Source organism: Balaenoptera musculus, chromosome 10 (assembly GCF_009873245.2).
Source record: "Balaenoptera musculus isolate JJ_BM4_2016_0621 chromosome 10, mBalMus1.pri.v3, whole genome shotgun sequence".
NCBI lineage: Eukaryota > Metazoa > Chordata > Mammalia > Artiodactyla > Balaenopteridae > Balaenoptera > Balaenoptera musculus.
In genome coordinates this window covers 93,057,632-93,201,810 of record NC_045794.1, presented here as the reverse complement: position 1 = coordinate 93,201,810, position 144,179 = coordinate 93,057,632, and the positions used below count along the sequence as shown (strand labels likewise).

The 144,179-nt window shown below is 46.7% G+C and overlaps 1 protein-coding gene across 1 annotated transcript; it reads left to right on the top strand.

Moving 5' to 3' along the window:
• The first annotated feature begins 22,659 nt into the window (after window positions 1-22,659).
• Window positions 22,660-143,343, top strand: CACNG2 (calcium voltage-gated channel auxiliary subunit gamma 2). Its single transcript, XM_036866456.1, has 4 exons — window positions 22,660-23,786; window positions 126,467-126,550; window positions 141,108-141,248; window positions 142,752-143,343. Exons 1-4 carry the CDS (start codon window positions 23,576-23,578, stop codon window positions 143,285-143,287), a joined length of 972 nt encoding a protein of 323 aa, XP_036722351.1. The 5' UTR covers window positions 22,660-23,575; the 3' UTR covers window positions 143,288-143,343.
• The last annotated feature ends 836 nt before the right edge of the window (window positions 143,344-144,179 follow it).

Below are 144,179 nucleotides of genomic sequence, written 5' to 3'. Positions count from 1 at the left end.
CCCAACACCACCACGCTTAGGGTACCAGACAGGATTATGGAAACCAACTGTGGCTGACTGGAGCAAATGAAATGAGGAGTCCTGCTATATTTAAAATGGATAACCAACAAGGACTTGCTATATAGCACAAGGAACTCTGCTCAATATTCTGTAACAACCTAAATGGGAAAAGAATTTGAAAAAGAATAGATACACGTATATGTATAACTGAATCACTTTGCTGTACATCTGAAACTAACACAACATTGTTAATCAACTACACTCCAATATAAAATTAAAAGTTTTTTTAAAATGCGAGTGGAGGGGATTTAGTGGAAAGACGCTGGCTAGTTCGCTGAACTGTTAGGTGAACTAGGGTCTGGAAAAGGGCAGGGACTGCAAAGGTTCCATGATCCGGGAGGCCTGAGCTACCTAACAGCTTGTCAGACCAGTGCTGGAGCGAACAGGCTGCAGCTCCTCTTTATCATTTGTCTGTTGCTTTTTTTGGGGGGGGGGGGGTGTTGGGGGATGTTTGTCTCTGCATCTCTCTGCTCTAGATTCAAGGCCTGGACAGAGGGTCCCATAGAGTTGTTTGGGTCGTGTATCTAAGGGGGTTCAGGGGCAGCTGAATTGACGGTGCCCCCAAGACTGTACCCAATGGGGAAGAGGTAATTGCTCCCAAAGAAGTCAGGGTGCTGTGACCAGAGAATGGGGAATCGATTCTGTGTGGCCCCAAATAACCCATACCTACCACTTCTGGGCTCTGAAGACAGGCGGACCTGGATTCAAATATTGCTTCTGCCACACGCTGCCCATGCCAGTTCAGGCAAGCCATTTCATGTCTGAGCCTTGGTCTCCTCATCTGTAAAATGGGAATAATAAACCCACTGTGAGGGATGTGAGAAGCATCAACAGATAATGCTTATCAAGTACCTGACAGTACCTGGCGCAGTCTGGGTGCTCAGTAAACAGGACTGCATGTAACAGATGCCACGAGTCTAGGGCTCCCCAACCCACATGCCCTCCCTCCAATGGGCTCCAAACGAACATTGTGACTAAATTCTACAGGGCCATCTCAAAGAAGGTCTGATTCTTGGAGCCCTCAGACTTCCCATAGCCCCAGGGGCAGGAGACACCAAGCTGATAGGGCAGCATTTCCCAGCAAGAAATGCAGGGAAGAAGTCTGGGGATGGAGTGAAGAGTGCAGGTACAGCTGCCTCTCTACAAGACCAGGAGTGCCTGAAACGGCCTCATCTGCCCCCCTCCCCAGGTAAGTAAGTCTCCTCCTCTGACTGTTCTGAGCCATTGAAACTGCAACACATCCCGTGCCTCCAGGTTTGACAACCCCCGAGTGTATGGAGAAAGGGACAGAGGAGATGGCAGGGCAGGGCAGAGCAGAGGGTGCCCACTGCTTGGTGTGGTAAAGACTTATGGGCATCCAGTGGCTTGAATGGACATCAGAGTAGGTGGCAAGGATTTAAGTCAATGTGCTAGCCCATTCCCAAGATCAAGGGCCCTGGGAGTCAGAGCTCTGAGACAGACTCCTTCTTGCCAGGGAGAACCGAGAAAAAGAGGGAGAGTCTGAGTCTGAGATACATCCGACCAGCACCTGTTCTCTAGAGAGCCTGCCCTTGGGTACCAGCCTCACAGCTACTGTGTATAGGACAGAAATACAGGCAAAACCATGGTTGGCGGTGTGTGTAGCAAACTCACCATCTCTGACACAGGGCTGTCTGCAGAGGGAGCAAGCAGCAGGTCTGAGCCACCCAGGTGGGCACAGCCCACTCACCAGATGCAATCACATGACAAGGCAACTTTCTCCTGGACCTGACTCCAGACGATGCACACATGCACATGCGCACACGCACGTGAACACACACATGCACAGTCATGCACACACACACATACACACACATGCAACCCCGGGGGGAGCACCGAGTTTCATATGAGATTGACAATTTAAAATGAACAGGATTGAGTCTTACTAACCAAAATGAAATTGTTCTTTTTAATAAAAAAGAGATTGGAAAGTTATGGAATCGGCCTGAGGTGTCCTGAAGGAAACCAGCAAGAAAGACGAAGCTCAGTAGAGCAGAGTGGGAGCAGTTATTAGAAAAAAAATACAACTTTTTCAGTTTACCTGGCAAACTGAAGCTCCTCACAGAAAGCGGCTTTATTAATTACTATCATCGCCCCATTTCAGGCTGGGAAACTTTCTTGCCATCCTCCCAGTACACAGAGGAAGCCTCCCTTAATTTGGGAAACTGATGTGTAAACCAAAAAATTGGTGATTGGGAGGCTTTCTCACTGCAACCTAGTTGCTTTCATATCGCAAAGTATGTTTACAGAAAAGTTCACCCGTCTGAAGGGTCTAAAGAAATTTTATAACCAAGTTGCAATGCAGGGAGCCCAGGTTCGATCCCTGGTCAGGGAACTAGAACCCACATGCATGCTGCAACTAAGAGTTCACAAGCCACAACTAAGGAGCCCGTGAGCCACAACTACGGAGCCCTGGAGCCGCAACTAAGACCCAGTGCAATGAAAGAAAGAAAGAAAGAAAGAGAGAGAGAGAAAGAAAAGAAAGAGAAAAAGAGAGAAAGGGAGAAAGGGAGAGAGAGAGAGAGAGAAAGAGAGAGAGAAAGAAAGAAAGAAAGAAAGAAAGAAAGAAAGAAAGAAAGAAAGAAAGAAAGAAAGAAAGAAAGGAAGGAAGGAAAGAAAGAAAAGAAAGAAAGAAAGAAAGAAAAAGAAAGGAAGGAAGGAAGGAAAGAAAGGAAAGAAAGAAAGAAGAAAGAAAGAAAGAAAGAAAAAGAAAAGAAGAAAGGAGAAGCTTACAGGTGTTTTCGTTTTGCGATCCCCCATTTTGTGCCTGGCTCCTACCAGCTGTTTAGACACCCTGCTCTGGAGAACCCTGTGATAACAAATACCCCCACTTCATGATGAATGTCAGCAGTATTGCTCCAACAGCATCTCTGGGATCTGAGCTCAGATCTGTCTGCCCTGAGCCCAGGAGCGCTCCTCACCTCCCTGGTCCAGCTCCGATACTAACAGGCTAGCTGAGGTCTCCATTAGCATGACCTTCATCTCTCTGGAGGGGACTATGCTGGAAGGACGTGCCATGCAGGCATTTCCTCTGATTACTGCAGGATGAGCCTTCCCCATTCACTGATCCTCCTGACCATGAATCAAAGCTCGTCTTTTTTTTTCCCTCTGCTACCAGCCTTGAGTTTCCGATTTCACCATTGGCTCATTGAACGGTAGCAGCACTCCCAAACCTCATTCAGGAAGACACCATCTTCTGCAGGACACAGAGGGAGAGCAAGGAGGCAGAGCCCAGGGGACTGGAGTGGAGTCAGAATCAGACCACTCCCCCCGGGGCCACCCCAGAGGCAGGGCCCAAGTGTGACTGGCTCAGCCTCCGTGTCCTCATCTGTGTCGAGGGTCAGTATCCTTAAACTCCAGCAGACACTTCATGATGTATACACTGTAAAGAACTAGAGGGGTGTGAGGGAGAGATATGTACTGTGTAGAATAAAGGGCTTTGTACGCTGTGAAATGCTACACCTGTGCCAGCCATTAGTGCTTCTTTAACCCCCGGGGAGCTACTGCATTGTACCTTTCATGATGTCAAGAAAATGCCCCCAAGTGTGGACCTGGCCTGTGAGGGTGAGAGAGAGGGATGATATAACTATTTCAATTTTGAGATCAAAGACACCGGGGAGTGTCTTTGGGGTCCCTTGTATCCCCAGTTGTAAGAGTTGTTATTAAATGAGGTAATAATGATGATTATGATTACCATTTGCCCTGCTAAATGCTGTATATGCTTTCTCTCATTCTATCCCTGCAGCGACACCACTCTGAAGGAAATGGCACAGTCCTCTCCATTTGACAGATGGGCAAACTGAGACCTGGTGAGTGATGCAACTTTGCCAAGGTCACACCACTAGGGCATGGTGATCCCAGACTCAGATTGGCCTGCTTACTCCAAGGAAGTCCCCTTAACCTCTGGCTGGTGTGGGGGGAACAGCCCTAGAGAATGTGGCTTCTCTACGTTTCCTGCATGGGGGGACAGTGCACGGCTCAAGCAAAGGACGTGAGTTTCGGAATCCTGACTCTGCTTCCCCTGGAGGTGGGCTGCAGACCAGGAACGGGGCTACGGCGGTCAGCAAGGCAGGGAGATGCCCGCAACAGATGGTGGCAGCAGGATGGAGAGGGAAATGTGTATTCAGGAGACGTTAAGGAAGCCCCAGATGCTTCAACAAAAAGAGTCCTGGGGTCACATGACACTGACACCCACATTCCACATCCCTCTCTTGGAGATCTTCAGGGCAAAAAGTCCTGCAGCCCTTGGAGCCTGTCCAGTGCCCTTTGATGCAGGTTCTCGAACTTGATTTGCCACAGAACCCTCCTGCTGTCATTTTCATTTTGACACCCTGGTTAACAACCGGTTCCATAGAATTCACTATGAGGAAACGAAATATGGGAATAGACTGAACAGAGTGAATACTTGGCTCCGTAGCACATGCCCGGCACATGGTAAGTGCTTATATAAATGTTTGTTGCAGGACTTCCCTGGTGGTCCAGTGGTTAGGACTCCACGCTTCCACTGCAGGGGACGTGGGTTCGATCCCTGGTCAGGGGATCCCACATGCCTCACAGCATAGCCAATAAAAAAAAAATTTTTTTTTAATGTTTGTTGGATGGACCAATGAGCACAGATGAAGTTAGTGGCCACCTGCTGCTAAGGTCCAGGGCCCGATGAGAGGCTTTCTGCCACCTCCTCCCTCCTCCCCTCCAGACCTTTTTCACCATGGCATTCATGGTGATGCCATTAGAAGTCTGAATGTGAGAGCTAGAAAGCCATTTTTGCTCCTGGGGTCTATGTTCTGAGAGATGGGGAAACAGAAACCCAGAAGGACCAGTGATTTGGCCAGAGTCCCAGGGCAGAGCCTACCAGGTTACTCTCCCACTGAAATTCACTGTGATTTTCACTTCTAGGAATCTACCCTAAGACAAAACCAAGAAACCATTTATGCACTAAGATGTTCACCTCAGTGTTATTTATAATCATTTTAAATGGAGGCATCCTTAATGCCAGCAATAGGGAAATTAATCACATTTTTTTCCCAACCACACATATCTTAGATTTGAGGCCATTACCTTGCTTTCTGCTTTTGGAAGACTCCTTGCCATTTTCAGCCTCTATGTCTCTGCCTAACACCCCCTTCCTTTCATCTCTGTCTGTTAAGCTCCTATCCGCCCTGGCAGTCTAGTGGTTAAGATTCTGTGCTTCCACGGCAGGGGGCACCAGTTTGATCCCTGGTTGGGGAACTAAGATCTCCACATGCTGCATGGCACGGCCAGAAAAAAAAAAACAAAAAACACCGCAGCTTAAAATTACCCACAAAGATAAACAATTTATCTTTATGCCTAGCACCTAGCTCAGACCTGGCAGACAGCACCACTCACTCAATTATCTATTGAATGAAGGGAGGAAGCATCTAGTGAAGCAAAGACAAATATGTAGGTCTCTTGACTCTCTATCTAGAGCTGTTTATTCCTTCTGGCTTTTTTGCCTAACACCCAAAACCAAAAGACAAATTCTAATGTCTAAATATATAGTTTGGCACGACCTCTCACCAAATCTTTGGCCAATCAACCCTCTTTTCAGAGCAGCTTCCCCTAGCATACTCTCCTTTGAGCCCGGTAGCCTTTTTAAAGCCGTGACCCATGTGGTCCAGGCCACAGAGAGGTGTTAGAGTCAAAGAATCAATCCAACAACCAAAAGCTCAAGAGGACTTAAGCGCCTTGATTATGTTTCTCAAACACTATAAAGAGACACATCACCTGCAGGGATAGTTCATAAAATCCACCTTTCCATTCCCACCTGCCTCCCTCATCCCCCGTGAAGTTCCTCCAACATGCTTTCCTCCAACACCAGGAAAAATTCCCTCAGAGCCCCCAGCAGACAGCTCCTTGTCCATTTCCCTCTCTGCCTTTCTTGTGGTAGGTGAAGGCTACACTACAAATGTGCTTGTATCGCCAGCCATTTTTCAAGGGAAACACTGTGCTTGGGTGCATTTTATCTACAGAATCCATTGAACTCGACATTGTCAGATACCTACAAATACAAACTAGGAGGGACCACGCAAAATATTAAACACACACAACATGAGTTTGATGCAAGCAGTCACCACCACCTGCGCCTTTGAGAATCTGCATTGTGGATGCTCCTCTGACATTTGGACCTTTGGACCATGAGTAAATTCAACTTATCAGAGGTCATCAATGCCTGGTCCACCCTGGTCCCCAGAAAACACACAGCTTTCTGTCTACACTGGCTGTCCGAAGTCACTAACCCCTTGCTTCCTCTGCTCCCGGTTGATTTGGCATTTTATAAGCAGCATAGATCAATTGGAAAAGTGAATTTTCCCCAGTTAGTGACTGATAATAAGATAATAATGTCATAGCCATCCAAAAAAGTGTGTAGGAGCTGGAGAAAATGTGGCAAGAGCAGAAAAAAATTGAATCAAGTTATGTAAAACAATATCAAAAATGGGTGACTTTGGGACAAGGCAAAGAGCGGTTAATTTGCCTTTGGAATTAAATTATTCCTCTGTTATAGATGAAGTTAGCACAGCAAAATGTGGGGAAATGTATTTAAATGATCATTGAGCTAATAAATCCAATAAATCATTTTGATCTTACTGAGATATCTTAGTTCTTTTGTTTGAACCTATAAACATTGTTTTACTACCGTCTGCAGTAAGATCTGGTCCGCCACTTTGCTTATACGGCCCTTGTCCTCATCAGGTGGGCTCCAGCCCCCACCAACCTGTTTTGATCTCAGAGTCTTTGCATTTGCCAATCCCTCTGCTTGAACACCTGGCCCAGATCTCCACGCAGCCTCCCCATCTTCATCCTCACTGAAGGAGGTCCCCACCCCCTGTATCCTCAGTCCCACCTTCTCCCACTAACAGTCTTTCTCTCCCCTACAATCCTATTTTATATCTTCCATAGCCCTTCCTGATGTATGAAATAATGATGTGTGTGTGTGTGTGTGTGTGTGTGTGTGTGTGTATCTTTATTGGCCCAGATCAGAGCCCACTCCCCACCCTGTCTCTCTTTCTCTGTGTTGTGAGGCCACAGTGAGAAGGTGGCCGTCTCCAAGACAGGGTTCTCACCAGCAACCAAATCTGCCGGCACCTTGATCTTGAACTTCCCAGCCTCCTGAATTTGTGAGAAATAAATGTCTGTTGTTTAAGCCACCCAGTTCGTGGTATTTTGCTATAGCAGCTCAAGCTGATCTAAGACAAGGCTATTCTGAGGATTTGAAGAATTAATAGATGCAAGGCAATTAGAACAATGCTTAAAACAATAAGTTCTGAATGCATTTTTAAAACTTTTTATTATGGAATATTTCAAATATAAATAAAAGTAGAGAGAATAGTATAATAAATCCTTATTAAACCATCACTGAGCTTCCATAATTATCAATTCACAGCCAATCTTGTTTCATCTATATTTCCATCCTTTTCTCCCACCCCTAGCTTATTTAGAAACAAACTCTAGACTTTATATAATTTTAACTGTAAATATTTCAGTATTATCTCTAAAAGACAGGGACTCTTTATTTTAAGCATAACCACAATATCATGATCACACTTAAAAATAATGAACATAATACCATTGTCACATCTTAAAAATCAAGTTTGTCTTGGCTTTGGCCACCACTATATCCCCAAACCTAAAATAAGGTCTAGTATACAATAGGTGTTCAAGAAATAGGTGTTGAATACAGGAATGACTTACCTCTTCAAGGGTCTCAAATATGACAACCTTCCAGTGTCTCAATATCTCTGAAGCTTTCTCTGTTTAGTTATATTTGTCCACTCTGTACACATTCTCATGTTAACTACTTTTGGTCTGAATATTACTATTCGATACCTCTTCTAGTCCTGGCGGAAGAGAGATAGGACACATTAGGGAAGGAAAAGAACAGCAACAACATTCAACAAATATCTCCTTTCTCCAATTGAATGTTTGAGTCCATGTTAAGTTGCTGAGATCCCGTGGTGACTAAGACACCACTGAATAAAATAATTTCAAAGCTCATGTAGAAGAATGAAGACACAGCAATAACCAGATCGTATGTAAGAGAAGAATATTGGGGAAGAACTTGGCTTATTAGAGATCAGAACATATTAAGGCCTCTATAATCAAATCCAAATGCTGCTGGCAAGGAAGCAATACACAGATCAGTGGAACAGAACAGCAAGATCAGAACTAGATCAACATAGCCGTGAGAATCCAATATGTGGCAGAGATGGCATTTCAGTGCAGTTGAAAAAGGAGTGATGGTTTAATTAATGAAACTTACACAACAGCTAGCTTTTATAAGGAAGTTGAAACCTGATTTTACATTATATACATAAATAAACCCCAGATGGATTAAAGAGTTAACAGCCAAATAATAATAATAATAAATATCTTGAAAGAAAATGCAAAGATGACAAGAGCAGTCTCTAGTATTAAAAAAACAAAAAAAAATCATATTTAAAAAGAAAGACATTTTACTCCACAAATTACTTTCATGGCCACAGACATCATTCACAGTCAATATAAAAACAAAAAATTTGATTATGAAATTATTTGCAACACAGATATCAAAGAAAAGATCTCTCATATGCAAAGAGCTCTTACAAACTAATAAGAATTGAATGAAGAGGATTGGAGTCAAGCAAAGGATAAGACTAAGCAGGACATGGTGCAAATCCAAATGGCCAGAGAATACAAGGAAAGTGCACAAGCTCACTAGTTGTAGAGGAACTTGAAATTAAAGTAACTATGAGATTTAATTTTATCCCCATCAAACTGGCAAAAACTAGAAATAATACTAACACCTATTGCTGGAGTAGATGTGGAGAAAGAGTAGACTCATGAATTGTTGGAGAAAATGTGACTCGTTACAGCATTTTTGGAAAGCCAACTGGCAACACTAACTGAAATTTAAAAATACATATACACTTCAACTGAACAATCCCACTCCTGGGGATCTAATCCATCGAAATAAAAACGCCATTGGAAAGGATGTATGTACAAGAATGTTTATTGCAGCACTGTTATAGTGGAAGGGGGGATAGTACCAAGAAATAAAGTGAATGCCTGTCAGTAGAAGGCTGGATGAAGAAATGACAGTAATTCCTCACTATGAAATATTATGCTGCCATTAAAAGAATGAATTAGAGCTATGGCAGCTGACTCAGAGAGAATCCCATGAGTGTTGTTGTTTGAAGGATAAAGCAAAATGAAGAAAGGGTGCCTCCTAGATTTCCACTTTGCAAAACAATGACCAACCCCATCCTGTGAATGTGCATATGGGTAGATGCTGGTGTGTGTTTACATGCGAATGTTATCTGCATGTATATTTTATTTACAATTGTATGAACGTGTAGAAATACACAGGTTGTTAACATGGGGATGAAGGAGATGGGAGAGTGATCTATGCAGGGAGGAGGGAGACAAGCAAAAGAGAAAAAAAGAAGGTCTGGGGACTTCCCTGGCAGTCCAGTGGTTAAGACTTCACCTTCCAATGCAGGGGGTGTGGGTTCGATCCTGGTCGGGAGCTAAGATCCCACGTGCCTTGTGGCCAAAAAACCAAAACATAAAACAGAAGCAATATTGTAACAAATTCAATAAAGATTTTTAAAATGGTCCACATCGGGCTTCCCTGGTGGCGCAGTGGTTGAGAGTCTGCCTGCCAATGCAGGGGACACGGGTTCGAGCCCTGGTCTGGGAAGATCCCACATGCCACGGAGCAACTGGGCCCGTGAGCCACAATTACTGAGCCTGCACGTCTGGAGCCTGTGCTCCGCAACAAGAGAGGCCGCGATGGTGAGAGGCCCGCGCACCGCGATGAAGAGTGGTCCCCACTTGCCGCAACTGGAGAAAGCCCTAGCACAGAAACGAAGACTCAACACAGTCATAAATAAATAAATAAATAAATTTTAAAAAAATATATGAATTGCTTTGATGTAATCTTAAAAAAAAAAAAAATGGTCCACATCAAAAAAAAAAAAATCTAAAAAAAAAAGAAAAAGAAGGTCTGAAAGAGAGCTGGTATGTTCTGCTTTATCCCAGTTATGCCCTTTTGCAGATTATCTCCAGGTAGATCTACGTAGAAACACAGAGGAAAACATGGGAGAATGGATAGCGCAAGAGAGCATGGCTTGTCCAGAGAAAGAAAAGGAGTGTGGCGGGAACAGTGTTGTATGTGGAGATGGGGAGAGCAGGACAGAGGAGTGGGGGAGGGTGAAACAATGGGTGAGATTGGAGGACCCAGGACCAGGTCTCACAAACCGCGTGTAGATTCCGTTACAGGTTCTACGCAGGGAGATGCTACAACCTCACACCTTTCCTGAGTACCTATGTACCACACAGTCCTGGGTGCGCGATATAAATTAACCCATACTCTACTGAGGGCATCAATATTAGTTTTCCCATTTCCCAGATGAAGAAATTGACGCTCCGGGGGCGAAGCACCTTCCCCAGGGTCTCTGGGACTCTAACGCAGTCTTCTCACTCCAGACTCCACATTCTTTCCACTAACCATTCAGTTTGGCTTCCACAGCTAAATATAATCCCCTTAGTGGAGGAGGCGGGCCTAGGTGTGAGCCCCGAAGCCCCCTGTGGGAACAGAAAGAAGACAAGAGCTCAGGAGTTATCTACTTGTCACTGAGTCTCAGGCAGAAGGGAGAAGGCAGCTGACCCACAGACACTCTCCCCACTCTGGGGCCCTGACTACCTGCTGGCTGAGGCTGTGCAGGCAGGCAGAGCTGTGTGCAAACTGTGAACCTGCTGTTTGCTGGCTGTTTGGATTGGCATGCTTAACCTCCCTGAGCCTCCATTTCCCCAAGGTTTCTGCAGCATTAAAGGAGAAAGGGCCCTGGCACATGATAGGCAATCTGCAAATATGGGACTCTAGAGCATGAGAGCCTCAGGGCTGGAATCGACTTTGTCCCTTATGAGCTGTGTAGCCTGGGGCAGAGTGCTTAATCTCTCTGTGCCTTGGGTTCTCCATCTGTGAAATGAGAGCCACGACACAACGTCCCTCGAGGGCTGGCTGGGAGGATGACCTGAGTTCAGACGATGTGAAAGCTACCTGCAAATGTCACGGGGAGTGGGTAGTCAACAGGAGTCCCATCATTAAAGAAAATATTATGACTTTTTCTCCTCTTCCCTCTCCTTCCGCTCACCCCAGCCCATTTAGCAATGAACATGTATCGAGGGCCTGTTCTGTGCCAAACTCTGGGCAAGATGCAAAGGACACGACGAGGAGCACGAGGGACAAGGACCCATCCTCTCAGAACTCAGGGCTTATCAGGAAACACACGAAACAACTATTGAGGCACAGGAGGGCGAGGCCCAAGGAAGGAGGTTGAGGGAGCCCAGTTAGGGCACCAAGCCTGGCTGGGTCTGGGGGCAGGGCTCCACCCAGGCCTTCGGAAGCCCCACATCCACCTGGGAGACAGTGAATTCCAAGCAGGCCCTTGGGGCGGGCTGACCGGCTGGTGTCCAGTGAGTTACTAGGCTTGGATCATAGACAGCCCACAAAAGTGCAAGAGACTCCAACTGCCCCTGAGGGGGTATTCAGGCACCCACGGGTTGTTGAAGAGGAACCTATTTTAGGGGAAGAGGAACTCGGCACCCTGCAGAACCCATCAGGGGTCAGTAGACAGGGCCATCGTCCACCTTCATCAGGCCTGGCCAAAGCAGGACACGGTGCTGGGCCCCATCCTGCAGGTGCTCAGAACCTGGCTACCCTCCCCACCCACCATAGAGCCCCTTCAGCTGTTTTGACCACTTCCATAAGGAACCAGATCAGCCACATTTATGGAATTGGTGGTGTACTTAGCAGAACATATTAACAAATCACTTGTAATGAAAACTTAGGAGAGGCGAGACTCCCCCACCCAACTCAGTCCTCATGACTTCGACAGCCCCATGAAGCCACCATTACGCCCATTTTACAGATGAGCAAATGGAGGCATGGAGAGGTCAGTAACCTGTCCCGAGTTCACATAGCTTGGGAGGGAGGGGTGGAGCCAGGATTGCTAGAGACCCTGGCCCCGTGGTCAGCCTGTCAGTTCTTCCCACATTCTGGTCTTTGGGTCTATATGATGCCAACAGATCCTTCACTTGCATCCCAGGCCTAGAGAAGGAACTCTGCCAGGCTCAGAACACTTTGCTATTGAGCCACCCTCGGGTACGACTAATGCCCCTTTAAGCCTGCAAGGTAGGGAAGACGGATCCTGAAAGCCAGGATGGTGAGCTTTGGGACTGCTATTCAATTGAAGAGGCAAAGGTCACTTCCTCCAGGAAGTCTTCCCTGCCTTCCCTGTCCGTGCTGTGCTCCTGTCACACCATGGCCCTCCCTTATCACTCCACATTCAGTCTTTGGTTCCTGCCAATAGCAGACTTGGTTTTGTTCATCTTTGTATCCATCACACAGAGCTTGGCACACAGTACGTACTGTGCCTGGTGCAAGGTCCTCCCTGACCTGCCCCACCTCCCTTTCCAGCCTGATCTCTGCCAGTTCCTCTGGGCACGTTGGCCAAACAGAATTACCTGTAGCTCCCAGAAGTGCACTGTGATTGCAATTAAACAATCAATTGTGTAATCAATGACTTGACATCTGCCTCCCGTGCATGTGTGATCCTGGTGGCACCAGTTTTGTTCACTGATGTGTCTTGACACATAATAGGTGCTCAACAAACTTTTGCTGAGTGAATGTTCACATCCCCTATCTTTGCATCTACTGTTCCCTCTGCCTAGAAAACCCTTCCTGGTCTTCTCTGCTCCTTGTCTTCTGCTTCTCCTTTAAGACCCAGCTCAGCTGTCACCACCTCCTGGAAGCCCTTGCAGAATACCCGGAGGGCATTCCCTGCCCTCCCTCCACTTGCAGGCCTCTCTCCACTCTGCTGATTGTTTCTGAGCAGGGCCCACATCTTTTTCATTTTGCAGTTTATTCAAAGCACATAACACTCAGTAGGAGCTCAACATGTCGCTAATATTTATTTAGGGCTTACTATGGAGGAGGAACTGCAAATGCTTTTTATTTCATTTCATTATCAGAACAGCACCTCGAGGCAAGCGTGCTTCCCCATTTTCCAGACAGGCCGGCTGAGACTTGGGAATGTTTGGTCACTTGCCCGAAGCCACACTGCTAGGAGACAGCAGAACTGGCACCTGATCCCCTGTGGCCCAACCCTGCCACCTCAGCAATGCCTCCTTCTCCATCTGCCTGAAATCCACATGGAGAGGAGTGCCCTCCCTTTTCTTTCCTACTGGTCACCTCCCCAGCTTCCACATCTCCCAGAAACCTCTGAAACGCCCCCTATTCTTCTCAGAAACCTCCAGCATCTTCTTCTGAAGATACTGTCAACAATCCTGTGCAGAGTTCCAGGCCAACTCTCCCAGGATGTCCCAGTCAGGTGGTCCCCATTTCCTTCCTCCTCTTGCCTGCTTGAGCGTCCATGTTGCTCCCTACTGACCCAGGGGTTTTTACTGTGCAGTCCACACATATTTGGTGAGCACCTACTATGTGCCAGACCCCATGTGAGAGGCAGGGAATATAATAGCAACAAAACCAAGCCCCTACCCTTACACTATAAATAAGAAAATAAATACATATGTGAGGTGAGAGGTGCTGCAAAGGGTTAAGGAGAGAAATTATACAGGTAAGGAAATAGAATGATGGAAGAGGGGCAGGTGGGCTTTTATATCAGGTGGTCAGTTGAGCAGACTGCTGCGGGAATAAGGGATTGAGCCAGCTGCCAGGAGATGAGCATCCCAGGCAGAGGAAGTGTTATGCAAAGGCACTGGGGTAGGCGTGGGGCCATGGGATCCAGAATAGGAGTCTGACTGCAGGAGACGGCGGTAAGAAGGGAGAGCATGGAAGAGGAGAGGCTAAGAGGTGGCTGAGCCTGGTCAAGTAGGACATTCAAGACCCATTCTCTGTCTCCTCCCAAACTTACTCACCCAAGTGCACTACCTTCCTCTCATTTTCTCCATCCCCCATTGGATTCCTTCTCCCCTAAAAGTCACTGGAAATCACCTTTTCTCCCTGCCCTTTAACATTGTTTCTTGCTTCTCCTCTGCATCTTTATGTGACCGCTGTATTTTACTCTATTACTTTATTATCCATTTTCTATCATAATTTTCTTTGCTGTAGCTCAGTTCCTGGTGAAATCCCACACCAACCCCAGAGGTGGGAGGTGGCGGGGAAGAAGCATCGGACGGATTCAGAGCTCAGACTAGGGGTAGAAGTCCCAGTGGGAAAGCTACTTCTCTGTGGGAATTCTTGTCACAGGCACCTCTACGCATGGATTTTCAGCTTCCGGTTCTCACCAGGCTCAGAACTAAACATGCAGCCCTGCTCCACTCTCCCAGCCCCTCCAGCATCAGACACCGGGGGCTCCCTGAGGTTTCCTCGACTGCTCTCAGCTCTGCAAGGAGTAAAACCTGCCTGCTGTCTCCTAGCATCTCCTTTCCTCCCCATCCCAGAGCCTGACACCCCCATCAGGGCATCTCTGCAGCAGATGCCCCAGCATGGGGCTGAACAGCGAGGCAGTCTGGAAGCTTCTGGTAATCCACAGCGGGCTGGATGTGCGGACGAGAGAGCAGAGCAGGCCCAGGAGGAGCAGCGTGGGGAAACCAGGCCAGTGCTGGCCTCCCAGGTCCGACTCTGGTACTGCCTTATCTCTTGTCTGCTCCCAGTCCTCCCATAGCATCTTGGGGCACCTTCACCTTTCCCAACTACACCCCAACCCCACCCCCACCTGCCAAGCTCCAGGGGCTTTTAGACACCTACTCCTACTATTTTCCAAATGCTTATATCTTGTTTAATCCCCACAACCCTAACCTTATTCATTCAGTCAAAAACCATTCACTGAGCACCTACAATATTCCAAGCACTTTCTAGGCATCGGGGATACTGCAATGAACGAGTATCATTCGAGTATCACACATGTGCTCTGACATCCCGGGGGAAGTGGGAGGCTGGGGACAGACTTCAGATAATAAATAAGAGAATGTCAAGTTGCAACAAGCACGGTGATGAAAACAAAACAGGTCAATGTCATATAGAGTGACATTTTAGATTGTGTGACCAGCAATGCCTCTCTGGGGGTGATATTTCAGCTAAGACTTGAATGACGTGCTAGGGGTCCAGCCTTCAGGGAGGACAGCATCCAACAGAGGGAACAGCGAGTGCAAAGGACTTACTTCAGGTGGGAACCATCGAGACACCTATCACCCCATTTACAGATGAGGAAACTCAGAGGGGATAAATCCCAGCCCAGGGTCACACAGAGAGTAAGCAGCAGAGCTGGGATTCAAACCCAGGTCCATCTGACTCCACGGCCTGTTCCCTTCCCACTTCATTGCTCCTGCCAGGCAAGGACGGTGATGCCCATGGATGGCTCGTTACCCCACGCACAGCAGTTTCTCTGGATTCAGCCCCAGCCTCCCTGAGATTCCTCATCCGACTTCAGGTCTCTGCATTTGCACGTGCTGTTCCCCTGCTTGCAATGCCCTCCTCTCTTCCTTGACCAGTTGTGAGCTTTTCTCCTGGCCTTTGAGGGTGAGCTTGTCACCAAAGACTTCTGGGACACTCCAAGACAGAAATAAATGCTTCTTGCCCTGGGCTTTCACAGCACATGTCTTCATTTTGTTCATTTATTCCTCAAATGTGTACTATGGACCCACTATGTGCCAGCCATTAAACAGAAATTCCAGACCCAGAGAGAAGTGCCACAAGAGGAGAAGGGGAGTTGTAGGAGCACACAGAAGGGAATGCCGGACACCCCAGATCTTCCTGGGCCTGGGTCGCAGTGCCTTGGAATTAGCTGTCTGCTTGACGATCTCCCTGATTTGGGTATTTTCATCTCATCTGCCTCCCTAGCATCTTAGCACATTGCCTGGTACAGAGCAGGCAAGCATTTGGATTTTTATATCCACAAAGTAGTTTGTTTGTACAGGGTGCCCGCTCTGTGCTAGGCACTGTTCTAAGTGTTGGAAATATGAGAACACAGCAGACCAAAATCCCTGCCTTCGTGAGGCTTCATTCTAGTGAGCATAGAATGTAATTGAATGAATGATTGCCATTCCCGATTAATTCATTCACATGCTGAAAAGACATAGAACGGGAGCAGGGAGTGAAGAGGCAGTAGCGCGGAACAAAACTGTGCAGGTGGCCAAAGCGGACTCGTCAGTTTCCCCCGCTCCCCGCAGCCCACTCATGCTCCAACCAGCTTCTTCCTCAGAGCGACGCATCTCAGCCGCGGACACCAATATTCATCAGTTTTCCCCCCAATACCCCAAGTCCCTCAATTTCTTTCCATCCCCATTGCCATATACTGGTCTAGCCCACCATTGTCTCTCGCTTGCATCCCAGCCATAGCTGCCATACTGTCTCCATGCCTCCAGGTTTGCTTCTCACACTTCCTTTCCCACCAGTCTCCTCCAGGTGGCTTCTTATGCTTCAGTCTCCCTTCCATGGCCTCCAGGCTCTTAGCCTAAAACATTCCCCATCATTATCTTTATTCTTTTATATTTATTTATTATTTATTTATTTATTTTCCTTATTCTTTTGGCTGCGTCAGGTCTTAGTTGTGGCACGCGGGATCTTTCGTCATGGCGAGCAGTCTCTTCATTGCGGCGCTCGGGCTTCTCTCTAGTTGTGGTGTGTTTTTTTGGTTTTTGTTTTTTGGGTTTTTTCCCTCTCTCTCTAGTTGTGGCGCATGGGCTCTGTAGTTTGAGGCACGTTGGCTCTCTCATTGAGGCACGCGAGCTCAGTAGTCGTGGCACGCGGGCTTAGTTGCCCTGCGGCATGTGGGATCTTAGTTCCCTGACTAGGGATCAAACCCGTGTCCCCTGCACTGGAAGGTGGATTCTTTACCACTGGACCACCAAGGAAGTCCCCCCCCTCATTATCTTTAAATTTCTTAGCATCTTTTCCCTAAAATTGGCCAATCCTCTTTTCCCTCCTGCGCACACTTCTGCACCTTTGCACAGGCTGTTCCCTCAATATGGAATGCCCTTCCTCTTCTCAGCTCCCCTCCACCCTCCCACCCCCATCTTAGCCTAGCTGACTCTGAGTTAATTTCAGTTTAAATGTCCTGTCCTCCAGGAGGATGTCCCTCACACCTTAGGTTGGGTTTAGTCTCCCTGATCCATGGCCCTACAGCATCCCTCACCTAACATTCTCCTCACTTTAATGTGGCTCTTCCTAACCTGTCTCCTCCTTCTGCTTGTCTTCAGGTCCTTGGAGGAAGGGACCATGTTTGTCCTACTCAACATCCCTGGGAAATCTACTATGTGTACCTGACACATAGTAGGTGCTTGATTTGTTGAACGAATAGATGAACAAATGAATAAACTATGAAACTTGGATCTAGTAGAACTTGAAGCAATGCAAAATGTTCAAATCTCTGCTGTCCCGCCTAACTTGATATATGACCTTGGGACTTGATTTGTGACCTCTCTGACCCTCTGTTTCCTCACCTATAGGATAAGATAGTAATATGCATTTGCAGTGTTGTTGGAATGGTAAGTGTAAGAACCTGTGTGACAATTTGTATGAAACACAAAAGACCCCGAATAGCCAAAGCAATCTTGAGAAAGAAAAACGGAGCTGGAGGAATCAGGCTCCCTGACTTCAGGCTATACTACAAAGCTACAGTAATCAAGATAGTATGGTACTGGCACAAAAACAGAAATATAGATCAATGGAACAGTATAGAAAGCCCAGAGATAAACCCACGGACATACAGTCACCTTATCTTTGATAAAGGAGGCAAGACTATACAGTGGAGAAAAGACAGCCCCTTCAATAAGTGGTGCTGGGAAAACTGGGCAGCTACATGTAAAAGAATGAAATTAGAACACTCCCTAACACCATACACAAAAATAAACTCAAAATGGATTAAAGACCTAAATGTAAGGCCAGACACTGTAAAACTCTTAGAGGAAAACATAGGCAGAACACGCTATGACATAAATCACAGCAAGATCCTTTTTGACCCACCTCCTAGAGAAATGGAAATAAAAACAAAAATAAACAAATGGGACCTAATGAAACTTAAAAGCTTTTGCACAGCAAAGGAAACCATAAACAAGACAAAAAGACAACCCTCAGAATGGGAGAAAATATTTGCAAATGAAGCAACTGACAAAGGATTAATCTCCAAAATTTACAAGCAGCTCATGCAGCTCAATATCAGAAAAACAAACAACCCAATCCAAAAATGGTCAGAAGACCTAAATAGACATTTCTCCAAAGAAGATATACAGATTGCCAACAAACACATGAAAGAATGCTCAACGTCATTAATCATTAGAGAAATGCAAATCAAAACTAGAGTGAGGTATCACCTCACACCAGTCAGAATGGCCATCATCAAAAAATCTACAAACAGTAAATGCTGGAGAGGATGTGGAGAAAAGGGAACCCTCTTGCACTGTTGGTGGGAATGTAAATTGATACAGCCACTCTGGAGAACAGTATGCAGGTTCCTTAAAAAACTAAAAATAGAACTACCATATGACCCAGCAATCCCACTACTGGGCACATACCCTGAGAAAAACCATAATTCAAAGAGTCATGTACCAAAATGTTCATTGCAGCACTATTTACAATAGCCAGGACATGGAAGCAACCTGTGTCCATCAACAGATGAATAGATAAAGAAGATGTGGCACATATATACAATGGAATATTACTCAACCATAAAAAGAAACAAAATTGAATTATTTGTAGTGAGGTGGATGGACCTAGAGTCTGTCATACAAAGTAAGTCAGAAAGAGAAAAACAAATACCATATGCTAACACATATATATGGAATCTTAAAAAAAAAAATGGTCATGAAGAACCTAGGGGCAAGACGGGAATAAACACACAGACCTACTAGAGAATGGACTTGAGGATGTGGGGAGGGGGAAGGGTAAGCTGAGACAAAGTGAGAGAATGGTATGGACATATACACACTACCAAACGTAATAAAATAGCTAGTGGGAAGCAGCCGCATGGCACAGGGAGATCAGCTTGGTGCTTTGTGACCACCTAGCGGGGTGGGATAGGGAGGGTGGGAGGGAGGGAGACGCAAGAGGGAAGAGATATGGGGACATATGTATATGTGTAACTGATTCACTTTGTTATAAAGCAGAAACTAACACACACGCCATTGTAAAGCAATTATACTCCAATAAAGATGTTTAAAAAAAAGAAAAGAATCTGTGTGAAAATATGTGACACCTAGAAGTTACTCCCTTAAATCCTTGCCAAATCTGTGGATGAGAAGCAAATAGCCTTGGTGTAATATCCTTATTCAGAAAGCTTATATCTTGGGTCAAGGCACAGAGGTTAAGACCTAGGGCTGTTTGCTGGGCTTCCGGGCTAGAGCTCTGCCACTCACTCACTGTCACTCACAACCTTAGGCTAGATGTTTAAACCATTATGTGACTCAGGTTCCTCATCTGTAAAATGGTTCCTCCCTCATAGGATTGCTGTGGGACTCAGCCTAGATCAGTGCCTGGCGTGTTAGCTATTGTCATGGTTATTTACACATAACACTGACAACCACACTGTAAGGCTTCTGCCAGTGACCCTCCTGACAGATGAAGAGAGATTTCCAGAGAGGTTAAGTGACTGCCCAAGGTCATACAATGAGGAAATGGCAGCCTTGTGCTTCAAGGCCAGGTCTGCTGTGCCCAAATCCCATGTTATTTCCACTCCATCAAAGAAGGAGCTCAAAATAGGCCTGTGGCATTTCAGCTAATTTCCTCTAAGCCCTTACCAAGTCACCAACTGCAGGCTCACAAAGCTGCTCCCCTAAGAGCATCCATTCAGCAGCTGCTAAGTATGTGTGTCTGGTGGATCCAAAGCATCTAATGTGGTTTGCACCAAGCCAGGTCTTCCCAGGTAGCCTTGCCTGGTCTGCAGAAGGGACCACAGGAGTAGAGCTAAGCTGGGGAGGGGGAAGGGGAGTGGTACATGAGTTAGATGGAAGAAGAGGCTGGAAACCAATCTGGATATAAATAGGGGGAGGAGAAATGAGAGGCAAGTCACACTTACTGAGTGCCTACTACGTGCCAGGTACACCATTTAAAACACACTAGAATCACTCAGACTTTATTTATCAAGTATCTATTATGTATCAAGCCCTGCACTAGGTCCCAAAGATACAATCGTGAACAAGACACAGCTATTGACCTCAAAGGGCTCACAGGTCAGTGAGAGAGCTGACACAGGCACAAAATAAAGTGCTACAAATGGGATGGTAGAATCTGAGCAGGGTGGAAGCTGTGAAAAGCAGGGAGTAACTGGGAACAACTTCAGAAAGGGGGAGGCAGTACTATGTGCTCATTTTACATGTGGTGAAACTGAGGCTCTAGGAAGCCGACTTGTTTGAATCCTGCAGTTACCAAGTAGCACAGAGGCAAGCTGTGCCCCCAGGCCTGTTCTGTCTCCAGAAGTGTCTGTTCTCTCCACACCATCAACCTAAAGCTGTTACGTGTCCCCTCACCCACTTTCCTTTACTCAATGATTATCTGGCTAGAAGATTAATCAAATGCTGCTAAAGCTGCAGCCACTGTCAGTGGCTAAGATGTTAGCTGCTTCTGCAGTCAAACAGAAGCTTTTGAGCCTCTGTTACTGATTCTGTTAGAGCAAAAGATTCAGGGGTTGGTCTGAAAGGGATGGGGGAATAAGGAGGGTTCTATCTCCAGTCTGAAAGGACTTCTTGGACAGGTCAAAGGCAACCAAGGTGACAGGAGTAAGTGAGAGCAAGCTTCTCAGGCTCATGTGACTGTGCCCAAACTTCTCTCCACTCCCCCCAAAAGGCCCGTTTAAGAAGGCTTCCTGCTTGCCCCTCACTTTTTTCTCAAGGAAGGGAGCCAAGAAAATCACTCATCTGAACCCCTGGCTGAACTTGCTAGGCTCCCTGCTGAGTGAGATCAGCATATCAGTGCCTCTCCACCCCAATTCCCATCCCCATCCTCAAAGGACAAGAAACCAAACAGGAGAAATCCTCAGTCCGCAAAAGTAGCTCTTGCTATATATACCCTAAAGGTACCTTAGCAGAAGTTGCTATAATCTTGGTCATGTTCTCCAGACACCAGGACCCTCTCCAAGGTGCCAGGAGCACAGCGATTACCCCTCACAGGAGTCCTTCCTTTCTGAGCAGGGAAAAGAGAGCGAGAGAAGGAAGTTTCGTGGAGGATGGAGAAACAGGTAGTTTTTCTACACCAAAAAAAAAAAAAAAAAAAGTATTGGCCATACCTTCAGACCAACTCTGAGCTAAGGGAAAGACGTTAGGCAATACCAAAGAAAGTCTGTTTTGAATTCAGTCATCTTTTATATACTCTTTGATAATCACCAGATCACTAAGAAATTGTCAAGCAAATTATCTCCAGACAAAAATGGAAGAAGAAAGAAGAAAGTATAGAATAGTTGAGCTATGAAATTGAAACATCTCTAATCCCCAACTGACCCATCAGACTTACACCTCTCTCTAGGATCCTCCCCCCACCCAAAATTAAAAACAGTGCACCTACATCATGTCGCATGTGCTCTCCCTCACCAACTAGGAAACTGATCAGAGGGAAATATAATCAGTAGCAGCAGGAATCTGATGGGATTCTTTTTCCAGGGGTCACATTAAGGAAAAGTTGCATGTATAGAAACAAGAGGTGACGCTGTAATTAACACAAGATAACCATTCTGCTGAGGAAAAGGGGAGAGTTATGATGTGTTTCCTTATTCACAGCAGGGAGGTTTTTATCTCTTCCCATCCAGTTCACAAATGACATGGGAAACTTAGAAGGACTCACATTTCACCCACTTCCCCTGCAAACATGTTTTTCCTTGAGATGAAAATCATCGCCCAAGCCCCAGCCTCCAGTCACCCTTTTGCACCCTTTTCCATGAATAATCTTTCCAAGATGTCTGCTTGTAGGAGCAAGATTTGGGATTTCACGGAAAACTACAGAGACACACATACACACACACCCTGTTAGCTAGAAAGAGACAGAGACAGAGAGAAACTACCAAAAGGAGAACAGCTAACGTGCCAACAAAATAAAACAGATCCCCCAAACAGCAAGGTGCAAAAGATGATTTAAAAAACACATAGAGACCGTGTTTGTAATTACCCGTCCAGGTTATATTTTCAGGGCTTCCAGGCAAAGAAACGGCTGGTTGAAGTTTTGTGCCCGTCTGATTGTGATGGGAGGGTTGTATTTGAAGCTCTGGGCACGTAGAGATGGAATGAGAAGGAGGCTGAGCTGGAAGAAACACCGAGGGGGAAGGGAAGGGGAGAGAGTGTGAGAGAGAGAGAGAGGGAGAGGGAAAGGGAGAGGGAGCGGAGCTATCTCTAGCTACGCCTTCCTCTAAGCTCCGGGAGCCCAGGAGAGAGCTCATTTCAGGATCTGGGAGAGGGGTAAAAAGAGGAAAGGCAGCCCCCGCTCTGCCCCGGCCTTGCTGCCCCCGAGGGAAGGGAGGACTCTGGCCCGCGCCCCCCTCCTGGCGGGCCGCCGGGGGAGCTGGGGAGCGCGCGAAGCGGGCGGCGCAGGGAGCTGTCCAGTTCAGCACCACCCGGTAATGCAGTAGGTGGGAGCGCCTCCGCCGGGGGCCGAGCCGGCAGGGAGTGGGGTGGGAGGGGGCAGGCGGGCGGCCCATCCTGCAGCAAGACGCCGGCTCCCTTGTTTCCAGGAGCTTTGCAGATAGGGGGAGGGAAACCCGCCTCGATTCTCTGGGAGAAACCCCCTCCCTCCCCCACTTCGCCAACACTACCACCGCCACCAACAACAATAACCGCCGCCGCTGCTCGTCCTGCCGCCGCCGCCGCCGCGCCTGCCCGCCCTGCTGCTGCAGCTGCCGCTGCCGGGGCACAACCATGGAAGGCGAGACCCCCGCACCTGTTCAGCTGAAATCAAGGGCTTACAGAATACTGGGAAGTCTGGTCTGAAACGAAAACGCCCGAGACCCCCCCCCCCCAAGGAAGAGAACTGGCGAAGCAAAGGATTTTCATGGCGCAGGCCGCAGAGCCGAGAGCGAAGACGGAAGGTTGCATCTCGGCTTTTACAATCTCTAACTGTCTAGGTCCCGACCATGAGAGATTGTGTTGAGAATGCGGCTGATCCCTGGTTCACTGTGGAAGCCCTCTCCAAATTAGCTATCACATATGGAAACTGGAGACCAGAATTTTAGGAAAAGAGATTAAGGCATCTCACTTTGGGGGGGTGGGGGGTGTCTTTTTATTTTTGCCTTTTTTTTTTTTTTTTTTTAATCACTGCAACTGGAACAGTTTCTGATCTCAAAAGGCAAGCCTCTTTTCCCGTGTGATCTTTATAATTTACACTCTTTTCCGTGAGCTTTCTTACCTCCCTTTTTTTATATCTCTCCATATCCTCTATTAACACATATATCCATTATATTAGTAGTGGAATTATTTTTATTTTTTTGCTTTAGTACTCGCACCCTCACACACACTCTCCCGAGAACCAGAAGTCGGTTGGGTGTTTATATAATGAAGAATTATGGGGCTGTTTGATCGAGGTGTTCAAATGCTTTTAACCACCGTTGGTGCTTTCGCTGCCTTCAGTCTGATGACCATAGCTGTGGGAACCGACTATTGGCTCTACTCCAGAGGGGTTTGCAAGACCAAAAGTGTCAGTGAGAATGAAACCAGCAAAAAGAACGAGGAAGTTATGACCCATTCTGGATTATGGAGAACCTGCTGCCTGGAAGGTATTTGATTTCCCATCTCCTCCCCCTCTCCACCCCCCCTCCTCTTCTCACTCCCCCTCCCCACCCGCCTCCAAATAAGTTCCCTTTACATTCCACCATTTTCTTACTTCACTCCTTCCACCACAGATCAAGGTTGGTTGGGTTAGTTTCAGAGGAAAGAAAATCAATAAGCAAAAACCATAGTCAACTCTCAAGCCTCCACCACCCCCCTTCCTTCAAACCTCTTCATTGAAATAATCTATGATATGATGAAAACAACAAGAGATTGTCTTTAAAAGTCAAATGTGCTCCACCTGCTTTGGAATCATTAGGATTTGCCTTTGGATGTAGTATGGCCATCTATGAGGGGGTAAAAAATAACTGCTCCTCTTTTCGTAATGAAGAATTCCAAAATGCTCTTCCTTTCCCCTCCTCCTCCCCTTACTCCCCAAAAGTTCCAGACACCTCATCATCTGCAAATCCCCTTTTTTTAAAAAAATCTGTTTTTTCTAAGAACCCGTATTTGGTAAATCCTAATTATTCCAGGATCGCAAGCTGAGTTCAAGAGCATTTCGTAATGTCTATGAGCCACACATATTGTTCGAGGGGACTGGCTCTGTGTGTATGTGTGTTTTAACGTTTACAAAGTCTAAAAACACGTACGTCTCTCACAGGAGACAGACCCAAGTTCTAATAAACAGCAATTCACTTGCAGGTCAGGCTGAGAACCAATTCACTTCCACTCAGAGTGACATGTCTATTATCCAGAAGCATGTAGAATCAGCATTGCAACCAGCTTGGGAATCAGACATTGTGCAGGGAGGCTGGGAGGGAGACGAGGGCATGGGGAGGTTGAGGGGGTACAGGAGAGAGCAGTGGGTCAGGGGTGTCAGTGGTTTGCCTTGATCTTGCAGGGTCATTGGGACACGTGTGCCTGTGCATGTGCTGTGGGCAAAGCGGTCCCCATGGTGGAAAGGCTGGAAGATCAGGGTACGGATGAAAGCATGTGCTTTGAGACACATTAATAAACACAGGGGAGAAAAACTCCTGCAGGTCATACAACCTGCATTTAGCAACAGACTTTAATATGAGGGGCTGCATCTGAGCGGCTACCTATGTCTGTGTGGACAAGCCACAGCCACCCATAGGAAGACATGCACAGAGAGATACATGTTTCTGGGTGGAAAGAAAAGCTTATGTGCTTTGCTTCTGATATGAACCAATACGGAGGCCGTTTGAGACAGCGTCGGGAAGCGGGGACTGCAGGATTGTTTGTTAAGCTCAACATGGGATGGTGATGCAGGGAGTTGAAGCCAGGAGATGGGGGAGAAGAGAAGGAAACAGACAGGGAGAGGGAGAACTGATGTGGCCCCTCAGTCTAACCCAAACTGAGCAAAAGCTGCTCTTTGGGAAATGTTTATGTCTGGGAAAGAGCACCAATTCCATGCCCACCCCCCCCAACAATCTTGGTGCGAGTGGTTGAGTGATGGCTGAACATGTTTTGAATAGCTAAGTGACTTCATTGAGCGATGGTCTATTTGACGCATACTGCATTTGGTGCCCTTTCTCAATCCAAACCGCTGCCTTGAACATAGTCTGCAGCGGAGCTCTATGCTGAATACTATATGCTCTTCCCCAGCTGGAGAATCAATATCGGGAAATTAATAGGCACTGTTTTAAACACACCCCTGCTTTAAAAAAATGAAGAGGCTTTCATGCAGCTACTCACTAACAGTGGAAAGACTTCCATTTAATTAAACATTTATGGCACGCTTTTATTCCAAAAGAGAAGGAAAGCAAAGTGAATGAGGGTTGCTTTAGGGAAATGACCACAGTAGCAATTTGCCTTCCTTGGATTTTAGTTAGATGGATGAAGATATGCAGCCAAGAGATTAGACGGAAGACAGGACATGATTTTAGGAGAAATATTCCCAGAAATTGGTGAGTTGGTATAAATATACTTTATCAGGGTTTTATGTGCAAATTCTTAATACCATGATCTTTTAAACATTTTCTAATTCCCTGAAGGGAAGAGGACTAGACAGTGGCTTTGGCTCACTTATGCGTTAAAAGGCTTAAGTATTTTCATTAAAATTCCATCTGTTTGGTGCCCACATCCCCAAATGTGCTGCCCGCCCCCTTCAGCTTTCTCTCCAAGCCGTACCCACACCTCGCTCCCTGAATCATCCCTAAAAGGGTTAGTATTGCAACACTTCCCAAGGATTGTGTGATTCGTACAGGAGCCGTGGGTTTGGCTCTTCTCCCCAGGACTGGGGCCTCCCGGCAGTCGGGGGGAAGGCTGGGCCAGGCTGCTTTAGGATTGCTGTGCCTTTTCCACTTGTAGCCAAGGCCCAGGCAGGAAGGGTGGGTACTCAGGGCCCCAGTTCAACCTGGCCTTTAATTTCCAAAGCTTCTGTCCATATGGAGTTTTGAAGGCCTCAGACTCCCCCCCTTAGGAAGTTGGGCCTTGGCCACTTAGGAAGTGGTTTGAAGGTTTTAAAGCCACATACTTTCAAAGACTGCACTGATTTCCAAAGATTATAAACGCACTTATTCCTGCAGGTTGACAAAGATGGTTCTTGTGGGGCGTTCGTGTGCTTGCTTTATTGAGCATTCAAAATAGGGCTGGCCTTTATGGAAATCAAGTTGCCAGGTTCCCCCAACCTGTGTTTTTTGTGAGAAACTGGACTCTCAGAAAAGATTTCCCATCACCCCTTTATTGTGTTTCCTGCCCGTATCCAAAAAGTTGTGAACAGATTTCCAATCTTCTCCCCAAGATGTTGCTAATGACTCCACATGAAAAACAACCCTGTCTTCTTCTGATCTCTTTGGCTCTCCGGTTTGCATTAGGGCTTTTTATCTCCTGAGATGATTTTTTTGTTGTTGTTCACTTCTTGATGAAAATAAGAATCAGAAAACCTTTCTTTGCCTCTATGGCTGTTTTTGAAATGAATTCCTCTGTTGAGGAATGAGAAGAGAACAGGACCACTTGTTAGGGGTGGACACAGGGGGAAGGCAAGAGGAATCAAGAAGAAATCACAGTCTTTATTTTCTCCCTCTGCAGAGTAAAGAGTAGTAGTGTCTCTGTGTGTGAACTTGAAACCCCTAGCAGACTAGTGTCTTTAGTGGGATTTGAGAGCGTGGGGGATGGTCTGCACATGGATCCATGTAGATGGAAAGTGATGATAGGAAAAGTTCTTGAACTTTTCAGGAAAGCTGCTTTAAGAGCCTCCGAATGGAGAGATGAATTGGCCCTTTCAGAGAAGGATTCAATAAAATCTACAACAGGACATTAAAACAGCTTGTTCCAAGCGTGCTGTCTCTGGGCCACGCGGTGACTTGCTGTTCAGTATGTTAACCTCTGTTGTCACCAAAAGGAATCATCGTCTCCAGGGGCAGCAAGAAATTCACTCCTTGTATTTATTCTCTCCTGCACCTTCCTCCCCTCTGTCTGGGCTCCATGTCTCCCCCAGAGGATTCCCAGCCCTGCAGAGGAGGAGCCAGCAGCAGTACAAAGTGGCCCATAGCAGAAACGCACCCTCCCTTCTCTCTCCCTCTCTCGCCCTTTTCCTTGCTGTGAGGCAGAGCAAAAATCTTTCTCTCTGTCCAGATTGTTCAAATCCCTCTGCTGAATTTCTGAGCTCCTCTTCTTCCTGGCTTTTCCTCTCTTCTCCTCCACAACTTGCTTACTCACAGGGGCTCTGCCATCCATTCTCCATCCCTGTTCTCTTTGAGTAAGAGGTGTCTGGGTTTTCCTGAACTATCTTTTCCAAGTTCATAATTGCATAGCTTTTGCTTGGCCTGCAAGGTGCCCAGTGCCCCACGCTGGGTTCAGCCATGGCTCTCTTGTTCTGCAGAAGGAAAGTACATATCTTTTATTTTAGAAATGCCAACTGCCTTTCCCGGACACTCTTGCCTTTATGTGTGGAAGAGCTGAGTTTAGAAGTTACTAATGGGCCTTCATACTGTGTACCTATCGCTCCATAATTCCCAAGATAATTTGATTCTCTTTAGGTCCTCTGCACCCAGTAGGTACAGAAAAAATATCTATCAATGGATTGATTCAGAAATTCTTAAACTATTGAAATTAATTCAAAGATCATAAGGACATGCAGCAAGCAAGTAATTGAGAGAGAGAGAGAGAGGGAAGGAGGTGAGGAAATCAGGATGATTTGTTTGTTCTTCCCAGAATTTCTTTTTTATTTTTTTAAGTTAATTTTTTATTTTATATTGGAGTATAGTTGATTTACAATATTGTGTTAGTTTCAGGTGTACAGCAAATTAATTCAGTTATACATACACATATATCCATTTTTTTTCAGATTCTTTTCCCATATAGGTTATGGAATTTCTTCTTTAAAAGAATGTCATGACTTCATTGTTGTAAAATGAGAAAATTCAAAAGGAGTCAGTCATTGGGTTGCACAGCTCCTAATTAGCTAAAGAAAAATTATCAGTACACTCAGTCTCTACGGGGAAGAAAAAAATTAACCCACTGATTTTCTTCCCTCTTCAGCTTTTAAAGGATGCCAAAATCTAGTTTGATCCTAATACTCACCAGAACAGACACTTTGGGCAGAGAGCAGGCATCATAGACCATCCCTATGTAGCTTCCCCAAAACCTTCCCCAGAATTCTTTACCAAACTTCCCCACCCAGTTCCCAGGACCTCGAGAACTTTGCCTCAGGTCTTCGGTTCTGATCAGCAGTTTTCCATGCAGCCAGGCCCCGCTTTCCTAGCCCTTCTCACCTTGTAAGACAAACCTGATTCCTTTATTGAGGAACCAGCCCTGCAAATCCCAGCCCATTCACACTGCCCTCCTGCCCCTCCCTTTACAGATGCCAGGTGTGACACCTCACACCAAGGCCACGTGGGCAGAGAGGGTGGCAGGGGGAGAATTTGAATCCAGGTCTCTTGTTTCCACCCTGCAAACCTCCAGAGGGCTCTATGCATGAACCTTGGCCTTCTGCGGCCTTGTGTTCAGATTCACTGCCAGCCCTGGATTCTATTCTGTCTGCATCCCACTGAGTGTCCCCATTGAGCGCCCAACCCAAGCCTGTCAGGACACCTGAGTTCTGACCCACCTGACTCCCCTACACGCCACTCCCTCCAGCTGCCTGCACCTTGCTGGGTGACAACTCTGCCATAATCTTCTCACTCCCGCGAGCCCAAGGGAACAAATACTGAACTTCAGGCTGGACCCACCACACGCCTCTTCGTGTTTGCCCTTTCATTTTGGAAGTGTCCTCAATGTAAACTCTCCGTGAGTTTTATGTTGGCAAGCAGTTTTCAAAGAATAACAGATTTATGTCCCCTGAAGTCACGGAAGTTTTCAGATGCAGCTTTGTTGTATGTGGTGCAGTTGAAAGAATTTTGCAGCCACACAGACTTGGGTTCACTTCAAGCACCACAGCCTTATGAGCTGTGCGATTTGGGGCGAGTCATTTAACCTCTCCAAGCCTCAGTTTCCCTTTCCACAAAAAGGAGATCTAACAGCCTTCTCACAGGGTGATTGGTTGGCATTAAACCAATGAGTGCCACCTTCTTTCCTGATCACCTGGCTTGAAATTACAGTCAACAACCCCTACCCTGTACCCCTCATACATCCTCTTGGCTCTGTTTTTTTTTTTACAGAGTACATCCCACCTTCTAGCACACTATGAAATGTACTCATGCCATTTGTTGTGTGTCTGCACCACTAGACTGTCAGCCCCAGGAGGGCAGGGGTCTTTGTTCTGCCCGTTGCTGTAGCAGCAGCAATTATGATGGTGCAAGAGTCAACCCACCTTTGTTGGCAAATGAACAAACCACCACTGCCCACTACAGGGTGGGCATTGAGAAATAATGTTCCCTTCATATCGTCAAAGGATTGTTCTTTAAATTACAAACCGTGAGCAATGGTGGCAGAAGCATCTTTCTTTTTTTTTTTTTTTTTTTGATATTCTAAAAAATAAATAATGGACTCAACACAGAGAGAAGAAGGAAGGGAAGGAGAGAGAGTGTTTCAACACACAAGGGACAATAACAAAGATAATAAGAAAGAAAGTGTTTGGAGAGAAAATAAATGCCTGAGAAGAAAGTGCTGGGGGGTGAACATACTCTAAATAGATACTGGCCATGCTTTCCTCTCTCCACATCATCCAGAGCGTCTGTCACAAAGATCCTCGGGGAGAGTTTCCCATGAGTGTTTGCTTTCAGGTCAGTGGGGGAGGAGGAGATATGTATCCAGACTGATAATGCAGGAGATTTTTAAATGGTTCAAAAATGCAATGGTTCCTTTTAGCCTTGACTATAAGTATTTTGGCCAAAAAAACCATATTCAGATGAAATATGCATTTTAAGTTTCCAGGTTAGTTTACAGTCACAGATCAAGCAATTCCTTCACTCGTTTATTTTATTTGTTAAATCTTTGATGAGCCCCTGCAACGTGCCAGGTGCTGGGCCAAGCGTTGGGGTCATGGTGGGCAGCAACTCCCTTCAGGGTCACTGCCCTCAGAGCCTTCTGGAAGAGACAGACCTTACTTTAAAGACTCTCACTTAACATAGTTGTAAAGTAAGTTACAACTATGCTAAGCCCTCTCAAGGAGAGTCACACGAGACTGTGAGTTTATGATATTAAGATCGTTCTAATCAGAGAAGTCTCCCCTGAGGAGGTGAGATGTGAATGGCTATCTGAAGGATGCATAGACGTTAACTGGGTGAAGAAGAAACTTCCCAGGTTGGAGGGCAGCAAGTGCAGAGATCAGTGAGGAAGAGAAGGAGCAAGTCCTGTGAGGAGGCCAGGGTGGCTGGAGGACCCAGATGGAGGGGGGCATGGGGGAGGGGATGCTGCTGGATGGTGTGGGGAGGGGGCTGCAGAAATAGTTAGCACCCAAGGGTGTGGGGCCTTGTTAGTCTTGTTAAAGAATTTTGCTCTTTGACTTCTGGCTTCTTGCTTATGTGCTGTGTGACCTTGAGCTAGTTAATTCTATCTCTGTGCCTCCTTCACACCATCTCTCTAACGGAGCTGATGGTGCCTGCCCCTAAGGTTGTTGTGAGGGTTAGAGCACTATTCCCTTCTCTCTGTCATGCTCTTCCTGATTCCACCCACTTCTGAGTGTGGTGGTCTCTTTGGCCTCAAAACTCATCACAGCACAGAGAAGGGAAGAAATAGATTGATTCAACTCCAATCAACAAAATTCAAACTATGCTTAGTGGAGGTGTTGATGGTAGGTGCCAATCCTGCAGTACACACTGGGAGGCAGAAGTGAACAAGACCCACCCTCCCTCAGGACCCTCCAGGTGAGTCCAAGCAGGGAATCCCAAACAGGCATCTCACAAAATGACTCTGTTTCATGCAAGACATTTGACATAGCCTGCTGCCACCTCACCTTATCACCCTCCCCCAGACTCAGAGAGATTCCTGGCATCTCTTACGATCAGTTAGGATCTTTGAGGATTTGAGCTGGAATGGCAATGAGGCTCAGTTAAATCCGCCAGAGTTTTTGAAAATAGGAATGAGAGTAGAGGGATGTGATCTGTGCTCCCCAATGCCAAGAAATGCCTGTCAGCCGTCGTGGGATCATCGCTGAACTCTGTGGCCTCGCCGGCATCCCGGTCCTTTCTCCTGGGTGTATAAAGGGCTCTAATCTCCCAGTTCCATCTTCCCTCAGTTCTGATGCCACTGATTATAAAAATGAACTATCTACTTAAACATTTTTCGGGACAGGGGAAAACAAATTTCATGTACATATCAGTTGTAAAACATACTCTAATTTCAGAAACCTTAAAACTTAAAATTTGTGCCTTGGAATCAAAGGAAGATGGAAACTATCTTGCTGGCAGAGAGAAATGCAGGCAGGGTGTTGAGAGAGCCCAAGGGATTTCTCCAGCTTGCCCTTAGTGCCTGTCCCGTGACTCAGGAAACAACATGGGGGAAGTGTGTGGTCTTACGAGAACCTTTCTTGACAAAGAAAAGGGTGATAGTTGATCTTTGTTCCACAGCTTTCCGAGTCCTTGCCAGGTGCTGTGTGAGAGTCTAGGACAGAGGCAAAGGCTCCATCTGCCCTCAAGGAACTTCTAATCTAGTAGAAGACAAACCAGTGAACAGACGATGCTGATGACACAGTGGGAAGCATAAGCCCGGGGAATTCTGGGAGCAGAGAGACTGGGGAGGAGGGGATGCCAGGGAAGACGGGGTTCTGAGGATGCGTAGCGGTGAGCAAGCTGGGGGGATGAAGCGCACTTCAGACAGAAGGAACGGCAGGTGCAGAAACACAGATGCCCAAGCAGCCATGCCGACGGTCCAGTGAGGCTGGAAGCTAGAAGGCAGGGAGGGGGGGTGTGGGAGGCAGTGGAGATGGGATCCCAAAGGGACAGAAATGGCTCTCACACAGCAGTTTGTGTTTCGGCGTGGGAGAAAAGGGGGGTCCAGAGAGGTGGGAAGCAAGGGAGGGTCGCACCTGGCTTTGTCCATTAGCGAGATCACTGGCTGTTCGGACCCTGCTGGATGAGAGCTGGGGTCGGCAGGAGCTGGTGTGATTTAATTGGGAAGAGGCGAGCACAGGAGGAGGCTGTGGCAGGGACCAGGTGACTCGCCCTAAGTTAGTTGTAGTGAACAGAGAGTCAGAGGGGGGAGGGAAGAAGACTGTAAGCGATATACAGGAGAGGTGCTTCAAGGCGCTCCCTTCCCAGCGGAACAAGCCTATATTGGCCACACACAATGGGCTGGACCCTGAGGTTACAAGGTTGCAGACAAGTCTCTGCCCAATACCACCTTCTCGAGGAGCCTTCCTGACTGCCCCGTCTAAAGTAGCTCCCTGTCCCGTCACTCGATTTTATTTCCTTCTTTAACGTCTTAACATTGACTTCTTTTCCTTTGAGCATTTGTTTGCTTATGGTCTGTGTCCCCCTAGAAGACTGTGAGCCATGTGAGGGCAGGGACGTGTCGGCCTTGGCACAAAGAGCGTGCTTAGGAGCTAAATGTGGGGTGAATGAGTAAGGCCACGGTGCCTGGCCTCAAGGAGCTCCCATCAGGGGAGGGAGGTGGGCTCTTAAAAATTCCTCTTGACCAGTCATCCCTCCAAGGTGTGGCTGGAACCGCATCTGAAAGATCCTTGAGAACAGGCAAGGGTTTCCCTTGCACCCCGCAACCTGGGACGCTCCTTGGGCGCCTCCTGGGCCACAGCTTTGCCACAAAGCTTCAGGAAGCTGATAAGGCACTGCGAGCCTGTTCCCTCCTGGGCAGCTGTCACCTTTTCTCTCAATCCAAATCCTCATACGTTATCGCCTGGCTCAGAGGTACTGACTTGGCAGCCCTGAGTCGGCCTCTGAGGAGCCGCCTTTCCTTTCTCCTTATTGACACGATATTTATTCATTCTTCCCTGAACTTCCTCGACCTTGGGTAGTCTTCCAGCTGTTAACAAGAATGCCACAGATTAGGGGCGAAATCCCAGGTGCACGGTTGCCGTAGCCTCATTGAGTGGGGAATTGGCACCTTGCTTTGCTACACCATCCACCATGCAATTTACATGCCCTAGTGCCAGCCTCTCTCTGGCCTTGTCATCGGGCAAAATTCACTGGTGACCATTGCTTGCTGATCCCTAGACCTTGCTTTTTTTTTAACTTTTTATCTTATATTGGAGTATAGCCGATTAATAATGTTGTGATAGTTTCAGGTGTACGGCAAAGCAACTCAACCATACATATACTTGTATCCATCCCTAGACCTTTCTTTATCCCAATTTTGCCCCAGGCTGTCTTTTCTCACTTTCTCTGCATAAAGGATCATTCATTCATTTCTGCCACATTTTCCCCTCAACCTGGATCTCTGTCTGCACAAGTCTTATTCTTTATCCTTCTTGAATTTTCCCTAAGGTCGAGAACTCTCCTCCCCAATTCTCCTCCAATGTATTTTGCAAAGAAAGCAACCCTGAAAATGACTATTCTGGCATCATTTTAACACTAATAATACGATAATAATAACTAATCATTCACTGAGTGTTTCCTTTGTGCTGAGCACTGTTTAGATGCTTTCCAAGGGTTAACTCTTATTTAATCTTTACAGTTCTAAAGGTATATGCTATGATATCCACTATCTCCATTGTAAGAGGCTCAGAGAAGTTAAGTGACTTGGCCAAGGTCACACAGCAAGTAGCAGAGCTGGAGTTCTAACCCAAGCCTGTCCAACCCAAAAACCTGTGCACAGCCTTCTGTTACACGAATTATATTTACAATTTTCCCCTGGCCCCAAAATCTATAAAGAAATTTCTTTGAGAATTTGAAGGCAAGGCTAAGCAGAAATTTCTGCTTCTTGATGAAGTTTTAAAAACTTTGAAGCTTCAGTTAGGATATGCTCCTTACCCAGGGAAGAGTAGGGAAAAGTGGAGGGGCTACCAGGTTTTCCCACAGCTCTGAATAGAGAAGGATGCCTCAAAATGCATAGATATCCCTCTCTTTGTAGTTTGTGGAGGGGGAGGAGGTGAATACATACATATATTCCCTCTCCCCAGCCCTCTGCCTTGAGGGCCATTTCCAACCACATTCCACTTGTCTTCAGGACTCAGTTGAATTGTCACTTCCCCCAACAGCTCTGCCCCCTCCCACCCTGCTCCCACCTGGCTCACGTTCCCTCCCTCTTTCCTTCCACAGCATCTCTGCATGTCTCCGACGCAGCATCTTCCATCTTTTTTGTTGCCTGTTTCCATTTCTGTCTCCACCTCCAGACCATGAGTCCCCCTGTCCATTTCTTCAACAAAATGTACTCAGTCACTGCCATGTGCCAGTTACCATCCTAGGCTCTGGGTTTACAAAGGCGAAAAGACACAGCCCCTGCCCTCAAGGAGCTTATGCCCCAGTGGGGGATTGGAGGACCCCTGCAAGCACACCTAGGGGTGGAGAGATTCTTCCAGGAAGAGGTGTGAGAGGGCATGGGATGTTTGGGGGACCACACAAGGTTTCTAGTATTGCTGGAGCATCAGGTGCAGGAAGGGAGGTAGGGGAAGGTGTTAGTCCTGAGGGATGAGATTAGACAGAGACCACATCATGAAGGGATGGTTCACATGTAAAGAGTGTAAAGAGGAGAATTTTGAGAAGGAAATGATATGATCAGATTTGCATTTTAGGAGGATGGCTCAGGAAGCCATGTGAAGTAGAAATGGGAAGAAGAGGAGGACAGAGAAGGGAGTCCAGGGAGGAGATGGTTGCCCAGCCCAGCAAGTGATGAAGCAGCTGACCCAGGGCAGGGGGCAGGGGGGCTGTCGAGCAAGGGAACAGAATCCAAGAATCCACAGGACCCAGGACTGTCACTTGTGTTGAGCAAGGTGTGACAGTGAGTGACCTTCACTGAGACAGGGGAAACGGGAGAAATTTTCAGGAAGAAGATGGTACCTTTAATCTTGGGTAGAGTGATTCCACACCTGTGTTTCCAGGAACTGGCAAGTAGTAGCTGCTCAGTCAGTGTTGAATGAATGAATGAATGAATAAAGAAAAAAAGCTTTACATTTGAGATTATGATGCATATTGAATCTCAGATTTTCCCCAGTATCATTATAATGAAAGAATGCATTATGTTCTAGCCAGGCCTGTAGTTCGTGTCAGCTCTGGCATCTGACAGCCTGGGTTCAAATCCCAACCTTATCACTTACCAGTTTTGTGACCTTGGACAAGGCATGTCACCTCTCTAAGCTGGTTTTCTGGTGTCTAAGTGGGGAAAATTGTATCTCACGCATGGGTTGATTGTGAAAGTTTAGTAAGATGCTCCATGCAAAGTGCTTAACAAGATGCTGGTACATAGTAAACACTCTCTAAATGCCAGATGCTGTTATCACTAGCGTGTTTATCATTGATTATACCAACAGTTGCAAACAGTGACCTGTGAGTTGTCACTCTTTGGCAACTCAAAATATTCTACAAATCGAGAACTTTCTTATTTAAAAAAGCCCCGTCTTTGGCTTCCTGTGGGGAAAAAAATCAGATTTTTGTAACCCTGAGCCCCCTTCCTGCTTGGCAACAACCAGCAGCAGCAGGGCAGCCGATGTCCCTTCAGGTATGGCAGGTTCCCTGCAGTTCCCCAAAGTCCCCACCGCTCCCGAGTATCTTCTGAGGCTGCTGGGCTGCTTTGGCCTTCCTCTGGCCTCCGTAGGCATCCGAGTTTGCAAACGCTCCTCTCTGCCAATGACAAATTACAGGTGGAGTCTTTGTCTTCCAAGGGCTGAAAACGTAAGCAAAACACCACCAGCCCAGGCAGAGTGTAGCAGCTAACAGAGTGAATAAAGCCATGCATCTGGAAATAAATGCATAAACATCCAACATTCCCAAGCAGTGTTTGCTGATAAGACTCAGGTGGAAGGCAAGCTCATCTACTCCTTTTTACTCAGCAGCTCTAGGGTAAGTTGTCACTTTTAAAAAGAGAGACTCTCACCCATTTTATGCCACCTTCAGAGCTTCTCTTTTAGAAGTTGACATTTTCTGACCTTGACCCCAGTTCGGGGAAATGCACCCTGTCGTGCTGACCACGTGGTTTGCTTTATTCAATAACTAAATGGCAGGCACCAGGGAGATGGTCCGCGTTGTCCGTGCTGGCTGAAGAGAGAGAGGCAGGGGCTTTGCTGGAGAATGAGGGATTCTCTACTTTAAATTTTTACCTCGGAAGACTTCATAGAGAAGAGGGGAATTTCAGGAGTTTCTTGGTAGGAAAAAAATTGCCTAGCAATTGCTCGGAAAGGACATGAACTTAAAGACATGCAGTTTGATCTGGGAGAATTGTCAGATCTGATCCAATCTGACAGTTTTTGAATGTTTGATATGTCAGGCTCTATGCTAATTTGTGGGGCACAGAAACAAGTCAGCTCCTACGGGGGGTGGTCTGCCCTGATCCCCCCAGCTGACAACAGCCATCCTCTTCCCAGTCTCTCTTTTCTTCATTTCATGTTCTCCTAATTTGTCTACAGTGTGTATTATTTCCTTCCCAACCAGAATATAAGCTCTGAGAAACCAGGATCTTTTCTGTCCTATTTACTACCGTAGCCCCAGGACTAAGAACAGACCTGGCGCCTAGTAGGGTGCTTAGTCAGTTTCAGTGTTGTTTGGATGACAAAAGACATACCATTGCTCCAAAGGAGATCAAGGCCTAGAAGAAGAGATAGGCATGTACCGAGACTATTACCAGTGAGCTCAGGTACTGTGAAGGCCTGTGTAAGGGCCAGACAAAAGAACAACTCTATGTGGGGAGGTCCGGAAAGGGTCCTAAGGAAGTGCCCTCTGCAGTGGGTTTTGGAGGATGAAGAGGAGTTTGCCAAGTAGAACAGAGGAGAAAGTCACAACACAGATGAAGGAAATGAAACCACTGGAGGCTGCCTCCCAAAGAATAAGGTCAAAGAGAGAACAGAGCTACTGGGTCTAGAGCAGCACTTCTCAAACTTGGATGTGTACCCTAGTAACCTGGGGATCTTGCTGAACTGCAGATGCTGATGTGGGGTCCAGGTGGGGGCTGAGCCTGTGTTTCTAGCTCCCAGGTGAGGCTGATACCACACTTTGAGAAGCAAGCTTTTGCAGCATGGCCAGTGGGCTCTGGTGAACATGGGCCTAAATCCTACCTCTGCCACTGGCGGACTGGGCCTGCTTTCTCACCTCTAAAATGATGATGACAACTTTCCTCCCAGGCACTGAATAAATTCAGAGTGCCTGAATTTGGTAAAGCCATCAGTTCAGTCCTGAGCACTTCATATCAATATGTTTCAGCTACTATTGTCATTAACGGCTAAAAGCGATTGTATAGAGGTGTGCAGGGAAGGGATGATTTTCCCTGAGAGCTAATGTTGTTTGAGGGTCTCCTGTGTGTTGGGCCCTGTCCTGTGGACCACCCAGATGTCACCTTCCTTAAACCACACAGAACTCTATAACATAGGTGTTATATGATTCTCACTTTGCCAGTAAGAAACCAGAGGAAATGTGTTCGTTTCCCATTGCTGCTGTAACAAATGACCATAAATTTAATGGCTTAAAACGACACAAACTTATTGTCTTACCATTCTGTAGGTCTGAAGTCTGAAATTGGTCTCAATGGGCTAAAATCAAGGTGTCAGCAGAACTGTGTTCCTTCTGGAGACTCTAAGGGAAAATCTGTTCCATGCCTTTTCCAGCTTCTAGAGACTGTCCACATTCCTTGGCCAGTGGCCCCTTCCTGCATCTTCAAAGCCAGCAGCATCAGACAGAGTCTGTCTCATGGTGCAACTCTCTAATGCTAATTCTTCTGCCTCCCTCCTCCATTTCTTTCCTTTTTTTTTTCTTTAATTTATTTTTATATTTATTTTTGGCTGTGTTGGGTCTTCGTTTCTGTGCGAGGGCTTTCTCTAGTTGCGGCAAGTGGGGGCCACTCTTCATCGTCGTGCGCAGGCCTCTCACTATCGCGGCCTCTCTTGTTGCGGAGAACAGGCTCCAGACGCGCAGGCTCAGTAGTTGTGGCTCACGGGCCCAGTTGCTCCGCGGCATGTGGGATCTTCCCAGACCAGGGCTCGAACCCATGTCCCCTGCATTGGCAGGCAGATTCTCAACCACTGCGCCACCAGGGAAGCCCCCTCCTCCATTTCTAACGATGTTTGTGACTACATTGCCCATGCCTGGATCATCAAGGATAATCTCTCTATCTTAAGGTCAGCTGATTAGCAACATTAATTCCATCTGCAACTTTAATTGGCCCTTGCCATAACATGTGAAACATAGTCACAGGTTACAGGAATTGGGCTGTAGGCGTCTTTGGCAGGTTATTATTCTGCCTAGCACAGGGAGTGAGTGCTTAAAGAATTCCCCTAATATCACAAGCTCAGAATGGTTCCCCTGGAAGGGGTTTTAGAGCTTGTATGAGGAAGGATTAGATTTGACAACAAGCAAGAGAAAAAGAAAATTAACAGTGGCTTAAATAAGCCAAAAAGTTTATCCTTTCTCAAGGAAACCAATCTGGAGACATGAAATACAAAGCTGGTCTGGAGGCTCCACAAACTGGTTAGCAAATGCAGGCTCCTACCGCTCCCTGTCCCACCATCCGTAGAGTGTGGCCTTTGACCTCACATCTCCAGTGTGACTGCCAGAGCTCCTGCCACTGCCTTCACATTCCAGGCATCAAGGTGGAGGATGGCACAAAGAAACAAAGGCAAAAGGCACCTGTTACATGGCTCTTAAGGAGGTTTCCTGGAAGACACCACACAACATTTTTGCTTTGGTCTCATTGGCCAGAAGTTTGTCATGTGACCACACATTAACTATAAGGAAGTCTGGAAAATACAATCTTATTCCCAAGTGGCCACATGCATGGTGAAAAATTAGGGGTTCTGTTGCTACAAGGAAAGGAAAGAAGGAAGGCAACTAGCAGTGTATCCAGGGAGCTCACCTAGTCCAGACCCTCACCTTATGACCCAAGATCTTGAGGCCCAGAGAAGGAAGGGACCTGGTGCCATGGAGTCAGCTGGCAACAATGCTGGGACTAGGACCCACGCACCCCGGTCCCAGTCCAACATCTAGCTTCAGGCACCTAGCACAGTGCCTGGCACATAGTAGGAGCTGAGTTATGCTTGTGGAACTGAAGAGAGTTTGCCATTCCACTGCACCAAACGTCCCCCTCTGGACCACACACTCTGCTGCTGATGCTTTAGGGCAGATGAAATCCCACCTTTAGGAGGCCCAGCCGACTGCACTCCTGGGTCTCTTTATCCTCCTTCCTCCCAGCTTACATCCCTGCTTGCAGCCTTGGATAAGCTCTGGGCTTCTCTAACTGTCCCACAAAGTCACATGAAAGGGCAGTAGAATTTAGCAAAAGAGAGGCCTCAAATAGCACTGAGAAATGGATGGTTTTCTCCTCTTTGGGATTTTCTCTATGACAGGGAAACGTCTGCTTAGAGATGGGCTTTATATCTGGGGCGGATTGTGACAAGAAACCATTTCTACCGTCTTGGCATTTCACAGTTTTCGTTTTGACACAGTGAAAGGAGGGGTGGGGACTGATCAAAGCCAGAAGCCACGTGGCAACTCTCAACTTTTTCCCACGGGCTGCAAACGCCAAAGGAGCTCCACTGTCGGGCATTTTTCACTCCGGCCAGTTCAGACGTACAAGATCTGGGCACTCTCTTGTACTTTGTTCTCAAATCTTTGTTCTCAAATCTTTGTCCCTCCAACCGGACAGTAAGGGTCTTGAGACAGGAGGTGTCGGGTTTGCCTCTGTGCCCCTTGCCTGGCAAGGTGTCCGGCACGTGGCAGGCACTTGCTTAAGAAATGGGGGATTGGTCGATGCGTCCAAATGAAGCAGCTAAGGCAGTGTCTGGCACATGGTGGGCTCTCAGCAAAATTTTTCAGTGAAAGAAGGAAAAACAAAAAGGAAAGGAAGAAAGACGGACAGATGGAGGAAGGGAGGGAGAATGAAATTGGTTTGAGTCTTGGCTGGCCGTGGAAGCAGCAGCTCCCCGGCTCTCCCGGCCTCGGTTCTGGAATAGCGCATCCCTCCCCGCCGAGTTCACAGGTGAACCGGAGACCCTGGCCCGGAAGTTCTGTTTCAAAGGGCTTCGCCTCCAGCTTGAGAGCACTGTGCCTTTCAGGCTTCCCAGTGGGCCTCCGTGGCCACGGTACCTGGTGCCAGGGTTACAGGGATGTGGCCAGAGGCAGAATTGGTGGGGTCGCTGGTGTGAGGGAAAGCGGGATGCAGAGGGAAAGGAACTCACCCCCATCCCACATCTAAGAGAGAAGGAGACAAGGATGGGAAGGGAGACGGGAGGCAGAAGCTCAGCATAATGAGGTTAGCGCGGTGCGCAAAAGCATAGAAAGGATGGGCAGAGGCTGACTGGGCACGGGGGCTGTCCCCTCTAGGGGCAGATGGAACTCGAGGGCCAGAGAGTCCATGACAGTTGGTCGGAGGGAAGAGGAGCAGCAGCAGAAATCAGGGAGGGGCCTGCCTCCCGCCTCCTCCCGGGCAGGAACAGACACCCCTTCCAGTCCCAGAAACGCTGCTGAAGGAGAACTCGATGAGGACCTGGAGATCAAAGAGAACTACCCAGCAGGGGAGTAAATGCTTGTGGACTGAGAGAGGAAACCGCAGAGCCTGTGGCCAGGACTCAGGCTAAAATTACAGGCCAGATGACAGGACCACACACCGGGGCAGCCTAGGACCACAGATTTTCCCTAGAACCCAACCACTGCCTGCCCTAGTTTCTTCTGGATTGATTGGGCAGCAGGATCCAGGAGAAAGAGCCCTTTTTGGACATCAGACGGGCTTGGGTTTGAAGACCGACTAGCTCTACAACCTCAGGCAGGGTGGTTAATCTCACTGAACCGCCGTTTCTTGCCTGCAACAGGAATAATATTGCTTATCAAGCAATGTGTTATAAAAATTAAAATAATCTGTATAAAGGATTTGAACACAGAATAGGGACTCAAAAGCTGGCGGATGTTGTTTTAAATCGAGATTTCCCATCCTTCAGTATTTGGGGTACCACCTGCATTATTTTTGCCATATCCAGGAACCACCTATATTGTTATTAATCAAAAAAGTATCTTTAAATTGATCCCATTTTAGCCTCATCCTAAGCAATAATATCTAAGGAATCACTGGTTTAATGCACTGGTTAAATTTTTGACACATTAATAATACTCAGCTTAAATTTGTTTAAACATTCATCCCTATACCAACTAAATGCATCTCAGATACCACAAAAACCCATCATTCACTTTGCAAAAGCACCATCGTGGCTAATAAACCATCCACTGGGTTTGAAAGAGATGCAGAGACTGGTGTCCCTCCATCCCCATTACTCATCAGCTTTTTTCTTTAGATGATAAAGGGGCAGTGGGATGGAAAGTGAAGAGAAGGTCAGAGGCCAATCCACAGAAATTGCTTGGACTCCAAGAGCCGTTCTGCGGCATCAGGAACTCTCGGCTCTTGGTTACAATTTGACAGATTCTTCCATCTAGAAAGGACAATGGTATGGACTACAGCCCAAGGAAAGAGGTAGTGAACGCGTCTCCCTTGTTGACATGCTGGCTTGAGCTGGAGGGTTTTCCCTTTGTCTTCCTGCAGGGTCTTCAGGAGATGCCCCTTCCCAAGACCACCAGAGTGAGAGCAATTAGCTCTTTCCACTGCATCTACCAAAGGGGAAGGGATTTCTTTCTCTATGCTAGAGTCTTTCAAACATAGAGGGATTTGCCTCTAGTGTGAAGAGGTACTATGAGATTTCTCAGTAATGAATGTGCCCCGGCGGGGGTGTGGGGGGGGAGCGGAGGGGAGGTGAAAAGTCAGCCTTTTAATAATAGTAATGACTATCTCCCATGACAGTGATGGCAGAAAGGATTTGGGGAAATATAAGAAGGGTTTGAAATAAGGTGACACACAAGTCCAAGGGTCTCAAGGGCTAGGAATCCAGGTGTTGGGTCCGAGCAGAGGAACACAGGTATTCCTTTCCCTACCTTTGTTCCTGACTTAGTCACTTCATTTCGTGGGCTTCGGGCCCCTCAGCTATAAAGCATGCTCTGAACTTGAAGTGTTGAACTTCACCCCAAGCCTGTTTATCGTGAAGATCCAGCACTGTCTCGTTAGAGCCTAGACCACTGAGAAGAGACAGTTATTTCTTAAACAGTTGAATGAATCAACACATTATTGAGATATAAACTAATTTCTGCGTATTAACGTGGGGGGCTGGAAATGAATCACAGGGTCTGTGCAGCTGTGAATGGAGAGGCCAGGAAAGAAAGGAAGGATGCTTCAAAGGAAGAGTCAGGAGCAGCACACCTTCCTTTGGAGGGCCCTGCGGTATCATGAACTCATTGGCTCCGAGAGCCCCCTTTGGGATGGCAGGCATGGGGGAAGTAAGCGTTCTCGCAATGAAGCTGATGGGATTTTAATAGCCAGACAGATGGTCTGAGAAAAAAGGAAGACTTTTTTTCAAATGAGGGAAAACACTTCCATAGCTTCCCTTCAATTAAAACAAAGTGAGAACCCTTCGTATTGGGAAGATGTATCACCATTATTAGCATTGTCAGTTTGGAGGTCTTCTTTTTAATAATTGCACGATTGAGCATCAATAATAAGCTAGGGTAGTATTTGCAAACAAATTAGAGGGTGTTATCTGTCCACTGACTTTCAATGCAATTATTATTACTTTGGTTTCATTTGATCTCACAGTTTAATAATGATCCCCAATAATTGTGTTGTACTTATTTATGCAATCAAACGTGCATCATTCAATGGACTTTTTTTAGTGGCCATTCTCCTAACAACTGCAGGTTCCATACAAGCCACTCATGAGCACCCAGCATTTCTCAAAATCTGTATCATGAAACCTGGGAGGAAAGGGAAATACATAGAAAAGGAAATCTTCAAAAAGAAAGGGGATACAGAGGGAAGGAATAGGAGAAAAACAGCATCTATTGAGCACCCCCGTGGGTGCCAAATGTTTTTATTTTATCCTCAGAACAACATGTAGAATCTGCTTTAGGATCCCCATATAGCTGATGAGGAAACTAAGGAGCTGAGAGATTAATACCTTGCCCAAAGTCACAAAGCTAACAGGTGCAGAGGTAAGAGTCAGGTTCAGAACTCCCTCTTTGCCCTCCACTGCAGCATGGGGCTTACATCTCTTAAGTATCAGCAGGCTGTGGAAACCTGTGGAGATGGGCTGTCTCATATGGCTCCTGCAGTGAGTAAAGGGACACCAAATTCACATGGGAATTCTGCCTCCTGGTCTGCCTATGTCACACTTCCCTCATCCAATTATCAGATTCTCCTAATGGCTGAGCATTGTAAAGATAAGCTGATGGTAGAGGGAGAGCTGATCCCCAAGGGCATGCAACCCAGGCATCTTTTGGCTGTACCAGAAATGGACACCACAGAGAGAAGAGGAAGCAATATTCCACATGAAATGTACAGGTACCGAGCACACACCTACCATGCACTGAACACACTGGGAGCTACCGTATAGACCTTATTTCATTCCATCTCCACAACATTTCCTGTATGGCAGTGACTACCATTGCACAGATGAGAAAACTAAGAACTTCTTTTGAAGTTAAATGATTTTTTTCAGGCTAATCATTTGTGGACTTGGAATGTAAACCCTAGTCCACCCAATGGATTCCAAACATTAATGGTTAGTTTTACTTTAGCATCTGGGTCATGAATTTTGGTAAAAGACAAAAGGAAGAAGTGGGAGAGATTAGGGATATGACCTGAAAATAAAGGATTATGACTGAGAATAAAGTGGCCCAAGGGACCATGGATTTAATTCCCTTCCTGCCCAAAAGCTGACACTCAAATTCAATTCAACAAGCATTCACGGGATGTCACCAGTGTGCACATCATGGTGCTAAAGTACCAGGGGCTGATCAAAGATTTGGATTTACTGCCTTCTTCCATTTTAGGAGTCTCTTCTCTGAATAAAGAGTTGTACTCTTTTTCCCACAAAAAGATAACGTAATTTAGTTGCTCTTCACCATGCTGTTTCTAAATATGAACAGTCTGGTATCTCTACTAGGGCGTTGGGAAGCATTTTCTATATTTTCAGGTGCTGTGTCAATTACTTTAGGCTCTGAGATCTAAACCAACTGCAAGTGATGGTGGAGGAATGAAGAAAAAGAAAAAAGGAATAGTCACAGAAATACAACCCAAAATAGAAGGAAAATGATTAGATAGATGATAGGTAGATAGATAGATAGTGAGAGAGAGAGATAGAGAGAGAGAGATACAGGCAGGTCTTGAGGTTCTAACTTACTCATGAATAAAACAGATAAAAATTCTTAAAATAAAGGAATAGAAAATAGGAAATGATTTTTCATTCTTATTCTTTATAAAGGATAAACTTATAAATAAAGAGTTTGACAGGAGAAAAGAATTTAAGAGGTAAAGATCAGGATGGGAGTTGTTCAGATACAGTGGTGGTGATCAGGGTGGTAACGATGGTGGTAATGATGAAGGCTGTGGTGAAGATGGTGGTGGTGATGGCGGCGGTGGTGGTGATATTGGTGGTGATGACAAAGGTGATTGTAATTGTGATGAAACTGGTGGTGATGAAGTTGGTGGTGATGGTGACAGTGATGAAGAGATAATGATAAAGATGGTGGTAATGAAGGCGGTGATAACTGTGGTGGTGATAGGGACTGACATCATAACAATGGCTAACATTTGGAACATTCGTCACAGTATCCAAAGCCTTTCAACTTGCATTACTTCATTTTAGAAGAAAAACTCTGTTCACAACAAGATGCTAGATTTTTCAAAACAACAACTATTTCTAATCCTAGTTCCTCCCTGAGTGTCATCCCAACTCAACCAAGTTCAGAGAAAAAGGAGTGCGGTGGGCTCTTTCTCTGTCAAACATAAGCGGACAGTTAGACAAGGATGAACAGACAGTTATGGAAACTAGGGCAATGCCACAAAGGCCCTCTCCAGTCTTCCCTCAACCAATTGCTCCTGCCCCAAGGTTATTCATCCAAATTAGTGCCCAAAATTAATAGTACATAATGCCCTTGTCACCTGATAGCTGTTTAGTAGCTGTTACAAGATGCATAAATGATTGTGGTCTGGTTCCAGTGGATAAATAAAAATCATTTGTGATAATTGAAACATATTTACTTTTTAATTAGGTAGCAGCAGAGAACGAGGAGTCCGTGGAGAGCCAACTCCTATAACCTCTTAAGGAGTCCTAATCACATAGCGAGAGGGGTGCTTGGTGGCTGATGCATTTATTTGTTCTTTTCCACATTTTCCTACAAAGGCCTTTAGCCCTTGACTGTCAGTCCACTCCACTTCACCGGAACTATTCACACATCATAGTTTTTTAAAAAAGAAAATTGAAAATGCTGACAGATAGGTTAACAAAATAATTTCTTTAAAAATAACCTAATAACTGAATATCAGATTAAGGCACAGGCAGCTGTGCAGTTTCCTCTGGCCATGCCAGGTGCCACAGTAATTGCCTGCTCTGGGTTGTGCTGCAAACTTTCACTGGGAATGCTGACTGTGTCAGAGGGCTGAGCATTCTGGCAATGACACAGACGCAATGTCCTTGGGAAGAGGGGGTGTGAGGAGATGGATGACCCGAGTAGGGTTTGAGGAGTGGGAGAATCAGGTCACATCACATCCCTGCGAGTATACCTGAGGAGAGAAAGTGTTGCTGTGTAGAAGTTGAAGCTGCGTCTTCAGTATTTTTAGAGAAGGGGCTGGTGGCCCGTGTGCACGAGGAGAACGTAACGGTTCTGGCTCCGGTCCATCGGGGTGGAGGGTGGGGAACAGGTGTGAATGACTAGCATGGAGGTGGAAATTAGGTCAGATCTGTAGTGTGGGGAGGTGTAGGGGGAATGTTATCGCATGTGCATGGGGAAGGATAGAGGCAAATTGGGTCACGTCTTTGTGGAAATGATGAGAGAATTGGGTCAGAACTGTGGGGGAGAAGGCTCGAGAATTGGGTCGAGTCTTTGGATAGAAGGGGGAACTGGGTCAAGTGTGAATGTGTGTGGAGAGAAGGTAGTAGAAGGTGATATGGAGAGTGGGCTGATTCTCTGAGATCGGAGGGGAAGGGAAATGAGGAAGTAGCTTGGACCCACATAGGGGTTAAAACTTGAACTTCTCTGAGTTATGGTCATTGCTTCTCAATTCCATTGACTTGTAGGCTTCCTTCATGTAACGTTAGACAAAGTAAGGCTTTCCTACTCCTATCCCAAACTGGGTGTCCTAAGTCTCCTCCAAGGCAAGGTGTAACTCATTCTTCAGCACTTTGCTAGCCAACCCAGACTGGCATTTGGGGAAGTAACAGTTCCATAACTTGACGTGGCCTCATTTTACCCGGGACGTAAGCCCGGTGAGCAACTGCCCTTCCTTTGGTTTTCCGCTCATCAACAAAGTCAACACCAATTCTCTCTTTTTTCCAACCACTGGCATCATTGCATGATCACCACATGACGTCGAGCCTCAAAATATATTTTGTAAATAAGAGCTGAGTAATAAGTTCATTTGAGTGGGCTTCAAACTGGCTTTGTTCAAATCTATGGAATTATGAGGCCGTCAAACCACAGCAATACTCAAAATTGTACTTAAAAGGAATGCACTTTTATTAATTAACTGTGCTCCCATTGGCTACTTGGTTGAATAGAACTATTCTCAAAGCCAAAACAGAATGTGCAATTCACAGCTCTGTCTGCTGTGACACTCTACAGAGAAAATTGATTGAATCCACAGAACTTTATTGCGATTGAACAGAGCCACGGGGCCAGCATACACCAGTGTATATTTCTCTGGTAATTTCAGCTTCATTTATGCCCATGTGGGTTAAGTAGAGGTTCTGTTGAAGCACACAGTACACCCATGGTTTGTCATGTCCTCTGGAGACCTATGTAAGGAGTCATAATGAATCTGCTCAGGGCCACATTGGTTAAATCTGCATTTCGGCTTCTTCTGAGAATTCCCTTCTATTGATACGGATCACAGTGATTAATGGGATAAGCTTGTAATAGGCTTCTGTGGCATATGGACCACACTGACCCATCCCAGAGAGAGATGCATGTGTAGACAGTACAGTGGTGAGGAGACCATATCGTTCCCCATGGACCAGAGAAAGCTTCAAGGAGAGACTACAACATCAGTGCTTCCTATTCTTAAGGTGACATTGGTGGTATTTTGGAATTACCAGTATAGATAGCTAACAAATACATTTTTAGATCAAATAATTTGACTCTGGTTTTTCTTGACTCTTGGAATCTTTGGATGTAGAAGGATCTTGCAGATTCTGAAAGCCTTTGCCAGGAAACGAAGAGAAAGAAGAACTAAAAGGGAGTCATTCCCTCTGCAATTCAAATCAGACCTTCAGTTTCTTCAGCAGAGTTATTTTAAGTCATTCATTATTATTTTTGCTCTGAAGCGGAGGCTGTTTGATACTGTTAGATTTACCAGAGAGAGTAAAGAGGACACTGAAGTATTATTCCTGCTGCAATTTCAAATGAATTTGGTACTGACAAAAGATTTTTAAAATACACACATGCATGCATTTGTGTACACACACACACACACACACACACACACACTTCATATTAAAAGAAGCAGAAAAAGAAATGAGTCTTTCAACAGGCAGCTGAGGGAAATGAGGTCCCTGCCATTTTTCCAGGATACTCACCAAGGCTGGCCCAGCAGATGTTCCCAGCAATGGGGTAGAAGAAGTGGCACCGGATGTGAAGGCAGAGAATCTGGGCTAGAGGCGGGTACATTTTCCACTTCTGAGCACAATGACCTTGATCAAGTCTCTTCACCTCTCCAAGCACCCATTTCTTCCTCTGCATAACAGAGGAAGTGGATAACACCTAACGTTTCGGGAGCAAGTCACAGCTTCCAAAGCCCCTTTCCAGGTAGCCCCTCACGTCAAGCCCCACAGGAGCCCCATGAGGAAGCGGGTGTCGACACAGTACTCTAAGATCTGGGTGGGTCTGAGAATCAAATGACTTAAAATAGGAGCCAGATGATGACCTTAGGCCAGTGGTTTAGCCCCTCTGAACCTCGCATTTCTCATTTGCAAAATGAGTGCTGTTGCTGTTTCATGAGATCCTGTGGCACATAGTAGGGACACATAAATGGCAGCCATGTGCATTAGTTACAGATGGCAAATACCCTTCTGCAGAGAGGGTCATGGTCCCAACCAGAGAAGGATCTGCTGCTGCCAAACAAGATTTGGGTTTGGAGGGACTTCCAAGGCAGTCATAATTAAAGGTCAAAGTGCAGCTCCAGGGAAGGCAAGAACAACTGTGTCTGTGAAAATGCACATGGGGCAGCAAATGTTCTGTGTCTAGCCTTCCCAAGAGGTAACGTGGGCTAGAAGGTTGGAACCACCCAGTGGCCTTGACGTCCCACAGGCCAGGCGTGACTCTTAAGCATCCACCACTGCCCAGCCCTGTGGACACAAATCTACTTCACCTCTCTGTGCCTTCTAAAATTAGGCATGTGGCCACGCCAAGCTCCTAGGGTGGTTGCAAAGATTCAGCTTGATCTTGCCAATGGCACACTTCCATAAAAATAATGGTGCTCCTATCACCCTGTTATAATTGTTGATAGTCACTGTTGTTAGTGGTAGTAACAGACTATTACCACCAGCTTTTCTTTTCTTCCCTCTCTGTCTTTCTCAAATATCTCCCTACGGAGAGAGAAAAGGAGGAAGAGGATGCTATAATAACAAGGAAATAGGTGGAAGGCAGGAGAGAGGCACAGCAGTACGGGAGCCGTAAGCTGGGCACCTCGGAACCCTGGCACTGCTGTGACAGCCCTGCCTTCCACTGGCAGGGTGACGTCAGAACTTTAAGGTAGCCCAAAAGTCCCATGGTTGTTTGATGAGACGTAATTCCTACAACCATTATCCGTGCAATGAGACTCACCATCTTGGAAGTACTCCCAGCTCTTTGAAAAAAGTCAACATAAAAAAGTGGAGTGTATGCGTCATAGGATGAAATTCACTCCTGCCTGGATTTAGCATCGGATCAGAGCTTACCTGTTGGTTCAGAGAAGAAGGACAGGGGAAAGGGCTATTAATTTTTGATCACCCACCTCTTAAATTTGTTCCATCCTCCCACCAAGCCTATGAATAATAAGAGTGAGAATTTATTGAGCACATACTATATTCCAGATACAGTTCTAAAGGACTTATTTGTGGGACCTCATTTTATTTCTCAGAATGACTTTTTAAGACAGTTATTATAATTAAACTTCTTCTACAGATAAGGAAACTGAGGCTCAGGAAGATGAAGTAACTTGCTCAAGGCCACACAGCCAATTAGCAGAGAGCTGGGATTCAAGTCTGGATCCAGAGCGCCTACTCGGAGCCTCTATGACCCCCCTCCCCTGCAGCACGGCACAGCGGGTCAGAGCATGGTCTAAGGACTCAAACTTCCTGTGTTCAATCCAGCTCTTTGAGTGGCCTGCACTAGTGTCCCCATCACAGGCGTGATTTAAGAATTAAATGAGAAAGAATGAGTGTATCGCAGATTTACCCTGAGGAAGCAGGAGCTGGAGGAGGTGAAGTAGCTTTCCCACAGTCACCCTCCCCCTGCTCAGAGGTGGTAGAGCCAGGAACACAGCCTGGCCTGAGCCTACCACGTGGCACCATCAGCCAGGACCAACATTAGCCCGCAGCCATCAGCCGCAGTGTGGGGACCAACCAGGCAATCTCTTCTATCACCAGGGCAGACTCAGCCAAGCACGGGTACCACCAGGCCTGTCTCCTACTTGATCATGAAGGAGGGACAGCCATCCGCTGCCCCAAGCCCCATGACCCACCAGCCGTCAAGGGCAATCTGCAAAGATTCACATGGGACCCCATTACCAGATCACCCTCTCCCCCTTACTCACAAGCATGTCCACCCTCTGGATGTGTCTCCAGATGCTGCCACTTGTCTCACTTGCCTGAGTGTTTTCACCTCCTGCAAATGAAAAGCAGAGAGGATATAAGTGAAAACTCCATAAATTGTAAGGCGCACTGCTCATGCATGGTCTTGTTATGGAGGCGGGCACCCCTGGATGGAGTCCGTGCACTTCTTCCCCTACCTGCGCTCGCCTTTCTCCAGTCTTTCAGCAACAGTGCAGCAGAAAGGTGGCCAGCTCTCATCTTCCCTCTTCCTGGACTTGGGGCCCAAACTTCTCTCCCCCCTCCTGCCTCTCCATCTGCCTACCCTGCTCTGGACTGTTCTTTCCACTGGAATGACCTCTCCATGGAGATACGTTTTCACAGCATTTAAGAATTTGTACAGGAGATCAATATGTGTGTCCTGCAAGATGTCTTTCTCACAGGCAGGCTACCATCCACATAAAAGTTTTACCACTGGTTCTGACATTATTAGAGTTCAGAGAATCCGGCTTCCAGCCTTCTCTCTCTTCTCCTAATCCTGGCAGCGTACTCAAATTGATTGATCTCCTTCTTTCCTTCCCCTGGACCACCTTCCCCGCCCCCATCGTCTTTGCTTCTACAGAGATTCATGAGGTCACTCCTTCAGTGTGTACCTATTAAGCTCCCATTAAGTGTCCAGCCTTGTGCTTCAGAATCAGAACAGTCAGCAAGGTAGACGCTGCTGAGGCCACGCACCAAGCTTACGGTCCTCAAGTTTGCCTCTCAGACTTCAATGTGCATGAATCACCTGGGGTCTAGTTCAAATGCAGATTCAGGTTCAGTGGGTCTGGGGTGGGGCCCTGCTGTAGGGAACGCAATGATGTATGTTGACAGTGATGATGCAGGAAGCAGAGGGTTTGCTGGGAGGCTGGGGAAGGAGGACTGATCGTGTGAACTGAGAACTGAAAGGGAGCTGAAATTGCTCCCAGGTTCAAGGTCACCCGAACCAGCTGGGGAATCGGACATCCTAAGACCCAGCTAATTCAAGTGGCTGCTATCCACACAAAGCCTGGCTGAAGGCAGCCTGTGGACGAACCCTCATTACTTGTGGTTTCTCAGCCTCCTCCCACCCTATCCAGAAGGTAGCCCCACCTCGTGCCCCTTCCTGGCTTCCCTTCCACGCTTTCCCAACAAGTGTAGCTTCGAGGCCCGTGCTCACCTTCTCTCTCCTACCTTAGGTCCGAGGAAATGTCTTTTCCCTTTCTGAGAATTGGGTCTGTTTCTTTCTTCCCAACATTGCTTAGTGCCCTTCCTCATTCTTTTCTGTTGAACTTACCACTGTCTTACCCCCTCCTAGCCCGTCTCCCCATCCCTAACCTCTTATCTCCAGGAATATACCTCTTTCCTCTTCTCTTCAAAAAGCCTGGCCACTTTGCCCACTAGGGGAAATTTCTATCCCTGGCAAGTGGCTGGGAGAAACTGGAGTCCCCCTCCTTAACCGCAGAAGATCTGAGTCCTAGTGAGCCTGGAAAAGTGACAGAAGCTCTGAACTAAAGGACGAGAAGGCAGCGGCTGCATGTAGACCCTTGGAACAAGCAGCTGCAGCCAGATCTGTAACTTAGAGCACAGATGTCTCCAGGTGTCCCAGGAAACATGGTCAACCCTCTCCCTTGGGTCACAGGAAGGCTGAGGATACACATATGTTCAGAATATCCAAAAACTGCTTTACAGAAGGGTGAGATCCTAACAGAGATTTGCCTTAAGATGCTGGGGGAGGTGACAGTTTGCTCCTCTTTCTGGAACGTGTCAGCCTGTAATCTCCCATCAGTCAGAGCCCTCATCAAGCAAATGCCAACTCCAAACAACAGGTCTCACGAAAGGCTACAAATTATTTAAACCAATCAGCTGTCAATGAATGGAACAATTATGGGGGTCAAATCCAAGGGGAACAGAGTGGTATTTTTCAGCCTGCTTGGAGATTGTCAGATTAATTTTCACTTATTTATTTCTGGCCTTACAGAAAATGTATTACTACAAGGTCAATCTATCTCTCTATGTCTATAATTTTAGAACTCAGAAGTAGAGAGAATATAGATTTTGGACCTAGCCTGCAAATCCAGCTACCCTGCCCCTTGGGCAAATGATGTAAACTTGCTGAGCCTCTGATTTTCCTTCAGAGTAATGGTTATGAGGAGGCCTGCCCTAGGAGGGTGTTCTGGACATTAAACACATTGTAAGTAAAGCCTATTTTAAAAGCTCAATTATATAGCTATTATGATAATTATTCTTTCATCACAGCCCAGCAAGATTGTCCTGTTATAAAGATACACACTTAAAAATAGATCCCTCCAAACAAGCCAACTAGTCAGAAGATGCTAAGCTATATAATCTATATGTCTAGTTCATATTTAACTTTATTTGTAACTGACAGCATCATTTGGTGTGTTAGGTCAAATTTGAGATTGTGGAACTTTGGGTTTCAAAAATTGCACGGGCACTAATCTATTGGATTTTCCTTAATTCCCTTTTCACATCACTCATCAACAGTCAATCACGGTCTAGTCCAGCACCCCAGTGCAGGTTATGGTGTCTAGTATACAGTAGGTGTTTAATAAATGTTTGCTGTTGATTTTTTTTTTTTTAAGTAGAGGGAAGGATTTTTAATTAATTTATTTATTTTTGGCTGTGTTGGGTCTTCGTTTCGTGTGAGGGCTTTCTCTAGTTGTGGCAAGTGGGGGCCACTCTTCATCGCAGTGCGCGGGCCTCTCACTATCGCGGCCTCTCTTGTTGCGGAGCACAGGCTCCAGACGCGCAGGCTCAGCAATTGTGGCTCACGGGCCCAGCCGCTCCGCGGCATGTGGGATCTTCCCAGACCAGGGCTCGAACCCGTGTCCCCTGCATTGGCAGGCAGATTCTCAACCACTGCGCCACCAGGGAAGCCCCTGCTGTTGATTTTTTTAATGAATGAAATCTATAAGGAGAATCTTACAGTTAGGTCAGTGTTCTATTGGAGCTGAGAGGCAGAGAGAGACTCGATCCCTACATCCATATAGTTTATAATCTCAACATGGAAAGAAAGTGATCCCACAAGCATGTGCACACTTGCACATACACGCCCACTCAGGCACGCACAAGCATGCACACACCACCCCTGGACCACCAAACGTTAAAGCAGGTGGTTTGGAACCCGAGTGCAATGGGAGTACAGAAAGTACTTTCTGGCAGAGTCTAGACAAAAGCCAAGCCTTGGAGGATGCGTGGCGGGGTACAGGCTGGAGACAGGCGGGCATCCTGGGGCAGGCGGGCGAGAGCATAGGGAGGCAGGGACCCCGGATCACCATCACCCTGGAGCTTGGGCTCGTACCTGGGAAGCCACATGCCCCGCATGACCAGGATGAGGAGTGAGGGTAGGGCCTGGGAAACAAGAATGGGGAGGGAGACGGGGTCTGAGAGCCACACAGAGGTGCCAAAGGCCCCGGACCAGTGAGTCTCCATCCCCTGCCTGTAACCTGGTGATAATAGTATCACCTGCCTCCTAGACTGTGCAGGGATCTGAGGAGTCCATGGGCCACTTAGAACGGCGCCCAGCACGGGGCTGGAGCTGGTGCGCTTGCTGTCTGGTGGCGTGGTTACCATCATCCTTGAAGGTCTTGAGAATAATGGTGTGGATGAACTGTTTTAGGAAGCTGAGTCTGGCAAAGCAAAAAACCAAGATAATTACCAGATATTTAGGCCAGAAGAGAACTGATTAGCATAGCTCTGTAAGGCACACTTAACAACACCCAGTGACCTAATTTCTCAAAGGAGAAACACCAACCTTCGCTTTATTCCTCCCAGTTCCGGAGGCGATGTGCCCGCAAAGGCAGCCCTCCCTCCCCCGGCTCTTCGTCTCAAGGGGTTTTAACCAGGGAAATAATCTGAGCAGCTTTCAAGGTTCTGCATGGACTTAACATTTCCCCATCACTAGGCATGTACTTACTTTATAATAATAACAGGTCACGGGGGCCCTTCTGGCCTGCACTTTCTCCTTTTTTAACAGCCAGATCCATTCTGCAGCTGCTGACTAAGGCACAGTGCTAAGAACTGGGCAGAACAGGGAGTTCAGATTCGGCAGAGCCTGGGCCCTAACTGTCGAGTGGTGGAGGCAGTCATGTGAACAGCTCAGAACAATGAAATCATGAGGGGACCAGGCCAGAACCTTGGAAGGGCTCAGTACAGGCACAAGGGAGGGAGCAGTGAATTCCAGGGTGGACGAAAGGGTCGGAAAGTTCTCTCCAAGGTGGGAGCTGAATCTTAAAGCTGACTCGTGTTGCATATGGGCAGTGGGGGTGGGGGGTGGGGTGGCAGGGTGGTGGTCCCTGCAGAGGAAGAAGTACCAGCAAGGCCCAGAGGGTGAAAGAGCAAGGTGCTGGCAGGAGCTGCTGGTCACTGAGTCCAGTGGGAAGGCAGGGATGGACAGAGGGAGCTGTGACACAGAAAACTAGATGCGCCAGCAGAGGCCAGATCTCAAAAAGCCTCAAATGCCAGGGTTTCCTCCGAGGGCAACCAAGAGCCTCCACCCATGGGTTTTAGAAAGGTTGTACTATATGTAGATTTAAAACAAAGACCGCACCTCACTTTAATTGAGCACCTACTACATGCCAGGCACTATTCTAAGTGCTTCGTGCACATTGTTTCATTCCATCTTCATGACAACCATGAGTCTGGCACTACTTCAACCCTCACTTAGAGATGAGGAAATGGGTGCCCAGAATGGGCACGTAATCTGCCCAGGGTCACACAGCATCAGAAGGGACACAGCGGGCTTCAAAACTAGGCAGCTTGGCTCCAGGGTCCACATGCTCATCACCAGGCTCTACTGTTGACAGAAAAATCACTCTGCCTGCCTGTGAAGGTGGACACTGGGAGAACCAGCAGGAGACTTAGAGAGGGTTGAGGAGGTGTTTGAAATAAATCCAGCGGGTCACCCAGATCTTCACTATCGCGTGCCTCCACCAACTCTCCTGCCTTTTAACAATTCTCTTCCCATCAGCCTCTCTGCTCCATCCTGATACCCTTCCAGTGGGACCTCCCATCCTTGGCATCTCCCTCCAGGCACCAGCCTGGCCTTCCGTGGCATGCCAGCCTCTCAGGGCACCTGGCACCCCCTCATCAGAGCTGAGTTGTATAATCAGGAATCGATTTCTTCTGGGTCTATTCTCTTTACATTTCGGCCTAAAACACATGTTTTCTCCCTGGAAATTCCAATCTTAATTTTGCTTCCTTGTTCTGTACACATTAGGAGATGACGCTTATGAAGCTCCGTTTTATTACATTGCAGTCTAGCAAACATAATCGAATTAGGAGATGCCTTATTTGAGCACACTTCAGCCGCATTCTTCCTCCCAGATGGCACAGTCCCTCTCAGCTCAGTTTTCTTAGTCGGCTTTGAGCAATGAGTAGAAAGAGAAGGGGTCCAGAATCTAGAATCAGATTCCAGGTCCACAAACTTGGACAAGCTGACCTCCCTGAGCTTAGATCCCTTGTCCAGAAAGTGGGGATTCAGGTGGTGTCCACACCCATTGCATGATAATGTGGCTTTAGTGAGATTAACTCTGTGACATCCTGGCTCCTGGAGAAACTCTCCCACTAGAACACTGAAATGAGTTTAAGTTCTAGGGCAACAAGAACCTTAGCGGTCCTGTCCACTGCTGGATCCCCAGTGTCCAAAACAGTGCTTATCACCGAGTGGATGATCAATAAGTATTTTTGAACAAATGAATGTCAAAATATGCGTCTCCATTTCTCAGTGTGTGTGTGTGTGTGTGTGTGTGTGTGTGTGCCTGCAACATTCTCGGCTCCTGAGTCATTACTGTAAAACTTTTCAGTTCTGTTGTGCTTTCTTGAAACTACCTTGCAATTCCTGACTCACTAAGTCAGTGGAATGAGGTCTGCATGATATCAAGTTACAGATTTTTTTGGCCACCCTCCTGCCACGGCCAGCCAGAGGGAAGGAGGCGTGGGAAGAAGCATTTAGCCAGGCAATGAAGAGCAGAGCTGTGGGTGGAGATGAGGGTTCTGGCGACTGGGTGAGCTCTTTCCTGAACTCAGGTGTGACCCCTCCTAGGCATGATTTGCGCTTGTCCCTGCAATGAACAGCCTGGTTCCTTCTAAGCCTCTTCGGGACATCTGTGCCCTTGGTTAGAAGCGGGCCCATGTGACTGAAGCCCGTGTCCTGAATTTCTCTTGTCTTCCAGCCCCCCACAGATGGGAGCTGGGTTAGAGCTGCCTTGTTCTTGCCCAGGACACAGCGGGTCCCCGTGACGCGGCCCTGCTAGACTCTGAACAGTATCAGACAGTCATCTAAGGCACCCAGGGATGCTGAGGACTGCAAGCTATGCAAACTCTTTGGATGTCTGCTTCCCACGGCTTGCGGGAGAGGCCCCCTCGCGATACATTAATAAAGATTAAAGGTCCCTCTACTCCCTGTGATCTTCACCATGTCAAAGGGAAAGAGTCATTTTTCTAGGCTTCTCTCTGTCATTTATTAATATTGCAGGGTTCTGCTCTAAAAAGGAAAAACTCAGGATGTCTGGAGAAGATGGGTATTCTGAGCGCTGTAACTTTCATACCGCTTTGTCATTTCGTTTCTTGCTTATGAAATGCAGCAGTCATCAGAACTCTGATTTCTCTGACTTTGGGGAGAGTAGGGATCGCTCTTTCCTCTACGTATCCCTTGGCATAAACCAAAGTTTTTTTTGGACTCGGGAGCCTCACTGTAGACTGGATCCACAGACAGCAGAACTGTCTAAGGTTTCACACCTAAGGGAGAAATGCACCTAATTATCACCTCCGTATTTCCTGAGCACTTCCTCTGTGCCAGGCACTGGACTAGGCATGCATCTGCCCTCCCAGGGCTTACTCTCCTAATAAAACTTGTCTTAAACCAGAGAGGAGGCTAGGAACAGGGGATACTTCATTGAGATCTGCTTTTTAAAAAAACTGTGATTATTCCAGAAATACATCATGATTGCTCAGCATTCATTCAATAACTATTGTTTGAATCCCTACGTCTCTACGTGGCATCTCACAAAGACATCCGCAAGAGGGATGTTGTTATGCTCATTTTCCAGACAAAGAAACTGAGGCTAGGAAAAGATAAGGGTCTTGTCTGAGGCCCCACAGGGAGTGAGGGCAGAAACACTGTTCAAATTCAGTCAGTCCAAGTCCCAAGCCCATCAGGACACTTTGAATCCAGTCCCAGAAGTTTCATCCTCCAGTAAGTTCTGGACCAGGTCCTCCCAACCTAGGGGACCATCAGTTTCGGTGTCCCTTTCATTTGGTGGCATAAAGTGGAGCTAGTTCCAAAACAGCTCTGCCTTCCACCGGGGATGCCACAGTCCTGCACGCGGGAGAACTCCGGGGCTTCAGGATGACAGTATCACTGGTTAAGGTGCTTAGGAACAGAACTCGGTTTTAAATTCCACACCCCAGGCTCCATGCTAAGCCTCTGACACACAAGACCACACCAAATCCTCCCGACTCCCTTAGTGTAGGTGCAACTATCAACTTGATTCACAGACGAGGACGCAGGTGCAAGAGACCTTGAGTCCCCTGTCCCAGCTAACTCAGCTCCGAGGTGGCAGAGGTGCGATGCCAAGGCGACATTTTTCCTCTTCATCGTATAATATCCAACTGAGTAGGCAATATGTTTCCAAATGAAATATGTTCTCAGGAACCCAGCATTTAAAGTTTCCTTGCTACCTACATGGAGCGACAGGAGAGAGCCACACCTAGGCCAGTCCGCATGTCAGCCCAAGTCCACATGTCAGCCCAGCCCCTCGTGCCATTCCTCGACAATGGAGACTTCATCCAGTTGGCTCTCAAACTGTGTACCTGGGAGGGTGTGAGCCCGAGGATGATTGATTTCATGGCCGTGGGGCTTATGGCCGAGGAGCATAGTGCCCTGCGGAGCCCTGAGCTCAGAGAACACTTGCTAAGGCTGGTACAGGACCTCAGCATCACAGCCAACAGCTCCTGAACACCCACTGTCCACCAGGCACTGTGCAGGGATGTCACCAGATCTCTTTTTTTGGGGGGGGGGGGGGTATGACGACATTCATTATGGCTTTATTTAAAAATGAATAAATGGAATAGTATTCTTTTAAAATCATGTTCTTAACATTTAAAGATATGGAAAACGGGATCTCTATAAGTGGGAAAAAAGCAGCTTACAATACAGCATATATAGTATTGTTGCAAAGTACATAAGCTATATATATGCACACATTTTAAAGACTATCAGATATAAAATAAGTATTAAGAGTGGTTAGCCCTGGGTTAAAGGTTGACATATTTTATTTCTTTATACTTTCTGTATTTCCCAATTTCTCAATAAACATGCATTAATGTTATATTCAGAAAAAAATAATGTTATACATTTTTTGAATTGACATTTTATTTTTTATTGACAGTAATTTGCAATCATATTACATTATAAATGTACATTACCATACATTTCCATTCTTTCCTTTTGGTCAAGTAAAGTAACTTTTTGGCACCATTCTGCCATCACGTTAAACATATCTCATTTAATCCTCATAACCATCACATGTTATGACACCTCCATTTTCCAGATGAAGAAACAGAGGCACAGAGAGAGTAGGTTATTTACCCCAAGTCACACAGCGAATCAGAAACTAGAAGGAGGCCTGATTTAGAAAACCATGGGCGAGGGGGCATGAGTAGGGATTGAGATGTGGTGACTGACAGGATTGTTCCCACTTGGCAACTCACGTCCATGTTTATTTCACAACCCACACCTCCTGACCCTGGGTGCGCCCACCATGGGGCACCACGTGGGTGAGAACTGAGCCATCCAGGCACACACGCTGCCCCCTCTCTTCTGGGCAAGGCTGGAGGCACAGGCTGGCAGAGGGAAAGAGGCCACCGAGCTGGAAGTGGCAAAGTCTTTGTGCGGGAACTCGGGGTCACGCGCTCGATTCTGCTTGAATCACGTTGGCAAGAATTCCAGGAGCAGTGTGGAGTTTCCTTGTGATTTTCCAAGACAGAAAGTGAGAATGGGCTGGAATAAAACCAGCAATCGAAAGCATCAGAAGGAAAACAATGCTGAAATGTGGCAGATGCCTGTGCGTGCTTCGCATGGAGGGCTGCTGCATCCATTGCGGTGAGCACAGCTCACAGGTTCGGTGATCACGGGACTCTGTCTCCACCGGGACCATCCCCAGGCAAGGATGGGGGTGGATTTCCTGTTCGATTCAGCAGGAAGTTCAACAAATATTTGCTGAGCAGCCCCTACATTGTGCCTGTTGTGGGCACTGGGGACAGGAGATGACTCAGGTGCATCTCTGCCCTGCAAGAGCTCACAGCCTAATGAGGGTGACACGTTAACATACAACCACATAGAGTAAAGCGGTACAGGTGTGTGCTGGCGATGAGAGGCGACCTGGGAGGCTGAAGCTTCTGCAGGTACCAGGATCAGAGTCGTGATGGGATTTGTCCTGGTCTGTCCCCCAGAGGAGGCTAGGCAGTAGGACCAGGCTGGGGAGGCACGGGGCCACCGGGCCACTGTCCTCCCTGCAACTCCAGTGGCAGGGAGCCAAGGTGAATGAGTCAGGCTCTTCTGGGGGACTGCTTACTCAGGACTCCAGAGGCTAGAGGAGCTGTAGGGGCCTCCTCTGGGGGTGGCAGGCTGGGGCAGGGGCAGCGGGGGGCTTGGGCTCTTCAAGGTGCTCCCTTCAGCTGCTAGATTCTAACAAATGGCACAGGGGTGATTTGAACACAGGTGTCTCTGATCCCGAAAAAAAAGCCCACCCCAGTACACCAGAGTTGTCCCCTCACCACCACCCCCTGCCCCCCAAGAATGACCCCCAGGTCCTGCTCCTCTGGTCCCATCCCTCCCCAGCCCAGCTGATCCACTGCCCCCCAGCCTGGTTCACAGGGAAGATCGTGGGTTTGGAGTCAGGAGGACATGCACACCCTTAGTAGCTGAGTGAGCTCGGGCAAGTTACTTTAACCTCTCTGAGCCTCAGATTCCCCATGTGTAAGATAGAGACAGAGAACCCTCTAGGAAGTGAGGTACGTGAAACAGGTAACACAACGTTCAGGGCAGAGAAGCTTTGGCCGGCGTTACCTCCCTCCCCCTCTCCTTTTCTGGTCCCTGAGAAATGCCATCGGGATCTCCATGGTAGGTGGGCTCCCAGCCACACGTGGCCCCCAGCCTCTACCCACTCCCTCGTGGCTCCACCCCAGCCTCGTCTCTGATTTGGGGTCAGAGCTTGTGCTGTGGGAAGACAGGTTATCATCCAGGACCTCGCCCTCCAAAGGGTGGACCCCCTTTTTCTGTGGCCTTAGTAATGCATTAGGAAGCTCTCAGCAGCGCTGTGTCTACACTTACAGGAAAACAGTTGGTGTTTTCCCCCCGCACCGTCCCTTACATTTCCAGAGGCCACAGGTTTCCCACCCACTGTATAAAGTGGTATTTCCTCTTCTGACTGGACACCCTCTTGCAAAGCCACCTGTTAGCATGAGGAGTGCATGTGCTTTGGAGAAACACCTTCAGACTCTCTCTCCCCTCTGCTCGCTCCTCTGCCGCCTCCCAGGTGTTCTCTTGGCTCTCATGACATAAAATGCCCTTTCCTCCCAGCCCTGCACCCAGCCCTTCTCATGCTGGGCTCTATGTCATCTTAAGTCTCTGTAGAAGCTGGTCCCTGACCTCTCAGCCTAGGGAGGTTCCACCCGCACTTTCTCTCCCATCACTGCACCCTGTTATCCCTTCACAGCACTGTCACAATCTGTGACGGTCTCACTGGTTTGTTACTTTGTTCACTGTCGACATCTCCTCCATTGATTGGAAGCTCCATGAAGGCAGAAACATTCCTGCCTGGGCCACCGCTGGCTACCCAGTACCTGAGCAGGACCTGGCACCCAGAGAGCATTGGATATGAATGTACCAGAGGAAGGAAGGAATTAAAGAAGAGATGGAAGAGAAAGACAGGCTTAGGTGTGAATCCCAGCCTAACATTTAGAAGCCATGAGATAGTCAGTAAACTAGTTTCTGAGCTTCATTGTCCTCATCTGTGAAATGGGAATAATAATAAGCATTTCAGGATTTTTAAGGTGCTCTCATTTGTGAAATACTTAGTCTGTGGTGAGTGCTACTATCTGCTCATCTTCCCTCCCCCAGATCCCTTAACAGTCTCCAACAGTCTGTCCAATGGTACCTGTCACTCCCTTGCCCTTTTCGGTGAGGCAACACGTTCCCTTAACGTCAAGGGAAGCATCTGCCCTGATCTTGCTTCTTGTCCTGGTTTGAAATTCACAGCCCAGGGCCCATCTTTCTCCCAATCAAGGTTAGACTGTTTTCCCTTTATCCCTGCTTGCACTTGGGTTCACTGGCCAGTTTTTCTTTACTCCTGTGGCTATGTGAGGTCTTCCTTCAGAAATGTTGCCCCTGTATTTGTTCAAACAACTTACGGATTCCCATGGACCACGCTGGCAGCCCTACTGCAAACCAGTACATGCTGTAATACTCCAGGGTAATACGCTGATATCTGACAATCCAGAGGAACGTGCTAGACAGCCCTCTAGAAATACCAAGTCTAAAGGCTCATCTCCCGAAACACAAAGTCCCTGCTGGCCCACTGTCTCAGTAAACCTCTCTAGGGCCTCTGCACTCAGAGCAGTTGGAAGTGGGCAGGGATTAGAGAACTGCTTTGAGCCCCCAGGCACCAGAACCACACCAGGGTTTTACCGCCTGCTTGGTTCACTAGGGCCCCAGAGCCCTCTGTGCCTGCTTGAGATTCTGGAATCAGAAGCTTGCAGTCTCTGGGTCACGGCAGAGGAAACGCACAAACCTCAGGACATCCTTCCTCATGATAGCACTGCCCATTCACAGGCCAATCTTACCATGTCCAGTAAAAAAATGTTTTAAGATTTATAAAAATGAAAACTTTATACAGGTAAAAAAAAATTATAGGCAGAGTGTAAATCCAGTGTCCAGCCCCATCCGATTTAGGAAACAGAATCTTATAAAGATAAACTACTCAATCCAGGGAACATTCATCCAAGTAAAGGCAATTCCAGCCGAAGGGTCCCACAGTCTAACTTCTAGAGCAGCTTTCACACCCCTTCTCCTCCCAGGCAGAGGCTTCCTGAGCCCAGGCCAGGCTTCTCTGTCCTTGACATGTGAGCCACATGTGTCTTCCAGGGCCGGTGGTTCTTTTCCTCTGAGGTTGGGTTCTGTATACCCCCAAGTCTAATCACAAAACATAACCTTCACTGGTTTCCATCCCCTATTGAACTGAAGATGTGGACACTTGGGTTCCCTTTTGCTCAGCTCTCCTTGCCTGCCCAGAGCCACTTGGTCTCTCCTGAAGAAAGCACAAAGGCAAGAATTAAACATTCATCCACAATAATTAAGCCACAGGCATTTCACACATATACACAATCATCTCTGCATGATCGTGGCAAACCTCAGAAACCAAGGCACATGCCACACGGAAGCGACCACCCATTGCCTGTGAGAGCTCTTGGCGTTTATTTCACAGACACAGTCGGGCACTCCTATGTGCCAGGCACCATGCCAGGTGCAGGGACGCAACAGTGGACAGAGCAAACAAAAGTCCTTACCCTCATGAAGGGCCCTCATTCTACTGAAGATAGACAGTCAATAAACAAATCAAAAAGCTAAATGTAGGTCAGATGGAAGTAAGTGCTATGGGGAAGAATTCAACAGGGAAAGGGGGCCAGGGAGGGTGGGCAAAGGATCTGCAATTTGTAGGCCAGGGAAGGAAGTGAGGGAAAGAGCCACAGTGATATCTGGGCCTCGAGTAGCAGGAGAATAAAGAATGTGCTCAGCGCATCTGAAAAGGGCAAGGAGGCCAGTGTCCCTGGAGCTGGGGAGGTCTGGGAGGCAGCAGGGGCCAGACTGAAAAGACTTTCTTTGGCTTTTGTTCTGAGCATGTTGGAAGCCATTGGAGGGCTTTGAGTGGAGGAGGGTCATGATCTGGTTGGTGGGTGGGGAACAGACCTCAGGGGCCAGAGTGCAAATAGGGAGACCACTTAGGAGGCCATTACAATATTCCGGGTGAGCCAGGATGTGGCTTGGGTTAGGGGGGTTGGGAGGAGGTGATGAGAAGCGGTTGGATTCCGGCTGTGTGTTGAAGGTAAGGCCCACAGGATTTGTTAGGGACCGAATGTGGGTTAGGAGAGGAAGACAGGAGTCAAGGATGAGTCTAAGTTTGGGGCCAACTTAGTATCACTGGCAAACTCGTGAATGCATAGTGTCTACTCTCCCTGAATCATTTTTTTTTTAACATCTTTATTGGAGTATAATTGCTTTACAATGGTGTGTTAGTTTCTGCTTTATAACAAAGTGAATCAGCTATACATATACATATACATATATCCCCATATCTCCTCCCTCTTGCGTCTCCCTCCCTCCCACCCTCCCTATCCCACCCCTCTAGGTGGTCACAAAGCACCGAGCTGATCTCCCTGTGCTATGCGGCTGCTTCCCACTAGCTATCTATTTTACATTTGATAGTGTACATATGTCCATGCCACTCTCTCACTTCATCCCAGCTTACCCTTCCCCCTGCCCATGCCCTCAAGTCCATTCTCTATGTCTGCATCTTTATTCCTGTCCTGCCCCTAAATTCTTCAGAACCTTTTTTTTTCTAGATTCCATATATATGTGTTAGCATATGGTATTTGTTTTTCTCTTTCTGACTTACTTCACTCTGTATGACAGACTCTAGGTCCATCCACCTCACTACAAATAACTCAATTTCATTTCTTTTTATGGCTGAGTAATATTCCATTGTATATATGTGCCACATCTTCTTTACCCATTCATCTGTCAATGGACACTTAGGTTGCTTCCATGTCCTGGCTATTGTAAATAGTGCTGCAATGAACATTGTGGTACATGACTCTTTTTGAATTATGGTTTTCTCAGGGTATATGCCCAGTAGTGGGATTGCTGGGTCGTATGGCAGTTCTATTTTTAGTTTTTTAAGGAACCTGCATATTGTTCTCCATAGTGGCTGTATCAATTTACATTCCCACCAACAGTGTGAGAGGGTTCCCTTTTCTCCACACCCTCTCCAGCATCTATTGTTTGTAGATTTTGATGATGGCTATTCACACTGGTGTGAGGTGATACCTCATTGTAGTTTTGATTTGCATTTCTCTAATGATTAATGATGTTGAGCATCCTTTCATGTGTTTGTTGGCAATCTGTATATCTTCTTTGGAGAAATGTCTGTTTAGGTCTTCTGCCCATTTTTGGATTGGGTTGCTTGTTTTTTTAATATTGAGCTGCATGAGCTCCTTGTAAATTTTGGAGATTAATCCTTTGTCAGTTGCTTCATTTGCAAATATTTTCTCCCATTCTGAGGGTTGTCTTTTCGTCCTGTTTATGGTTTCCTTTGCTGTGCAAAAGCTTTTAACTTTCATTAGGTCCCATTTGTTTATTTTTGTTTTTATTTCCATTTCTCTAGGAGGTGGGTCAACAAGGATCTTGCTGTGATTTATGTCATAGAGTGTTCTGCCTATGTTTTCCTCTAAGAGTTTTACAGTGTCTGGCCTTACATTTAGGTCTTTAATCCATTTTGAGTTTATTTTTGTGTATGGTGTTAGGGAGTGTTCTAAGTTCATTCTTTTACATGTAGCTGTCCAGTTTTCCCAGCACCACTTATTGAAGAGGCTGTCTTTTCTCCACTGTATATTCTTGCCTCCTTTATCAAAATAAGGTGACCATATGTGCGTGGGTTTATCTCTGGGCTTTCTATCCTGTTCCATTGATCAATATTTCTGTTTTTGTGCCAGTACCATACTGTCTTGATTACTGTAGCTTTGTAGTATAGTCTGAAGTCTGGGAGCCTAATTCTTCCAGCTCCATTTTTCTTTCTCAAGATTGCTTTGGCTATTCAGGATCTTTTGTGTTTCCATACAAATTGTGAAATTTTTGGCTCTAGTTCTGTGAAAAATGCCATTGGTAGTGTGATAGGGATTGCATTGAATCTGTAGATTGCTTTGGGTAGTATAGTCATTTTCACAATGTTGATTCTTCCAATCCAAGAACATGGTATATCTCTCCACCTGTTTGTATCTTCTTTAATTTCTTTCATCAGTGTCTTATAGCTTTCTGCACACAGGTCTTTTGTCTCCTTTGGTAGGTTTATTCCTAGGTATTTTATTCTTTTTGTTGCAATGGTAAATGGGAGTGTTTCTCTTTCAAATTTTTCATCATTAGTGTATAGGAATGCAAGAGATTTCTGTGCATTAATTTTGTATCCTGCTACTTTACCAAATTCATTGATTAGCTCTAGTAGTTTTCTGGTAGCATCTTTAGGATTCTCTATGTATAGTATCATGTCATCGGCAAACAGTGACAGCTTTACTTCTTCTTTTCCAATTTGGATTCCATTTATTTCTTTTCTTCTCTGATTGCTGTGGCTAAAACTTCCAAAACTATGTTGAATAATAGTGGTGAGAGTGGGCAACCTTGTCTTGTTCCTGATCTTAGTGGAAATGGTTTCAGTTTTTCACCATTGAGAACGATGTTGGCTGTGGGTTTGTCATATATGGCCTTTATTATGTTGAGGTAAGTTCCCTCTATGCCTACTTTGTTGAGGGTTTTTACCATAAATGGATGTTGAATTTTGTTGAAAGACTTTTCTTCATCTATGGAGATGATCATATGGTTTTTCTCCTTCAGTTTGTTACTATGGTGTATCACATTGATTGATTTACATATATTGAAGAATCCTTCCATCCTGGGTTAAACCCCACTTGATCATGGTGTATGATCCTTTTAATGTGTTGTTGGATTCTGCTTGCTAGTATTTTGTTGAAGATTTTTGCATCTATGTTCATCAGTGATATTGGCCTGTAGTTTTCTTTCTTTGTGACATCTTTGTCTGGTTTTGGTATCAGGGTGATGGTGGCCTCATAGAATGAGTTTTGGAGTGTTCCTCCCTCTGCTGTATTTTGGAAGAGTTGGAGAAGGATAGGTTTTAGCTCTTCTCTAAATGTTTGATAGAATTCGCCTGTGAAGCCATTTGGTCCTGGGCTTTTGTTTGTTGGAAGATTTTTAATCACAGTCTCAATTTCAGTGCTTGTGATTGGTCTGCTTATATTTTCTATTTCTTCCTGGTTCAGTCTCAGAAGGTTGTGCTTTTCTAAGAATTTGTCCATTTCTTCCAGGTTGTCCATTTTATTGACATATAGTTGCTTGTAGTAATTGCTCATGATCCTTTGTATTTCTGCAGTGTCAGTTGTTACTCCTCCTTTTTCATTTCTAATTCTATTGATTTGAGTTTTCTCCCTTTTTTTCTTGATGAGTCTGGCTAATGGTTTATCAATTTTGCTTATCTTCTCAAAGAACCAGCTTTTAGTTTTATTGATCTTTGCTATTTTTCCTCATTTCTTTTTTCTTTTTTAATGTTTTAAATTTTATTTATTTATTTATTTTTGGCTGTGTTGGGTCTTCGTTTCTGCGAGGGCCCTCTCCAGTTGCGGCAAGTGGGGGCCACTCTTCATCGCGGTGCGTGGGCCTCTCACTATCGCGGCCTCTCTTGTTGCGGAGCACAGGCTCCAGACGTGCAGGCTCAGCAATTGTGGCTCACTGGCCTAGTTGCTCTGCAGCATGTGGGATCCTCCCAGACCAGGGCTCGAACCCGTGTCCCCTGCACCGGCAGGCAGACTCTCAACCACTGTGCCACCAGGGAAGCCCCATTTCTTTTTCATTTATTTCTGATCTGATCTTTATGATTTCCTTCCTTCTGCTAACTTTGAGGGCTTTTTGTTCTTCTTTCTCTAATTGCTTTAGGTGTAAGTTTAGGCTATTTATTTGAGATGTTTCTTGTTTCTTGAGGTAGGACTGTATTGCTATAAACTTCTCTCTTAGAACTGCTTTTGCTGCATCCCATAAGTTTTGGGTCATCGTTTTTTCGTTGTCATTTATTTCTAGGTATTTTTTTATTTCCTCTTTGATTTCTTCAGTGATGTCTTGGTTATTAAGTAGTGTATTGTTTAGCCTCCATGTGTTTGTATTTTTTATAGATTTTTTCCTGTAATTGATATCTAGTCTCATAGCATTGTGGTTGGAAAAGATACTTGATATGATTTCAATTTTCTTAAATTTACCAAGGCTTGATTTGTGACCCAAGATATGATTTATCCTGGAGAACGTTCCATGAGCACTTGAGAAGAAAATGTATTCTGTTGTTTTTGGATTGAAATGTCCTGTAATATCAACTAAGTCCATCTTTGTTTAATGTGTCATTTTAAAGCTTGTGTTTCTTTATTTATTTTCATTTTGGATGATCTATCCATTGGTGAAAGTGGGGTGTTTTAAAGTCCCCTGGTATGATTGTGTTACTGTCGATTTCCCCTTTATGGCTGTTAGCATTTGTCTTATGTATCAATGTGCTCCTACGTTGGTGCATAAATATTTACAATGTTATATCTTCTTGGATTGATCCCTTGATCATTAGTAGTGTTCTCTTTGCCTCTTGTAATAGTCTTTATTTAAAGTCTATTTTGTCAGATATGAGAATGCTACTCCAGCTTTCTTTTGATTTCCAGTTGCATGGAATATCTTTTCCATCCCCTCAGTTTCAGTCTGTATGTGTCCCCAGGTCTGAAGTGGGTCTCTTGTAGACAGCATATATATGACTCTTGTTTTCGTATCCATTCAACTAGTCTATGTCTTTTGGTTGGAACATTTAATCCATTTACATTTAAGGTAATCATCGATATGTATGTTCCTATTACCATTTTCTTAATTGTTTTGGGTTTGTTATTGTAGGTCTTTTCCTTCTCTTGTGTTTCCTGCCTAGAGAACTTCATTTAGCGTTTGTTGTAAAGCTGGTTTTGTGGTGCTGAATTCTCTTAGCTTTTGCTTGTCTGTAAAGGTTTTAATTTCTCCGTCGAATCTGAATGAGATCCTTGTTGGGTAGAGTAATCTTGGTTGTAGGTTTTTCCCTTTCTTCACTTTAAATATGTCCTGCCACTCCCTTCTGGCTTGCAGAATTTCTGCTGAAAGATCAGCTGTTAACCTTATGGGGATTCCCTTGTATGTTATTTGTTGCTTTTCCCTTGCTGCTTTTAATATTTTTTCTTTGTATTTAATTTTTGATAGTTTGATTAATATGTGTCTTGGTGTGTTTCTCCTTGGATTTATCCTGTATGGGACTCTGTGCTTCGTGGACTTGATTGACTATTTCCTTTCCCATATTAGGGAAGTTTTCAACTGTAATCTCTTCAAATATTTTCTCAGTCCCTTTCTTTTTCTCTTCTTCTTCTGGGACCCCTATAATTCGAATGTGGGTACGTTTAATGTTGTCCTAAGACTGTCCTCAATTCTTTTCATTCTTTTTTCTTTATTCTGCTCTGTGGTCGTTATTTCCATTATTTTATCTTCCAGGAACTTATCTGTTCTTCTGTCTCAGTTATTCTGCTATTGATTCCTTCTAGAGAATTTTAATTTCATTTATTGTGTTGTTCATCATGGTTTGTTTGCTCTTTAGTTCTTCTAGGTCCTTGTTAAACGTTTCTTGTATTTTCTCCATTCTATTTCCAAGATTTTGGATCACCTTTACTATCATTACTCTGAATCCTTTTTCAAGTAGACTGCCTGTTTCCTCTTCATTTGTTTCATCTGGTAGGTTTTTACCTTGCTTCTTCATCTGCTGTGTGTTTTTCTGTCTTCTCATTTTGCTTAACTTACTGCATTTGGGTTCTCCTTTTCTCAGGCTGCAGGTTCGTAGTTCCCATTGTTTTCAGTGTCTGTCCCCAGTGGCTAAGGTTGGTTCAGTGGGTTGTGTGGTCTTCCTGGTGGAGGGGACTGGTGCCTGTGTTCTGGTGGATGAGGCTGGATCTTGTCTTTCTGGTGGGCAGGACCGCATACGGTGGTGTGTTTTGGGGTGTCTGTGAACTTTTTATGATTTTAGGCAGCCTCTCTGCTAATGGGTGGGGTTGTGTTCCTGTCTTACTAGTTGTTTGGCATAGGGTGTCCAGCACTGGAGCTTGCTGGTCGTTGAGTGGAGCTGGGTCTTAGCATTGAGATGGAGATCTCTGGGAGAGCTTATGCCATTTGATATTACATGGAGCCGGGAGGTCTCTGGTGGACAAATGTCCTGAACTCGGCTCTCCCACCTCAGAGGCACAGGCCTGACACCCGGCCAGAGCACCAGGACCCTGTCAGCCACACGGCCAGGTACGTGGGGATTTTCTTGCCTTTTGGGAAGTCTGAGGTCTTCTGCCAGCATTCAGTAGGTGTTCTGTAGGAGTTGTTCCACATGTAGGTGTATTTCTGATGTATTTGTGGGGAGGAAGGTGATCTCCACATATTACTCCTCCGTCTTCTTGAAGGTCTCTCCCTCCCCTGAATCATCTATAAGAAACAAAATTAAAGGGCCTGACACTGTTTCCTGGGAACGCATTTCCTAATTTAAATCAGCTCCCAGAAGAAATCAATTAGGGTCTATTCATCAGACCACTCCATCCTTTGCTGCCTGCATATTTTCAGTAGCCCTTGATATGAACTTAGTTAAAGAGATTTGAGAGGCTTAAGATTTGAGAGGCTTAAATCAATCACATCCATTGGGAGCCTCATTCATTTGTTCAACAAACATTTGCTGAGTGCCTAGTATGTGCCAGCAGCTGTGGTCTTAGCTATGGGCTGAATCCATAAAGAGCAATAAAACATAGTTAGTGTCTGTTTTCCAGAGCCTTATGGCCAAGGAAGGGAAACAAACATGTAAATTGATAAATTGCCATACAGGGGAAGAGGAATTGAACACTAGAATAGAACCAAAAACAAACTGGTGTGGGGGTGTCAAGAAGCTAGCTAACTGCAGAGAAAGAGAGGAACGCTTCACTTGATCCAGACTTTTGTCACTTAGCTAAGACCTCAGGTAGAAGAGTTGATATTCTCCTTACAGGCACTATATTGCCATAAACCCACTAACCTAAACTTGTGTAACCCTAACAAATAATAAAGCTCCAAGTGGCTCAGCTCTGCAAAGAGTCGCTATCAAGAAACCAGCCAAAGAGTAATTGAAAAAGAAGGTCAATCCAATCTCTACTCATGATCCCTAAAGAACATTAAAGAGGATCCAATTCAGGGACTTCCCTGGTGGTCCAGTGGGTCAGACTCCATGCTCCCAATGCAGGGGGCCCGGGTTTGATCCCTGGTCAGGGAACTAGATCCCGCAAGCATGCCGCAACTAAAGAGTTCACATGCTGCAACTAAGAAGCCCACATGCTGTGGCTAGGACCCAGCGCAGCCAAAATAAATACATATTTTTTTAAAAAGAGGATCCAATTCATAACCCACAGAAGCATTTCTCACTTCTAGAGCCTCCTACACCAAATGCCAAAATCTTCCAGCCCCAGACCCAGCCTTCTATTCTCTCCTCTCCCAATCACCTTTAGTTGGGATGACCTTGGGCTTCCTCACTAATCCTGTCCCCTTTCTGTCTGCCTCTCTGATTCTCTCAACGCTTTTCCTCATTCTGCATCACAAAGACTCAGAGCCCAGTTTAGCAAAAACTAAGTTGGGATGGGGAAGAGGAGGAATATGTCCCATCACATTTGTGTAAGGAGGCTGAGATCCTCCCTTGATAACCAGAGTGCCCAACATGGAGAAGAAACTCAAGCATCTGAAGTTCTAAGAGGTCCTTCTGAAATTCTTCTAAATGAAGATCACTCTGACACTATAACAGGTCTGAATTTAACTAGAACATTTTTATAATGCTAAAGTTAAGACAGCACTTCTTAATGGACTGTTACATCTGGTTTTTGACGTTTGATTTTTGAAGGGTTTGGCTTTTTCCAGTCTCTCCAAATACATGTAACATAACAATGAGCAGTGTCCTAATGCAGACTTCTTCTAAGTATGGGTTTTAAAATCACAAGAAGAGGGACTTCCCCGGTGGCACAGTGGTTAAGAATCCGCCTGCCAATGCAGGCGACACGGGTTCAAGCCCTGGTCTGGGAAGATCCCACATGCCACGGAGCAACTAAGCCCGTGAACCACAACTACTGAGCCTGCGCTCTAGAGCCCACGAGCCACAACTACTGAGCCCAAGTGCCACAACTATTGAAGCCCTCGTGCCTAGAGCCCGTGCTCCGCAACAAGAGAAGCCATTGCAATGAGAAGCCTGCGCACTGCAGCAAAGAGTAGCCCCCGCTCGCCACAACTAGAGAAAGCCCAGACGCAGCAACGAAGACCCAATGCAGCCAAAAAGGAAATTAAAAAAATAAAAAATAAAAATAAATTTTTTAAAAAATCACAAGAAGAAATGGAAACATGCAGAGTAAAACAAATGCAAATTCACTTCTTAGTACAAACAGATTGAAGAAGAAATGAAAAACGCTCCTGAAAGAGAAAGGTTAACTCTCTTCTGAGAATACAGGAAACATCATTCATATGAGGCAGGTATGAGTTTGGCCCACAGCTTTTGCATGTAAAAAAGCTGCATTACTATATTTGTTCTAAAACAATTAAATCTAACTCTCAGCACATGCAAACACACTGTTCTTGGAGCAACCAAAAAAAAAAACAATTCTGAAATCTGTCACGTTTTTGAGAGGCCTCTTTTCTTTCCCTGTCATCATGTAAGGATCCTTGAGGTCTTATACCATCAAGAACCTCTAAGAAATGGCCTGTAGTCTTCAGGTCATCTCCTTGTCTGGGTCCTCCTGGTCCTGAAGATGGGCAGCTCCATTGCTTCCACAAGCTTGGATACAGGGGACTGGCCCAAGCTGGAAGTTCAGTGCCAGGGTCCCCCACAAAGCCCAGAGCCTTTAGAGTCTATGAATACCTCTGGCCTCTCCAGGTTGTGTCTCCTTGACCTCTCACAGCCCCTGGAGCCGTTCTCATTTTAGATAATGCAGCTCTGTGGTCTCCATAAGCCAAGGCTGGATGCTACCACCTCCAGTACTCAGAAAGGCCAGGTGGGTAGCCTAATGGAGGAAGCATTCCAGGTGGGGACTGTGGGAAGCTGCGACACACAGGCCCCAGCCAAAGCAGCCCCAAGTCAGCTCCAGTCAGCTGATGTACTGCAGGCCCAAAGTTGCTGGATCTTTCGATTTTTCAGAAGAAGCCAAATATTCAAATTTTTATGCTAAACCTCTCAGTTTCTCAATGCTAGCAACCCGTCCAAAATTTTGGAAGGAAGGAAGGAAAGACCATGTGGGCCAACTCTGTGTTTGCCAAACAAATCATCTCTGCATCTCAGCCCAGGCCCTCCAGCATGGGGGCAACATTGCATCTTGGCCCTACAGCCTAATGCCATTACCATACCCCTGAGGTGTTTCTGCCTCCTTGGGATGGAGTGTGAAAACCAACTACCCAATGAAGATTCAACCTAAATTAATTGCTCAGCAGGGCATCCTGCCACACGTCACTCGCCCAAGAGCCATTGGAGGGTTTGGAGTGGAAATATGGCCTGAGCTGACCTGTGTTTTAACATCATGACTCCAGGCTCTGAGTTGAGAATTTAAGGAAGGGAGATGATGGCAATGGGACAGAGGACAAGTAGAGCAACAGAAAGACAAGCTGGGAGGCTATCCCCATCATCCAGGCAAGAGTTGGAGGTGGCTTGCACCAGGGTGGTCCCAGGAGAAGCTGTGAGAAATGGCCAGATATGGGGCACATTCTGAAAGTGGAGTTGACAAGACTTGCTGGCCGATTGGAAACAGGGTTGTGAATTAGAGAGAGGAGTCACAGTGACTCCAAGTTTTCTGGCCTTGAGCAACCAGAGGGATGAGCTGCCATTTCCTGAGAGGCAGAAAGCTGGGGGAGGAACAGATGGGGGCCGGAGGGGATCAGGAGCTCAGTTGAAGACATGTCAAGTTTGCGAACCCTGAAGTGAGGACGTTGAGTTGGGAAGGCCCTGAGGTGGGAACAGCAGTAAAATGAGAAAGACAAGAACCAACTCATATAGGGCTTGGGAAGTCACAGAGGGGAGTCTGAATATTTTTCTTGGTGAAATCAGAAACCATAGAAGAGTTTTAAATACTATCTAATTTACTTTCAGAAGATTATGCTGACCACTGAGGTGAGGTGGAGGCGAGAAGGCTCATGGGGAAATCTCTGCAGAGTAGATGGTGATTACAATTAGGACAATAGAATTGGAGAAAAGGAACAGATTTGAGACAAGATTTGCTGATGAATGGGATATGACTGCTCTTGGAGAGAGGAGAAAGAAGTAAAGGTGATTCCCAGGGGTCCGTCTTGAGCAAATGCGGGGGTAGATGGGGCCATTTACTGAGATGGAAAAGGGGAAATTAAAACTTCAATTGGATACGGAAATGTTGGATAAGGTGTTACTTGAGCAAGGAAATGATAAAAGGATGTTCACCCAGGGGATCCTGGAGATGGAAGCGTGAAGAGGGAGGAGGGAAAAGGGCAGACGGTTTGAGGCAGAGGGAACCACGTGTTTCCAGTGTGGACTTGTTTGGGGCACTCTGAACAAGGCTGTGCTAGAATATAAGATATGAACAGTGGATGGCAAGACAAGCTAGAAATGCCAGCAGGAGCCTAGTGAAGGAGAGTCGTTTATTTCATGTTACCCAGAGCTATGGGTCATGAGGACGCTCTAAATCAATGGATTCTTCGTTATCTATTTCACCGATTAAAAAAAAAATCATCATTGTTCTAATATATGGTATTATATTTTTCTGTTGCTTGACTTGGAAATCATACGGTCTTTTCAAATTTTTTATTTTCATTTCGTTATGGGCCTCTTGGACACTTGCCACGATTTGATGGAATCGTTTTATAAAGGGCTGAACTTACACTGGGAAAAGAATTGCATCATTTCTCAGGTTGATACCAAGGATTTGCTGATAGTAGAGCCTGGGTGATGCTGTTACCTGGGTGATGTACACCTTCCCGGCAACTGGAAAATAGACTTTTGAGCATATAGATTTCTCCTCTGGCATTTGCTTTATTAGATAAAGATCTTAAATTTATCCCAGAGTTATTCATTCATTCATTCAACAAAATTTTGTAAATCCCTACTTTGTTCCAGGGGAGCCTGAGCTCTGGGGATAGAGTGAGGAGCAAACAACTGAGCTGGTTCTTAATCTCATGAAGTTTAGACACACACACACACACACACACATACACATACACACACCTACAAACTGTGCTACGTGTTATGAAGGAAATGTACTGGGAGTTAGGAGAGTGTGTAACCAGAGATTTAGCTAGCTTTAAGGGATGACATGGTAATTAGTTGAAAGGTGAGGAAGAAGAGAAAGTTTTAGGCAAAAGTAACAGCATCTGCAAAGGTCCTGAGGCAGGAGAGCAAACTGAGACAAAGACCAAGAAGGAAGGCAGAGTGGCTAAAGCAAAGAGTAAAGCAAGACTTGTGGAAGGCCAAACCAAGGCAGATGTTTATCTTTATCCTTAGAGCAATGGGAACCACTGAAAGTCTTAAGAAACTGAGGATGGATGTGATAAGCTTTGCATTTTAAATGATCCCTCTGGGTACAGTGCAAATGAAGAGATAAGAAGGAACAAGAGCGAAGGAGGGCAGACCTGTGGTGAGGCCACTGCAGCTGCCCAGGTGAGAGATGCTGGTGGCCTGGACTAAGATGGTGCGTCGAAAGGGAGAAAAGTGGAACGATTTGAGAGGTAAATCAATAAGGCTGAATGCAGTTAGGTAAGTGACAGCATCCATAGGAATTTTAAATGAAGATATGCCAGAATCATTTGACTTATTGATCATTTGCCATAAGGCTAACCCACTAGGAACAAAAGCTTTCTGGAGCTATTGTGAGCCGATAGCGACTGGATGGTTTGAATAAACAGCATCATCGCCTGCCCCCCGCAATCAGATCACCATACCAAAGGCTATAAGAAAATATAAAATGAAGACCCCTCCCACCTCATGAAGTAACACCCAGCTCATCTATTCATTTTTTCCTTTGTTTACTATTATGGTGAGAAATCTCATAAAACATAAAAGATTATGGAAGCCCAGAGGAAAGAACACCAAGGTCTGGAGCTGGGAAGGGTGCAGCAGGGGGAAGTAAAAAGTAGGGAAAGCTGATGAGAATCCCAAACGGAATAAAAAAAATCATAACACTGGAAAATCTAGGAGGTGTGTGGTGTGACTGGAGCTCAAAGTGCTGAGGAATAAGAAAATGGCCATTACTCTAGATATGGGTTTTACATGTTATTCATAGAAAAGAGGTAATTATTTGCTCCATTTTACGGACTAAAATAGGCTTCTTAGATTTTATGGGAGTTTTAAAAGCAAATATAGCTGATTGCAAATCAATTTTTGTAGGCTGTGGATAAATTTGGCTGGGGAGCTGCTAATAGCAGCAATGACAGCATTCCTCTCTGATTCGGATTTCATCACCACTTGAACAGCTCCCAAACAAAGTCTTATGTTCTTCCCCTGTGTAGTCCTAAATTCTACTTCCAGTGAATTTTCTTTTTGCAGTATGCCAGGATTGATGTCATTATCTCAAACTTAAGTTAGGAAACAGATACCTTAAAGTAAATGGATAAGTTTCATCTAACGGTGGCCAACCATACTTATAAAATAGGTATTTCCCTATAAAACAGAGGGAAATAGATAATAAAGAAAAAAGAAATGCACGTATAACCATGGAAAGATCTTTCTGAGATGTGAGCTTGCTATTAGTCATTTCACACTTTTTTTTTAAATAAAATCAAGCCCAAGCCAAGATTTTTTATTCTTTTCAGGATAGGAAGCCCAACACAATTTTAATCAGAGTTTATGTCTATCCTTAATTCCTTTGTTTCTGCTTTATATTTTTATTTCAACTTAAAGTTGCTCAAACTTTAGCATAAATTAATGGGAAGGGTGTTCTATTCAGAAAAAACTGACTCTATGCAGGAAATTTTATGTAGAAATATGTATTTGGGCTTCTTAGGTTTGGATACACATGGTTGCTTCTTATAATGTTTCTTTTCACATTTGTTTTACTGTGGAAATAGGAGTTGAATGAGGGGGAGGGTGCAAAAGTGAAAGAAGAAATACTTTACGTACATTTCCCATTATGAGATTGTTGTAACTCTAGAGATACAATGTTTCCATAAAGTGATTTAACATCCCTAAATGCCAGTTGACAGAATATTATCCACTGCCATCAAGGAAAAAATATATTCCCCGTCTTTCCCTACCCAATAAGTAAATTTTGAAAACAATTACAAGTACATGTAATGATAACACAGCAACTTGCATTTCTATAGCAACTTTCACTAGAGGATTTCTCAGTGTTTTGCAAACAGAAATTAATTAGACCCCCTAACATCCCCATGAGGGAGCCAAGAGATGTGGGTATGCGTTAAACAACGCCCAACACTGACTCGTTGTCATCTCTGGGGTGGATGAACAGCTGTTGTTTAAAAACTGTATAGCAAACAGAATTCAACATTTTAGAAAATTATTGGAGTCAGAATTCCAAGATGCAACATAAAATTGGATTTGATGCATGATTTTTGTCTTGTGTAAATGTGATAAGAGGCATGATAGCAAGATATTGTTTTCTGTGTCATCTGCCATCACTGCATCCCTTAAGGCTAGATTTACCTCTTGGCATGAAGTAGCTCTGCCAGGTTTATCATCCCAGAGATGACCCCATTACCAAGCAATTTTGCCTTAAGGAATGTAACAGACTTTCTTAACAAACACATATACAGAACTTTTTTTTTTTTTTTTTTTTTTTTTTTTTTTGGCCAGGCACTGTTCTAAGTGCTTAGTAACATAACTCACTTGATCCTCACAGCAACTCTTTGGGGGATTGTTATTGTTGTTACCATTTTACAGGTAAGGAAACTGAGGCATATGACCCAAGGTCACTCAGCTAGTGAATAACGGAGCCAACATACTCTGGTTCCAGAATCCTTTACGCTAGCTCTCAGGGTTGACATCACTTGAAATAAACTTGAACTCTTGAAAATTGTCACATTTTCTCAACTTGGTCATGCAGGTTGTATCTTTTTTCAAGGAGTTCTTTTTGTTTGTTTGGTTTTTTCCCCCCAGTCATATGGTTACCAGGAGTAGTGATTCAGAGGCAAGAACCCAATCTGAGAAAAAGAAAAATAAGCTCAGCTTGCTTCAGCACCTTGGAGAGCGCCTTCCGAGTGTTTCCCCTCCAATACAGCAGCTCTTGGAGGCCTAATGAGGTTCCACGATAACAGGGTGAGCCCGAGTATACGCAGGAGCCAAGCTAACGGGGATTTTTTTACTCCTTTCTCTTACTAAGATCATCCCTTTAAGACAACAGAAGATAGGTGCAGGATTGTCAGGCCAGTTTAGCCCCGGTCATTTTGAGCCTGGGACCTGACAGCTCTGGTTTTCCCATTCATGGACTACTGGGGTGTCTTGGGCCTAAAAGCTGATGAATTTCATACTTAACATCCAATTTTCCCACTGCATATGGATTTGCTTCTCTCTCTGTCTTTTTTTTTTTTTTTCTTTTTTCCTCCCAGATCCCTGGCAGGAGACTATCTCCCCTGACAAATAGGCTTTTGCCCAAGGACTATTGATGTACTTTTTCAGAGTACCCTGCAGGAAAGGCAGTGAAGTATATGGTTAAGAGGACAGGCTCTGAATTTAAACTGCCCAGAAATTCACTTCAGCCCTGCCACTCTCCAGTTGTGACTTCGGGCAAGATCCTTAACTTTTTTAAGCCCCAGTTTTTACATCTATAAAATGGGGCTAATAGTGGTCACTGAGTCACAAGATTGTTCTAAGGCTTAAATAAAGTAACATGATTAGATAACAGATTTTATTGTGTCAAGAAATAGGGAAAGTAGTGATGTCTCTTTCTGAACAATGAGATTCATGTCACTGACATACTTTCCCACTCTGCCCTGGCTATCAGGGAGCTTTGGGCCAAAGTTCCCACTTGGCACTGGCAACTTTTTAGGACGCTATGGACTGCCCATTGGCATTTCTTTTCTTCTCCTCTTATGCTGACCTTCCCTTCTGACTGACCTATTCTTTGATCCTGATTCTTGTTGTGATTTTATTGTCTGTGTCATTTCTGGTCACTGCATAAGATGGATAGATAGATGTAGATCATTAGACTATAAGCCCCAAGTGAGCAACAAGTTTTGCCTGCTTTGTTTGTTGCTATACTTGCAAAAGACTAGGACAGTACAAGGCAATCACATCTGCCTATAACTGATGCTTAGAATAATCTTTTTACTTGGATTACTACAATCACTAACCCAATAACTTTGCAGTGGTGCTGGGTTAGCTGGCTGTTACAACTTCACTAATTATCCATGATTCCAAGAGCCCTTGCCAGGCACACAAGCTGCAGGGGACATGTCGGTGAAGATGCTATCCACAGTACAGTCTATCTTTCCCCTGTTGTTTAAGGACATAAAATGAGGAAGTAGAGTAGGAGGCTTGTTATGGAAATTCCTCGTTATCAAGGTAACTAATATTGAGATCTCAGCTGATGCAGGCCCCTTCCCTAAAAAGCTAACAGGATTTAACCAATGCAATAGAAACAACAGTAGTAAAATCAGTCACAGCAAAAACATGCCCTTCTGACTCAAGAGACCCAGTGTGTGGGCCGAGATGTGCTATATCTGTGATGGGGAGATTCCCCTGGGAAGCGCTGGATCCTCCCTCGTGACACAGCCAAAGTCTTCAACACTGTTGCTATTTGGGACAGATTATTAGGCAACATGAATGCACAGGGGGGCTGAGAGGAGAGAGACATGGTCAAATCCCCATCCACATCACAGCAGCTAACACAGCCTCCAAACCCTCACAAGCTAAATTCAATTCCAATCCAACTGACGTTTCTTGAGTGCTTACTATATGCCAGGCCAGGGAATTGCTGGATGCAGCAAATTTCCAGGCATTTGGTTTGAACAGTAAGAATTGGAAAAGATGCTCACACATTTCCCTCTCTCCTCCACTTCCTCCCCTTTGTCTGTCGGCCTTGGTCTTAAGATATTAACACACTTCCAAGTTGGAATCAGCTTCCCTTCTGAGTTTTGGAAGGAATCCAGTCTACCCTCTTCTCTCTCTCAGCAGGTATTATACACACAGCAATTCCAACCAGGCAGGGAACGCTTTTCTTTCTCCCCCTTCAGGAAATCTTCCAGTTCTAGTCTTGTTATAAGAATCTTGCATTTGAATTCGCCCTGGGAATAAACACACATTTCTGATCACTCTAAAGATTAAGCCAATGAAATAAAAATTCATTTTTGAGACATAAACTGTAAATGACCAGAATTTTTCACAGAAATATTGGCACTTTGGTAGAGGCACTGTGGCCCTCAAGTTGACAGTAATTTGCTGCAATGTGCCAGGCAGTCCTGAAGTCGTTCAATAGAAAAGACCTCATCAAATACCACATCTAAATTCTGTTCATATTATTAGAATGAAAAGGGTAATGCAATTCAATTGCCTGGAGGATCATTGTACACACAGACATAAACAGAGCTGGCCAGAGGCAAAATTGCTTAGCGAGTGAAGTTTGTGGAGCCCCTGGCTTGCCTTCCTTTGCCCTCCCAACTCAGGCCTCCCTTTTACAGGAATCCCATGTGAATTTAAATCAGTGTGCTGCCCCTCCCACGGGTATTTGTTTTTTTTTTAATGTTCTTTCTAGTTTGATAATGAGGGGATTAAAAACTCTTGTTTATCAAACACCTACCATGGACCAGGCACATTTTCACAAGCAATGTTAATTCTGGTTGCATATTATGCAATTGTTCATTCAAAAAATACTTACTATTTACACCAAGCCAGACATACGGTTGGGTACTGGAGATCCAGCAGAGGTAGAAAAGTCAGACCCTCCCCTCATGGGCTCTACACCCTAATGGGAAGAAAGAAGTAATAAAATAACAAATACATAAACATTTGTCAGGGGATGATAAGTGTTATGCAGAAAAATAAAGAAGCGTAGAGGATTTTGACAGAAAGGGAATGCTTTATGAGATAGGGTGGCTCTGGAAGGCCTCTCAGAGGAGGTGACACTTGAGCAGAGCTCTCAAAGGAGATGAGTGAATGAGCCATGTTGATTTTGGGGCCAAACACCTTCCAGGTTGAGGAAATGGCAAGTCCAAAGACCCTGAGATGCTCAGCATGTCCAAATGGAGGCAAGTGGAAGAGAGCAGAGTAAATAAGGGGAAAATGGAGGGAAGTGGGACAGAAAAGAAGTGGAGGCCAGACATGGAGGTGCTTGTAGGCTAGGATGAGGATTTCACACTGAAGGACATCGGAGGCCACTGGAGGGTCTAAGGAAAGGAGCAACATTCCTTGTCTTGGGTTTTCAGAAGCTCACTCTGACTGCTGGGTAAAACATAGCCTGTATGGGAACAAGTGTGGAAACAGAGGCCAATTAGGACAAAGTTGCAGTAACTAAAGCAAAGAATGAAGGCAACCTGGACAGGAGTGAAACAGGGAGGTGATGCTAATCAGTCAGACTTTACCCTCTGATGTGGGGATGATGGTCCCCATCCTGCAGTTAAGGAGACTGAGGTACAGAAAAAGTAGGCAATTACTCATGGCCAGTTGGTTAATAGCCAAACCAAGTCCTACAGGCTGCCCAGCTGCAGAGACCTGACTCCCTTTAGTCTGCCACAAGCTTCTCTGTTACCAGGTGATGAAAGGCAGTTCTCCTTGGTGAATAAATTTTATTCAGTATAGAGCAGGAAGAAGAAAGATTTGGGGAAGCTGGGGATTTTTCTGGGCCCTTGTAATCTCACTCTAGCCCTTGCTTTAAAAGGGCTCCCCCAAGAGTCAATAATAATACTCAACACTTACCAAGCTATTACTATGGACTCGGCAGTGTTCTATGTGCTTCTCGCTTGTTCCTGCACCTATTTCTCACAGCAGCTGCCATAGAGCAACTATTTTCATTCCCATTTTACAGATGAGGAAGTGGAGACACAGCTATGTTAACTGGTCCAAGGTGATAGAGTGTGGATGTGGACCCTGGCAGTCTGGTTCCCGGAGCCCCCACTCTTGAACATCATACTATTTCTTCCTTGAAGAGATGTTTACTTTTCAGTACTTTTGTACTGAATTTGGGGCTTGGAGACTAAAATTCACACTACTGATACACATTTGAGCTGACATCCATTGACATGAGCTCGGGGGTCATTGGAGAGTGTCCAGGCAGGGGTTGAATGCCCCTCCTCAGGAGTGCTGCCAAGGGCTTTCTGTCCAGGGTGAAAGCTGGATGAGGTGGCCTCAAGGTCCCCATCCATCTCCAAGTTGTTGACAAATCTCTCCTCATGGATCACTGGCTTGTCCATCCCGGGGCACAAATCTTCCAGATGTTGGGAGAGAAGAATTGAGTAGTCATTAATAAAACCACAGCTGCCAACTCCCAATTTTATTTGATGGATGAAAGACATGTTTCCAACCCTTCTTTCTTCCCAGTTTTAAGAGGAAATGAGTAACTAGAGGTACAGGCTAATACAAGGACAAAGATGGGAACAGGGTTGAGAGTCAGGGAGGAGGAATGGATGGGGGGGAGGGATTCCCAAAAGACAAACTGAACTATTCTGGGAAGGAGAGAGGGAGAGGGAGAAATGGGGGAATGCTGATTCTCAAAATACCACAATCCCAGACTCCCCCAGAATACCTTTTTTGCTCTCACTCCAAAAACATTTCCTTCTTTATCTACCTTCCCTCAAGAGCATTTACGCATTTATAAGAGCCTCCTTAATCACCCTCCTTAGGTAGAACTGACCAAACTCCTCTTTATGCCACATCCAAGTAGTAAAAACAAACAATAATAACAACAACATTTTCTCTTTATTGAGCTTTGCTTTTACATACTTTATCTCATTCAATTTAACATCAAAACAGTCCTGAAAGATGCATGTGGTTATCTCCATTGTACAACGAGACACTCAGAGCTCAGAGATGTGCTGCCACTTGCCCAAGGTCACACAGTCAACGAGCTGAAGTATCAGTGATCCAAACCTGGAGCAACTTGACTCAGGCCTTTGCCCTCCCATGTTTCCACATCTACCCTATTCCACCCCCAACTGAGTTACTGGAGGGATGGCACTTTTTCTCATTCCCTTTTGCATCCTCAGCGCCCAGTTGGTACTAAGTAAATATTGGTGGAGATGACGCACAGATGAATAAATGGATGAAAACGGAGTTACAGTGAACTGGCTTCTATAAATATGCTCATATGTACTTACAATGTCAGAGACAATGCCAACAGTTTTTGAGAACCATTTATTCATTCAACAAATTTGAAAAGTGCTTATTGGAAATCCACTGCATACTGATCTGATGAGATTGTGGGGAACAGGACCATCCAGGTCCCTAACGTTGAGTTGCTCATAAAGTAAAGGGGGAGAAAGACCAAAGACAAGCTAACAGCCAATCATGTCACAAAGGAAAAAATACTTGCAAATTGATAAAGGGAGAGTACAGGATACTAAGGGCAGGGCTATGGTTAGACAGGGACAGTCTCTGAGTAAGAAATACTTAAGATTGAGTAAAAGTCATCCAGGGCATATTTGAAGGTCCTAAGGCAGGACTAAGAGCTTAAAGCCTTCCAGGAAGTGCAGGAAGACCAGTGTGGATAGAACCAAGAGTAGAGGAGATGGAAGGAGACAGAGAAAGAGACACAGGCAGGGCCTTGTCGGCCTCATTAAATATCTTGGATTCTAGCAAAATGGCAATGGGAACCCTTTGAGGGGTGTGAAGCAAAGACATGACATCTTCAAATCTGATCCTGCTATGTGGGCATGGGAACCAGAGAAGGAAGCAGAGAGACTGGTCAAAAGGCTATTTTAGTCATGCAGATAGGAACCACTGGGGCCAGGCGTAGTGAAGAGAAATGGATGGATTGGAGATCTCCTTTGGAAGCAGGATATTGAGCACACAAGACAATATTTACACAACTTGGTCACTTCCATGATGTAGTAAAGGACCCACGGTGTACTAAAGGCAGTGTGGACTTAGGAAACAGACAAGATTCTAATCCACCACCTATCTTTTATGGTTATGTGGTTGTAGGCAGGGCATCGAACCTCTTGGACCCTCAGTTTCCCCAACTGGAAAATGAGGATATTCCAGAGGAAACTCTAATTCAAAAAGATACATGCACCCCAATGTTCATAGAAGCACTAGTAACAATAGCCAAGAATGGAAACAACCTAAATGTCCATCGACATGAATGGATAAAGAAGATGTGTTATATATACACAATGGAATACTACTCAGCCATAAAAAGGAATGAAATAATGTCATTTGCAGCAACATGGATGGACCTAGAGATTATCATACTAAGTGAAGTAAGTCAGACAGAGAAAGACACATATCATATGATGTCACTTATATGTGGAATGTAAAAAAAAGATACAAATGAATTTATTTACAAAACAGAAACAGATTCACAGACATAGAAAATAAGCTTATGGTTACCAAAGGGGAAGGGGGAAGGGATAAATTAGGAGTTTGAGATTAACATATACACGCTACTATATATAAAATAGATAACCAACAAGACCTACTGTATAGCACAGAGAACTATACTCAGTATCTTGTAATAACAAATAATGAAAAAGAATAGATTTTTTAACTTTTTTTTATTTTTTAAAGATTTATTTATTTATTTATTTATTTTTGGCTGCCTTGGGTCTTAGTTGTGGCACGTGGGATCTTCGTTGAGGCATGGGGGATCTTTCGTTGAGGTGTGCGGGCTTCTCTCTAGTTGTGGTGTGCAGGTTTTCTCTTCTCTAGTTTTGGTGCGCAGGCTTCAGGGCGCGTGGGCTCTGTAGTTTGCGGCACACGGGCTCTCTATTTGAGGAGCGCAAGCTCAGTATTTGTGGCACGCAGGCTTAGTTGCCCCCACGGCATGTGGGCTCTTAGTTCCCTGACCAGGGATCGAACCCATGTCCCCTGCATTGTAAGGCGGATTCTTTACCACTGGACCACCAGGGAAGTCCCTAGATTTTTATATATATATATAACTGAATCACTTTGTTGTACACCAGACACTAACACAACATTGTAAATCAACTACACTTCAATTAAAAATTAAAAAAATAGAAAGAAAGAAAATGAGGATAAGAGAACCAGCATCTGGAGAATGCTGTCATTAAATGAGGCATGTGACAGTGCAGAATGTGGTGACTCTCCCCCAACAAACAAGCATCCCTTTGCCACCTCCAGATACTGGTAGTCTGACTTCCCAAGTGCCCTCCTTGATTATTGGGCTCTACTGCCCCAGCAAATATTTTTAAAGAAAGAGTTAATCCCTGTACTCCATGCCAAAGAGAAAATGCAGGGTGGCCTTGCATCAGCCTGCCAACCTCATGCCACTAATACTTGTCACTGACCACAGCCTCTCATTGCCTTAGCAGTAACTCAATTACCATTTCCTGGGAACCTTCAGGCACAAAGCCTCTCCCATGGGTCCTCATTGTTTTCCTGAGAAGCCCAGGACACAAGTCAATTTCTTGGCCCTAAAGAGAGCTTTTCAACACCTGACAGTAGCTATTGAGCATGTGCTAAGTGCAGCCTTAAGGCCACCCAGGCTGCCTCCAAAGACGGAGGTCCTGGCCAGCCACGGGGTGTGCAACAGGGGCTCTGGCATCACAGCCTCACACAACAGATGTTGACACCTTCAGTGGTGGCCCAATTATGATGTTAGCACCCTGGACATTAATCCCTGGGTCCTTGCCAGCCAGGACCTGCTCGGCTTTCTGGTTTAATAACACAAGTCCTTTGTGGGGATCAAGGAAGGGTCTTGGGAAAGCCACGCTTTCAACTGCTCAGATTCAAAGCCCCATTTCTCCTCTGCATCACATTCAAGGCCTGAATCAATGCCCAAGGATTTCAGCAGCATGAATGTCAGCCCCAGCCACCACAGGGCAGTCAGCAAGGATCGTTATTGCAACGGAGACCCAGAAAATTAAATGTCTTACTCAAGGAAATAAAACACATTCGCAGGAGTTCCCTGAATACAAATTTGCTTTCCCGAAACCGGGTTTTTGAAATGTGTTAAGTAAGTGGTAAGTTCCACAAGAGTAGGGGAAATAGCAGAGGGTCTGGCACATCATAAATATTTTTGGCATAAATGACCAGCCCTGATTCAAATTCAGTATCAGAATTATGCTCTATGGCTTGACACTGAGTTGTATAAAGGTAGAATATCCACTCTGTATTATAAATGATGAGTGTTTTTTAAATTTCTGGCTCCTTACCATCCAGAACTCCCCGAGCCACCTTTTCCTTTGCCCGTATAAGCTACAAAGCAGGTCCCAAAGGAACCTGACCTAGATGCAGGACCATGGACAGCATTTTTGAAGTCATTGAGTCTATGAGATCTGGAAAATATGTAGACATGAACCTGGCAAGGGTGCATTTGGAGGCAGAGGAGTGGGTTTGGAAAGTGAATTCTGAGCAGAGAGAACAGCTGTCCCATATCCTGTGGCTAGACTGTGGAGAAGGAGGTAGAGAAGAGTAGAAAGGGTGGAGAGACAGGCAAGGCTCAGACAATGAGGTTATCAGTGGGCCGTATGAAGAACTCTGGTCTTTATTCTAAAAGCGGTGGGAAGTCATTGTGGAGTTTGGGGGGTGGGGGTGAGGAACAGCAGAAGTGACATGATCAGATGTGATCTTGAACAGACTGAAAAGGAACCTAGTTTGCAGATGGGAAGCTAAGCCACAGTCCAGGTGAAAGGAGATGGCAGCTTAGACCAAGGAGGTAACAGCAGAGATGAAGAGAAGAGTATGGATTTAAAAGATATTTAGGACCTAATAGATTGGATAGGAGATGAGAGAGAGAAAGATCAAGGATGATTCCCAGGATCCTGACTCTCACTACCGGAGATGGTGAGGCAGGAGATGCTGGAAGAGGGGCAAGTTGGAGGGGTGGGGAAGGGGTGTGAATCATAAGCTCAGGTCTGGGAACACTGAGTATGAGATGTCTTTGAGACATCCAAATAAATACATCCTGTAGGCAGCTAGAGTTATCGGACTGGAGTTTGGAGAAATCAGGGCCAAAGTCATAATGCAGGGGTCATTCTGTGCAGGTGGTAATTTAAACTGTGGACTTTGATGAGATTTCCTAGGGACAGATTACATCTAAAGAGTGTGCCCTGATTTACTTAAGCATTCTCCCCGTATTGAACATTTGGGTTGTTTCTGATCATTTGACATTATAAGTGTCCTAGTAATGAGCATCCTTGTCCTAATTTATAGCTTTTTCCATATTCTAGGTCAATTTTCTAAATAGCCTTCCTTGCTAACATGGTTAACAATGGATAACTGCTAAATGAATGAATATATCATGTGTGCAAAATGAAACAGAAATTCTTTTTTGATTGCCCACTATTTGTGGCAACCTATGTAACTGCTCTCTTCTGATATTGATGGTTTATTGTCTTCCCTAACTAGCCCAACCAAAGGGACCTTCTTTCTCTGAATTCTAATGATTAATACTAGAGACACTCCTTCCATTCTTGTCCTTCAGAGGCTCCATATTTTAGGTTACAGATACACATGAAGGGTAATTGTCTTCCCCATTGTAGGTATCTGGAACTAGAGATCTGGGACTATATTTTACACTCCTTATATCTCCTTGGGGTCTAGCAAAACCCTCATGGGGTCGATGTGTGATGACTATTGTAGATTAACTAGGCAAGAGGATGGTAAGAGCCAAGAGCTATTAAACCCCTGCTACATACCAAGACATTATGGGAGCTTTAAACAAAATATATATCAACCCCCCAAAAAAAATCTTTATCCCCATTTTACAAAGGTATTAGGGTAATGGTATCTGATATAACAACTAAACACTCAAATCTCAGTGGCTTAATACATGGAAGTCTATTTCTCACTTGCATTTGTTTTTCACTCTGAAAGTCCAAAACAGACAGCTCTCCTCCAAGCACTGATTCAGACATATGCCTTTCCACCTGTGGTTCCACCATTTTCAGCACACGGCTTCTGAGGGCACCAGGCTCCTCTGCCTCAAACCAGAAGGGGAAGCAGCATGGCAGATAGCCCAGGAGAGGTTCTTATGGTCTAGGCTTGGAAGTGACACACATCACATTCGTCACATTCTACTGGCCAGAACTCAGTCATGGGATCATGCCTAACTACAAGGAGGGCTGAGAATTGCAGTCAGGCTGAGTGCTAGACTACAGGCAAAACAGATTTGGGTGATCATAGCAGTTTCTGCCATGTGATGATAGAAACCAAAGTCCAGAGATGCTAAGTAACTTACCTGATGATACTCAGTCTATACACAAGAGAGCTAGGTTTCAAACCCCAGTCTGTATAACTCCAAAGTTCATGCTTTCTCCACCATGTCCTACTGATTGACAGCAATAATTGGGGTGCTGTCCTTCCAGGGCCTCTAAGATGCATCTATTTGACTCATCTTAGCAATTGTTTGATTTCACATAAAACCCAACTTCAAATGGCAGTGAGAGTGACAGATTCACCCTAAACCCAATTTTCAGGGGTATTTTGCAGATTCAACTTCTGTTACTTCCAAATATGTTACTGGTGTTCTCCTTCAGCAGTCAATCAACTCGCTGACATGCCCTCACATTAGATAGGAATATATTCCTGTTCTGAAGTCTTTGCCTTATAAACTTGACATATTCAGATGCTATGGCTTTTATCATGAGTAAATTAAAGCTCTTAAAGTGTCAGAATGTTTTTGTTTCGTTTGACATTCACCATAGGTCAAAATGCTTCCAAAACAGACGTGTCTAAATAGCTGTCTAACCATTCGCTCAGGATGGCTTTTCAGGAAGTCTAGGACATCCAGGAGTGTGGTGATCTGAGGCTCTTTAGCATCAGTAATTCTGTTTGGATCTTTTCCCATGTAAGCAATTTACAGAGCTTCCGCTGTGCTACAGATCCTGGGCTAGGGAAACTGAAAGGGATCTTGGGAAGTCACTGGCTCTCCCTCTTGCTTTAAACCATAGAATCTTAAAGTTGGGAAAAATAATGACATTAGTAATAACAGTAGCTGTAACCCTCAATGAATGCATTCATTCAATAAATATCTATTGAGAGCTCACTTTGTGCTAAACACAGTTGTAGAAACTGGAGACAGAACTGTGGATAAAACAAGATCCCTGTTCTAATGGTGTAAATGCACAAATAAATATATAATGCATTGAATGGTGCTGAGTGTTATGGAGATAGATTAAGGAGAGAGGACGAAAACTGATAAGGTGTGGGTGTTCTGGGGTTATACGGGGTGGCTAGGGACAGTTTCTCTGAAACAATTACATTTGAACAAAGACCTGAAAGAAGTGAGATTGTGAGACTCTAGGTAGAGGGGATAGTAAGTGAAGAGGCTTGAAGGGAGAGTGTACTTGGCATTTTCCAGGAACAGTAAGGAGACCAGGTGACCTGGGAGAGTGGTAGGAAAGGTGGCAGACAAGATTGGGGAGGGGGAAAGATTGGGTAAAGCCTTATAGCCCATGATAACGATGTTGGGCTTTCTCCTTGAACTGGGATACTTGAGGCATTCCATGGTTCAGGGAAGATAGGCAGAACCAGCAAAGATCCTGAGAAGGAGTAGACAGTGAGGTAGGAAGACAGCCAAGCAAGGCGGTGCCCGAAGGCAGTGAAGAAATTCAAGGAGAGAGTGGTCAACCAGATCAAACACCACTGATTTGTCAAGTAAGGTAGGATAGAGAATAACCATCAGATCCGACAAGCAGAGGTTGCTGGAGATGAAGGCCTGATGGGGGAGAGATGAAGAGAGAATAGGAGAAGAAAGAAGCTCTCTCTCTCTCCCTCTTTCCCTCCCTTCTTCCCTTCCTTTCTTACCCGTACCATTCTCTGGGCACAGTACAGGATTTTTATGAGTTTCCCAATTTCATTCACAGGACCACCTTTTATTCCTCCATTTTACAAATGAGACTCGGGGAGACAATGCAGCTCCAAAGTGTGAAAGCTGGACTTGGCCTTCATGTGTGCCAGATCCCAAAGCTCCCGTCTTTGTCCTCTGGGCTAGCCACATCTCTTAGAGGTCGTCCTGGGCAACCAACACAAAATGAATTCCCACTTTTTAAAAATCTCAGAAAATAGGTCATTCAGCTTCTCTCCGAACAGTGTCTGAATCATTTTAATGATTAGCATCTCTCTTTTGGATCTTTAATAAAAGAGGTTCCATAATCCACCTCTGTACACTACCACACCACGGAATGTGTTCTTCAAGTACATTCTTCCTTTCATTACTCCACCTCCTTCCTTGTTTTAAAAAAAGAAAAAAAAAAGTCTTATTTGGGTAGGAAAACCGTCCTATTAATACCAACTCTCAGAACAGTGTGAGCATTAGAGTTCTTTGTCTATCTCAGACAACAGCCTGATCTCCAGGTCTAGACAGAAAGCCCACGTGCCTGCTGGAAATCTCCACTTGGATGTCCCACTGCCCCTTGTATCAGTTTAGATGCTCTGAGCCACAAGTAAGAGAAAATACAACTCAAACTGGCTTCACAATATGGAAATGGGCTGCTCACATAACCGGGTTGCTCTAGCCCATTTGCCTGTTTCTCTCAATATCCTCAGGGCGGTAGTGAGACAGCTACAGTGATCTAGGGCTACACATCCCCAAAGGACAACACCCAGAGGACCAAAGAGAGTCACTTTCACGTGCTTTCAGGGTAAAAGCAAGGAAGTTGCTTTCCCAGAAGCACCCAGAAAACCTCTCCTCCTATCTCAATGGTCCAAGTCAGTCACATGACTGCTCTCATGTTAATCATTGGCCAGTGGTGGGTTACCTGCCTAAACACAAGAACCATCCCTGGAGCTGAGGGTGTGGTCAGCTTCCCCTGAAGGACATAGCTGTACGGAGGAAGGGGAGGGAGGCAGTTGTGAACAAAGTCAGCATTCAGTGAGGAAGGAGGAAGGGCCGATAGTAGGCTGTATCGATTACACTGGAGTCCATAACTGCACTCTTCTCCTCCTCAACCTTCCCCATGCTCTACTCTGCATTGCAGTGAATGGAAACACCATCTGTGAGCTTAGAAACCTAGCAAATAAGACTTCACCCTCTCCCTCATCTCACACATGTAATGAGTCACTACATCCTGCATCTTCTACCCACTACATAGCTCGAGAATTTGCCCATTTCTCTCCAGTCCAGTCTTACTTCAGGCTATCAACTCTGCCTGGGCTATTACAACAGCATCTTAACTGGTCTCTCTGCTTCTGCCACATCCTTCCAAACAAACATCTACGCTGGAAGCTCATCTTTCAAAAGATGAACCCTGACAGTGTTGTCCTACTTTGTAAAGGTCTTCATTGACACCTGAGGCTTCAGTGTTGCATCTGACCCTCTCACAGGGCCAACAGGATCCTTCACGACCATGCCCTGCCCCTCCAGCTATCATTTGCCCCTTTCTATAAATTTATGCCATACTGAACCATCTGCAGATCCTCAAAGGCTTGTTACCCACCCCCATCAAAATCCAAACAGAACAAAACAAAGTTTCTCTTGCCCACCCCTATAAATGGCCACCATCTACTTGCTGCTCAGGCAAAAATCCTAGGCATTATCCTGGATTCCTCTGTTTCCCTCTCCCATCCCATCTAATCCTTCCGTGGATAATGTTGATTCTACCTCCTGAACATAATCCCAAACTGTCGTCTTCTGTCCATGTCCACAGCTACCACCCTGGGCCAGGCCGCCATGACTTCTCACTGGTTCTATCACAGTAGCTGAGCAGCTGTTCTACCTACCCACGCCCAACCCTTACAAACAATTCTTAAAGTCCTCATCAGGGCCCACAGGCACTCCATGATCTGACCCCTGCTTACCTCTTTGACCACATCACCTCCTTCCACCGTCCCCCTCACTCACAGCCCTATCTTCTGATCCTTGACGACACCAAGCTTATCCCTACCCAAAAGCCCTTACACTTGCTGTGTTCTCCACCTGGAATGTTCTTCCCCAGGTCTTTGCATTGCTGACTCAGGGCATGGCATGGAAGGTCATCCCTCTGAGATGACTTCTCTGGCCCCCTACATGCCCACCACGCTCTAAGGTCACCTTATACATTCTTACATTCTTCACAACGCATCACTATTTGAAAGCCTCTTCTTTGTTGATTTGTTTGCTTACTTGTTCATTGTTTGTTCCCCTAGAATATAAGCTCTCTGAAGGCAGAGACGTCATCTCTCTTGTTCACTTAGTTCTTGGCACAGTGCCTGGAACACAATAAGAGCTCAATATATGTGTTGAATGAATGAATGAACACATGGTTATTCTACCTGTCTGGCTTATATGCTTATCACCTGGCCCCCTTTACCTGCCTAACTCCTTCACATCCTTCAGACTCAGTGCTGTCAATCATCAGCTTGTGCGCAGGCACATGCACACACACACGTGCGCGTGCACACACACACATACATACACAGAGTTGCCTCTCTTCTATCTCCCACAATAATAGCCAGCATTTGCCCCATCACTGTATATAACACCCTGAATTATAGCTATGGCTCCTCCCCCAGTGCTCCAGGCTCCTTGGGGATGGGTCCTTCCACTTTGCATCTCCATCACCCAGTTCACAGCCATCACAGAGAAGGCACTCAGTGACTCTCTAGTAAATGAGTGAAAGAATTTATTCTTCACCGTTAGGGCTTTGATTATTCCTTAAGAGATAAAATTAGATCTGTATTACTCATTTCTCTCAATCAGCCTCCAAGTTTGAGATTTTGGGGGCATCCTAAATTTCCTCCCAATGTCCCTTTAAGTCTCTACTCTTGCTGTAACAGGCTAACACTTCTCTGAATTATTTGGGAACTGGAGCCTCCCTCGACATTGTATTTCTGATTGGCTGCTATTTGTTTTGACAGCTGTTGGAATTTTTTATTTAGACCAAGCTCTCTCTGGGGGTTAGTTTACTGGATCCTCTCAATCTAACACCTAGAAAGAAGAGAAAATGACTTACCTGTAAATCGTTTTTTATTGAAGATGTACCATAAAACAGACCTTCTTTCACCTCTCCACTCTCCTGAGATTTAAGGATTCTTGGTTTTTATTGTTGTCTTTACCACTCATTTGGAAAGGACAGAGCAGTGGGAGGCTGGAGAGGCTTATTAGCTCCACACAGGAGGGACTGGGGCTCCCAATCTCCCTGCCAGTGGACCCAAACAGGGGGAGCTTTCAAGGGAGTTCTTGACAGTTTCATACCAGAAACACATACCGAGCTGAGGGAATGTACTATATGACACACATCCACAGAGCCAAAGTTACAGGCCATTTTCTCCTACCTGTCTCTTCTGTTTGATTTCTGGCAGATGTCCATGGGCAAAACCATCAGTTTCCAATGGGGAACTGGGGTGTCTACAGAGAGAAACTTTTTAAAAATTTTTTTCTTTACTTTTAAAAATTTTTGGCTGCTCTGCATGGCATGCAAGATCTAAGTTCCCAGACCAGGGATCGAACCTGCGCCCCCTGCAGTGGAAGTGCAGAGTTTTAATCACTGGACCGTCAGGGAAATCACGAGAGAAACTTTTTCTTGCTCTTTTTAACTGGTGTTTGCACTCATATGAGATGGTGCAGAGTTGAGGCATTTGCAGGAAAGAAATATTTCACAAACTCAAGCATTCTCTCTGCCAGTTCCTCCACCCCCGCTCCCAATATCCGTCCAGACTAGAAGATTGATTGAGGTCAATGGGAAATTGCTTAATACTCAGCTTCATTTTGTCTCTGCACATACAAGTCACTGTATATTTCGAAAATATCTCGGTCCCAAACATCTATCTTTTTTTAACAGAGCATGTATTATTCTTTGTCGAAGCAAAACATGTTCATTACAAAACTTTAGTAAATACAGAAAAATATAAAGAAGACAATTAAAATAATTCACCCAGAAATAAACATTGATAACATTTCAGGAAAAATACTGAATTTCTATGTCTTTTTTTCTGTGAATGAGATATCTCCTTTTATTAAGGTATAATGGATGTACAATATTATATAAGTTTCAGGTGTACAACATAGTACTTCACAATTTTTGAAGGTTATATTCCATTATAGTTATTATCACATGTTGGCTGTATTCCCTGTGTTGTACAATACATCCTTGTAGCTTATTTATTTTATACATAGTAGTTTGTACCTCTTAATTCCTACCCCTATCTTGCCCCTCCCCCCTTCCCTCTCCCCACTGGTAACCACTAGTTTGTTCTCTACTGTAGATACATATCTTAATCAAGACTCAGAGCACATTGGATACATAATTCTATGTTCTCTTTTTTCTTAATATCATATCAAAACTTTTCCCATCTCCTTAATCTTTGAAAACATGACTTTTAATGGGCTAATTTTCTTTTGCTAGCTTTACAATTCTTCTTAGATAAAATAAACCCAAAGAAGTTGTCAGGTGGCAACAACCTGGCTATCCCAAAGTGACAAGTGAGTTTAAAATTTGAAAATCAGAGTTATTCATGTTAACTGTTTTCTGGAGGCCTCCATGGCAACTCACCAATAGACAAGACCAAGGTGAGTTTAAGGTGGCTAAACCTGGGAATGTAGAACTCAAAGTCCAGCCGTGGGTCACAGTTATCTCTAGATTTGGGGATAATAGGCTGTTTTCACTTTCTTTTTTATTTTTATTTTTTAATAAATTTATTTATTTATTTTTGGGTGTGTTGGGTCTTCGTTTCTGTGCGAGGGTTTTCTCCAGTTGTGGCAAGCGGGGGCCACTCTTCATCACGGTGCGCGGGCCTCTCACTATCGCGGCCTCTCTTGTTGTGGAGCACAGGCTCCAGACGCGCAGGCTCAGTAGTTGTGGCTCACAGGCCCAGCTGCTCCGCGGCATGTGGGATCTTCCCAGACCAGGGCTCGAACCCGTGTCCCCTGCATTGGCAGGCAGACTCTCAACCACTGTGCCACCAGGGAAGCCCTCACTTTCTTTTTTATTCCTTTCTGTACAGACTAAATTTGTTACCACAAGCATGCCTTGCTTTTAAAATCAGAAATAAACCATAATGCTATTTTCATTTTGGAAATAGACAACACCTAATTATATATTTACCCTGGTTCTCTCATCCTCATTCTCTCTCTCTACGCAAACACACACACACACACACACACACAAACGCAAGCACAGCCAGGAGCCGCATTCCCACCTCCCATTTTCCAGGTGCACAACCTCAACCCCTACTCATCCCTCTTCCCTCCTCCCTCTCCCCTGCCCCTCCAGGATCCTGGGCAGTCAGGAATGGGAGTAGGGGGCTTTCACCTGATCCCTCAGTCTTGTCCTGTCTGGCTCCAATCCACTCCTCTGGAGCCTGATGCCAGGAGCCAGTATTGCTCAGCAGAAAGGAGACAAACTTTGATGGAAATAAGCTTTTGATGTCAGAAGGGCTGTGCCGCTTCCTGTCTGTGTGGCCCTGACCAAGTCACTTAACCTCTCTGAACGTCAGTTTCCTCACCTGTAAAGTGAGGATGAGATCTAGTTTGCAGGATTATACCACAATTAAATGATATAATCTCTTTATCATACTAAGTGAAGTAAGTCAGACAGAGAAAGACAAATGTCATATGTTATCACTTATATGTGGAATCTAAAATATGGCACAAATGAGCTTACCTATGAAACAGAAACAGACATAGAGAACAGACTTGCAGTTGCCAAGAGGGAGGAGGTGTAGGGAGGGATGGAGTGGGAGTTTGGGGTTAGCAGATGCAAACTAGTATATATAGGATGGATAAACAAGGTCCTACTGTATAGCACAGGGAACTATATTCAATATCCTGGGAAAAACCATAACGGAAAACAATATAAAAAAGAATGTATGAATATGTATAACTGAATCACTCTGCTGTACGACAGAAATTAACACAACACTGTAAATCAACTATATTTCAATTTCAAAAATCTCTGACAAAAGCTTGCAGTAAATAAATGCCTTCATCATAGGCTCACTGACCATCTCTGGGGCCTTAGTTTTACTCTGAACTTGTCCATCCTTCCTCAGGCCAAGGCCAAGCCCAAGATCTCCTTAATCAGCCAGGACTTTTCTGCTTGGACAAAGGGATACATTTTAACGTTGGAGCTGGAACTTTCACAAAGGGCTGGGCATCTGGTTTTAAAAGCAAAATATTGAGTAGATGAGAACCAAAATATCACTCGACTCTTAAGAATGCTCTCTCCCGGTTGGTTGAGGTTCTCAGCTTGCCTTTGCTGTGAAATTCACAAAGCTCTTCCTTAAATATTGCCTTCATTGATAAAGAAGGGAACAGACCAACAAAACCCTGACAGTTTCTCTTTTTTAATCCCACATTTCATCCAATTGAAAAATAAGAAAGAAGAGGCGGGGTAAAGGAGAAGAAAGAGGAAGGAAGAAGGGGGGGAAGATGGGGAAGAGTGATATGGATTAGATGAGTCTTTAAAAGACAAAAAAGTGGGGATGGGGAGAGAAAGAAAGTGCGTAAGGAGGAAGTAGGTCGGTGCTGTCATCTTCTGCCAGAAGAGCAAACTGGGGCTGAGCATTTAAATGACTCGTTCAGAGGCTAAAACAAGTCAGGATGAGAAATAGCATTAGAATTTGGAGCTCTTCGTTGGTCTGCAAGTGACACTAATTTTAAAGATGTCAATGAAAATGTATAACCAGGTTTTAAGACAGCCAGCTCACTCTGCTCAATTTTTCCTCTCTGTACCTTTAAATTTCCAAGCAGCATTGCCTGTTACTGAGTAGCACTTGTTTTCATTGTTTGCTTTTCTCCAAGAAAAATGACTAGAGGTAGAAAACCCCAGATTGTCAAATTACTTTCAGAAGGTTTTACTAGAAATTATTTTTTTAAACTGTAGTTAAACACAATGTCTCCAAAGCTGAGCTATTTTATCAAGTCAGACAAAACAGAATACAGTTCCTTTTTAAGAACTCAGATTAGCTGCTATCGTGGTGATCTGGATGTAACACGTTACCATGTGCAGAATGGAACAGCCTACCAGATACATTTGAGGCATCATTCATTCATTCTACAGTACTGACTGAACACAGAATTTATGAGAAGTGCTGTCTGGACCCTGGAAACACTGACCAAGGCAAAGGAGGGGTACTGGTGCCCTTCTGGAAGGACCCTGCCTTCCAGCAAGGGGGTAGGCAGGTACACAAGCAATTGGAAGGCAGAATGTGATCTCCAAATTGTAGAACCAAGAAGGATCATCTCATCCAACCCTCGTTTAAAATGAGTCCCAGAGAGGGGAAGGGACTTGCCCAAGGTCATACACAGTGAGTTACTGGGGGAGCAAGAGGGAGTTTTCAGACTCCATATCCAGTGCTCTTCCTCTGTATAAAGAATAGATTTGAGTTTAATTTTTTTTTAATTTTATTTATTTATTTATTTATTTATTTATGGCTGTGTTGGGTCTTCGTCTCTGTGTGAGGGCTTTCTCTAGTTGCGGCAAGCGGGGGCCACTCTTCATCGCGGTGCGCAGGCTTCTCACTATCGCGGCCTCTCTTGTTGCGGAGCACAGGCTCCAGACGCGCAGGCTCAGTGATTGTGGCTCACGGGCCTAGTTGCTCCGCGGCACGTGGGATCTTCCCAGACCAGGGCTCGAACCCGTGTCCCCCGCATTGGCAGGCAGATTCTCAACCACTGCGCCACCAGGGAAGCCCTGAGTTTAATTTTTGAAATGTGCTACGGTCCCACACCTGGGATTGTGCAAAGCCTAATGGAGCTGCAGAGATTCCCCTGTTAACACATTTTAGGACCCTAGCCTCAAAGGATGTTAGATCCAGAAGGGACCCCAAGGATCATCTGACCTTGTGGTTCATAATCCAGAGGGCACATCACCCCAGAGCTACCAAATCAGAGTCTGGCGGTTGGGTGTCTTCACTGCTTCTTAGTACCTTGAAGGTGCTTATCAGATCTTTCCTGGGACACTAAGAGCAGGTGTGGAGAGAGGCCAACAGAGTGAAGGGACAACTAGGAATCAGGGGAAAGTGGAAGAAACAAACACGGAGAGACAGTTTAGGGTGGTGGTCACTAATATGGCTTGGGACACAGACAAGCTGGGGTTCAAATCCTGGCTCTGACCCTCGAGCCAGGTGGCTTGGGTGAGCAGCCTGACCCTCCAGACCTGTTTTCTCATCTGTAAAAGGGACATTTTCCATGTCCCTCCATCATAGGCTCGCTACACAGGCTCAGGGAGCCCAGGGGGATGTCGTGTGGCATCTGGCAGGCAGTCAGCGCCACATAAAGAAGGGCCATTACTTCCACCACCGGGTGGGCAAGAGAAGGTGCCAGAAACCGCTGTCTGGTTCACAGCTTCACCTCAGGCCATCCTGCCATCTCCCACACAGAGGCCCAGAAGTCAGAAGTCCTGCATGGTTTGGGAACGATTCGTGAGGTGTCTAGAATTCCAAATCACGAGTTCCAGGGCGCTTGGTCCTTTGACACCTGAAGCTCGAGGGAGAGGAGCTCCTGGCTCTGGGGGTCCCAAGGCTTTAAGCACTGATGTGTCTTAATGATACGGGATGAGGAGTCACCAGGTAGGAGCAGCACAGCCCTTAGAGAACACTGAGGCCAACCACACCTTGGAGGCCCAGAGAGGTCAGGCAACTCACCCAAGGTCACACAGAGTATTAATGAGGCCAGGTAGGGACTCAGTCTCTCCCTTCTGAGAGCAGAGGTAATAACTGGGATTACTGAGAGGACACAGTGAAATTTTGCAGTAAAGCATTTTGCACATGACTGGCCCACAAATATCTCAATGAGCAATACAAGTATCTATTATTATTATTATTATTATTATTATTATTATCATCATCATCATTATCATCAGTATTATTACCATGTGTTTTTAAGCAATTCCCCAGACTCTCAGTCCAGTTCCCTTTCTGTGGCTTGAACCTCACTCTTTCAGTCTTTCTGTGCTAACTAACCATTAACAAAGTCAATGACAAACTTCGGGCTAGGCACTGCTGTTCTAACTCACTTGACCCTCACAGTGACCATTTATAAGGTAGGTCCTCCTGTCACCCCATTTCTCAGACAAGGAAACTGAGCACAAGGCAATTACATCCTATGCCCAAGAGGACATGACCAGGAAGGGGCACAGCTGTGACTTTTACTGAGCTGGTCTGACCCCAGCATATGAATGTCAAACGTTCTATACTATTAACACTTCAAAATCTTCTCCAAAGTTATGCCTCTGTTACTTCTCCGAATTCTGAAGACTGAATAAGGAAGATGTCTTGCCTTTGAAGTAGTTTAGTGTCAGAGCAGGGCTGGCATATAAGGAGGGGCTAACAATTGTTCATTCTTCCCATTTGAGTTCCAGAGCTGAATTTCTGTTGTCACTGGGCAATTTTTGGCCCTGGCCCAACCCATCGATAGCTTGTGTCTACATACATTGCTAATGTCACTTTTCCTATTCTAAGAGTGAGGGAGAAAGATTTACACCAATGGCTCTCAGAGTGCTTCCCCAGACTGCCAGCACCTGGGAGCTTGTTAGAAAGGCAGATTTTCTGGCTTCACCCCAAACTCACTCAATCAGAAACTCTTGGACTGGGGTCCAAAAGCCTGTATTTTGACAAGCCCTCCAGGACATTCTGGGGCACACTGACAATTGAGAGCTGCTGATGGAGTGATTTGTACCACACCTAGACTGTGCCCAGTGCATAGTGGGGACTCGGGAAACATAGTCTGAGCCAACTGGCCAGGTCTGAATCCCTCACCTCCACTGACTAGCTAGGCAACCTTGGGCAAGTCACTTCACCTATGTTTGTTTCCCAGTTTCTAAACAGTGGGTGATAGTAGCGCCTGCTTTATAATCATGTTTGGAGGGTTAAATGAGATCATAGGTATAAAGCATTGAGTAGAGTGAGCAGCAGATAGCAAGTCCTCAGTAAATGTCACCCGCTGTTTAATTGCTGTTGTCGTTGGCAAATACATGAACCAACATGCATATTTAACAAGATGGAAAACAGTGTGGCTTGTCTTGCAAACCTGCAAGTTTGTCTTAAATAGCTGGAGCACCAGTTGTCTTTTTAATTCAGCTCCATTCAAGAAATATTTACTGGGACTTCCCTGGTGGCGCAGTGGTTAAGAATCCTCCTGCCAATGCAGGGGACACGGGTTCGATCCCTGGTCCGGGAAGATTCCACATGCCGTGGAGCAACTAAGCCCGTGCACTGCAATTACTGAAACCCGTGCTCCCTAGAGCCCGTGTACCGCAACTACTGAGCCTGCGCCTAGAGCCCGTGCTCCACAGCAAGAGAAGCCACTGCAATGAGAAGCCCGCGCACCGCAACAAAAAGTAGCCCCTGCTCACCGCAACTAGACAAAGCCTGCGCACAGCAACAAAGACCCAACGCAGCCAAAAAAATAAATTAAATAAATAAATAAATAAAAATTTTTTTTAAAAAAGAAATATTTACTGAGCATCTATTATTTGCCAGTAACTTTTCGATTCTGTGATGCCAGGATGAATAAGACACTGTCCCAGGAGACAAATGCAGCTGTACTGTGGGGAAAGGAGGGGGACAGGCATGTGTCCCAGCACCTGTGGGTGTGTGGAGCAAAAAGGGAAAGCTCCTGGGGGGGCGGGGTGGTGCGCGCACATGCACGCACGTGCACAAACTCTACTCAACCTTTGATTTTTTTTAGTAAAAAGCACATATGGGCACTAGGGGTGGAATTCGTTCTGTTCTTATGACTTCTTTTTCAATTTCAAGAATGATTTCAATACCTATGCCATATCATTATTAGTCATTAGGCTGAAGCCAAAAACAAAATCATCCTTGCCCTCAAAATGCTCCCATCTCATAAGATGAAAGATTCTTAAAGATAAAATATGTGACCAGAACAAACAAACTTGGAGCGGGTGGCAAATCCAGCAGCCAGGAGTGGGCTTGGTGAAGACAGCTCTCTCTCCGAGCTTCCGGAAGCGGGGAAGGCTTCCCAGAGGAGGTGCAGCACAACTCAGCCATCTTGAAGGATAAGGACTTGAATAGTAAATACTGTATTCCTTCTTTTTGGAGCTCTTACCAGTCTCTGGCCAGATACAAGGTGGTGAATAATGCAGATGTGATCTTGCACTGGCTCATGGACTCAATGATACAAAACTACACACTGAGTATTTAATATGCATGCCTCATGTGAGCTCAGGTGGCCACACATTACTATCAGAGGCATTTTACAGATGAGCAAAAATAGGCACAGAGAGGTTAAGTAACTTGCCCAAGGTCACACAGCCAGTAAGCAACGTTGCTGGCATTCAAATCTGGGACACCTCACTCATAAGTCTATACTCTCGAACACTCCACGACATAGAACAAATGAACTGTCAGAAGGAACCTGAAGAGATTTTGCAGGTAGCAATTGTTTAGCTGAAGGAAAAGAGAAAAAATTTTAGAATCCTTTTCCTCCAAGTGCATCCATGTGAACGCATTCCTTTCCATACTATAAGCCTCACTCTGCAGTGTGAGATGTGCTATCACTTGGCTGAGAATCATTCAGTTGCCTCCAAGAGGACCACCTGCCTTAAGTTCTCCTGCCAGTAAGGGAATGCTTCTCTGAGCCACTTGCTCTCTGCAAACAGACTGGGAAGATCTGTGGTGAAAGGTGAATGTCCCATCACTTGTCTTTGCTAGTCTAATCTGAGCGCAGTCACAGGGGGCAGGGGAGGATTTCCCAGAGTCAAGTCTTTCCTAGACTCACGGTCCAGGCTCTGTGTGTGTGTACGCCCACACTCGTATGCATTTTCCAGCTGATGATAATCTTTTAAAATCCACTTATGCATAACTGGCTTATATGGATCTGAAGAGGCCCGTTTGAACACCATTTCAGTGCTGGAGCTTGCCTTTGTGTTCACACAAAGCAACCACCCCAAGTGACAGCATTTAACTTTTAACAGGTTGATAAACATGTCCAGCTGCCACTGGAGTAAGAGGTATGTCCAACTTTCAAGCGACAACAATCGGCCAGCCGTCAGGTTGAAATCTTTTACATTACAAAGACTGAACTTCTCTCTTGCTGTGGTCTGTGGCAATGGCAAGTCAGACTCGTAGAGTATCGCTTTCACCTCTTAAATTATTTGATAAATTTAATTTTACATCACAAAAGTAGTATCACTGGGCAGGAAAGTTACTGCCTTAATTGTCACAGACTAAAGAGAAAAGAACAGAAGCAACGTGGATGACAGGCTCCTATGAACTGAGGTGACATGATGGTGGTCTTTCTTTTTTTTAAGTATAGTTGATTTACAATGTTGTCTTAGTTTCACATGTACAGCAAAGTGATTCAGATATATATATATATTCTTTTTCAGTTGGCGGTGATATTTACATGTTAGGGTCTTGAGTTAATTCACAGTGAAAACATTGGTAGATAAACAGAGTAATCACTTGGCACGTACTGGCCGAGGCATAATGAACTCAAAAGAGACTCCAGCAAAATAACATCATTCATCACATTAAATCAGTGTTGTTCATTTGAATTCAATTAGTACAGCACCTCTGTATTTCCTTGGTAATTTTGTTTATGGTTTAAAATTGTATAAGAGCTCTAAGCTTGTATGCTGTGAGCATAAGAAATTTGTTTTTACATTATAAACATCAGAATTTTTTTTAATCTGTCATCCTACAGAGCCATAAGAATTATATTCACTTAATACACCCCTACGCTACTCAAGTTTGAGAAGTCCTGATGCAGTGGGATGGGCATAGAATTGGGAGCTGGACAGAACTGAGTTTAAATCCTGGCTCTGGCCCATGGCTGCTGTATGAGCTTGGGTAATCCCTCATCAACCTTTCTGGTTCTCGGTTTCCTCATCTGAGTGGTTGGCTGTGAGAATTTTAAAAGAGCTTTTATGGAAAGTGCCAGGCATGTGGTAGGCACTCACTGAAAGTGAATTTCCTGCCCTTTTCTCTAAGTTTTATCTCCCTCTGCATGCCATTCTGTCGTTTGACTCCTTTCAAAACTGGAGGATAGTTCTAGGAGAACAGCCACACCCCCTGACAGCGACACCTCTTGCTGAATCACATCCATTTCATTCTTTCTGGTTTGTCAGGAGCAGGAACAGGCAAGCCTCCATGGCCATCAGGATGACAGAGAGGTGGAGGGGAACCAAGAACATATAGCTGCCACCTGTCTCCCCAGGAAGGGGAAAGCCAGTCACTCGTGTGAGGGCAGAGAGCAGACCTGGCAGCAAATCGGGGCAGCCTCTGCAGCCTGGGATGTGACAGAGGAGCAGCTGCCTCGGAGGGGCCCCTGCAGGCACACTTGGCTGCTTTCCTCTGGGTTCCACCCAGGTTCCAGCCCAAATGAAGTCATGGCCATATGGCAGCGGGCTCCTCTTCGGGAAGAAAGAGGAGGTCAGTCCTTCCAAGACCCAAGGGAGCAAAGTCCCAGAGGAGAGATTGGCAGTGTCCCAGACCCGAGTCCTGGGACCCATCCAAAAACCACCAGGTGTAACCAGCACACAACTCAGAATTCACCACCCACCCCTCCCTTCTGCCCTCTGCCTCTGCCTAGACGGAGTGCAGCCACATAAAATCAGAGACAGTCGTTCAGCACATGTTAATTCGTCAGCTACTATGGCCAGATAGACACTACAAGGCCTTCATGTTTATACTCTTGGCCAACAGCTAAAACATGTCAGGCTTCTAAGTTTTAGATTGATGACTAACAGAGTTACCAGACCCTAGAATGGGATAGGTGTTCAACATAAATTATCTTGACGAATCTTCTCAGAAATCCTCAAAAGCAGAGGCTATTAATCCATGCTATAGATGAACAAACAGGCTGAGAGAGGCGATGAACGCAGAGTTCAATCCTTGTCTGATTCCCAAGCCCATCTCCATCCCACCACACCATATTGCCTTTTGAACTGAAGAGGGACAAGAGACTGATGTTTTATTGAATACCTACTATGAGCCAGGGATAGGGATTTTACATAGATTTCTTCCTTTTATCTTCATAATAAGCCTATGAGGTGGATATGATTATACATCTTTTTGGGGGGGGGGGCGGAGATGAGGAAATTGAGACTCAAATGGGTTAAGTAAGTGACAAAGCCAAGGTTCATACCAGGTGTGTCCACTTCCAAAAGCCCGTGAACTTCCCCTCCCTCAGGTCCAATCTCTGAGCAACTTCCAGATTACAGCCTTTCCAACGTGACTAGATTGATATAATAATCCTACCCATCATCAGCTAACTTACATTAAGCACCTACTTTGCTTTCAGCCCTATGCTAGGCTCTGTAATAATTTTGTTTAAAATAGTTTCTGCTCCTAGTCCCCAAGGAACATCCATCCAGGTAGGTAGATAAGACATGAAGCCTGAAGAGTGATAAATACACCAGTGCTCTAACAGACTTGATGATGGGGAAATATCAGTCTCCCCTTTCCCTGCCCTCTGCCCAGCTAGTTCCTGGTCATCCTTCAGGTCTCCACGTCAACACAGATTCCTCAAGGAGGACTTCATTGAACACCCAGACTGAGTCATGTCCTAGTTACACCTCTCTAGGATTCTCAGAACTTCTCTTTCCCTATACCCCCGACATGTACCATCACTCAGTCAATACCTCTGTGCCCCTCCCCTGTGTATGTCGTGAGCACAGGGATGGTCCCTGATTCATTCTCTCTGCCCCAGTGCCTTGTATCCCCAATGCCTAGCACAATGCCCAACACAGAGTAGAAAATAAATCATGATCCAATAAATGAATAATGGATTCATCAGGAAAGACTTCATGAAGGAGGAGGGATTTTAGTTGTGCCTTGAAGAACATGGGAGACTCAACTAGATCATGAGAAAGGAGATGCCAATCCAGGCAGGGAGTACCTTATGAGCCAAATAAGCAGGACTGTGCCAATTGGATACTCAAATGGGGCTGTGCAATTGGGTACTCAATTGGGGACCAAATGTATCTCAACCCCTACCTCACGCCATATAGAAAAAATCAATTCCTAGCAAATTGCAGATCTAAATGAGAAAGGGAAAACTGTAAACTTCATCCAGGTCTCTATTAGCAATACTCTATATTCTTCAGGGACTTACATTCTCATTGGGAAGACAGAGCAACAAGAACAACTGGAAACAATAAAATCCAGTGCACCATAAAGCCCTGCTCAATATGGCGCAGCCTCACGAGGATAGAGCTCAAAAATAAAAGACAACTGTTTAATAGAAATCTTACTTACAATACAACTGCGTGAAAAATACATCCAAAATTCAAGGATAGAATTTTAATAAGGGGGAATTTCAATTAACATTCAGTGTTAAAATGACTCAATAATAATAACTAACAGTTAAAGAGTTCTTGGAATGTGCCAGGCACTTCCCAAAAACTGAACCAAATTAACTCCTTCACAGCAACTCAATGAGGCATTTACTTTTCTTATCCCTGTATCACAGATAAGGGAACCAAGACAACAAGAGGTTAATTAATTCGAAGACATTGTCATTCAAGGGATATCAGGTTTGGAATCTTCAGGGCAAATGACTTTATTTTTCTGAGCCCTGGGTTAGAAAAATAGGAACTGAAAATTCCCCCTACCTCTTAAGTAGTTGTGAGGAATAAATGGGGGGATGAACATAAACACACTTTCTTACCTTTCAGTGCAGTTTGCCAGTAAGGTCTTTTTTTTTTACCTGATACCCACTGTGACATTATTTCTTTAGAAAGAAGAAGGCTAGATCAAAGCAGGCAAAAGATTTATTCAAGTAATCCATCAGTATTTGTCAAGCACCTTCTATGTGCCAGGCATTGATATAAACACTGGGGCTGCAACAGCGAACAAATCAAAGCCTTGCCCTTGTGGATCTTCTATTCTAACAAGAGAGACAAAAATGTGATGAGACATCAGCTAGTGATTAAATAAGAAGAAAAAATAAATCCAGCTAAGGGGACATAGGATGGTCGTCGGACGATTTTTGTTCAGAGACCTGAATGAAGTGAGAGAGGCAGCCACGTAGATGCTGGACAAGAGCACTGTGGGTGGGAGTCCCAAGTGCAAAGGTCTCGAGGGGGAAGCCTGCCTGGTGTGTTTCAAGACAAACGAGGAATCTTATGTGGCTAGAGCAGAGTGAATGGGGGAGGGTGGCAGCTAAGTGTAGCAGTCATCACAGACTAAACCAAGCCTGGTACCTATGAGATATACAAAATGTGTACACTGGGCAGCAACTCATGCAGTTTGCTCACTGGTCTTCTCTGTAAGAGACTCCAGCCAATCACTACAAACCTTGTGCATGCACTTTTCCTCCTACGCAATCCGATGGAGCCTTAAATGCTGTAGCGGTCATATGGCTGCGAACACATTCATTAAATTCATTCATTCTGCAGAGCACCTGCTATAAGCCAACGCCCTTGCTGGGCATTGGGAATACATTGTGAATAAAACCTCTACAGTCCCTGCTCTAATGGCCAGCATCCTCTTGTGAGGGAAACAGGAAGTAAACCAAGTCATGGTGCCTGGTGACAAAGACCCTTGCTGCCAGTCTGGCATTGCTCAGGGGGTGAGGGAAGGCACAAGAGAAGCTGGGAGAGGAGAAGTCAGTTCTGCCTCCAGGCTCCAGAGCCCCTCCCCCCTGTGCAGCAAGTCAAGCCATACGTCAGTGCTGTCAATTCCACATCACAGCTGGTAATGGGCAAATGGATTGTTGCAAACCGCAGAAAATCCCCAAACCTCATTTGAGTCAATAGTTGCAATCTCTTGCCTCCACAAGCCTTTCGCTAGCTACACTAACACAGGAAAAGTGATTGTGGCATCATAATCCCCACTACCTGTTGATCTCAACTCCCTGCTGCTCCCTGGCAAAGGGCTGAGATGGTGCGTGGGCACATCTGGAGACACGAGGAGGTGGTTTCAGGCTGCCTTCTGCCTAAGGACATGATGGTAAACCCAGCAGCTCTCTAAGAGGCAAGGAACAGGCCAATGTATCATCTCAAGGTGGTGTGGGAAGTGTTACCAAATGGGAGAGCATGGAGGGCTGTGGGAAGAGAAGAGGGGTCAGCCCATTCTTTGGGTGATGTGGAGGCAGGAGCAGACTTCAAGGAAGCCTTCCTAGGGGAATTGATGAGTAAACTGAGAGCTGAAGCACCAGTAGGAGGCATGGGGGTGGGGGGGGGGGCAGAGAGGAGGGAGTTGTAGGAAAGAGGGAAAGGAAGTACATGCAGAAAGGATGTGGGAAAGTTCGAGGTAGGAGCAGGCACGTGGGGTGGCTCATGGGAGTCGGGGCAGCTCAGGGTGGCTGGGGCGTGGCTTCTGGAGAGGGATGAGGCTGGAGATCGGAGAGGCAGTCAAATTGTGCTGAATCCTGGAGGCCTTGCCAAAGAGCCCTATCCTGTAGGAATTGGGGAGCCCACTGAAGGTCTTTAAGCAGAGAAGAGGCAGCCCAGATTCACCTTTGCAAATCACAGTGGCTGCAGGGTGGAGGGTAGATGGAGGGTAAGAGGAGAGCAAGGAAGCCAGCTGGGTGGTGGAGGTATTGTAATAATGCACAGAAAGTGGATAGTAGTCTGCACTGAAGGCATGAATGATTTCAAGACGTGTTAAAGAATTGCAATTAGACAAGAGTGAGGATGGAGAGGTAGAAATCAAGGATGACTCCGAGATTTGCAGCTTGGGAAACCGGCTGGATGAAGGCCTGGTTTATCAGAAAGAGCCTTGGAAGAGGGTCTATGTAGACAGTGGGCAATAAGCTCAGGTTGAGGTGCAGATATCTGTGAGATGTGTATGAGGGGAAGCCAGTGTACCATAAAGTCAAAGATAAAAAGACAGGTTTGGGTTGGACATAGAGACTCATGGGTGATCAGTATGTAGATGAAAATTGAATCCATGAGATGAGATTCTTGGAGGAACTTACATAAAATGAAAAGAAAAGAGGGTCAAGGGGAGAGCCCCAAGGACACCAAATGAACAAGATAATCAGAGGAAGAGGAGCTTGCAAAGGAGTCTGAAATGAGCAGGAAGAAAACCAGGCAACCGTGGGGTCCCAGGCATGACGGGAAGAGGGTGCATCAGGAGGCAGGAGTGCTTGGCTGGGTCAAGTGATGCCAACAGGGCAGAGCGGAGGTGGGCAAATGTTGTAGGTACATGTGTAAAAACACCTCCCGTGCTAGCACTCAAGGATAAAAAGGTGTTGGAAACCTCTGTACTCTACTTTTTCATTACCCTCTGCTCTGCATGAAAGCACAGGTGTAAAATCCAAGATTCATTTAGTGCAGTGTCTCCCAAAGGACAATCTAAAGAATCTGCCCCATGATATGAAACACACACACACACACACACACATCTCTATTGAAATGAATTTTTGGAAAGGTTGTGCACTATGTTCCCAAAGGTGATTTTGAGAATGTAATTAGCATAGTAAAGCCTCAGAAAAGCCCTACAGTAAGGAAACCTATTTAACCTCATTTAACCCAGCATTGCCCCAACTTAAAGGAACCCCATCATGGTGTATCTCTTACTAGCATCTCTTGGGCTGGCATCAGCAAAACACACTTTGGAAATCACAATATTCATGGAAAAGGGCATGTCTAACTGATGAAATGTCTGCAGCTGGTAAACCACGGGTTAAAAACAACCTCTCCCAAGTTTAGGATGAAAGACTTCCTTGATCCAAATTCCCTCATTATTCATTGATTTAAAATTTATTGGTTGCCTACTAAGTAGCAGCATAGCCTGGAGGGTGATGGACATGCTACTTTTAGGGGAACAAGGATTGAGGAGACCTGGGGGAGGGCATTCTTTGGACCTGTGTGCTTGTGTTCATTATATTACGAGCCAAATAACCTGGCAGATGCTGGCCAGTTGGGAGGGATGAGGGAAGAAGCATCACCATGAGATGGTCTTCTCTCTTCTAAGAAGTTATGAGGTTTGGGGGACCAAAAGCAGTGCAAAACATTGATACAGGCAGTGAAGAATACTGGTAAGGACCATTCTCAAAAGTGGTTGTAGTTGTTACCATGTATTAAGCACTTATTCTGTGCCAGGCATTTACATAATATAAATATAGTAACATTTACTGAATTCCTACTCTGCACCAAATACTCTCCTAAGTCCATTAGCTTATTTATCCTTCCAACAACCCCACAGATATTTATGATCTCATTTGTCAGATAAGGAAACTCACTGAGAGGTGACATTTCTTGCCCAAGATTGTGGCTAGTAAGTGGCAGAGCTGAGATTTGAACCTAGACAGTCTGCTCCAGACATTATACTCTTAAACTATACATTCTACACCCTTTAAAAACATCCCACTGATACTTGAACTTGGATTGCTGGAGTATGAATCTAAAGTGCAAACCATTACACCCAGGAACCACCTACATTATTTATGTTCTTTGATTTTTACAACAATGTTTTGACGTAGGTGTTACTAACCCCCTTCACAGAGAAGGCTCAGAGAACTAACACAGCTCATAGGCAGCAGTGCTGAAGTTCTTGAATTCAGTGGGGTCTGACTCCGAAGCTCCTACTACTAGGTCTATAACCTCTTGCCACCCAGACTGCTGTCACTTTTAAGGCTGGAACTGGGGTGATAGCATTTTGCATGACTGCTGAGACCTAGACCCTGACCAGGCAGAACGGAGGCTGGCCATGGTGCTGGAACAGCATCTTGGAGACACCTGCATCAGGCTCCAACACTTTAGTAGCTGGTTGGGGGAACAGTCCGGGAGATCCTAAAGGGGGGCCAGTGTGGCCAGGGAAGTAGGGAGAAGGGGGATTTGCGGGTGTTTGGACAGCATTCTCGTTACTAACCCACATATGACAACCAGTATATTTGTATCAGTACATATCTGCAAAACATCAGCCCTGGCTAGGATCGAAAACATGATTGTTTACCAGTGTCCAGCAGCCTGGACCTTCTCTGCTCCTGGGGTCAGGGCCAAGTGGGCTTGAAGACAGTTCCTCAGTCCAAGGAGTCCTCACCTGACCTGGGGTCATGGCCTTGAACTTCACATAGGTTACGGTTCATTTGCATCATTCTACGGTTCCTGCTGCAGCCCCAACCCTAGCAAATGTAGGTTTCCACACACAGAGTGGGCTGGAACCCTGCATTACCTCTACTACAGCTGCAGAAAGCAGTGCCCTTGAACTAGAATCTGCAGATGGCAGACCTCAGACTCGGAAGTGCCATCCCAGCCCATGCAGCACCTCGATGGCGCTGGAGATTCATCACACCAGACCCCGAAATAGGTCCTAATTGAAGGGCCTGAAAAACCCTCTGTGCTTTGTGGATCTAATTAAGTTCTGACATTATATCAAACTGAATCCTTTTATTAAACATTTATCTTCAAATTCCAGAGTGTCACAACACCACATTGTTTTAAGTGACAGAAATGCAAATGGCATTTGCCTTCCCAATAGCAACCAAAGTGCAGCTCTTAGCAGCCAACTGCAGTCAGAGGCACTGGCAGGGCAGGTCTTTCCAGAGCCCACTCTTCTTCAGCGGGGTGGCAGAGGCTTTGGTGGTCCACCCCCACCAGAGCTTGCCTCCATCTCTTCCACGCACACCTGGCAATTGGTACAACCAACTCCGCCTGCCTCCTCATCCTTGTCCTCACGGAGCTGTCTGGGTCAGCTGCCACTTTTCTCAGCAATTTTCCTCATCCCTCAAGAACCCCTTTCCTCTTGCAGATTGTGGTGAAAAGGCAGAAGGCGGGCAGCTTGGTTGTCTTGTTTGTACCTCTCTGAGTACAGGCTGGCTTTGTGGGGCCAGGGCTCACTGGGTCCACCCCTCCCCCAGACTACGAAGGCTTCAGAGCAAAGATTCTCATTTTTTCATCCCTATGTGCTTCCTTAGCAGGGTGCCTAGCACACGGAAGGCTGCCAACATGTTTTTGATCAAAATCAATTAATCAATAACTGAAGACCAAGTCTTGCCCGCAGCTTTGTAGTTTTTGTTTTGTTTTAGTTTTTGTTTTTTAATTCTAGAAATAGTTGTTCAGGGTTTTTTTTTTTAATATTTATTTGTTTGGCTGTGCCAGGTCTTAGTTGCGGCATGTGGGATCTTTAGTTGAGGCATGTGGGATCTTTAGTTGCGGCATGTGGGATCTTTAGTTGAGGCATGTGGGGTTTAGCTCCCTTGACCAGGGATTGAACCCAGGCCCCCCACATTGGGAGCTCGGAGTCTTAGCCACTGGACAACCAGGGAAGTCCCAACTTTGTAGTCTTGAAAACTCTTTTGGCAATTTCCCCAACGGTAATCAAGTTCCGGGGGATGGATTCCTGCCAATTAGACTCATGAGATACTCAAGTTTCCATTTCTACAAATGGCTTCTGGGCAGGATTCTCTCTCCCGGAGAGAGGGACAATTCTGAGAAAATCACAAGCTCTGACAGTGAGTGGCCCTGTCTTCCCACCTGGATGACTGGTCCAGATTTATTTAAACTCCGGGAAATACTAAGACTCACATTCTGATCATTCTTTTTTCTAGATATGACAAGGCTCACCACTCTTTTGATAACAATGACAATAGAAACTAATAACAGGTAACATGTACTGAAAGCTCATGACATGCACTGTTCTAAGAGTTTGACATGCATGTCAACTTATTCAACCCTCACAAGAACCTATGAAATTGGTGATGTTATTATCCCTTTTTTTTTTTTTTTTTTTTTTACTCCTGCGGCATGTGGGATCTTAGTTCTCCGACCAGGGATAACTTAGTTCTCCGAACCCGTGCCTCCTGCATTGGAAGCACAGAGTCTTAACCACCGAACCACCAGGGAAGTGCGTATTATCCCATTTTGTAGTGGGGAAACCGAGGCCAAAAGCACTTAAGCAATTTGCTGGAGGCTCCACACCCAGGCAGTCTGATAGCGTCAGTCCTGAGTGTCTATTAAAAAGAGTAGCTGATATTAATCAAGCTCTATGAGCCTCCAGTTTCTCATCTGTAGAATGGGCATTAACAGAACCTACCCAAGGGGTTGATGTGATAATTGAATCAAGTGAGGTGTAAAGTATTGGCACAGAGAAGATTTTAAATAAACATTAGAGAGGCTCCCTCACCCACTGAGAGAGAGAACAGAAAGTGTACAGTTCAATCCTTCTCCTCAATGCATGTGGAACGCTATTAGGAAAATGACACTTACACTTGTGAAATTTGAAATGACAAGACAGCAATATAAGAGCTGTCATGAGGCAGCCTGTGGTTAATTGCCAGATGAGTGATCTTGGAGGTAAAAGCAGAGTTGAAAGAAAGGAGAGGCAGCTCTGAGCTGTGGGATTAGGGAGGGCTCCGTAAATCCTAGCTTCCAGAGGATGGAAGACCCCAGAACCACCTACTCCACCTCCCAGCTAGTATAGAAATGCCCTCTTCAGCTTCCCTAAGAGGCAGCTGACCACCTTCTGCTTGAACCCCTCCAGTGACAGGGAGCTCACTACCATGGGAGTTCTGAAAACCACAACACCCACCCAGGTACTAATCTGACATCTCCCCTTCATTGGGCCAGGCTAGGACAAGCTGCGAAATTGAAGGAGGTGCTCACTGCACCTGCACGACCCTGAGGGTGAGTGCCTCCTTAAATTGGACCCTAGGCACCTGACCCTAGTCCCGGTCCTGCCTGTACATTCCTACCCTCTGGAGTGAAACGGGCATTGTTTCAGATGGAGAAGAGGGGCGAGCTTGATTCAGCAGGGAACGAAAGTGTATGCAATCGTGAGGAAAGGGGAAAGGCAAATGCTCTCCTGAGTCCAGCATAGCTGGGAGACAAAAGTCAGAGCAGATAAGGTGGGAAGCTTTGGGTCCAACTGGACACGGCTGAGAATCTGGCTCTGCCGTGATGTCTGCCCTTTGTGCTTCAGGTAACGGGAGACTTGAAGATTTCTGAGCACGTTTGGTTTGGAAACAAGAGTGTGGTTAGATGGGCATCCCCAGGCCTATGGACCCTCATCTCATGAAACATTTCCATCCTCATGGGCCAGTGGTTTCGATGGCATTTGACCACTTTGGCCTGGATCTCTGCCATGAAACTGAATATACCTAAGCAGATGAAAATGAATCAAAGAGGCCTGGGGGAAACTGGTGGTCAAAAAATCAAGGCAGATTCTGCAAAGTGGGAAAGGCCATTGGCATTTTCTCATTCCATGGAGACATCTTGGCAACGTGTTGAAGACCTTCACAAGATGCTGGCAGGAAGGAGGGTCCCTCAGATGACAGTGCCTGTGGGACGCATCCTGGCAGCCAGGCCCTGTGATCTTTGTACACAGAGTAGTGGAAGAGACGCTAGCTCTGGAAAGATTTTTATTTCCTAGCACTTTCTATGTGGCAGGCGTAGTGTCAAGTACTCTGCACCTTATCTTATTCATTTTTACAACATAAACACTTTTACAAAGGAGAAGATAGAAGTTGAGAGGAGGGGAAGTGACTTACCCGAGGTGGCACAACCAGTGAGTTTTAGAGCAGCAGTGTGTCCAGGGAACAGGAGGTATATATATATGGAGGGAGAGTTGTTTGTCTGGCCCCATCTCATTCACTGAAGCATAACTGTGCTAATCAGCCTGCACCTCTGCACAGAGTTTTGCAATTTACCAAGTGGGTTTTATTAGCTCTCAATTTCACCTCATTTCATCTATTCAATTACACCCTCAGGAAAGCAGGACTGGCCCATTTCCCCATTTTACAGATAAATAAATCTCAACTGACTTCATATCCACCCACATCTCTCTAGCGCCACTGTCCTGACCCTGCCTGAGCCACCTCCATCTCTCACCTGGACTACATCCATCGCACTGGTCCAGGCGAGAGATGCTGGTGGCTTGGACTGGGCTCATGGTTTCCAGGTTTGTCTCTCCAATCCACTCCCCATCATCCTAAAGCACAAGTCTGGTCACATTAACTACCTGCTTAAAAGCAGGTGGCTCCCCCACTGCTCCTAAGTCCATACTTTGCATGGCTTATTAGGTCCCAAATAATCTGACCACAGCTACTATCTCTCTGGACTGGTTACACACACACACACACACACACACACACACACACACACACACAGGCTTACATCCAGCCCAACCATCTGTCCTTCAGACAGACCAAAGCTCTCGGCCGCAGGATCCCATCTTCCCTTTTTGGTTAACCCTTGGTCTTCCTCCCAGCACCTCCCCACCCTCCCGCTCCTCTGCCAATTTCTACTTATCCTTCGTGGCTCATCTGAGATGGAGCTTCCTCCAGGAAGCCTTCCCGACAACCCACCACCACCCAGACGGAGCCAGGCACCCTCCCGCCCACCCTCCAGCTTCCCGTGCTCTGCTGTAACAATATCACCTAGTGGTCACTAGAACCCCACTGCCTGAGGTCAAATCCCAGCTCCTTTGCTCACACTGTGAATCTTTCAGTGCATGTCTTCACCTCTCTGTGCCTCTATTTCCACACCTTTAAAGTAGAGAAAATAATAAAAGGGGTTTTTTAGGATTAAGTGTAAAGTGCTTAGCCCAGCACCTAGCTCGTGGCAGCTTCTCCAAGGGACCAAAACCGTGACCATCCCCGCCCTTGCTGTTGTTTTCACTCTGGGTCAGGTAAGTTGATTATTTGTCTCAATGTCTCCTAGACACCATTCTTGGGGATGGCGACTCCTGCTGTACTGACCCCCTCTCTACCACGGCACCCAGCTCAACCACCAGAGCTAGTGGACTCTCAGTAGAAGTTTGAGGACCAGATGAAATATTGAATAAATCCCAAAGTGAATGACTTGCCCAAGATCACATGGCTAAGACGTGGCAGAAAGACGGCTCAAGCACCAGCTCTCTCACTAAGTGGCCCAGCCATCTTTCCACTATGCCACCAGCCTCTCAAGATGAATTTAGAGCTGTTGGCACATGGCAGTATTTATTCATTATCCGCCTACTCCTGGGGCTCTGGGGTTGACAGAGTCCTTTGACCAGTCCTGTTCCAGAGGATCTATGCCTATCAGGTTCCCGTACTCCCTGGGCCTGCCTCCACCTGGGAGCAATCTTGACATCAGAGTGTAATCACTACTCTCTCTGACTAGTCTGTGAGCTTCTTGAGAGCAGAGACTGTGTGTAACGCATCTATACCCCCAGCATGGGGCCCAGGGCAGAGCGCACCTGAGCGGTGCTACTTTATTGAGCGCCTACTGGATGCCAGGCACTGTGCTAAGCCCTCTCAATTCAGTGTGTTATGCAATGTTCACAGCCCTATGAGATAGGTCTACTGTCTCCCCATTTTACAGATGAAAAGACTGAGGTTCAGAGAGGTTCAGTGGTATAAATGGGATATGAACCCAGGTTGCCCGCCTCCAGACTCTGAGGCTAACCACTGACCTTCGCTATCTCTCTAGCAGCAGGAGTTGAACTAATAGAATTGTATTTGGGAGAGGTTTCCTCACGGCTTATGACAACACCCAAACTTACAGGCCTATTTTATAGAGTACATTTTAGGTTGACTTGTTACCTCTGTGGAGTGTCTTTAACCTCATTGGGAACAGGCTTTCAATCACATTGTGGTGATTGTAGGTCTGAGGTTTTCCTGTCCCCGGGAGCCTGCTCCAGTTGTCCGCACTATGGGGGTAGGGGCGACAGAGCTGCAAGGCTGTGATGAAGGGGCCTTGAAGTTCAGAACCCAGATCCTCCAAGTTCTCAGTCTTGGTCAGGCTCATATTGATCCACCAGCCAATGAGGGCACCCCTGCCTGTGACACCCACAGCCCCCAGTGTAAGGCCCTGACCAACATCTCTGGGGCCTCGTCCACAACCTCTAAGCACCGACAATCTCGTTCACTTATCTTCACTGGGATCCATTCACTCTTCCTGTCTGAAGTCAAACCCACTGTCTTGCACCTCCTACCTGGCTCCCTCGTCTAAGTTGACTTTCTCCCTTGCACGCTCATTCTCAGCAACGCCCCTGCCCACCTCTTCCCTTATTCACAGGCACAGCCAGCACTGAACCAGAGCAAAGTTTATCCTGAACAAAGGGGTTGTGAGGAACATTGAGATAATTTTTAATTCATTCTTTTGCTCAATTATTCTGTAGATACGTAGTGAGCACCTGCTCTATGCAGGCACTGAGGGTTCTTTAAAATGTATCTAATATTAAATACATACAGAAGACTATTTTAATATGTATGATTACATTGATTATGATTAGGCTTGGCAACAAGGGTTGTTTTTTGTTGTTGTTTTTTTTTCAAAAACCCAGATTTATAGAATTGCCATTACATGATGCTATCTTTTATTTTTAATTTTTTTTAATTTTATTTTATTTATTTATTTTTGTCTGTGTTGGGTCTTCGTTTCTGTGCGAGGGCCTTCTCCAGTTGCAGCAAGCGGGGGCCACTTTTCATCGCGGTGCACGGGCCCTACACTATCATGGGGAACTTCCACCAGGGAAGCCCAAGGGTTGTTTTTTTTAACTAAAATTAAAAAGATAGTTTATTTCTCTCCCATCACCTGACTCTGGAGATACAATGTCCAGGAGATAAGGCACTCCATGGCGGCGTGGCCCAGATGCCTTTATTTGATTCTTCCATCATGCAGCTCTCCATCCTCAAGGTTGTGTCATGGTCCAAGACGGCAACTGGAGCTCCCTGTTCCATGTGCCTAGAGGAAAGGGTCGTCGAGAAGGGCACATGCCATCCCCCGAAGGACATTTCTCAGAAGTTGCTCCCTCCACTTCCACTTACACCCCATTGGTCAGAGCTTGGTCACATGGCCACCGCTAGCTGCAAGAGAGGCTGGGAACTAAAGTCTATATTCTGGGAAGCCATCTGTCCCGGCAAAATGTGGGAAGACGGCAAGAACAAGACATTAGGAAACAGCCAGCAGGCTCTGCCATAGCGAAGCATAGAGAATAACAATAAAATGAGGGCCTGTGCACTGACCACCAGGTTAAGAAATGGCATCTCCCAGTACGCTGAAGCTGACCTGTCCCCTCTCTGCCACCACAACCACTCTCCCCCATCTCGGAGCAATACCCTCTTGAATTCTGTGTTTAACACTGCTTGCTTGACTTTACAGTTTCACCACAAACATGTATTTCTAAACAATCTATCGTCCAGTTGTACATGTTTAACTATGTGAAAATGGAATCATACCATATGTATTTTTCCGTGGCTTGATTTTTACGTTCAGTATTTTGTTTTTATTTTTACTGAAATACAGTTGACTTACAATGTTGTATTCATTTCAGGTATACAGCAAAGTGATTCAGTTATATATATATACGTTCTTTTTTTACATTCTTTTCTATTATAGGTTATTACAAGATATTGCATATAATTCCCTGTGCTATACAGTAGGTCCTTGTTGGTAATCCATTTAAAAAAAAATTTTTTTTTATAAATTTATTTATTTATTTATTTTTGGCTGCATTGGGTCTTCGTTGCTGCGCACGGGCTTTCTCTAGTTGCAGCGAGCGAGGGCTACTCTTCGTTGTGGTGCACAGGCTTCTCATTGAGGTGGCTTCTCTTCCTGCGGAGCACAGGCTCTGGGCTCACGGGCTTCAGTAGTTGTGGCACATGGGCTTAGTTGCTCCACGGCAAGTGGGATCTTCCCGGACCAGGGCTCAAACCCATGACCTCTGCGTTGGCAGGCAGATTCTTAACCACTGTGCCACCAGGGAAGTCCCTGGTAATCTATTTTATATATAGTAACATGTATGTTTTAATCCCAAATTCCTAATTTATCCCTCCCCCCTTTCCCCTTTGGTAACGGTAAGTTCATGTTTTATGCCTGTGAGTCTATTTCTGTTCTGTTATGTTTAGTAGTATGTGTGTGGAACTCAACCGTGTTGACATGTGTAGCTGTAATCTACTCTCTTTCATTGCTGTGTAATATCCCATTATATTAATATACTCCAAGCTGTTATCATTCCTCTGACAATAGAAATGTGAGTTGTTCCCAGTGTTTTGTTGTTTCAAGTAATGCTGTTAGGAACATTCTCGTACACATCTTCTTATGCATACATGCAAGGGTTTCCCAAGGCAAATTTCTAAGAGAAATTGCTGGGGTTTGGGTTATACACATATTTTGATACTGTCAAATAAGCTTTTAATAAGCGAGGTACAAAAGATCCTGGTGCCCCAGGGATTCTAATAGTTGTCATAATGTTCATCTGTTCAGGAGAATGGAAATGTATACAATACTCTCTGCCCACACAGACACACACACACACACACACACAGATTCATTTATTTGTCCATTTGTTCAATAAACACTTGTTGTGTAGCCATTATCATTAATTATGAGACACACCATCAATGCAATAATGATTTTTCAGGAGAAAAGAGACACACAGCAGTAAATGAACCCATCAATTATAAGACATAACCCAATTTCACTGAAATGTGCATGTGAGCATCTTGGCATCAAGGGAAATATGGTATGTTCAGGAAGCTCTCTAGAAGAAATTCTGCCCTTGAGAAACTTACAGATTTGCAGCCATTTGTTCCTAAACAATGATACCAGAACACAAAATATGATCAAAGCAGATACAAAGTACTCGAAAATCAACCCAAAGTGTGGTCCACCAGGGACCGTGCAGCACCAGCCTCACCTGGGAACTTGTGAGAAATGTAAAGTCTCAGGCCCCACGCCAGACCCACTGAGTCAGAATCTGGTTTAACATGATCCCCCAGTGACTCCTATGCCCATTAAAATCTAGAAGCACTTCATAGAGGCATAGAGGAGGGAAAGAGTTTTTCCAACTAAGGGCAATCAAGAAAGGCTTCCTGAAAGAGGCATCATTTGAAGAAGAAAGAGAAAGAAGGATTACATTCGTTGAGTGCCTGCTCTGGGTTAGGGACTGCACAAGGGGCCTTCACTTCTGTTATCTCCTTGAGTCCTCAGAATCTCCCCACGGGGCAGAGATTAACATCCCCCTTTGACAGCTAAGGAAACAGGCACAGGGAGGTCACATGACTTGCTCAGGGCCACACAGCTAATAGCTAGCAGAGCCAGGCTTAGAAGTTGGAACTCTCTGAGTCTGGGGTCCAATCTCTTCCCCACATCACACTGAAAGGACTAAAGAAGCAGCTGACAAGAATCAGGACAGGATATACTCCCAGAGGTTGTGTGGGCAAGTGTTCAGTGCTGTGCCCAGGGATTCTAGAAGGCGAGAGCTCAGGGCACAAGATAGGGCAGAATCGGGGAAGGCAGGCAGGCAGAACAGACTTCTTACCCCACTCTAACCCGGCCCAGTGCCTGCACGGGACCTAGCACACAGCAGGCATTCAAAACAATTCAGTGAATGAATGAACGGGGAATGAGTGAACTTATGGACAGCCACACAGGCTGTTGTTTCACACTTTCCAGCAGCCGGTGCCAGCGCTGTTTGGGGCCTGGGGTTCCCGAGAGGGAGGAGCCACGCCTCGCCCACCCGCCCCAAGGTCTCCTTAATCCCTGCAGTCAGGGAGGGCCCTGCCAGCAAAGCAAACAGCCGGGAGCAGAAAAGGTCTAAAACACAGCACAAAAAGCTCCCACCAAGCCCTTCCTCTGCTTCACTTAAAAAATTACTTAGCCGATCTCCTCCCCGTGCGTCAACCGGCCCCCCTCCGTGTACCCTCCCGGCTCCGAGCTGCTCTTTCAGACTCTCGTGAATATGTGGAAAATAAAACAGCGTCTGTTCAACCCTTAACGACCAGGTTTATGAAGAGCTTATTGCATCTCAAAGAAATGAGACAGCAGTTGGTGCTGTGAGATATTAATGTGCTTTTTACAAAGCTGATGAAACCTCCTTTTAAACTACTTAATACCTGCAAGCTGAAATTTTCAGTCTGAAGCAGGAAATTCCTGGAGGCAGAGTTGTAGCTGCCTCAGGCACAGCCCTTGGCCTTCCCACCTCAGCTCGGCCTGAAGTCCCTGGGCTCTGGGGTTGGCATGTCATCACTGGCCCTTCTGGAGGTGGAGGTTCAGTAGAGATTTCGCGGTGATTAGAATAATCCTTTATATAGTTCATGGTGGGAGAGTCCCCCCACCTCTTCATCCTCCAAAAGCTCAAAGCCAATGCTTGTAGGGGGAGTGGACGCTGAGATACCCCCTCCTCAGTTCAGCCTGGACCACAAGCCCCTGCGGGACCTCGCCCCTGCCGCTCCCCAGCCATCTCCTGCCCTCCCCCTGACCCATCCAGCCCTCTCAAAGGGACCAATCTTTCTGTAAATCTCCAATCCCATGAAGATGTCACATCTTTGCACCAGCCAAGCCCTCATACGGGATTGCCCTTCATGCAAGGGTGTCCTGGTAAATGTTTAACAGCTGGCTCGCTGGGCAGGGAAAGGGGACCTTGATTTGTAGTGTTTGCCGATTCCCGTGGTGCAAATACTCCCACCATGGCTGATTTCAAGCTACTCATGTGAGTTAGGAAGAGACGCTAACAATCAGCTCCCGTGATGTAGGCCGGCTCCAGCACACCGCTGCTTCCAGGCTTCCCTGTTACCCACAACTCTGCCCTGGAGGACCTGCCTGACCCCTGGGATACTCTGCTCCCTGCTGTGTGCCCAGCAGTTCCCTGACTTTGCTCTTGCTGGTCCTTCTTCCTAGAATCCCTTCTCACCCTCCACCGCTTCCTCACACGCCCCAACACACACACACACGCACACACACGCACACACACACACATCTCTACCTACCTGCTTCACCTGGCTAACTCCTCCACCTTCCAAGTCAGGAGGCCTGTGTCAACACCTGCACACTCACACACCTGGATCTGCAGCCCTCCGTGTGCTCCCAGACACGCCCCGCTTTGTCACAACACACATCCTGCTACCCCACAGCCTCTGTTCTCTGTCTCCCATAGATGGCATGGTCTATGGAGACAGAAAGTATATTTTTTTCCTTTGTGTCCTCAGCAGATCACACAAGCATAGCATACAGTTGGTGCTACATAAATGTCGGCTGAACAACTATGCTCCCATAAGGCCTTATACATCCCTCTAATATACGACGTGAGATATTACATTCTAGTAAATTCTGTGCTTTCTGTCTTTCCCCCCAGACTGTGTGCCCCTGAAGGGCAAGAATCAGGTCAGATTTCCCTCCACCACACCAGGCCCAAGCACTTAGTCAGCCCTTAGTCTCTACCCTGGGGAGGGAGGAAGGATGATCAGAGATGGTGAGAGACACCAGATTTTTGAGCACCTGGATCCATCTATGCCTGAAGCTGTCTCAACTCCTGGGCTTGATGACCACCAACCAGAAAGAAATACAGCAGAACTCTAGGCTGGCATCAGGAAAACAAGATGACACCCCTCTTCGCTGTCGGTAGTAATGTCTGCCGACACAGATGTTCTACCAAACTTAAATTCCACCAAAAGTGATGCGGTGCTACTGGTAGCACCACCCCTTCATGAGCCTCAGCGCCACCTTAGTCAGACTGAGTCCTGGGCCACAGAGCCCCAGGTGCTCCTGGAGACCCCTTATGCTTCCAGCCGACACTCACAGCCTCATCATCACCATCAACCTCAGAGACCATTGGGACCAATCCTGCCATAGCCTGAGTCCCAGGTTATCTGGGTCTTTCCTCACCACCAACCATTCGTCCCTCAGGGTTCTGACCCAATCTCCAACTCCCCCAGCCCCACAAATCCTTGCTCTGGGATTTCTGGAATTTTGTCCTGATGTCTGCAAAATCCCCCATGTTCTCAATCTCTTCTCTTCTTGCTCTGATGGAAACCTGTCCTCCCCTGAGGACACCACCCCCTGCCATCTCCCACACGGGGGTGTTTTATCACCCACACCCCTGGGCCTGGGGGGTGGTGGGACCCTCCCTGCTGTTTCCATCTCCCGACCTCTCTCCTAAAATCCTTTCTCCCTGAAATTCATCCCAGCCTTCTCTACCCTGACTCCCCCTCGCCTCTATTCTTCGCATCCCGGGCATCCCCCCACCCATTCTTTGAGACGTTTGCCACTTGCTGCTACCTCATTCCCTAGTGCTACTCCTGTGGTCCTCTGGGAGATTTCACAAGCAGGCAGAGAGTCCGCCCGGTACCTGGCCTCGCCCCCCTCGCTCAGCCAGCCCTTACGAGTCCTGCATCACTGCTTGTTTAATACTGAAACCCCATAGCATCAATCAGCCCCACCAAGTGTGAGCAAGAGGGCTGAGCAGGGTTGTGACAGACAGAGAGGGAAGGGGCTGGGACTGAGGCCCATGGCCTCTCCCCACTCCCCAAGGATGGATGGAGGGTGAGCTCTGTGCCTCTACAGGCCCCGGTACCTCTGGCTCTGCAGGGGGTATGCGAGGACCCAAGAAGAACAGAACCTTCGAAGGGTCCTGAGTGGCAGGACCGGGCTGTGCTCACCCCACTGCCCACGAGAGCACTGCCTGTGAGGTTTCCGTCCTTCTCACCTCCACCACCACGCCCCCTCTACCACTCGCAGCTCTGGCACTTTCCAGGACAGAGGGCTATTTTCTCGGAGAAGCCCTTAACTGAACTGCATCAGGCAGGTTAGGAGAAAATTCTGTTATCACAGAGACAGGATGACTCTTCTTCTAACAGAGAAGGGCCAGAAGAATCTGGTGTGGTTCCCTGTGTCAAATCGCGGTCCAGACAGGGCGATCATTTAGCTTGTAAGAGCCTCATCATCAAAAGATCACACCAATAATTTCTAAAAACCAACCATTGATTTGGGGTTTATTAGAATAATTTGATGAATCGTTTGCATGTCAACATTTAACTTGGTGAGCAGTTTTATAATATGTAATTGATGTATATAGGAAATAAAACCAAACATTTAGTTTTGTTTTATGTACAAAAGTTATTTAGTTTTGTCTTGTATATTAATCTGTATGAGCTTTGCTAAATACTTTGAATGGCATCCCTACCTCCACCCTACTTGAGGCACCCCGTTCATGGTCTTATCATTGACCCTGAGGTTACCAATCACCACGCCCCTTCCACAATCTCAGTCTTTTGCATCTGCTCTCTGATTCCCATGCCCCGCCCTTCCAGCTCACTCCCGCCACCATCCCTTGACCCTCACCTTACGTTTCCAGTACGTTGATCCCACCACCTTTTCACTGTCCCCTTTACCAGCTTAGGGTCTGATCCATCTTCAGAATCACTCCCTTTCTCCCCTCACCTTCTTGCGTTCATCTCACTGACCCTCATCCTGGTTAAAGGCAACCCTCCAGCTAGACGGCAGCCACATACTAAATGTGTTCAGAGAAAACCACAGAATCTCTAGAGGGACCTTCAAGCCACCAACACCCATACTTCATGTCTCAAGCCTGGTCCATTCCCTCTCCCACTCTCATGGAGAAAAATTTCACTTTCCCATTTCATCAAGAAAAGCAACCAGAAGAGAAGTGTCACAATCTCCCACCATGCCTACTCATCCCCTGCGTCTGTATCCACAGATGCCCCTTCCCTCCCGGTGCGGCGGACACACCATCGTCCATATAAGGCCAACTTTGCACTTGTGTCCCAGACCTCATCCCCTCTCACATTGCTCCTGCATTGCCCCATCCCCTCCCTGGGTTATCAATTCTTCCCTCTCTACCAGAACATTCCCACCAGCATCATTCATGCCTTAACACCTCCCCCCAACACAGAGCAGCCAGCATAATGGCAGACACCCCACTAGCACAGTGCAGGAGGGCCAAAGAAGGTTGAGAGAGGGACAACAAAGGATACGATGGGGGCACAGGAAGGTAGACCAGTGTGTGCAAAGGCCCTGTGGTAGGAGCAAGCATGGCAGGAAGAACAGCAGAGATGGCACATGCACCAAGAGGGAGGTGAGACCAGACAGAAGTCGGGGTCAGACCCTGTTAAAGCTGTTGAGCTTTTCCCTAAGAGCATCGAGAAGCTGTTGAGTGTTTCAAACTGGATGTGGCTTGAACAGATTTGCATTTTCAAAGGTTCACTATGATTACTCTGTAGAGACGGATAACAGTGGGTACAAAATGACCAGTGGGGAGGCTACTGCAGTCATCCAGGGAAACAAGCACCCACCTGGCAGTGGGTGTCACTATTGTTGGAAAGAGATCTATGGGTTTGAGAGATACTGAGAGCTAATCCAGACAGGACGTCGTGATGAATGGAGCCTGCAGGGAATAGGAGGAGATGTCGGCAATGATGGCTAGGCTCAGTTTTCACAAGGGAGCGATGGAGAGGCATTGGCTGACCTAGCTGCTGCCTCCGGAAGACCAGGCTTGAGGGACAGATCATGAGTTCCAGTTTGGACCTGTTGAGTGTACGGTGCTTTTAAAACATCCACCAGGAGACATCAAACAAGCAGTTGGATACCCAGGTCTGGACCTCACTGGAGAGGTCTGGCTGCTGATTATTTGACACAGCCTCTCAACAAGCATCTCTGGAGCGCTTCTCCTGCGCTAGGCACCATGCCGGGACCCAAAGGTCCAAGGATGACGGAGGCACGGGCTGGGGCAGCGGACAGCCAGGCTGCGTGGGGAGAAGGTGCAGGTGTGGTCCACCAGCCTGAAGGGTGGGGCCCTTAGAAGAGAGACGTGGAGGCACCACCTGTGATCCCTTGGTTGGGGGTTGAACACTGCCCCCCATTTTTTAGGAGCCTCGGGGCACGTCAGTACCATTCTCCACGCCTCACCTCCTGTACGGATTCCTTGTAAAGATGCCTGGCACCAAGTTGGCACTGACGAAATATTTGTCAGACTAAATTGAGAGAAAATGAAAGCGCTCTGCAAAGTGCTTTGTAAATACACTGATTTGTACTTTTAACAATGGGGAGGTTGTGTTATCCTCTTAGCAGCGGGTACAAAGACTCTTCTCCGGAGAGAAGAGTGTGTGGCTGGCTGGAGGCTAAGCTAGGAGGGGGAGCGGGAGGCCTCCGGTTAATGCAGCAAGATGCCGAGAGCAGGGTGGGACGTGATCAGGACAACAGAGGAGGGGGAGACAGCAAGGTATGGGGCGGGGGAGGGTGCTGAGCAAGAGAAGAGACTGCCCACCACACTTAGAAGCCGCCTACCCTGATGGGAGCATCTGGAGTGAAACGCTGTGCTCTACGGATCCTACAAAGCTGCAGTGAAGCTACCCGAACTTCCGTTATGCTCTGGGGAATTGTTTTTCTTGCAAAAGTTGGGAAAGGAAGCGAATTTGGTACAGAGACAGTTAAGGGGGGTTTGGAGAGTAAGGATCAACCATCTTCTCTGTAATATGTAGTACAGAATTACCTACATAACATAATAACAGCAAGAAATACCTAAAATACCTAGTTATATAAGCACACCTGTATCCTATGTATACAGCTATATGTGATATACACAGGTCTGTGTACTAATGCCTTAAAATTCCTAAATAATTTCTATAGTACGTGATAAAACCTACTCCATGGGCTACAAAGTCTCAGGATCCTATAAGAAAAGAAATTGCTCCTTCGGGTGAGGGCGGGAGCGTTAAGCTCCGCGCCAGAGCGCTGGAAGTCGTTCCCGAAAATGGGAGGTCTGTGGCTTTCGGGCACTCCAGAGAGGAACTTCCCTGGAGGTGCAGTGGTTAAGAATCCGCCTGCCAATACAGGGAACATGGGTTCGAGCCCTGGCCCAGGAAGATCCCACATGCCGCGGAGCAACTAAGCCTGTGCGCCACAACTACTGAGCCTGCGCTGTAGAGCCTGTGAGCCACAACTACTGAGCCCGCGAGCCACAGCTACTGAAGCCCATGCACCTAGAGCCTGTGCTCCGCAACAAGAGAAGCCACCACAACGAGAAGCCCGCGCACCGCAACGAAGAGTAGCCCCCACTTGACGCAACTAGAGAAAAGCCCGCATGCAGCAACGAAGATCCAACGCAACCAAAAATAAATAAATAAGTAAAATTGAAAATAATAATAATAAAACTTCTTTCTACAATGGAATACTACTCAGCCATAAAAAAGAATGAAACAATGCCATTTGCAGCAACATGGAGGGACCGAGAGATTATCATACTAAGTGAAGGAAGTCAAAAAGAAAGCCAAACACCATATGATATCACTTATATGTGGAATCTAAAATATTACATAAATGAACTTATCCACAAAGTAGAAACAGACTCACAGACATAGAGAACAGATTTGTGGTTGCCAGGGGGGAGGGTGTACGGGGGAGGGATGGAATTAGCAGATGCAAACTATTATATATAGAATGGATGAACAACAAGGTCTGTATAGCACAGGGAACTAGATTCAATCTCCTGTAATAAGAAAAGAAATTGCTAACACGTATTGGGGACTGTATTAATTAGGTTACATTAGCTACCATCACAGGAAAATCCTGAATGTCAGGGGCTAAATGTAGTCAAGGTTCATATCTCTCTCACGTCAATACCCCCAGCACATTTACTAACGTGCCAGGTACTGCTCTGAGCGCTTTAGACATGTCAACTCGTGTAATCCCCATGACAACTGTGAAGGAAGCATTGCTCTGATCTCCACTTTCCTCTGAGAAAACTGAGGCGTCTTCATGAAGCTGAGCCAGAGCCAAGGCCCGGGCAGTCCAGCCGCAGAGCCTGCCTCTCACCCGCTGTTGCCATATCTCCCTGCACAGGTTCGAGGGTTCAGTCATTCAGAGAAAGTTAAGCAACATCCATAGTGCCTATGCTGGTGTTGGGGATACAGTGTGAATGAAACAGACAAAGACTCTGCTGTCATGAAGCGACCATGCTTGCAATTCTAGTCTCCACATGAGTTTTTATGAAGATCGCGTTCAATAGTTCACTCATTCATTTAGTGATCACTGCTGGGGGCCCACTGGACACTGGACTAGGGGTTTTCATCTGAGCCAGCTCTCACTTTCTCAGCAGTCACCAAGGAAATTTTTAGAACCAAAAGGTCTTTGTTTGAGCCCTTATTCCATCATTTCCTGGCCATGAGTACTTATTCAGTCGTTTAGCCTCCCTGAGCCTCAGTTTCTTCATCTGTAAAATGGAGATGCTAACACCCCTCTCACAGGTTGAGTCGTAGTCCAAGAGCCTGGCAGAGGGCCCAGCCCCCTTGGGGGGCCCAACCCTAGGGGTATTTCAGAACTTTCAGGGGCTCCATATAGTGAATTCTATGTAACTGCCAATGAGAAAATGCTTTGCAAGCTCATCTAAAGGTCTGTGGGAATGTTCTCCAGCCCCGTCTGGGGTCGGCCTTCTTTGGAAAGCGATCTGCTTTCTCGCATGTAAGACGCGAGGTGACTCCCAGCCGGGCTGGGGCGCAGAGGCAGGTGTACTGACATTCACCAGCTTCCTCCGTGGCAGTCCCCAGCACAGATTCAAACCTCCACTGCCCGCCACGCCTCAGCTAATCCTCAGAAGCCTCGATGCAGAGATGGAAGGCTGGGTTTTGAAGTCTTAAGCCTTAGATCCTCTCCACAGCACCGCGGGGGTGTGTGTTTTGATTCACCAGACAGATGTCCAAACAGACAAAGCAATACCTTCCTCCGGGGATGAGGGAGAGGGCTGAGTCAGCTTCAGAAGAGCGAGAAGCCAGGAAGAGGCCGGTGGGCTCTGAATCCCCGGAGCCTAGGATGTCTTACGAGCTCTTTCTTCCCTTGTTTTCCAGGGAACTTCAAAGGTCTCTGCAAGCAAATCGATCACTTCCCAGAGGATGCAGATTACGAAGCTGACACAGCAGAATATTTCCTCCGTGAGTGCATGCAATTTTTTTTTATCTCCTTCCTCGTGGTGGGTCCTGCCCTTCCATCCTTCAAGAGTCAAAGGCCAGGACTATCTAGAGGTCCCTGTCACCACAGAGGGCAGGAAAAAGCTGAGCCTCCCTCCTCCCCTCCTGCCCAGTGGCCAAACCTTCATGCACGCTGTTTCCCTCTGCCTGCAACGCCCTTCTCTCCCCTCTTTGTCGGCAAGTTCCTACTCATCTTCCAGGTTTCAGCTGAAACATCACCTCCTCCAAGAAGTCCTCCATGCCCTTGAAGGGGTTCCCAGAGCCTAGCACCTTTATCACGCTGTGGGGTCCTTGTCTATTTGAGCAACCAGCTCCCTCGCAGTGCTGCCAACTCCACTAGGACTCTGATAGACTCTACCTATCTCGTTCATGATTGTATTCCCAGCCCAGTGCCTGGCACGTAAAAAGCACTCAGTAGCTATTTCTTGAATAATCCAATGAAGAAACTCATCAGGCGGTGCCAGAGTGGAACTTCTACTGAAACAATGAGATTTTTTTTCTTTCCCCACAAGTCAAGTCAAAGTTAAATCCTGATGTAATAGCTGTGATCTTAAATCCACCTGAGACATATTATCAAGAGAAAGTATTTTGAGACCCAAAGGAAATCTCTCAAGAATCAGCAAAAACTAACAAGGCAAAATGTTCCGGGAGAAAAGGATTTCCAGGAGAGGAGCTAAGGGTCCTTGATGCCTGGTACAGCAAAGCCGCCCCGAGCAGAAGTGGTTGAAAGCTCTGCTCCAGGCTCTCAGGCAGCACCTCCTGAGGGAGTTTACTCTCCTCCCAGGGGCATTGCCCACCCCCTTCTGCTCCCAGGTGCCCTTCCCGGGCCAAAGCCTCCCTCCCATCCCCCCACAGCATCGGTTAGTATTACCCGTGGATCACTTTTATGAAAAATGTAGGGGGCATTTTATTATATGCATCACCCCTGTCGCTTTCAGTAATTACTCCTCACATCAAACCCGACTCTCAGGTCAGCCTGAAATCTGGGTTTCATTGCAAGCCCATGGAACACGAAGCCAGCCAGGCGGCTGGGAAGAGAAGGGAAGGAAACATCACGTCATTTACAGCTTTCTTTTTAAAGGGGGGAAATATCTTACAAAGCTCATCCTTTCCCTTTATGAATTCCTGCAAGATGCTGCTCTTAGATGGAATTCCTAAAGGGTCATTTGGTCGTCATCCCCATTACCAGGTCTGGGGCTCTCAAAGGAGCCTCGTGGTGGCATAAAGGCAGATTGAGCACCTTCTGTATGCCTGAGGCCGTACTCAGCGCTGTGGCGATCCAGAGGAATGAATGAGACACAGTCCGTGGCTGCAGGTAGAGCACAGCCTGGCGGGAGGACCCTCTGAGAACAGCTGGACTTGGGATGCAGGGGCCGGCAGAGACGCACCCGAGGGCAGAGGTGGAAGGAGGGGCAAAGCAGAGCCAGCACCCAAAGCTGCACTGGCTGAACACAGCGAGGGTGTGATGCTTTATCAGCCAGATGCCAAGTGCTTGTGGGACAGGACCCTTGTCTCATTCTTTGCTCTGTCTAGAACAGCTCTTGGAATATAGTAGATGCTCAATAAATGCTATTTGTTAAATAAAAGAAAGATATAGGATTCTTCAGTGGCTATTCCTACCTAGTCTATACCTCCATTTCCCTGATTTTAAAGAGAGAATGGCTTAGTGTGTTTGGTTCATTTTGATGTCTCCGGACAGAAGACTTGAATGTACATTAGCAGCGCAGGTTTCCGAGGGTCTGACTTGAATTGACTTAAGCCAACCATATTTTTTGAGCATCTGTAACAGAGACTGGCAAACTTTTTCTGTAAAGGGACAGATAGTAAATATTCCAGGCTTTGTGGGCCACACAGTCTCTGTCCCAACTACTCATACCTGACCTTGCAGCACAAAAGCAAATACAGAAGCGCATGAGCGCGGCTGTGCTTGCTCCATTGAAACTTAACTTCATTTACAAAAACAGGCAGCAGGCCTCATCTGGCAGAGTTTGCTGACCCTTGATCTGTAATATGCCAGTCTGGGGCTAGACAACAAAAGTGACTTTTTAAAGCTGGAAGATGTGAGTTCCCATCATCCTCCATTAAGCTCTAACCTGATTGGCTAGAGACGCTAGAAGACAGAGGTCATTCTTCTAGGAGGATCCCTGGCCCAATGAGGTGGGCGAAGCTGGGGCCCAATTAGGTGGGCGAAGCTGGGGCCCAGCGAGGTGGGCGGAGCTTCTCCTGGAGATGGGCGTGCCTTTGGCCCAGGGAGATGGGTGGAGCTGCATCCGGGTGGGCGGGGCCTGAGTCAGCTTCCGGTTCTGGTCTGTTAAACCTACAGCACACCTGCCACGAAGGCTGGACAGACCCATGAACCTAACATAGACACCTCAGGCAGGGATAGAAGGCAGTGTGGGGTGCTGAGGGAGCCTGGCCCTAACCCAGCCTGGAGGCGATCATTCCAGAAGGGTTCCCTAAGGAAGGTGGCACCAATGCAGAGACTTGGACTCTAGAAGCATTCATTCATTCATTCGTTCACTCAGGAGACACTCACTACCACTCACCATGTACAGGGCACTGTTGATGGTATGGGGACCCAAAGGTGAACAAAACAAAGAAAGTCAGAGCCTTTGTGAGGGTTACATTCTGGTGAAGGAAACAAGCAAAAAGCAAGGAACCTGTTACAATCATCCAGACAAGAGATGACAGCAGCTTGAACCAAGGTGGTGGCAGTGAAGGAGGTGGGAAGGGGTCAGAGCCTGAAAATATTCCCAAGGGTATGCATACAGGATTTTCTGAAAGGCTGCATGTGGATTTCCAGGGCCAGGAAGGAATCAAGGATGACTCCAAGGTTTGTGTCCGTGGAGGGAGCAGGTTGGGATGGGAAGGATGGAAGCTCAGTATCGGCCACATTAAGTTACAGAGGCCCACGGGGAGGTGTCCTGGCCCGAGACAGGAGTCTAAGAGCTGTCAGCATGGGGGTGATATTTAGAGCCGTGAGACTTGATGAAGGCACCAATGGCGTGGTGCAGAGAGAGAAGAGGTGCAGGAACTGAGCCTCAGACTCCAAGGCTTAGAGGCAGAGGAGGAGGCCCCAGGGAAGAAGATGAGGAGGGGGGGCCAGTGAGGTAGCCTGGGTAACCCCTGCCATCCATGATCCACCAGCTGGATGGAGGATCTGGAGCAGAGAGGGAGGAGGGAGAATGCTAGGAGGGCATGGCTGCCCAGGGGCGCAGAGCTTATCTCCTGGGATGGCAGAGAAAGTGGGGCTCACTTGCTCTCAAGCCAGCAGGCCAAGCTTCAGGCAAGTCCAGCGCCTCTTGGAGGTCGGGGCAGAAGGAAGGCGCCGGATTAACATCTGACGGGACAAATGAATGACTGAATGAATGCATGCATGCTCTTACTCCCCAGTCTCCAGGAGTATCTGAGGAGGTCCACAGCTTCTCCTGAGCTGCAGAGCCCAGGGAGGAACAGCTGTAGCCGGTCCCAATCATCACTCTGGGCCACCAGACCTCTGGCCCCAAGAAGATGTGGCTGATACAAGCCTTGCCCACCTAGTGCTACCTTACCCACAAAGGAACGGTGACAGCCTGTTTTTCCCAGGCAGCTCTGAGGGGCCATCGGCTGGGTCTGCGGTGTGTGGCGCCTCCCTAGCCCTCTCCCTCCTTACCAAAGCTCCTTACCTCAAGCTGGTGAAGCACAGAGGCAGTGGTGACCAGGGTGTGACTTCCTATGACTCTCAGGGTGTGTTGGTGTGTGTGTGTCTTGTGCACAAGGGCATGAGTCTGTACTGTGTTCCGTGTTTTTTGGTGCCTGCATGTCCATGCGTCTGAGTGTCTATCTATCTAAATGTAAGTGCCTGTGTGTTTGCATGGGTCTACTTGTGTGCACATGGGTCTCTTCGTGGTATGTGTGTGTGTGTGTGTGTGTGTCCAGGAGATGGGAAGTGGTATTTCCCAGCTGTCCCAATGTGATTTGGAGTGGGGAAGAAGATTCAGAAGAATTTAGTTTCCTTCCACAATCATGTCTTAAGCACCTACTGTGTGCTAGACCCCAAAATCCACTGTAGTGTGGCCCCAAACTGCAGGGTGGGGTGAAGCTCTCCCCACCCCACAGTCAGAGCTTGGGCCTGGAGGTGATGGTCCCAGCATCGGCTACTGTCCCTGACACACTCCGCCCAGGGAGAGGGGAGGGGTTGGTCCCCATAGGTCACACGTTCATGTACACACAGACACACACACACACACACCAAAGCTGCAGTATCAGGGCCTTGCCATGCCAACTACTCTTTTTCCAGAGCCAGAAGTGGACAGAAGGGGGAACGGAGGGAGGGCTCTGGACAGGGCCTATTTCTCCCCCTCAAGAGAGATCTCACTTGATTACGCTTGAACTGGGAGTTCACATCTTCCCAGAGTCACTGAGCCCCTGAGAGCAAGAACAGGCAGGAGGAGAGTTCCCTGGGGGCAGCCGTGGGTCAGGAACGGACACCTGTAAGGGAGACAGAGGGGCCATTTGTAAGGGAGGTGGAACGCAGCCAAGGCAGGCAGGACCTTGAGGATTATTTGGGGGTAAATTTACAGAACTTTACCACCAGTAGGAGACAGGAGAACATAACGGCGGGCTTAAGCACACGCTGCCTGGGTTCAAATCCAGCTCTGCCACTTCTCAATGAACTCCCCCGGTACTCGGACTCCCCCCGATGGGGATGATGTTCATTGGTACCTTCGCAGGGTTGTAATGAGGCTTCAGTGAGTCAGTATAAGGCAGCTGTTCACTCCAGCCCAGAGCACAGTAAGCATTCAGGAGGCGGTAGCCATTATTGTCGGTATGTTACACAGTGTAAAGTATGAAGGATAAAGATTAAGGAAGGGAGAGAGGGAGTGCGAGAGTTTTCAGTACAGTGGTCAGAGAGGTCCTCACTGGGGAGGTAACGTTTGAACAGAGACCTGAAGGCAGTGGGGGAGCGTGTCTGGTCCTGCAGATGCCCTGAGAAGAGGGTTCCAGGCAGAGGGAACAGCCAGTGCAAAGTGTCTGAGGCTGGCATGCAGCGAGGCAGAGGGTGCGAGCAGTGGGTGGGAAGCCAGGCCAGGACTTGTGGGTCTCGGCTTTGCTCTGAGACTGGAGCACGAAAAGGTTCTGAGCGGAGAGGCGAGGACTGACATCCACGCTAACAGCACCGCTCTGCTTCTGCTGTAGAACTGACTATGGGGTCCCAGCAGAAACAGAGAGACCAGTAGGAGGTGACGGCCAGAATCCAGGCTGGAAACACAGGTGCTCAGACCAGGGCGGAAGTCGGGGAGGTGGATGAGAAGGGGGCCGGTTCTGAGGCCGGCACGTGTTACTGACAGCCTGCATGGGGGGAGGTGAGAGAAAGAGGACTCCAGATGACATCTAGGCGTCCTGGCTGGGGGACAGTGGACAGTGCTGCCCTTCTCCGAGGCTGGGAATGTCGAGAAGGCTGGGTCGCAGGGAGGTGACCGCTCTGTTTCCCAGCCTGCATGTTACGATTTCTGTTACGGACTCTTCTGTTACGGACTCTTCTTTCCCACTGGATGGCGAACATCTTGAGCTCCGAGGGGAGTAGCTGCAACTAGAGAGTCTGCTCCCACCCACCACCCACTCCGGCCAGCACAGGGCCTGCCCCCAGTCAGGCCCGGGACATGTTTGCTGAGTGAATGAATGAGGAACCACCCTCCCTAGAGCCGCCTGGAACGTTCACCCTCTCCCCAGAAGGAGGACTGAGGCGGATGGAGGGTCTCAAGCTGAGCCAAAGCCACCCTTCCCAGCCTCGGAGAACCCCCCCTCCTCCCTGTTCCCCCTTCTCCACTCCCCTCCGCCAGCCCCACCAGGCACCCAGCGGGTTCCTAGGTGGGAGGTGAGAGGGATACCGGGAGTCAAGGTCTGAGCTTGGGGCTTGGAGTGAAAGGTCCTGAATCCAAAGTGAGCTCTGCTCTGTGGTCTTGGATCAGTTACTCAACTTCTCTGAGCCTCGATGAATACCAGTCCCCCAGGGGGCTCTGAGGATACACTGAGACAAGGGTTAGGGAGGTGCTTTGTTAAGGCTCCCCAGCTGCCCCAGGGGAGCACTGAGGGAAGTCCACCACTCCCTCCTTCCCACTAGAGTTTAGAAGTTCAGGGAGACATCCTTGCCACTCCGGAAATGCTGGAGGTAGACACGCCCTGAGGGTCACCCAGCCCCGTCCTCCCATTTTACAGATGAGGAAAAAACAGAGGCCCAGAGAGGGAAAGTGACTTACCCCAGCCCAGCACACTTTCTGGGATACCATCTGCCTCCGTGATGGTTTTCCAGGCTGTGTGCTCCTGTCCTCTGCCCCGGACCTGCAGCCCCTTCCAGCAAAACTGTCGTGAGGGACGTTCCCTCCAGAGATCACCACAGAGGGTGTGACCACATCCTGCAGTCAGGGAACATCTAAGCTATAAATCGTACTAACTCACATCCATGCAACCAGAGCGAACGCTTCTCGAACGGCGCCTCCCCTTCGCGCGCTCTGCCCACGGAGACAGTTTCTCTTCCGTCCTGGTTCATTTATTTAAGTGCTGGATGCAGCTACCACCACGCTGACTCCACGACCTGCACTTTAATAAACATCAGTGGAGGTAACCCCAGGCCCGTGAGAAGCAGCAATAATACGCTCTGCTGTGTGAGAACTAACATTTCCTGGTGCTAGTGGGTACCAGGCACTGTTCTAATAGCCTCAGATGCATTGACTCATCACCCCTCGTTGCTGCCCTGGGAGCTGGGTGTGCTGATCATTGCCCTGCAGCAGAGGACAGCACTGAGGCTCAGGGGGGTGGCGGGCAACACAGCAAGTGGGATGCACTCAAGTCATCTCTCCTGAGCTCGTGCAGCTGATCGCCCATCCCAGAGACCACAGCAAGTGGGAAGGCATCCAGCACCTGCACAGGTGGTGCTCCCAGAGGAAGCTTGCTGGACTCCGAAATCCCTTTCCTCTGTCAATAGATATCACAAACGTTCATGGGACACTTGACTATGTGTGTGCCTGGCCTGACACTTCATACGTTATCTTCATTCATCTCACAACAACCCTAGGAGATAGGTACTGTTGGTGTCCCCATTATACAGATGAGAAAGGAGAGGCACAGAGGCCACACAGCCAGTGGGGGGGCCAGGATGGGACCCTAAGCGGTCCACATCAGGAGCCCACGCTCCTAACCACCACTCTGGACGGCTCTCCCTCCCTCCCTCTCTCCCTCCCCCTGCCTTTCCCCTCCTCTCCTCCTCTCTCTCCCGTCACTCTCTCTCTCTCACACTCACACTTTCTCACACTCACTCTCACATGCATTTACGGCAGTCTATCCCTTTTTACAGCATTCAGGAGGAGAGGGCGAGAGATGCCCCAGAGCCTAGAAGCTCCTCCCAACCCAGCACATCTGCGATTCTATCCCATTAGAATGGATCAAATTCCAAATTGGAATAACAGGCATAAAGTTAAATATGCCCAGAAAATAAGGAGCCTGCCTTCTGTATACCTGATCATGGCAACTATTTTGATCAAAGGCATGACCAGCACCTGGCCAGCCTGGCTGAGTAGGTCCCTAATCAGAGGTCTGGGGGGCACAGGACCACCAGGGATGGATGCAACCTTAGGCATCATCTGGTCCAACCTCATCTGAGCCAGACCTGAGACCCAAAGAAGGGAAAGCCCACACTCAGGCCCCAGGACAGGCCAGGCAAAGAGTGGGCCCCAGGAAAAGGTCTGCCCACCTCTCCCCACCCCCAGGGACCACCTCTCCACCCCCGCCAGACTGAGTGAGGAAGAGGGGCACCCTGCACCCGTGTGCAGCTGTCTGCCTGTCCTCCAGCTGTGCCCACCACAGCAGGACACCATAGGTGCCAGGCCCACAGGGCACTGGATCACGAGATGATTTGTCTACAGAATTTGGCCAAAAAGAGGGTGAGCGAGGAATTTATGACTGAGACCGCCCACTCCAAAAGGCAAGATGTCATTCCCTCCTGGGTACTTATGACACTCTTCATTTCTGTCGCCAGCATAGAAAACAATAAATTGTTCATAGTTTACCAAGGTTCTGTATTCTCAAAAGCTTCCACATTCTTCTTCCTATTTAATCACTGTCACCCTGTAAGGTAGACAGAGTTCCGATTTTCAGCCCCATTTTACAGACAAGGAAGTGAAGGCCCCGGGACACCATGAGATTGACCCAAGGTCTTCCCGAGCCACTCACTAAACACTGGGGCTCCCCAGTCCTCAAGGTGAACCCTTGTACTCTTCCACGCTCAAGCTCTGCTGTGCTCACCTCTGTGTCTGTGACGCCCCTGTTTACAGCTTCAGCCCGGAGTGCACCTCCACCTCCCAACCTTACACATTCGACTGTCCCTCCACACTCCACGTGCGCGTCCCCAAAGCACCTCAGACTCCGTGTGCCCCAAACCAGACCTTGATTTCCCTCCCCTCACCCCTTAGGCTTGATCCTCTCCCAGTTGCATAAGTGGTTGTATCCAGCCAGCCAGCAAACCTGAGACCCAGAAGTTATCGTCAACGCCACCCTCTTCTCCACCCATATCCACCCATCACCACGTTTTACTTCACCTCCTAAACATCCCGCAAATCCAGCCACCTCTGCCCACACTTTGTACCCACCCTGGTCCCAGTACCACCATCACCTGGTCAGCAGCAATAGCCTCCCCCTGGTGCCCTGTAGCTACCCTGGACCCCTTCTTAATTCATTTGCTTTGTTTGTTTTTTAAAATTTTTATTGGAGTATAGTTGATTTACAATGTTGTGTTAGTCAGATGTACAGCAAAGTGAATCTGTTATATGTATACATATATCCACTCTTTTTCCGATCCTTTTCCCATATAGGCCATTACAGAGTACTGAGTAGAGTTCCCTGTGCTATACAGCAGGTCCTTATTAGTTATCTATTCTAATACTGAGTGAAGTAAATCAGAGAAAGACAAACATCATATGATATCGCTTATATGTGGAATCTAAAAAAAAGGGTACAAATGAAATTATCTACAAAACAGAAACAGAGTTACAGATGTAGAGAACAAACTTATGGTTTCCAGGGGGTAAGGAAGGTGGATAAATTGACAGATTGGGATTGACATATTCATTTGCTTATTAAAATGCACATCAGATTGTGACAGACCTGTCAGCTTTCAGGCCTTTATAAATTTATTTATTTATTTATTTATTTATTTAATTTATTTATGGCTGCATTGGGTCTTCGTTGCTGTGTGAGGGCTTTTCTCTAGTTGCGGCAAGCGGGGGCTACTCTTTGTTGCAGTGCGTGGGCTTCTCATTGAGGTGGCTTCTCTTGTTGCGGAGCACGGGCTCTAGGCGCGCGGGCTTCAGTAGTTGTGGCACACAGGCTCAGTAGTTGTGGCTCGTGGGCTCTAGAGCGCAGGCTCAGTAGTTGTGGGGCACAGGCTTAGTTGCTTCCCGGACCAGGGCTCAAACCCGTATCTCCTGCATTGGCAGGCGGATTCTTTAAAGGCGACCCGTGAGTTCCTGTGTGGCCTGGCCCCAGCCTGCCTCGTCTTCCTTAGAGCTCCCCAAGGCCCCGCACTACCTCTTTGTGACCAGCCCTTTCAAGTCCCCAGACGAGCCATGCTTCCTCCAGCCCTTGCTCGTGCCACGTCCTCCCTAGAACACCCTGCTTCTATTCTGCCCAATTAGCTTCTCTTATCCATCCATCTCAGCACCAACATCACCCTCTCAGGGGAACCCTCCCTGTTGCCCATGTGAGTTCAGAGGATGCTCTGAGAGCCAGGGGGGGTGCAGTGGTTAGGCACACAGAGCCTAGAGTCAGAATCCCTGGGTTCACAAACCCAGCTCCTCCATTTCCTCACTGGGTGGCCTTGAGCGAAGGCTTAACCTCTCTGAGCTTCAGTTTTAGCCTGTGTGTGATGGGGGTAATTACAGCACTTACTTCGTGGAGTTGTAAATGAAAGCAATGGGTTCATATACGTACACAGTCCCACCATCCTCTGATCCCTCAGGCAACATCAGCCATCTACAGGTGACATTAGCCTGTCACTTGCCTTCACGGTGCCATATGGGTACCTTCCTTCCTCAGCACTTCATCCTGGTTGGTAATTACATGTTCATCTGTGCTGTATCTCCTTCACGAGAATATAAGCCCTATAACGGCATGGACCAGGCCTGGTTTTGCACCCCATGCCTTCTGTGCCTAGCCTGGAACCAGGCACGGTGATGGCCACTCAGTCAAGAGCAAAGCATCTCCCCACTCTGAACCACACAGCTTTTCCCCAGTACAGTGTATTATGCTCTCGGCCTGGGGTGGCCAAATTGCAACGGTTAGGCCAAATCTGGCCTACCAACTGTTTCTATAAATAAAGTTTTATTGGAACACATCCACACTCATTTGTTCACATATTGCCCATGGCTGTTCTCAGGCTACAAGGGCAGAGTTGAGTAATTGCAACAGAGACCATATGGCCAGCAAAGCCAGAAACATTGACTACGTGTCCCTTTACAGAAAAAGTTTACCAGTGCCTGCTTTAGATATTTGTAATCTCCTTTAAGCCAAGGCCCATGGCTCATGGGGTTGGTAGGAGGTTTAAGTGGGTTCATCCATGGAAGGCACATAGCACAGGGCCTGGCACATAGGAAGAGCCCCGGAAATGTCAGTAGGTGTTATGTAGTTCCATACGCTTACTCATAGGAGATCAGTAAATATTTGTGCATTGAATAAATGAGATATTTTCTGCCCCTCGCAATAGATTTTAGCGGTAAGACCACCCCAGCCTTAGAGGGAAGTCAGGACAATTCATGGGGAAGTTGTGTCTGGCATGAAGGGGAAAGGACATTAGAAATAACAAAAATTGCTACCTTTTACTGCCCGCCTAGCATCAGAAACCATACAGATATTATCCAATTTAATTCTTACAATGGTGCTTCTCAAACTTTCAGACACATACAAGTCTTGTTACCAGGATCTTGTTAAAATGCAGATTCTTTTTTTTTTCAATTTTACTGAAGTATAGTTGATTTACAACGTTGTGTTAATTTCTTGACCAAGGTCACACAGTGAGTTAAGTGACAAAGCCAGGATCTTAAGTTAGGTGTAACTTAACTCCAAAATCCCCATTCTGTCTGTGACATCGCCCAGCCAGAAAGACCTCTTGCGAGAGATTGTTTCAGTGCAGGGGTCCCTGCCTGCTCCAAACCAGCTTCCTGCCAGCCTGAATCTGGGTCCTGCGGACTTCGGCCTTCCTAGGCTTGGCAGTGTTTACCGGCTTCCCCCTGTCACCTTTTTTCTGGGCAAAGAGGCCTCTTCCAAGGGAGGCTAGTGTCTGGGTTGGCTCTGCCGGAGTGAAGAGGCTTCTGTTTGTGTTGGCTGCTTGTCGCCATATCATAAGCTGCTTTGGTACCTTGTGAAGTGGTCCTGTTTTCTCCACATTGCTCCCTGCTGGCTGCAATACAGCAGACCTCTCCCTCCAGCCTCCCCCCTCTTTATCACACACACACACACACACACACACACACACACACACACACGCCCATGCGCGCACGCACACACACACATCCATGCGCACACATGCACACACGCCCATGTGCGCACGCACACACACACGCCCATGCGCGCGCACACACATGCACACACACACGCCCATGCGCGCGCGCACACACGCCCATGTGCGCACGCACACACACACATGTCCATGCGCGCGCACACACGCACACACACACGCCCATGCGCGCGCACACACACACCCATGTGCGCACGCACACACACACACACGCCCATGTGCGCGCGCACACACGCACACACACACACGCCCATGCGCGCGCACACACACAGTTTCTCATCTCCCTCCACAGCTGGCACTCCCTCTCTCTGCCGGCAGGAAGGCTGAGTTGGGACATCCAGGCTCCCACAGCAGACCAGACTGAACTGGAAACGTCAGGCCCAGGGCTGCTGTGAGGCATGAGCTCTGAGGACGCAGTCCCAGTCTGCCAAATGCAGCATACTGTGGGCAGGAAGAACCTGCTATCTTGGAGGGAGAAGGTCAGAGAATTTCATCTGCCTTGCTCATCTGAGCGGCCGCCACTGCCCCTTGGAAGTCACACCAGTCTCTCTTTCTTTCTTTATGCTGTCGTCCCCCTTTCCAGGTGGTCAGAAATCATATCCACATGGAGAGGGCAAAAGCATTAGAAATCGGCTAACGGTCCACACCCATTTTACGCATGGGGAAACCAGAGAGGGCAAGGTACCTATCTCAGCCACACGGCAAGTGAGTGGCAGAGCTGAGACCAGAACCCTGATCTCTGGACCCTGCAGGCTTCCCAGGCTCTTTGAAAGCCCCAGAGGGAGAGTCCAGGGTAGTCCAAGAGTTGGGCTGATCTGGGCTTGAATCCTGACTTACTAGCTGGGTGGCTTTGAGCAAGTTACTTCACCTCTCTGAAACTCAGTTGTCTCATCTGTAAATTGTGGCAAAAAATACACCCTGCAGGGGTGTTACAAGGATTAAACCATAACATGTACATCAGACCCAACATGGTGTGGGTGCTTCACCAATACTATCTCTTCAATACGCTCTCACCATCCCCGCGTGCTTATGAAGATTGGCATCCAGGTAGCTACGGGTGTGCACGTCTGGGCATGCGTGTCTGTGCGGGGGTGTGTGGGCTGAGGGATCAGGTTGGGGATACAGCTTGTCATCTCAGAGATGACTTGCAGGAAGAGAACATCCGCTCGGGTCTGGGAAGGAGGCAGCACCGTCCTTGCCTGCGGGGGGGAGAGGGGTACCTGATTGCCGAGTAACACAGCTGTCCTCCACGCTCTCATCACTGCTTCTACATGGGCAGCTCAGGTCCCCCCCAGATACAGAACTCCACCCTTCTTCAAGGCCCCCCAAAACAATCCACTCATCCAGAAGCATCACTAGCAGTGTAGCCTTACTGAGGATCCAGGGGGGAGAGAAGAGAAGGGCTTTACATCACACGTCACAGCAAACTGCCTGAAACTCTTAGAAAAATTCTTCAAGTGCTATATAGAAAAATTCTCTTCTTCACATATCCTTTGTGGCCACACTGCCACCAAAAGGAACAGGGGTGGGGCATTGGGGGGAGCACTTCCCCTCCAAAACATAGACCCCCAGCCAACCTCTGGGCCGAGCCAAAGGGCCCTCTGTCTAAAAGGACTCAACTTCCTAGGTTACCATTCAAGCCACCCAAACATGTCAAGAAAGCATCCCTTTCCTTACACTAGCCTCCAGACACCTCTGTCTCCTGCCTGTCCATAGCTCCCAGGACAGGGAGTCAGGAGCCCTGAGATCACTCTCTGCCTATTTGAATCTGGATAGAAAAAAATATTTTACTTTCCAGACACACTTTGTAGAGGACTCCACCCCTCTGGGTCATCTTTCAGACACTGTCCCCTCACTATACACCCCCTGCCGCCTTCCCTTTGCCCTCAGCCATCTGTACCCCTCTGCACTCTCATCCTCCCACAGGCAGGAGTAAAATATTCATTAAAATATTTTCTTCTCCTGCCTGTTAGTCCTTCCTTCTTAACTTATCCTGAAGGGTTTTTTAATTTGCTTTTTGTTTTTCTTTTTCTTTTCTCTTTTCTTTGCAATGTGTCGGCTTCTTCCTCTTCCTGGACCACTTCTTCATGTTTATTCACAAGGCGAGCTTGTATCAGAGGCTTACTGTGTCTTTGGCTTTGAACAGAATGAATGAAGAGAGAGAACTGAAAAAACAGCTACATCCTGGCTCTCACGGGAACCCACGACCTATGGTGGACACATATATATATATATATAAGCAAATATTTACTATAATAACTATCATTTATCAAATGTTTACTATGTGCCTTCAGAGACTTATCTAAGTACATTATCAGAATTAACTCATTTAATCCTCACAGCAATCTTAGGAGGCAGGCACTATCACCATCCCTATTTTACAGGTGAGGAAATTGAGGCACAAAGGTGAGATGACTAACCCAAACTTACCCAGCTAATAAACGCTAAAGCCAGCGTCCAACCACTAACTCCTAACCACTATAACACACTGCCTTTCCATGTGCCCCAACTGCCCCAAAGTGCAGAGGAGAGAGCTAATGACTTTGCCTAAGGAAGTCAGGAAATGCTTTGTGGGGGGGGGGGCAGGACTTTTGAGCTGGGTTTTGATGGATGAATAGAAGTTTGCTGAGTGAAAAAGAGCAGGAAAGACATTCTAGGAAGAAAGCTCAGTACATCAAAAGTCAGAAACGTGCATTAATGAGTCATGGGAAGTTTGCCATAGCTGGACGAGAGGGAACGTGGGGATGGGCTGAGACCAAGTCCCACGGGGCCCTGTGGGGCTCATGAAGCACTGGGGTTTGATCCTTGAGGAAGTGGAGCGTCCCTGAAGGGCTGTGAGCTAGGCAGTGGATTGCTCCCTCTCCCTCCCTCTCTAGCACTGCGGAACAACCTCCACTCTGGTCCTGTGTCCTCCCCCCCCACACCCCTGTCTCATAGGTTTGCTGTTCTCTCTCTCCCACCCTCCGTGTTCTCCAGGGGCTGTGAGGGCCTCGAGCATCTTCCCGATCCTGAGTGTGATTCTGCTTTTCATGGGGGGACTCTGCATCGCAGCCAGCGAGTTCTACAAGACTCGACACAACATCATCCTGAGTGCCGGCATCTTCTTTGTGTCTGCAGGTAACAGCTGCTGAGCCAGGTGGGCCAGAGTCCAGGCCCACCAGTGGGGAGAAGGCTGAGGTTGGGTGCCCAGTGGCTGGGAGGACCTGGCAGAGAGAGGAGGGGAGAGCAGAGAGGAATTTCCGGGCCTTGCAACAGGCTGAGTCACAAGGAAGACAGGCTGTGCTGGGGCTCCCGCCCCAACGCAATGCCCGAGCCCCCCACTGAGTCCTCCAGGACCATCCCCAGACCCTGTCCTTTAGCCCAACGATGCATCTTTCTCCCACCTCCTGGAAAAAGGCCCCAATCCCGGGATCCTCTCAGGACACTAGGCCTATCCTCACTTGCCCTGTCCCCTCACTGTCCTACCCAGGTGGGAGCAGGCAGGCATCCAAAACCACATTACTCAGCCCAGTTACGTGACAAGTCACATTGGCTTCAGATGCCAGAAAGAGAACATGGGCTGTAGTATGAGCCATTTAGTAAGAACGACTAACGTTTAAGCAGCACCTACCACGTGCAGACTTAACAGCTTTCACGTGTATTAACTCCCATGTATCAACTCATATGTATTCACATGTATTAATCCTCCCCATGACCCGACAGGAGTAAGTCCTATTATTTTTTTTTAATAGATCTTTATTGGAGTATAATTGCTTCACAGTACTGCGTTAATTTCTATTGCACGACAAAGCGAATCAGTCACATGCATACACATGTCCCCATATCCCCTCCCTCTTGAGCCTCCCTCCCATCCTCCCTCTCCCACCCCTCTAGGTCATCGCAAAGCACCGAGCCGATCTCCCTGTGCTATGCTGCTGCTTCCCACCAGCCAACTATTTTACATTCGGTAGTGTATATATGTCGATGCTACTCTCACTTCGCCCCAGCTTTGCCCTCCTAACCCATGTCCTCAAGTCCATTCTCTGTCTACCTCTTTATTCCTGCCCTGCAACTAGGTTCATCAGTACAGATATGGAAACTCAGACAACGGTTCCTTTGCCAGAGGCTTTGCATCCAGGCAGTCTGGCTCTAGGAGCCAGTCTTAACCCCCTGCTACACCAGCTTCAAATCCCTGTGCAGCCTTGAGCAAGTTACTTAACCTCTCTGCAATCTGTTTTCTCATCTGCAAAACCCTTGAAAAGCACTCAGCAGTGAAAGCAGGTAGTAAATGCTCAATAAACAATATTATTATTATTACTATTATTATTACCATCATTATTATTATTACTACTCAGTACATTGTAGGATGCCCGTTGCTTCTTTCCCTTCTTCCCGTAGCTCTGTTTCCATTAGCTCTTCCCTTTGCAGCTCTCTCCAAATGGAATAACAGGATAGTAAGGTGATGCTTGCAACACCCCTCTAGACCGGCCCATCCGTTCTCCATGAAAACGCTGGACCAGGGAAAGACCCTCCAGCTGTTCCCCGTCCCTTCATCCTGCCCGGGGCCTGGCATCCTCCTTGGAAACTAACGATCCTTCTCTCTGCTTCCCTCTCCGCCCCGCGCCCACCCTCTGCCCGCAGGTCTGAGTAACATCATTGGCATCATAGTGTACATATCTGCCAATGCCGGAGACCCTTCCAAGAGCGACTCCAAAAAGAATAGTTACTCGTACGGCTGGTCCTTCTATTTCGGAGCCCTGTCCTTCATCATCGCCGAGATGGTCGGGGTGCTGGCCGTGCACATGTTTATCGACCGGCACAAACAGCTGCGGGCCACGGCCCGCGCCACGGACTACCTCCAGGCCTCCGCCATCACCCGCATCCCCAGTTACCGCTACCGCTACCAGCGCCGCAGCCGCTCCAGCTCCCGCTCCACCGAGCCCTCACACTCCAGGGACGCCTCCCCCGTGGGCATCAAGGGCTTCAACACCCTGCCGTCCACGGAGATCTCCATGTACACCCTCAGCAGGGACCCCCTGAAGGCCGCCACCACGCCCACCGCCACCTACAACTCCGACAGGGATAACAGCTTCCTCCAAGTTCACAACTGTATCCAGAAGGAGAACAAAGACTCTCTCCACTCCAACACAGCCAACCGCCGGACCACCCCCGTATGAAGCTCACGCGGGCCTCGCCAGCGCCGCCGCCGCCGCCGCCGCCTTGGTCCCGGGCAGAGCCGGGAGGAGGGGCGCGGCCCGCGGTGGGGGGGCCCGGGGGTGGGGGGGAAGAGGGGAGGAAACGAAACCATCCACGGGGGACAAACCTTCCAAAAGCAAAAAAAACAAAAAAAGAGAAAAACATAAGTAAATTTTTAAAAAAAAAGAACAACATACAAGAGGAACAAAGAAGCAAAACAATAGAAAATGTGCAAAAATATAAACGAGGGAAGGAAAAACAAACTTTAAAAAAAGCAAGAGAGGATAAAAATTAAAAATAGAAAATAAATCTAAAAGAAAATGCATGATTTCCCATGTACCATTATTTTAACGTTTAATAAAAACCAATTTAAATGAAAACATACAAGGGAACCAAGATAATATTAAAGCAAAAAAATGAGAAGGAGCAGAAAGGAAGGGAAATGTTCTTTGCATTTATCAGGGGTTTATGTTACTTTTTTTTCATGCGGAAGAGTTACTTTTCTGTTCCCTTTAACCCCAAGCTGGCTCTGCCTCCCTGGGTGAGTTGGGGGGCGGAGACTCAGGGGCCCCGGGGCCAGGTGAGCCTCCCGGTCACTGCCAGGTCCCTGGAGCTTCTGGATGGGTGCCCTAGGAACGCTAGGTGGCTTGCGAGCCGGCTCCACCCAGCATTGATGGGGCAACTGTAAGCCTCCAGGTGACCCAAGAGTCCCTGGTCCCTCCTGTCCGAAAGGTGCCTGGAGGGGGGTGCACCTGGGGCTTGTCCGGCCCCAGGGTTCCCAGTCCTTAATGGTCCTTAACCCACTGTGATGACTTCCTAGGCCTTGAGGGAAGGGAAGGAGAGGAGATGGCTGCTGGTGACTTGCAGAGATGC

Excerpts from the sequence above, each read along its gene's own strand:
- CACNG2 (XM_036866456.1), top strand. The coding sequence starts at position 23,576 with ATGGGGCTGTTTGATCGAGGTGTTCAAATGCTTTTAACCACCGTTGGT. Across the intron at positions 23,787-126,466 it reads GAGAACCTGCTGCCTGGAAG|GGAACTTCAAAGGTCTCTGC; the intron begins GTATTTGATTTC and ends CTTGTTTTCCAG. Across the intron at positions 126,551-141,107 it reads CACAGCAGAATATTTCCTCC|GGGCTGTGAGGGCCTCGAGC; the intron begins GTGAGTGCATGC and ends CGTGTTCTCCAG.